The following is a 144,179-nucleotide window of genomic DNA, read 5'->3' as shown; positions in this document are numbered from 1 at the left end:
TCCCTACATCTGTCACTGCCTCGTTACTCTCTCCCTATATCTGCCACTTCCTCGATACTCTCTCCCTACATCTGTCACTCCCTCGTTACTCTTTCCCTGGATCTGTCACTCCCTCGTTACTCTCTATCTGCATCTGTCACTCCCTCGTTACTCTATCCCTGGATCTGTCACTCCCTCGTTACTCTCTATCTGCATCTGTCACTCCCTCGTTGCTCTATCCCTGCATCTGTCACTCCCTCGTTACTCTCTATCTGCAAATGCCACTCCCTCGTTACTCTCTCCCTCCATCTGTCACTCTCTCGTTACTCTCTCCGGCATCTGTCGCTCCCTCGTTATTCTCTCCGTCATCTCTCACTCCCTCGTTACTCTCTCCGGCATCTCTCACTCCATCGTTATTCTCTCCGGCATCTCTCACTCCGACGTTACTCTCTCCCGGCATCTGTCACTCCCTCGTTACTCTCTCCCTGCATCTGTCACTCCCTCGTTACTCTCTCCCTGCATCTGTCACTCCCTCATTACACTCTCCCTGCATCTGTAACTCCCTCGTTACTCCCTCCCTCCAGATGCCACTCCCTCGTTACTCTCTATCTGCATCTGTCACTCCCTCGTTACTCTCATCCGGCATCTGTGACTCCCTCGTTACTCTCTCCCTGCATCTGTCACTCCCTCGTTACTCTCTATCTGCATCTGTCACTCCCTCGTTACTCTCTCCCTGCATCTGTCACTCCCTCGTTACTCTCTCCGGCATCTGTGACTCCCTCGTTACTCTCTCCCTGCATCTGTCACTCCCTCGTTACTCTCTATCTGCATCTGCCACTCCCTCATTACTCTCTCCCTGGATCGGTCACTCCCTCGTTACTCTCTCCCTGCATCTGCCACTCCCTCGTTACTCTCTCCGGCATCTCTCACTCCCTCGATACTCTCTCCCTACACATGTCACTCCCTCGATACTCTCTCCCTACATCTGTCACTCCCTCGTTAATCTCTCCCTGCATCTGTGACTCACTCGTTTCTCTTTCCCTGCATCTGTCACTCCCTCGTTACTCTCTATCTGCATCTGTCACTCCCTCGTTACTCTCTCCCTGCATCTGTCTCACCCTCGTTACTCTGTCCCTACATCTGCCACTCCCTGGTTACTTTCTCCCTACATCTGTCACTCCCTCGTTTCTCTCTCCCTGCATCTGTCACTCCCTCATTACTCTCTCCCTGCGTCAGTCACTCCATCGTTACTCTCATCCGGCATCTGCCACTCTCTCGTTACACTCTCTGGCATCTCTCAGTCCCTCGTTACTCTCTCCCTGCATATGTCACTCCCTCGTTACTCTCTCCCGGCATCTGCCACTCTCTCGTTACTCTCTCCGGCATCTCTCAGTCCCTCGTTACTCTCTCCGGCATCTGTCACTCCCTCGATACTCTCTCCCTATATCTGCCACTCCCTCGTTACTCTCTCCCTGCATCTGCCACTCCCTCGTTACTCTCTCCCTGCACCTGCCACTCCCTCGTTACTCTCTCCCTCCATCGGTCACTCCCTCGTTACTCTCTCCCGGCATCTGTCACTCCCTCGTTACTGTCTCCCTGCATCTGTCACTCCCTCGTCACTCCCTCCCTGCAGATGCCACACCCTCGTTACTCTCTCCCTGCATCTGTCCCTCCCTCGTTACTCTCTCCGGCATCTCTCACTCCCTCGTTACTCTCTCCGGCATCTGTCACTCCCTCGATACTCTCTCCCTATATCTGCCACTCCCTCGTTACTCTCTCCCTGCATATGTCACTCCCTCGTGACTCTCTCCCGGCATCTGCCACTTCCTCGTTACTCTCTCCCTGCATCTGTCACTCCCTCGTTACTCTCTCCGGCATCTGTCACACCGTCGATACTCTCTCCCAAGATCTGCCACTCCCTCGTTACTCTCTCCCTGCATCTGCCACTCCCTCGTTACTCTTTCCCTGCATCTCTCACTCCCTCGATACTCTCTCCCTACATCTGCCACTTCCTCGTTACTCTCTCCCTGCATCTCTCACTCCCTCGATACTCTCTCCCTACATCTGTCACTCCCTCGTTACTCTCTCCCTATGTCTGCCACTTCCTCGATACTCTCTCCCTACATCTGTCACTCCCTCGTTACTCTTTCCCTGGATCTGTCACTCCCTCGTTACTCTCTATCTGCATCTGTCACTCCCTCGTTACTCTATCCCTGGATCTGTCACTCCCTCGTTACTCTCTATCTGCATCTGTCACTCCCTCGTTACTCTATCCCTGCATCTGTCACTCCCTCGTTACTCTCTATCTGCAAATGCCACTCCCTCGTTACTCTCTCCCTCCATCTGTCACTCCCTCGTTACTCTCTCCGGCATCTGTCGCTCCCTCGTTATTCTCTCCGGCATCTCTCACTCCCTCGTTACTCTCTCCGGCATCTCTCACTCCCTCGTTATTCTCTCCGGCATCTCTCACTCCCTCGTTACTCTCTCCCTGCGTCTGTGACTCCCTCGTTACTCTCTCCCTCCATCTGTCACTCCCTCGTTACTCTCTCCCTGCATCTACCACTCCCTCGTTACTCTCTCCCTGCATCTACCACTCCCTCGTTCATCTCTCCCTCCATCTGTCTCTCCCTCGTTACTCTCTCCCTCCATCTGTCACTCCCTTGTTACTCTCTCCGGCATCTCTCACTCCCTCGTTACTCTCTCCCTACATCTGTCACTCCCTCGTTACTCTCTCCGGCATCTCTCACTCCCTCGTTACTCTCTCCGGCATCTGTCACTCCCTCGTTACTCTCTCCCTGCATCTGCCACTCGCACGTTACTCTCTCCGGCATCTCTCACTCCTTCGTTACTCTCTCCGGCATCTGTCACTCCCTCGTTACTCTCTCCGGCATCTCTCACTCCCTCGTTACTCTCTCCGGCATCTGTCACTCCCTCGTTACTCTCTCCGGCATCTCTCACTCCCTCGTTACTCTCTCCCTACATCTGTCACTCCCTCGTTACTCTCTCCGGCATCTCTCACTCCCTCGTTACTCTCTCCGGCATCTGTCACTCCCTCGTTACTCTCTCCCTGCATCTGCCACTCGCACGTTACTCTCTCCGGCATCTGTCACTCCCTCGATACTCTCTCCCTGCATCTACCACTCCCCCGTTCCTCTCTCCCTCCATCTGTCACTCCCTCGTTACTCTCTCCCTCCATCTGTCACTCCCTCGTTACTCTCTCCGGCATCTGTCACTCCCTCGTTACTCTCTCCGGCATCTGCCATTCCCTCGTTACTCTCTCCGGCATCTCTCACTCCCTCGTTACTCTCTCCCTACATCTGCCACTCCCTCGTTACTCTCTCCCTGGATCTGTCACTCCCTCGTTACTCTCTCCCTGCATCTGCCACTCCCTCGTTACTCTCTCCGCCATCTGTCAGTCCCTCGATACTCTCTCCCTACATCTGCAACTCCATCCTTACTCTCTCCGGCATCTGTCACTCCTTCGTGACTCTCTCCCTGCTTCTGTCACTCCCTCGTTACTCTCTCCCTGCGTTTGTCACTCTCTCATTACTCTCTCCTTACATCTGTCACTCCTTCGTTACTCTCTCCCTGCATCTGTCTCTCCCTCGTTACTTTCTCCGGCATTTGTCACTCCCTCATTACTCCCTGCATCTGTCACTCCCTCGTTACTCTTTCCCTGCATCTGTCACTCCCTCGTTACTCTCTCCCTGCATCTGCCACTCCCTCGTTACTCTCTCCCTGCATCTGCCACTCCCTCGTTACTCTCTTCCTGCATCTGTCACTCCCTCGTTACTCTCTCCCTCCATCTGCCACTCTCTCGTTAGTCACTCCCTGCATCTCTCACTCCCTCGATACTCTCTTCCTACATCTGCCACTTCCTCGTTACTCTCTCCCTGCATCTCTCAATCCCTCGATACTCTCTCCCTGCATCTGTCACTCCCTTGATACTCTCTCCCTACATCTGCCACTTCCTCGATACTCTCTCCCTACATCTGTCACTCCCTCGTTACTCTTTCCCTGGATCTGTCACTCCCTCGTTACTCTCTATCTGCATCTGTCACTCCCTCGTTGCTCTTTCCCTGGATCTGTCACTCCCTCGTTACTCTCTATCTGCATCTGTCACTCCCTCGTTACTCTCTCCCTGCATCTGTCACTCCCTCGTTACTCTCTATCTGCATATGCCACTCCCTCATTACTCTCTCCGGCATCTCTCACTCCCTCGGTAATCTCTCCCTACATCTGTCACTTCCTCGATACTCTCTCCCTACATCTGTGACTCCCTCGTTACTCTCTCCCTCCATCTGTCACTCCCTCGTTACTCTCTCCGGCATCTGTCGCTTCCTCGTTATTCTCTCCGGCATCTCTCACTCCCTCGTTACTCTCTCCGGCATCTCTCACTCCCTCGTTACTCTCTCCCTGCGTCTGTGACTCCCTCGTTACTCTCTCCCTCCATCTGTCACTCCCTCATTACTCTCTCCCTGCATCTACCACTCCCTCGTTACTCTCTCCCTGCGTCTGTCACTCCCTCGTTACTCTCTCCCTGCATCTGTCACTCCCTCGTTACTCTCTCCGGCATCTGTCACTCTCTCGATACTCTCACCCTATATCTGCCACTCCCTCGTTACTCTCTCCCTGCATCTGTCACTCCCTCGTGACTCTCTCCCGGCATCTGCCACTTCCTCGTTAATCTCTCCCTGCATCTGTCACTCCCTCGTTACTCTCTCCGGCATCTGTCACTCCCTCGATACTCTCTCCCTATATCTGCCACTCCCTCGTTACTCTCTCCCTGCATCTGTCACTCCCTCGTTACTCTCTGCCTGCATCTGCCACTTCCTCGTTACTCTCTCCCTGCATCTGTCACTCCCTTGATACTCTCTCCCTACATCTGCCACTTCCTCGTTACTCTCTCCCTGCATCTCTCACTCCCTCGATACTCTCTCCCTACATCTGTCACTCCCTCGTTACTCTTTCCCTGGATCTGTCACCCCCTCGTTACTCTCTATCTGCATCTGTCACTCCCTCGTTACTCTTTCCCTGGATCTGTCACTCCCTCGTTACTCTCTCCCTGCATCTGCCACTCCCTCGTTACTCTCGCCGCCATCTCTCACTCCCTCGATACTCTCTCCCTACATCTGTCAGTCCCTCGATACTCTCTCCCTGCATGTCACTCCCTCGATACTCTCTCCCTACATCTGTGACTCCCTCGTTACTCTCTCCCTCCATCTGTCACTCCCTCGTTACTCTCTCCGGCATCTGTCGCTCCCTCGTTATTCTCTCCGGCATCTCTCACTCCCTCGTTACTCTCTCCGGCATCTCTCACTCCTTCGTTATTCTCTCTGGCATCTCTCACTCCCTCGTTACTCTCTCCCTGCGTCTGTGACTCCCTCGTTACTCTCTCCCTCCATCTGTCACTCCCTCGTTACTCTCTCCCTGCATCTTCCACTCCCTCATTACTCTCTCCCTGCATCTATCACTCCCTCGTTCATCTCTCCCTCCATCTGTCACTCCCTCGTTACTCTCTCCCTCCATCTGTCACTCCCTCATTACACTCTCCCTGCATATGCCACTCCCTCGTTACTCTCTATCTGCATCTGTCACTCCCTCGTTACTCTCATCCGGCATCTGTCACTCCCTCGTTACTCTCTCCCTGCTTCTGTCACTCCCTCGTTACTCTCTCCCTGCATCTGTCACTCCCTCATTACACTCTCCCTGCATATGCCACTCCCTCGTTACTCTCTATCTGCATCTGTCACTCCCTCGTTACTCTCTCCCGGCATCGGTCCCTCCCTCGTTACTGTCTCCCTGCATCTGTAACTCCCTCGTTACTCCCTCCCTGCAGATGCCACTCCCTCGTTACTCTCTATCTGCATCTGTCACTCCCTCGTTACTCTCATCCGGCATCTGTGACTCCCTCGTTACTCTCTATCTGCATCTGTCACTCCCTCGTTACTCTCTCCCTGCATCTGTCACTCCCTCGTTACTCTCTCCCTCCATCGGTCACTCCCTCGTTACTCTCTCCCTCCATCGGTCACTCCCTCGTTACTCTCTCCCTGCATCTGCCACTCCCTCATTACTCTCTCCGGCATCTGTCACTCCCTCGATACTCTCTCCCTATATCTGCAACTCCCTCGTTACTCTCTCCCTGCATCTGTCACTCCCTCGTTACTCTCTCCCTCCATCTGGCACTCCCTCGTTTCTCTCTCCCTGCATCTGCCACTCCATCGTTACTCTCTCCCTGCATCTGTCACTCCCTCATTTCGGTCTCCCTCCATCTCTCACTCCCTCGTTACTCTCTCCATGCATCTCTCACTCCCTCGATACTCTCTCCCTACATCTGCCACTCCCTCATTACTCTCACCCTGCATCTGTCACTCCCTTGTTACTCTCTCTGGCATCTGCCACTCCGTCGTTACTCTCTCCCTGCGCCTGTCACTCCCTTGTTACTCTCTCCCTACATCTGTCACTCCCTCGTTACTCTCTCCCTACATCTGTCACTCCCTCGTTACTCTCTCCCGGCATCTGTCACTCCCTCGTTACTCTCTCCCTGCATCTGTCACTCCCTCGTTACTCTCTCCCAGCATCTGTCACTCCCTCATTACACTCTCCCTGCATATGCCACTCCCTCGTTACTCTCTATCTGCATCTGTCACTCCCTCGTTACTCTCTCCCTGCATCTGTCACTCCCTCATCACTCTCTCCCTGCATCTGTCACTCCCACGTTACTCCCTCCCTGCAGATGCCACTCCCTCGTTACTCTCTATCTGCATCTGTCACTCCCTCGTTACTCTCATCCGGCATCTGTGACTCCCTCGTTACTCTCTCCCTGCATCTGTCACTCCCTCGTTACTCTCTATCTGCATGTCACTCCCTCGTTACTCTCTCCCTGCATCTGTCACTCCCTCGTTACTCTCTCCGGCATCTGTCACTCCCTCCTTACTCTCTCCGGCATCTGTCACTCCCTCGTTACTCTCTATCTGCATCTGTCACTCCCTCGTTACTCTCTCCCTTCATCGGTCACTCCCTCGTTACTATCTCCCTGCATCTGCCACTCCCTCGTTACTCTCTCTGGCATCCGTCACTCCCTCGATACTCTCTCCCTATATCTGCAACTCCCTCGTTACTCTCTCCCTGCATCTGTCACTCCCTCGTTACTCTCTCACTCCATCTGTCACTCCCTCGTTTCTCTCTCCCTGCATCTGCCACTCCCTCGTTACTCTCTCCCTGCATCTGTCACTCCCTCATTTCTCTCTCCCTGCATCTCTCACTCCCTCGTTACTCTCTCCCTGCATCTCTCACTCCCTCGATACTCTCTCCCTACATCTGCCACTCCCTCATTACTCTCTCCCTGCATCTGCCACTCCCTCATTACTCTCTCCCTGGATCGGTCACTCCCTCGTTACTCTCTCCCTGCATCTGCCACTCCCTCGTTACTCTCTCCAGCATCTCTCACTCCCTCGATACTCTCTCCCTACACATGTCACTCCCTCGATACTCTCTCCCTACATCTGTCACTCCCTCGTTACTCTCTCCCTGCATCTGTGACTCACTCGTTTCTCTCTGCCTGCATCTGTCACTCCCTCGTTACTCTCTATCTGCATCTGTCACACCCTCGTTACTCTCTCCCTGCATTTGTCTCACCCTCGTTACTCTGTCCCTACATCTGCCACTCCCTGGTTACTCTCTCCCTACATCTGTCACTCCCTCGTTTCTCTCTCCCTGCATCTGTCACTCCCTCATTACTCTCTCCCTGCGTCAGTCACTCCATCGTTACTCTCATCCGGCATCTGCCACTCTCTCGTTACTCTCTCTGGAATCTCTCAGTCCCTCGTTACTCTCTCCCTGCATCTGTCACTCCCTCGTTACTCTCTATCTGCATCTGTCACACCCTCGTTACTCTCTCCCTGCATTTGTCTCACCCTCGTTACTCTGTCCCTACATCTGCCACTCTCTCGTTACTCTCTCCGGCATCTCTCAGTCCCTCGTTACTCTCTCCGGCATCTGTCACTCCCTCGATACTCTCTCCCTATATCTGCCACTCCCTCGTTACTCTCTCCCTGCATCTGCCACTCCCTCGTTACTCTCTCCCTGCACCTGCCACTCCCTCGTTACTCTCTCCCTCCATCGGTCACTCCCTCGTTACTCTCTCCCTCCATCGGTCACTCCCTCGTTACTCTCTCCCGGCATCTCTCACTCCCTCGTTACTCTCTCCGGCATCTGTCACTCCCTCGTCACTCCCTCCCTGCATCTGTCACTCCCTCGTCACTCCCTCCCTGCAGATGCCACTCCCTCGTTATTCTCTATCTGCATCTGTCACTCCCTCGTTACTCTCATCCGGCATCTGTGACTCCCTCGTTACTCTCTCCCTGCATCTTTCACTCCCTCGTTACTGTCTCCCTGCACCTGTCACTCCCTCGTCACTCCCTCCCTGCAGATGCCACTCCCTCGTTACTCTCTATCTGCATCTGTCACTCCCTCGTTACTCTCATCCGGCATCTGTGACTCCCTCGTTACTCTCTCCCTGCATCTGTCCCTACCTCGTTACTCTCTCCGGCATCTCTCACTCCCTCGTTACTCTCTCCGGCATCTGTCACTCACTCGATACTCTCTCCCTATATCTGCCACTCCCTCGTTACTCTCTCCCTGCATCTGTCACTCCCGCGTGACTCTCTCCCGGCATCTGCCAATTCCTCGTTATTCTCTCCCTGCATCTGTCTCTCCCTCGTTACTCTCTCCGGCATCTGTCACTCCCTCGATACTCTCTCCCTATATCTGCAACTCCCTCGTTACTCTCTCCCTGCATCTGTCACTCCCTCGTTACTCTCTCCCTCCATCTGGCACTCCCTCGTTTCTCTCTCCCTGCATCTGCCACTCCCTTGTTACTCTCTCCCTGCATCTGTCACTCCCTCATTTCTCTCTCCCTGCATCTCTCACTCCCTCGTTACTCTCTCCCTGCATCTCTCACTCCCTCGATACTCGCTCCCTACATCTGCCACTCCCTCATTACTCTCTCCCTGCATCTGCCACTCCCTCATTACTCTCTCCCTGGATCGGTCACTCCCAAGTTACTCTCTCCCTGCATCTGTCACTCCCTTGTTACTCTCTCCTGCATCTGCCACTCCGTCGTTACTCTCTCCCTGCGCCTGTCACTCCCTCGTTACTCTCTCCCTACATCTGTCACTCCCTCGTTACTCTCTCCCGGCATCTGTCACTCCCTCGTTACTCTCTCCCTGCATCTGTCACTCCCTCGTTACTCTCTCCCTGCATCTGTCACTCCCTCATTACACGCTCCCTGCATATGCCACTCCCTCGTTACTCTCTATCTGCATCTGTCACTCCCTCGTTACTCTCTCCCTGCAACTGTCACTCCCTCATCACTCTCTCCCTGCATCTGTCACTCCCACGTTACTCCCTCCCTGCAGATGCCACTCCCTCGTTACTCTCTATCTGCATCTGTCACTCCCTCGTTACTCTCATCCGGCATCTGTGACTCCCTCGTTACTCTCTCCCTGCATCTGTCACTCCCTCGTTACTCTCTATCTGCATGTCACTCCCTCGTTACTTTCTCCCTGCATCTGTCACTCCCTCGTTACTCTCTCCGGCATCTGTCACTCCCTCCTTACTCTCTCCGGCATCTGTCACTCCCTCGTTACTCTCTATCTGCATCTGTCACTCCCTCGTTACTCTCTCCCTTCATCGGTCACTCCCTCGTTACTATCTCCCTGCATCTGCCACTCCCTCGTTACTCTCTCTGGCATCCGTCACTCCCTCGATACTCTCTCCCTATATCTGCAACTCCCTCGTTACTCTCTCCCTGCATCTGTCACTCCCTCGTTACTCTCTCACTCCATCTGTCACTCCCTCGTTTCTCTCTCCCTGCATCTGCCACTCCCTCGTTACTCTCTCCCTGCATCTGTCACTCCCTCATTTCTCTCTCCCTGCATCTCTCACTCCCTCGTTACTCTCTCCCTGCATCTCTCACTCCCTCGATACTCTCTCCCTACATCTGCCACTCCCTCATTACTCTCTCCCTGCATCTGCCACTCCCTCATTACTATCTCCCTGGATCGGTCACTCCCTCGTTACTCTCTCCCTGCATCTGCCACTCCCTCGTTACTCTCTCCAGCATCTCTCACTCCCTCGATACTCTCTCCCTACACATGTCACTCCCTCGATACTCTCTCCATACATCTCTCACTCCCTCGTTACTCTCTCCCTGCATCTCTCACTCCCTCGATACTCTCTCCCTACATCTGCCACTCCCTCATTACTCTCTCCCTGCATCTGCCACTCCCTCATTACTCTCTCCCTGGATCGGTCACTCCCTCGTTACTCTCTCCCTGCATCTGCCACTCCCTCGTTACTCTCTCCAGCATCTCTCACTCCCTCGATACTCTCTCCCTACACATGTCACTCCCTCGATACTCTCTCCCTACATCTGTCACTCCCTCGTTACTCTCTCCCTGCATCTGTGACTCACTCGTTTCTCTCTGCCTGCATCTGTCACTCCCTCGTTACTCTCTATCTGCATCTGTCACACCCTCGTTACTCTCTCCCTGCATTTGTCTCACCCTCGTTACTCTGTCCCTACATCTGCCACTCCCTGGTTACTCTCTCCCTACATCTGTCACTCCCTCGTTTCTCTCCCCCTGCATCTGTCACTCCCTCATTACTCTCTCCCTGCGTCAGTCACTCCATCGTTACTCTCATCCGGCATCTGCCACTCTCTCGTTACTCTCTCTGGAATCTCTCAGTCCCTCGTTACTCTCTCCCTGCATCTGTCACTCCCTCGTTACTCTCTATCTGCATCTGTCACACCCTCGTTACTCTCTCCCTGCATTTGTCTCACCCTCGTTACTCTGTCCCTACATCTGCCACTCTCTCGTTACTCTCTCCGGCATCTCTCAGTCCCTCGTTACTCTCTCCGGCATCTGTCACTCCCTCGATACTCTCTCCCTATATCTGCCACTCCCTCGTTACTCTCTCCCTGCATCTGCCACTCCCTCGTTACTCTCTCCCTGCACCTGCCACTCCCTCGTTACTCTCTCCCTCCATCGGTCACTCCCTCGTTACTCTCTCCCTCCATCGGTCACTCCCTCGTTACTCTCTCCCGGCATCTCTCACTCCCTCGTTACTCTCTCCGGCATCTGTCACTCCCTCGTCACTCCCTCCCTGCATCTGTCACTCCCTCGTCACTCCCTCCCTGCAGATGCCACTCCCTCGTTATTCTCTATCTGCATCTGTCACTCCCTCGTTACTCTCATCCGGCATCTGTGACTCCCTCGTTACTCTCTCCCTGCATCTTTCACTCCCTCGTTACTGTCTCCCTGCACCTGTCACTCCCTCGTCACTCCCTCCCTGCAGATGCCACTCCCTCGTTACTCTCTATCTGCATCTGTCACTCCCTCGTTACTCTCATCCGGCATCTGTGACTCCCTCGTTACTCTCTCCCTGCATCTGTCCCTACCTCGTTACTCTCTCCGGCACTCTCACTCCCTCGTTACTCTCTCCGGCATCTGTCACTCACTCGATACTCTCTCCCTATATCTGCCACTCCCTCGTTACTCTCTCCCTGCATCTGTCACTCCCGCGTGACTCTCTCCCGGCATCTGCCACTTCCTCGTTATTCTCTCCCTGCATCTGTCTCTCCCTCGTTACTCTCTCCGGCATCTGTCACTCCCTCGATACTCTCTCCCTATATCTGCAACTCCCTCGTTACTCTCTCCCTGCATCTGTCACTCCCTCGTTACTCTCTCCCTCCATCTGGCACTCCCTCGTTTCTCTCTCCCTGCATCTGCCACTCCCTTGTTACTCTCTCCCTGCATCTGTCACTCCCTCATTTCTCTCTCCCTGCATCTCTCACTCCCTCGTTACTCTCTCCCTGCATCTCTCACTCCCTCGATACTCGCTCCCTACATCTGCCACTCCCTCATTACTCTCTCCCTGCATCTGCCACTCCCTCATTACTCTCTCCCTGGATCGGTCACTCCCAAGTTACTCTCTCCCTGCATCTGTCACTCCCTTGTTACTCTCTCCTGCATCTGCCACTCCGTCGTTACTCTCTCCCTGCGCCTGTCACTCCCTCGTTACTCTCTCCCTACATCTGTCACTCCCTCGTTACTCTCTCCCGGCATCTGTCACTCCCTCGTTACTCTCTCCCTGCATCTGTCACTCCCTCGTTACTCTCTCCCTGCATCTGTCACTCCCTCATTACACGCTCCCTGCATATGCCACTCCCTCGTTACTCTCTATCTGCATCTGTCACTCCCTCGTTACTCTCTCCCTGCATCTGTCACTCCCTCATCACTCTCTCCCTGCATCTGTCACTCCCACGTTACTCCCTCCCTGCAGATGCCACTCCCTCGTTACTCTCTATCTGCATCTGTCACTCCCTCGTTACTCTCATCCGGCATCTGTGACTCCCTCGTTACTCTCTCCCTGCATCTGTCACTCCCTCGTTACTCTCTATCTGCATGTCACTCCCTCGTTACTTTCTCCCTGCATCTGTCACTCCCTCGTTACTCTCTCCGGCATCTGTCACTCCCTCCTTACTCTCTCCGGCATCTGTCACTCCCTCGTTACTCTCTATCTGCATCTGTCACTCCCTCGTTACTCTCTCCCTTCATCGGTCACTCCCTCGTTACTATCTCCCTGCATCTGCCACTCCCTCGTTACTCTCTCTGGCATCCGTCACTCCCTCGATACTCTCTCCCTATATCTGCAACTCCCTCGTTACTCTCTCCCTGCATCTGTCACTCCCTCGTTACTCTCTCACTCCATCTGTCACTCCCTCGTTTCTCTCTCCCTGCATCTGCCACTCCCTCGTTACTCTCTCCCTGCATCTGTCACTCCGTCATTTCTCTCTCCCTGCATCTCTCACTCCCTCGTTACTCTCTCCCTGCATCTCTCACTCCCTCGATACTCTCTCCCTACATCTGCCACTCCCTCATTACTCTCTCCCTGCATCTGCCACTCCCTCATTACTATCTCCCTGGATCGGTCACTCCCTCGTTACTCTCTCCCTGCATCTGCCACTCCCTCGTTACTCTCTCCAGCATCTCTCACTCCCTCGATACTCTCTCCCTACACATGTCACTCCCTCGATACTCTCTCCATACATCTGTCACTCCCTCGTTACTCTCTCCCTGCATCTGTGACTCACTCGTTTCTCTCTCCCTGCATCTGTCACTCCCTCGTTACTCTCTATCTGCATCTGTCACACCCTCGTTACTCTCTCCCTGCATTTGTCTCACCCTCGTTACTCTGTCCCTACATCTGCCACTCCCTGGTTACTCTCTCCCTACATCTGTCACTCCCTCGTTTCTCTCTCCCTGCATCTGTCACTCCCTCATTACTCTCTCCCTGCGTCAGTCACTCCATCGTTACTCTCATCCGGCATCTGCCACTCTCTCGTTACTCTCTCTGGCATCTCTCAGTCCCTCGTTACTCTCTCCCTGCATCTGTCACTCCCTCGTTACTCTCTCCCGGTATCTGCCACTCTCTCGTTACTCTCTCCGGCATCTCTCAGTCCCTCGTTACTCTCTCCGGCATCTGTCACTCCCTCGATACTCTCTCCCTATATCTGCCACTCCCTCGTTACTCTCTCCCTGCATCTGCCACTCCCTCGTTACTCTCTCCCTGCACCTGCCACTCCCTCGTTACTCTCTCCCTCCATCGGTCACTCCCTCGTTACTCTCTCCCTCCATCGGTCACTCCCTCGTTACTCCCTCCCGGCATCTCTCACTCCCTCGTTACTCTCTCCGGCATCTGTCACTCCCTCGTCACTCCCTCCCTGCATCTGTCACTCCCTCGTCACTCCCTCCCTGCAGATGCCACTCCCTCGTTACTCTCTATCTGCATCTGTCACTCCCTCGTTACTCTCATCCGGCATCTGTGACTCCCTCGTTACTCTCTCCCTTCATCTTTCACTCCCTCGTTACTGTCTCCCTGCACCTGTCACTCCCTCGTCACTCCCTCCCTGCAGATGCCACTCCCTCGTTACTCTCTATCTGCATCTGTCACTCCCTCGTTACTCTCATCCGGCATCTGTGACTCCCTCGTTACTCTCTCCCTGCATCTGTCCCTACCTCGTTACTCTCTCCGGCATCTCTCACTCCCTCGTTACTCTCTCCGGCATCTGTCACTCACTCGATACTCTCTCCCTATATCTGCCACTCCCTCGTTACTCTCTCCCTGCATCTGTCACTCCCGCGTGACTCTCTCCCGGCATCTGCCACTTCCTCGTTACTCTCTCCGTGCATCTGTCTCTCCCTCGTTACTCTCTCCGGCATCTGTCACTCCCTCGATACTCTCTCCCTATATCTGCAACTCCCTCGTTACTCTCTCCCTGCATCTGTCACTCCCTCGTTACTCTCTCCCTCCATCTGGCACTCCCTCGTTTCTCTCTCCCTGCATCTGCCACTCCCTTGTTACTCTCTCCCTGCATCTGTCACTCCCTCATTTCTCTCTCCCTGCATCTCTCACTCCCTCGTTACTCTCTCCCTGCATCTCTCACTCCCTCGATACTCGCTCCCTACATCTGCCACTCCCTCATTACTCTCTCCCTGCATCTGCCACTCCCTCATTACTCTCTCCCTGGATCGGTCACTCCCAAGTTACTCTCTCCCTGCATCTGTCACTCCCTTGTTACTCTCTCCTGCATCCGCCACTCCGTCGTTACTCTCTCCCTGCGCCTGTCACTCCCTCGTTACTCTCTCCCTATATCTGTCACTCCCTCGTTACTCTCTCCCGGCATCTGTCACTCCCTCGTTACTCTCTCCCTGCATCTGTCACTCCCTCGTTACTCTCTCCCTGCATCTGTCACTCCCTCATTACACGCTCCCTGCATATGCCACTCACTCATTACACTCTCCCTGCATATGCCACTCCCTCGTTACTCTCTATCTGCATCTGTCACTCCCTCGTTACTCTCTCCCGGCATCGGTCCCTCCCTCGTTACTGTCTCCCTGCATCTGTAACTCCCTCGTTACTCCCTCCCTGCAGATGCCACTCCCTCGTTACTCTCTATCTGCATCTGTCACTCCCTCGTTCCTCTCATCCGGCATCTGTGACTCCCTCGTTACTCTCTCCCTGCATCTGTCACTCCCTCGTTACTCTCTATCTGCATCTGTCACTCCCTCGTTACTCTCTCCCTGCATCTGTCACTCCCTCGTTACTCTCTCCCTCCATCTGGCACACCCTCGTTTCTCTCTCCCTGCATCTGCCACTCCCTTGTTACTCTCTCCCTGCATCTGTCACTCCCTCATTTCTCTCTCCCTGCATCTCTCACTCCCTCGTTACTCTCTCCCTGCATCTCTCACTCCCTCGATACTCTCTCCCTACATCTGCCACTCCCTCATTACTCTCTCCCTGCATCTGCCACTCCCTCATTACTCTCTCCCTGGATCGGTCACTCCCTCGTTACTCTCTCCCTGCATCTGTCACCCCTCGTTGCTCTCTCCCTGCATCTGTCACTCCCTCGTTACTCTCTCCGGCATCTGTGACTCCCTCGTTACTCTCTCCCTCCATCTGTCACTCCCTCGTTACTCTCTATCTGCATCTGCCACTCCCTCATTACTCTCTCCCTGGATCGGGCACTCCCTCGTTACTCTCTCCCTGCATCTGCCACTCCCTCGTTACTCTCTCCGGCATCTCTCACTCCCTCGATACTCTCTCCCTACACATGTCACTCCCTCGATACTCTTACCCTACATCTGTCACTCCCTCGTTAATCTCTCCCTGCATCTGTGACTCACTCGTTTCTCTCTCCCTGCATCTGTCACTCCCTCGTTACTCTCTCCCTGCATCTGTCACTCCCTCATTACTCTCTCCCTGCGTCAGTCACTCCATCGTTACTCTCATCCGGCAACTGCCACTCTCTCGTTACTCTCTCTGGCATCTCTCAGTCCCTCGTTACTCTCTCCCTGCATCTGTCACTCCCTCGTTACTCTCTCCCGGCATCTGCCACTCTCTCGTTACTCTCTCCGGCATCTCTCAGTCCCTCGTTACTCTCTCCGGCATCTGTCACTCCCTCGATACTCCCTCCCTATATCTGCCACTCCCTCGTTACTCTCTCCCTGCATCTGCCACTCCCTCGTTACTCTCTCCCTGCACCTGCCACTCCCTCGTTACTCTCTCCTTCCATCGGTCACTCCCTCGTTACTCTCTCCGGCATCTGTCACTCCCTCGTTACTGTCTCCCTGCATCTGTCACTCCCTCCCTGCAGATGCCACTCCCTCGTTACTCTCTATCTGCATCTGTCACTCCCTCGTTACTCTCATCCGGCATCTGTGACTCCCTCGTTACTCTCTCCCTGCATCTGTCCCTCCCTCGTTACTCTCTCCGGCATATGTCACTCCCTCGATACTCTCTCCCTATATCTGCCACTCCCTCGTTACTCTCTCCCTGCATATGTCACTCCCTCGTGACTCTCTCCCGGCATCTGCCACTTCCTCGTTACTCTCTCCTGCATGTGTCACTCCCTCGTTACTCTCTCCGGCATCTGTCACACCCTCGATACTCTCTCCCTATATCTGCCACTCCCTCGTTACTCTCTCCCTGCATCTGCCACTCCCTCGTTACTCTTTCCCTGCATCTCTCACTCCCTCGATACTCTCTCCTTACATCTGCCACTTCCTCGTTACTCTCTCCCTGCATCTGCCACTCCCTCGTTACTCTTTCCCTGCATCTCTCACTCCCTCGATACTCTCTCCCTACATCTGTCACTGCATCGTTACTCTCTCCCTATATCTGCCACTTCCTCGATACTCTCTCCCTACATCTGTCACTCCCTCGTTACTCTTTCCCTGGATCTGTCACTCCCTCGTTACTCTCTATCTGCATCTGTCACTCCCTTGTTACTCTTTCCCTGCATCTCTCACTCCCTCGATACTCTCTCCCTACATCTGTCACTGCATCGTTACTCTCTCCCTATATCTGCCACTTCCTCGATACTCTCTCCCTACATCTGTCACTCCCTCGTTACTCTTTCCCTGGATCTGTCACTCCCTCGTTACTCTCTATCTGCATCTGTCACTCCCTCGTTACTCTATCCCTGGATCTGTCACTCCCTCGTTACTCTCTATCTGCATCTGTCACTCCCTCGTTGCTCTATCCCTGCATCTGTCACACCCTCGTTACTCTCTATCTGCAAATGCCACTCCCTCGTTACTCTCTCCCTCCATCTGTCACTCCCTCGTTACTCACTCCGGCATCTGTCGCTCCCTCGTTATTCTCTCCGGCATCTCTCACTCCCTCGTTACTCTCTCCGGCATCTCTCACTCCCTCGTTACTCTCTCCGGCATCTCTCACTCCCTCGTTATTCTCTCCGGCATCTCTCACTCCCTCGTTACTCTCTCCCTCCATCTGTCACTCCCTCGTTACTCTCTCCCGGCATCTGTAACTCCCTCGTTACTCCCTCCCTGCAGATGCCACTCCCTCGTTACTCACATCCGGCATCTGTGACTCCCTCGTTACTCTCTCCCTGCATCTGTCACTCCCTCGTTACTCACATCCGGCATCTGTGACTCCCTCGTTACTCTCTCCCTGCATCTGTCACTCCCTCGTTACTCTCTCCCTGCATCTGTCACTCCCTCGTTACTCTCTATCTGCATCTGCCACTCCCTCATTACTCTCTCCCTGGATCGGTCACTCCCTCGTTACTCTCTCCCTGCATCTGCCACTCCCTCGTTACTCTCTCCGGCATCTCTCACTCCCTCGATACTCTCTCCCTACACATGTCACTCCCTCGATACTCTCTCCCTACATCTGTCACTCCCTCGTTAATCTCTCCCTGCATCTGTGACTCACTCGTTTCTCTCTCCCTGCATCTGTCACTCCCTCGTTACTCTCTATCTGCATCTGTCACTCCCTCGTTACTCTCTCCCTGCATCTGTCTCACCCTCGTTACTCTGTCCCTACATCTGCCACTCCCTGGTTACTCTCTCCCTACATCTGTCACTCCCTCGTTTCTCTCTCCCTGCATCTGTCACTCCCTCATTACTCTCTCCCTGCGTCAGTCACTCCATCGTTACTCTCATCCGGCATCTGCCACTCTCTCGTTACTCTCTCTGGCATCTCTCAGTCCCTCGTTACTCTCTCCCTGCATCTGTCACTCCCTCGTTACTCTCTCCCGGCATCTGCCACTCTCTCGTTACTCTCTCCGGCATCTCTCAGTCCCTCGTTACTCTCTCCGGCATCTGTCACTCCCTCGATACTCTCTCCCTATATCTGCCACTCCCTCGTTACTCTCTCCCTGCATCTGCCACTCCCTCGTTACTCTCTCCCTGCACCTGCCACTCCCTCGTTACTCTCTCCCTCCATCGGTCACTCCCTCGTTACTCTCTCCCGGCATCTCTCACTCCCTCGTTACTCACTCCGGCATCTGTCACTCCCTCGTTACTGTCTCCCTGCATCTGTCACTCCCTCGTCACTCCCTCCCTGCAGATGCCACTCCCTCGTTACTCTCTATCTGCATCTGTCACTCCCTCGTTACTCTCATCCGGCATCTGTGACTCCCTCGTTACTCTCTCCCCGCATCTGTCCCTCCCTCGTTACTCCCTCCGGCATCTCTCACTCCCTCGTTACTCTCTCCGGCATCTGTCACTCCCTCGATACTCTCTCCCTATATCTGCCACTCCCTCGTTACTCTCTCCCTGCATATGTCACTCCCTCGTGACTCTCTCCCGGCATCTGCCACTTCCTCGTTACTCTCTCCCTGCATCTGTCACTCCCTCGTTACTCTCTCCGGCATCTGTCACACCGTCGATACTCTCTCCCTATATCTGCCACTCCCTCGTTACTCTCTCCCTGCATCTGCCACTCCCTCGTTACTCTTTCCCTGCATCTCTCACTCCCTCGATACTCTCTCCCTACATCTGCCACTTCCTCGTTACTCTCTCCCTGCATCTCTCACTCCCTCGATACTCTCTCCCTACATCTGTCACTCCCTCGTTACTCTCTCCCTATATCTGCCACTTCCTCGATACTCTCTCCCTACATCTGTCACTCCCTCGTTACTCTTTCCCTGGATCTGTCACTCCCTCGTTACTCTCTATCTGCATCTGTCACTCCCTCGTTACTCTATCCCTGGATCTGTCACTCCCTCGTTACTCTCTATCTGCATCTGTCACTCCCTCGTTACTCTATCCCTGCATCTGTCACTCCCTCGTTACTCTCTATCTGCAAATGCCACTCCCTCGTTACTCTCTCCCTCCATCTGTCACTCCCTCGTTACTCTCTCCGGCATCTGTCGCTCCCTCGTTATTCTCTCCGGCATCTCTCACTCCCTCGTTACTCTCTCCGGCATCTCTCACTCCCTCGTTATTCTCTCCGGCATCTCTCAATCCCTCGTTACTCTCTCCCTGCGTCTGTGACTCCCTCGTTACTCTCTCCCTCCATCTGTCACTCCCTCGTTACTCTCTCCCTGCATCTACCACTCCCTCGTTACTCTCTCCCTGCATCTACCACTCCCTCGTTCATCTCTCCCTCCATCTGTCTCTCCCTCGTTACTCTCTCCCTCCATCTGTCACTCCCTTGTTACTCTCTCCGGCATCTGTCACTCCCTCGTTACTCTCTCCCTGCATCTGTCACTCCCTCGTTACTCTCTCCCTGCATCTGCCACTCCCTTGTTACTCTCTCCGGCATCTCTCACTCCCTCGTTACTCTCTCCGGCATCTGTCACTCACTCGTTACTCTCTCCGGCATCTCTCACTCCCTCGTTACTCTCTCCGGCATCTGTCACTCCCTCGTTACTCTCTCCCTGCATCTGTCACTCCCTCGTTACTCTCTCCGGCATCTCTCACTCCCTCGTTACTCTCTCCGGCATCTGTCACTCCCTCGTTACTCTCTCCCTCCATCTGCCACTCCCTGGTTACTCTCTCCCTGCATCTGTCACTCCTTCGTTACTCTCTCCCTGCATCTGCCACTCCCACGTTACTCTCTCCGGCATCTGTCACTCCCTCGATACTCTCTCCCTGCATCTACCACTCCCCCGTTCCTCTCTCCCTCCATCTGTCACTCCCTTGTTACTCTCTCCCTCCATCTGTCACTCCCTCGTTACTCTCTCCGGCATCTGTCACTCCCTCGTTACTCTCTCCGGCATCTGCCAATCCCTCGTTACTCTCTCCCTACATCTGCCACTCCCTCGTTACTCTCTCCCTGGATCTGTCACTCCCTCGTTACTCTCTCCCTGCATCTGCCACTCCCTCGTTACTCTCTCCGGCATCTGTCAGTCCCTCGATACTCTCTCCCTACATCTGCCACTCCATCCTTACTCTCTCCGGCATCTGTCACTCCTTCGTGACTCTCTCCCTGCTTCTGTCACTCCCTCGTTACTCTCTCCCTGCGTTTGTCACTCTCTCATTACTCTCTCCTTACATCTGTCACTCCTTCGTTACTCTCTCCCTGCATCTGTCACTCCCTCGTTACTCTCTCCGGCATTTGTCACTCCCTCATTACTCCCTGCATCTGTCACTCCCTCGTTACTCTTTCCCTGCATCTGTCACTCCCTCGTTACTCTCTCCCTGCATCTGCCACTCCCTCGTTACTCTCTCCCTGCATCTGCCACTCCCTCGTTACTCTCTTCCTGCATCTGTCACTCCCTCGTTACTCTCTCCCTCCATCTGCCACTCCCTCGTTAGTCTCTCCCTGCATCTCTCACTCCCTCGATACTCTCTTCCTACATCTGCCACTTCCTCGTTACTCTCTCCCTGCATCTCTCAGTCCCTCGATACTCTCTCCCTGCATCTGTCACTCCCTTGATACTCTCTCCCTACATCTGCCACTTCCTCGATACTCTCTCCCTACATCTGTCACTCCCTCGTTACTCTTTCCCTGGATCTGTCACTCCCTCGTTACTCTCTATTTGCATCTTTCACTCCCTCGTTACCCTTTCCCTGGATCTGTCACTCCCTCGTTACTCTCTATCTGCATCTGTCACTCCCTCGTTACTCTCTCCCTGCATCTGTCACTCCCTCGTTACTCTCTATCTGCATATGCCACTCCCTCATTACTCTCTCCGGCATCTCTCACTCCCTCGGTACTCTCTCCCTACATCTGTCACTTCCTCGATACTCTCTCCCTACATCTGTGACTCCCTCGTTACTCTCACCCTCCATCTGTCACTCCCTCGTTACTCTCTCCGGCATCTGTCGCTAACTCGTTATTCCCTCCGGCATCTCTCACTCCCTCGTTACTCTCTCCGGCACCTCTCACTCCCTCGTTACTCTCTCCGGCATCTCTCACTCCCTCGTTATTCTCTCCGGCATCTCTCACTCCCTCGGTACTCTCTCCCTACATCTGTCACTTCCTCGATACTCTCTCCCTGCGTCTGTGACTCCCTCGTTACTCTCTCCCTCCATCTGTCACTCCCTCATTACTCTCTCCCTGCATCTACCACTCCCTCGTTACTCTCTCCCTGCATCTACCACTCCCTCGTTCATCTCTCCCTCCATCTGTCACTCCCTCGTTACTCTCTCCGGCATCTCTCACTCCCTCGTTACTCTCTCCGGCATCTGTCACTCCCTCGATACTCTCTCCCTATATCTGCCACTCCCTCGTTACTCTCTCCCTGCATCTGTCACTCCCTCGTGACTCTCTCCCGGCATCTGCCACTTCCTCGTTACTCTCTCCCTGCATCTGTCACTCCCTCGTTACTCTCTCCGGCATCTGTCACTCCCTCGATACTCTCTCCCTATATCTGCCACTCCCTCGTTACTCTCTCCCTGCATCTGCCACTCCCTCGTTACTCTCTCCCTGCATCTGCCACTTCCTCGTTACTCTCTCCCTGCATCTGTCACTCCCTTGATACTCTCTCCCGACATCTGCCACTTCCTCGTTACTCTCTCCCTGCATCTCTCACTCCCTCGATACTCTCTCCCTACATCTGTCACTCCCTCGTTACTCTCTCCCTACATCTGTCACTCCCTCGTTACTCTTGCCCTGGATCTGTCACCCCCTCGTTACTCTCTATCTGCATCTGTCACTCCCTCGTTACTCTTTCCCTGGATCTGTCACTCCCTCGTTACTCTCTCCCTGCATCTGCCACTCCGTTACTCTCTCCGCCATCTCTCACTCCCTCGATACTCTCTCCCTACATCTGTCAGTCCCTCGATACTCTCTCCCTGCATCTGTCACTCCCTCGATACTCTCTCCCTACATCTGTGACTCCCTCGTTACTCTCTCCCTCCATCTGTCACTCCCTCGTTACTCTCTCCGGCATCTGTCGCTCCCTCGTTATTCTCTCCGGCATCTCTCACTCCCTCGTTACTCTCTCCGGCATCTCTCACTCCCTCGTTATTCTCTCTGGCATCTCTCACTCCCTCGTTACTCTCTCCCTGCGTCTGTGACTCCCTCGTTACTCTCTCCCTCCATCTGTCACTCCCTCGTTACTCTCTCCCTGCATCTACCACTCCCTCGTTACTCTCTCCCTGCATCTACCACTCCCTCGTTCATCTCTCCCTCCATCTGTCACTCCCTCGTTACTCTCTCCCTCCATCTGTCACTCCCTTGTTTCTCTCTCCGGCATCTGCCACTCCCTCGTTACTCTCTCCCTGCATCTGTCACTCCCTCGTTACTCTCTCCGGCATCTCTCACTCCCTCGTTACTCTATACGGCATCTGTCACTCCCTCGTTACTCTCTCCCTACATCTGCCACTCCCTGGTTACTCTCTCCCTGCATCTGTCACTCCCTCGTTACTCTCTCCCTGCATCTGTCACTCCCTCGTTACTCTCTCCGGCATCTGTCACTCCCTCGATACTCTCTCCCTGCATCTACGACTCCCCCGTTCCTCTCTCCCTCCATCTGTCACTCCCTCGTTACTCTCTCTCTCCATCTGTCACTCCCTCATTACTCTCTCCGGCATCTGCCAATCCCTCGTTACTCTCTCCGACATCTCTCATTCCCTCGTTACTCTCTCCCTACATCTGCCACTCCCTCGTTACTCTCTCCCTGGATCTGTCACTCCCTCGTTACTCTCTCCCTGCATCTGCCACTCCCTCGTTACTCTCTCCGGCATCTGTCAGTCCCTCGATACTCTCTCCCTACATCTGCCACTCCATCCTTACTCTCTCCGGCATCTGTCACTCCTTCGTGACTCTCTCCCTGCATCTGTCACTCCCTCGTTACTCTCTCCGCCATCTGTCACTCCCTCATTACTCCCTGCATCTGTCACTCCCTCGTTACTCTCTCCCTGCATCTGCCACTCCCTCGTTACTCTCTCCCTGCATCTGTCACTCCCTCGTTACTCTCTCCCTGCATCTGCCACTCCCTCGTTACTCTCTTCCTGCATCTCTCACTCCCTCGTTAGTCTCTCCCTCCATCTGCCACTCCCTCGTTAGTCTCTCCCTCCATCTGTCACTGCCTTGTTACTCTCTCCCTCGTTACTCTCTCCCTACATCTGCCACTCCCGCGTTACTCTCTTCCTGCATCTGTCACTCGCTTGTTACTCTCTCCCTCCATCTGTAATTCCCTTGTTACTCTCTCCCTCGTTACTCTCTCCCTACATCTGTCACTCCCTCGTTACTCTCTCCGGCATCTGTCACTCCCTCGTTACTCTCTCCGGCATCTGTCACTCCCTCGTTACTCTCTCCCTGCATCTGCCACTCCCTCGTTACTCTCTCCCTGCATCTGCTACTCCCTCGTTACTCTCTCCCTGCATCTGTCACACCCTCGTTACTCTCTCCCTCCATCTGCCACTCCCTCATGACTCTCTCCCTCCATCTGTCACTCCCTCGTTACTCTCTCAGGCATCTGTCACTCCCTCGTTACTCTCTCCCTGCATCTGCCACTCCCTCATGACTCTCTCCCTGCATCTGCCACTCCCTCGTTACTCTCTCCCTCCATCTGCCACTCCCTCATGACTCTCTCCCTCCATCTGTCACTCCCTCGTTACACTCTCCGGCATCTGTCACTCCCTCGTTACTCTCTCCCTGCATCTGCCACTCCCTCATGACTCTCTCCCTGCATCTGCTACTCCCTCGTTACTCTCTCCCTACATCTGCCACTCCCTCGTTACTCTCTCCCCGCATCTGCTACTCCCTCGTTACTCTCTCCCTGCATCTGTCACACCCTCGTTACTCTCTCCCTCCATCTGTCACTCCCTCGTTACTCTCTCCCTCCATCTGCCACTCCCTCGTTACTCTCTCCCTCCCTCTGTCACTCCCTTGTTACTCTCTCCCTCGTTATTCTCTCCCTGCGTCTGTAACCCCCTCATTACTCTCTCCCTCCATTTGCCACTCCCTCGTTACTCTCTCCCTGCGTCTGTGACTCCCTCATTACACTCTCCCTGCATCTGTCACTCCCTCGTTACTCTCTCCGGCATCTGCCACTCCCTCGTTACTCTCTCCGGCATCTGCCACTCCCTCGTTACTCTCTCCCTGCATCTGCCACTCCCTCGTTACTCTCTCCCTCCATCTGTCACTCCCTCGTCACTCCCTCCCTGCAGATGCCACTCCCTCGTTACTCTCTATCTGCATCTGTCACTCCCTCGTTACTCTCATCCGGCATCTGTGACTCCCTCGTTACTCTCTCCCCGCATCTGTCCCTCCCTCGTTACTCCCTCCGGCATCTCTCACTCCCTCGTTACTCTCTCCGGCATCTGTCACTCCCTCGATACTCTCTCCCTATATCTGCCACTCCCTCGTTACTCTCTCCCTGCATATGTCACTCCCTCGTGACTCTCTCCCGGCATCTGCCACTTCCTCGTTACTCTCTCCCTGCATCTGTCACTCCCTCGTTACTCTCTCCGGCATCTGTCACACCGTCGATACTCTCTCCCTATATCTGCCACTCCCTCGTTACTCTCTCCCTGCATCTGCCACTCCCTCGTTACTCTTTCCCTGCATCTCTCACTCCCTCGATACTCTCTCCCTACATCTGCCACTTCCTCGTTACTCTCTCCCTGCATCTCTCACTCCCTCGATACTCTCTCCCTACATCTGTCACTCCCTCGTTACTCTCTCCCTATATCTGCCACTTCCTCGATACTCTCTCCCTACATCTGTCACTCCCTCGTTACTCTTTCCCTGGATCTGTCACTCCCTCGTTACTCTCTATCTGCATCTGTCACTCCCTCGTTACTCTATCCCTGGATCTGTCACTCCCTCGTTACTCTCTATCTGCATCTGTCACTCCCTCGTTACTCTATCCCTGCATCTGTCACTCCCTCGTTACTCTCTATCTGCAAATGCCACTCCCTCGTTACTCTCTCCCTCCATCTGTCACTCCCTCGTTACTCTCTCCGGCATCTGTCGCTCCCTCGTTATTCTCTCCGGCATCTCTCACTCCCTCGTTACTCTCTCCGGCATCTCTCACTCCCTCGTTATTCTCTCCGGCATCTCTCAATCCCTCGTTACTCTCTCCCTGCGTCTGTGACTCCCTCGTTACTCTCTCCCTCCATCTGTCACTCCCTCGTTACTCTCTCCCTGCATCTACCACTCCCTCGTTACTCTCTCCCTGCATCTACCACTCCCTCGTTCATCTCTCCCTCCATCTGTCTCTCCCTCGTTACTCTCTCCCTCCATCTGTCACTCCCTTGTTACTCTCTCCGGCATCTGTCACTCCCTCGTTACTCTCTCCCTGCATCTGTCACTCCCTCGTTACTCTCTCCCTGCATCTGCCACTCCCTTGTTACTCTCTCCGGCATCTCTCACTCCCTCGTTACTCTCTCCGGCATCTGTCACTCACTCGTTACTCTCTCCGGCATCTCTCACTCCCTCGTTACTCTCTCCGGCATCTGTCACTCCCTCGTTACTCTCTCCCTGCATCTGTCACTCCCTCGTTACTCTCTCCGGCATCTCTCACTCCCTCGTTACTCTCTCCGGCATCTGTCACTCCCTCGTTACTCTCTCCCTCCATCTGCCACTCCCTGGTTACTCTCTCCCTGCATCTGTCACTCCTTCGTTACTCTCTCCCTGCATCTGCCACTCCCACGTTACTCTCTCCGGCATCTGTCACTCCCTCGATACTCTCTCCCTGCATCTACCACTCCCCCGTTCCTCTCTCCCTCCATCTGTCACTCCCTTGTTACTCTCTCCCTCCATCTGTCACTCCCTCGTTACTCTCTCCGGCATCTGTCACTCCCTCGTTACTCTCTCCGGCATCTGCCAATCCCTCGTTACTCTCTCCCTACATCTGCCACTCCCTCGTTACTCTCTCCCTGGATCTGTCACTCCCTCGTTACTCTCTCCCTGCATCTGCCACTCCCTCGTTACTCTCTCCGGCATCTGTCAGTCCCTCGATACTCTCTCCCTACATCTGCCACTCCATCCTTACTCTCTCCGGCATCTGTCACTCCTTCGTGACTCTCTCCCTGCTTCTGTCACTCCCTCGTTACTCTCTCCCTGCGTTTGTCACTCTCTCATTACTCTCTCCTTACATCTGTCACTCCTTCGTTACTCTCTCCCTGCATCTGTCACTCCCTCGTTACTCTCTCCGGCATTTGTCACTCCCTCATTACTCCCTGCATCTGTCACTCCCTCGTTACTCTTTCCCTGCATCTGTCACTCCCTCGTTACTCTCTCCCTGCATCTGCCACTCCCTCGTTACTCTCTCCCTGCATCTGCCACTCCCTCGTTACTCTCTTCCTGCATCTGTCACTCCCTCGTTACTCTCTCCCTCCATCTGCCACTCCCTCGTTAGTCTCTCCCTGCATCTCTCACTCCCTCGATACTCTCTTCCTACATCTGCCACTTCCTCGTTACTCTCTCCCTGCATCTCTCAGTCCCTCGATACTCTCTCCCTGCATCTGTCACTCCCTTGATACTCTCTCCCTACATCTGCCACTTCCTCGATACTCTCTCCCTACATCTGTCACTCCCTCGTTACTCTTTCCCTGGATCTGTCACTCCCTCGTTACTCTCTATTTGCATCTTTCACTCCCTCGTTACCCTTTCCCTGGATCTGTCACTCCCTCGTTACTCTCTATCTGCATCTGTCACTCCCTCGTTACTCTCTCCCTGCATCTGTCACTCCCTCGTTACTCTCTATCTGCATATGCCACTCCCTCATTACTCTCTCCGGCATCTCTCACTCCCTCGGTACTCTCTCCCTACATCTGTCACTTCCTCGATACTCTCTCCCTACATCTGTGACTCCCTCGTTACTCTCACCCTCCATCTGTCACTCCCTCGTTACTCTCTCCGGCATCTGTCGCTAACTCGTTATTCCCTCCGGCATCTCTCACTCCCTCGTTACTCTCTCCGGCACCTCTCACTCCCTCGTTACTCTCTCCGGCATCTCTCACTCCCTCGTTATTCTCTCCGGCATCTCTCACTCCCTCGGTACTCTCTCCCTACATCTGTCACTTCCTCGATACTCTCTCCCTGCGTCTGTGACTCCCTCGTTACTCTCTCCCTCCATCTGTCACTCCCTCATTACTCTCTCCCTGCATCTACCACTCCCTCGTTACTCTCTCCCTGCATCTACCACTCCCTCGTTCATCTCTCCCTCCATCTGTCACTCCCTCGTTACTCTCTCCGGCATCTCTCACTCCCTCGTTACTCTCTCCGGCATCTGTCACTCCCTCGATACTCTCTCCCTATATCTGCCACTCCCTCGTTACTCTCTCCCTGCATCTGTCACTCCCTCGTGACTCTCTCCCGGCATCTGCCACTTCCTCGTTACTCTCTCCCTGCATCTGTCACTCCCTCGTTACTCTCTCCGGCATCTGTCACTCCCTCGATACTCTCTCCCTATATCTGCCACTCCCTCGTTACTCTCTCCCTGCATCTGCCACTCCCTCGTTACTCTCTCCCTGCATCTGCCACTTCCTCGTTACTCTCTCCCTGCATCTGTCACTCCCTTGATACTCTCTCCCGACATCTGCCACTTCCTCGTTACTCTCTCCCTGCATCTCTCACTCCCTCGATACTCTCTCCCTACATCTGTCACTCCCTCGTTACTCTCTCCCTACATCTGTCACTCCCTCGTTACTCTTGCCCTGGATCTGTCACCCCCTCGTTACTCTCTATCTGCATCTGTCACTCCCTCGTTACTCTTTCCCTGGATCTGTCACTCCCTCGTTACTCTCTCCCTGCATCTGCCACTCCGTTACTCTCTCCGCCATCTCTCACTCCCTCGATACTCTCTCCCTACATCTGTCAGTCCCTCGATACTCTCTCCCTGCATCTGTCACTCCCTCGATACTCTCTCCCTACATCTGTGACTCCCTCGTTACTCTCTCCCTCCATCTGTCACTCCCTCGTTACTCTCTCCGGCATCTGTCGCTCCCTCGTTATTCTCTCCGGCATCTCTCACTCCCTCGTTACTCTCTCCGGCATCTCTCACTCCCTCGTTATTCTCTCTGGCATCTCTCACTCCCTCGTTACTCTCTCCCTGCGTCTGTGACTCCCTCGTTACTCTCTCCCTCCATCTGTCACTCCCTCGTTACTCTCTCCCTGCATCTACCACTCCCTCGTTACTCTCTCCCTGCATCTACCACTCCCTCGTTCATCTCTCCCTCCATCTGTCACTCCCTCGTTACTCTCTCCCTCCATCTGTCACTCCCTTGTTTCTCTCTCCGGCATCTGCCACTCCCTCGTTACTCTCTCCCTGCATCTGTCACTCCCTCGTTACTCTCTCCGGCATCTCTCACTCCCTCGTTACTCTATACGGCATCTGTCACTCCCTCGTTACTCTCTCCCTACATCTGCCACTCCCTGGTTACTCTCTCCCTGCATCTGTCACTCCCTCGTTACTCTCTCCCTGCATCTGTCACTCCCTCGTTACTCTCTCCGGCATCTGTCACTCCCTCGATACTCTCTCCCTGCATCTACGACTCCCCCGTTCCTCTCTCCCTCCATCTGTCACTCCCTCGTTACTCTCTCTCTCCATCTGTCACTCCCTCATTACTCTCTCCGGCATCTGCCAATCCCTCGTTACTCTCTCCGACATCTCTCATTCCCTCGTTACTCTCTCCCTACATCTGCCACTCCCTCGTTACTCTCTCCCTGGATCTGTCACTCCCTCGTTACTCTCTCCCTGCATCTGCCACTCCCTCGTTACTCTCTCCGGCATCTGTCAGTCCCTCGATACTCTCTCCCTACATCTGCCACTCCATCCTTACTCTCTCCGGCATCTGTCACTCCTTCGTGACTCTCTCCCTGCATCTGTCACTCCCTCGTTACTCTCTCCGCCATCTGTCACTCCCTCATTACTCCCTGCATCTGTCACTCCCTCGTTACTCTCTCCCTGCATCTGCCACTCCCTCGTTACTCTCTCCCTGCATCTGTCACTCCCTCGTTACTCTCTCCCTGCATCTGCCACTCCCTCGTTACTCTCTTCCTGCATCTCTCACTCCCTCGTTAGTCTCTCCCTCCATCTGCCACTCCCTCGTTAGTCTCTCCCTCCATCTGTCACTGCCTTGTTACTCTCTCCCTCGTTACTCTCTCCCTACATCTGCCACTCCCGCGTTACTCTCTTCCTGCATCTGTCACTCGCTTGTTACTCTCTCCCTCCATCTGTAATTCCCTTGTTACTCTCTCCCTCGTTACTCTCTCCCTACATCTGTCACTCCCTCGTTACTCTCTCCGGCATCTGTCACTCCCTCGTTACTCTCTCCGGCATCTGTCACTCCCTCGTTACTCTCTCCCTGCATCTGCCACTCCCTCGTTACTCTCTCCCTGCATCTGCTACTCCCTCGTTACTCTCTCCCTGCATCTGTCACACCCTCGTTACTCTCTCCCTCCATCTGCCACTCCCTCATGACTCTCTCCCTCCATCTGTCACTCCCTCGTTACTCTCTCAGGCATCTGTCACTCCCTCGTTACTCTCTCCCTGCATCTGCCACTCCCTCATGACTCTCTCCCTGCATCTGCCACTCCCTCGTTACTCTCTCCCTCCATCTGCCACTCCCTCATGACTCTCTCCCTCCATCTGTCACTCCCTCGTTACACTCTCCGGCATCTGTCACTCCCTCGTTACTCTCTCCCTGCATCTGCCACTCCCTCATGACTCTCTCCCTGCATCTGCTACTCCCTCGTTACTCTCTCCCTACATCTGCCACTCCCTCGTTACTCTCTCCCCGCATCTGCTACTCCCTCGTTACTCTCTCCCTGCATCTGTCACACCCTCGTTACTCTCTCCCTCCATCTGTCACTCCCTCGTTACTCTCTCCCTCCATCTGCCACTCCCTCGTTACTCTCTCCCTCCCTCTGTCACTCCCTTGTTACTCTCTCCCTCGTTATTCTCTCCCTGCGTCTGTAACCCCCTCATTACTCTCTCCCTCCATTTGCCACTCCCTCGTTACTCTCTCCCTGCGTCTGTGACTCCCTCATTACACTCTCCCTGCATCTGTCACTCCCTCGTTACTCTCTCCGGCATCTGCCACTCCCTCGTTACTCTCTCCGGCATCTGCCACTCCCTCGTTACTCTCTCCCTGCATCTGCCACTCCCTCGTTACTCTCTCCCTCCATCTGTCACTCCCTCTTTACTCTCATCTGGCATCTGCCACTCCCTCGTTACTCTCTCCCTGCGTCTGTGACTCCCTCGTTACTCACTCCGACATCTGTCACTCCCTCGTTAGTCTCTCCCTGCATCTGTCACTCCCTCATTACTCTCTCCCTACATCTGCCACTCCCTCGTTACTCTCTCCCTGCATATGCCACTCCCTCGTTACTCTCTATCTGCATCTGTCACTCCCTCGTTACTCTCTCCCGTCATCGGTCCCTCCCTCGTTACTTTCTCCCTGCATCTGTGACTCCCTCGTTACTCTCTATCTGCAGCTGTCACTCCCTCATTCCTCTCTCCATACATCTCCCACTCCCTCGTTACTCCCTCCCTGCATATGCCACTCCCTCGTTACTCTCTATCTGCATCTGTCACTCCCTCGTTACTCTCTCCCGGCATCTGTGACTCACTTGTTACTCTCTCCCTGCATCTGTCACTCCCTCGTTACTCTCTATCTGCAGCTGTCACTCCCTCGTTACTCTCTCCCTCCATCGGTCACTCCCTCGTTACTCTCTCCCTCCATCAGTCACTCCCTCGTTACTCTCTCCCTGCATCTGCCACTCCCTCGTTACTCTCTCCCTACACCTGTCACTCCCTCGATACTCTCTCCCTACATCTGTCACCCCCTCGTTACTCTCTCCCTCCATCTGTCACTCCCTCGTTACTCTCTCCCTCCATCTGTCACTCCCTCGTTACTCTCTCCGGCATCTGTCACTCCCTCGTTACTCTCTCCGGCATCTGTCACTCCCTCGTTACTCTCTCCCTGCATCTGTCACTCCCTCGTTACTCTCTCCCTGCATCTGTCACTCCCTCGTTACTCTCTCCCTGCATCTGTCACTCCCTCGTTACTCTCTCCCTGCATCTGTCACTGCTTCGTTACTCTCTCCGGCATCTGTCACTCCCTCGTTACTCTCTCCGGCATCTGTCACTCGCTCGTTACTCTCTCCCTACATCTGTCACTCCCTCGTTACTCTCTCCCTACATCTGTCACTCCCTCGTTACTCTCTCCCTCCATCTGCCACTCTCTCGTTACTCTCTCCGGCATCTGTCACTCCCTTGTTACTCTCTCCCTGCATCTGTCACTCCCTCGTTACTCTCTCCCTACATCTGTCACTCCCTCGTTACTCTCTTCCGACATCTGTCACTCCCTCGCTACTCTCTCCCTGCATCTGTCACTCCCTCGTTACTCTCTCCCTGCATCTGTCACTCCCTCGTTACTCTATCCCTACATCTGTCTCTCCTTCGTTACTCTCTCCCTACATCTGCCACTCCCTCGTTACTCTCTCCGGCATCTGCCACTTACTCGTTACTCTCTCCTTACATCTGTCACTCCCTCGTTACTCTCTCCCAGCATCTGTCACTCCTTCGTTACTCTCTCCGGCATCTCTCACTCCCTCGTTACTCTCTCCCTACATCTGCCCCTCCCTCGTTACTCTCTCCCTGCATCTGTCACTCCCTCGTTACTCTCTCCCTGCATCTGCCACTCCCTCGTTACTCTCTCCCAGCATCTGTCACTCCCTCGTTACTCTCTCCCTGCATCTCTCACTCCCTCGTTACTCTCCCCCTGGATCTGTCACTCCCTCGTTACTCACTCCCTGCATTTGCCACTCCATCGTTACTCTCTCCCTGCATCTGCCACTCCCTCGTTACTCTCTCCCTGCATCTCTCACTCCCTCGTTACTCTCTCCGGCATCTGTCACTCCCTCGATACTCTCTCCCTACATCTGCCACACCCTCGTTACTCTCTCCCTGCATCTGTCACTCCCTCGTTACTCTCTCTCTGCATCTGCCACTCCCTCGTTACTCTCTCCGGCATCTCTCACTCCCTCGTTACTCTCTCCTTACATCTGCCACTCCCTCGTTACTCTCTCCGGCATCTGTCTCTCCCTCATTACTCGCTCCCGGCATCTGCCACTCCCTCATTACTCTCACCCTGCATCTGTCACACCCTCGTTACACTCTCCCGGCATCTGTCACTCCCTCGTTACTCTCTCCCTGCATCTGTCACTCCCTCGTTACTGTCTCCCTGCATCTGTCACTCCCTCGTTACTCTCTCCCTCCATCTGCCACTCCTTCGTTACTCTCTCCCTCCATCTGTCACTCCCTCGTTACTTTCTCCCTGCATCAGTCACTCCCTTGTTACTCTCTTCCGGCATCTGTCACTCCCTCATTACTCTCTCCCTGCATCTGTCACTCCCTCGTTACTCTCTCCCTGCATCTGTCACTCGCTCGTTACTCTCTGCGGCATCTGTCACTCCTTCGTGACTCTCTCCCTGCATCTGTCACTCCCTCGTTACTCTCTCCCTGCGTTTGTCACTCCCTCATTCCTCTCTCCCTGCATCTGTCACTCCCTTATTCCTCTCTCCCTGCATCTGTCACTCCCTCGTTACCCACTCCCTGCATCTGTCACTCCCTCGTTACTCTTTCCCTGCATCTGTCACTCCCTCGTTACTCTCTACGGCATCTGTCACTCCCTCATTACTCTCTCCCTGCATCTGTCACTCCCTCGTTACTCTCTCCCTGCATCTGTCACTCCCTCGTTACTCTCTCCCTGCATCTGCCACACCCTCTTTACTCTCTCCCTGCATCTGTCACTCCCTCGTTACTCTCTCCGGCATCTGTCACTCCCTCGTTACCCTCTCCCTGCATCTGCCACTGCCTCGTTACTCGCTCCCGGCATCTGCCACTGCCTCGTTACTCGCTCCCGGCATCTGTCACTCCCTCGTTCCTCCCTCCCTGCATCTGTCACACCCTCGTTACTCTCTCCTTACATCTGCCACTCCCTCGTTACTCTCTCCGGCATCTGTCACTCCCTCGTTACTCGCTCCCGGCATCTGCCACTCCCTCGTTCCTCCCTCCCTGCATCTGTCACACCCTTGTTACTCTCTCCCGGCATCTGTCACTCCCTCGTTACTCTCTCCCTGCATCTGTCACTCCCTCGTTACTCTCTCCCGGCATCTGTCACTCCCTCGTTACTCTCTCCCTGCATCTGTCACTCCCTCGTTACTCTCTCCCTGCATCTGTCACTCCCTCGTTACTCTCTCCCTCCATCTGTCACTCCCTCGTTACTCTCTCCCTGCATCTGTCACTCCCTCGTTACTCTCTCCCTGCGTTTGTCACTCCCTCATTCCTCTCTCCCTGCATCTGTCACTCCCTCATTCCTCTCTCCCTGCATCTGTCACTCCCTCGTTACCCACTCCCTGCATCTGTCACTCCCTCGTTACTCTTTCCCTGCATCTGTCACTCCCTCGTTACTCTCTCCCTGCATCTGTCACTCCCTCGTTACTCTCTCCCTGCATCTGTCACTCCCTCGTTATTCTCTTCCTGCATCTGTCACTCCCTCGTTACTCTCTCCCTCCATCTGTCACTCCCTCGTTACCCTCTCCCTCCATCTGTCACTCCCTTGTTACTCTCTCCCTCGTCACTCTCTCCCTACATCTGCCACTCCCGCGTTACTCTCTTCCTGCATCTGTCACTCCCTCGTTACTCTCTCCCTCCATCTGTCACTCCCTCGTTACTCTCTCCGGCATCTGTCACTCCCTTGTTACTCTCTCCTCGCTACTCTCTCCCTACATCTGTCACTCCCGCGTTACTCTCTTCCTGCATCTGTCACTCCCTCGTTACTCTCTCCCTCCATCTGCCACTCCCTCGTTACTCTCTCCCTCCATCGGTCACTACCTCGTTACTCTCTCCCTCCATCGGTCACTCCCTCGTTTCTCTCTCCCTGCATCTGCCACTCCCTCGTTACTCTCTCCGGCATCTCTCACTCCCTCGTTACTCTCTCCGGCATCTGTCACTCCCTCGATACTCTCTCCCTACATCTGCCACTCCCTCGTTACTCTCTCCCTGCATCTGTCACTCCCTCGATACTCTCTCCCTACATCTGTCACTCCCTCGTTACTCTCTCCCTCCATCTGTCACCCCCTCGTTACTCTCTCCCTCCATCTGTCACTCCCTCGTTACTCTCTCCCTCCATCTGTCACTCCCTCCTTACTCTCTCCGGCATCTGTCACTCCCTCGTTACTCTCTCCGGCATCTGTCACTCCCTCGTTACTCTCTCCCTGCATCTGTCACTCCCTCGTTACTCTCTCCCTGCATCTGCCACTCCCTCGTTACTCTCTCCCTGCATCTGTCACTCCCTCGTTACTCTCTCCCTGCATCTGTCCCTCCCTCATTACTCTCTCCCTGGATCTGTCACTCCGTCGTTACTCTCTATCTGCAGCTGTCACTCCCTCGTTACTCTCTCCCTGCATCTGTCCCTCCCTCGTTACTCTCTCCGGCATCTCTCACTCCCTCGTTACTCTCTCCGGCATCTGTCACTCCCTCGTTACTCTCTCCCTGCATCTGTCACTCCCTCATTACTCTCTCCCAGCATATGCCACTCCCTCATTACTCTCTCCCTGCACCTGTCACTCCCTCGTTACTCTCTCCCTGCATCTGTCACTCCCTCGTTACTCTCTCCCTGCATCTGTCACTCCCTCGTTACTCTCTCCCTGCATCTGTCCCTCCCTCGTTACTCTCTCCGGCTTCTCTCACTCCCTCGTTACTCTCTCCGGCATCTGTCACTCCCTCATTCCTCTCTCCCTGCATCTGTCACTCCCTCGTTACCCACTCCCTGCACCTGTCACTCCCTCGTTACTCTCTCCCTGCATCTGTCACTCCCTCGTTCCTCTCTCCCTGCATCTGTCACTCCCTCGTTACTCTCTCCCTGCATCAGTCACTCCTTCGTTACTCTCATCCGGCATCTGCCACTCCCTCGTTACTCTCTCCCTGCGTCTGTGACTCCCTCATTACTCTCTCCCTGCGTCTGTGACTCCCTCATTACTCTCTCCGGCATCTGTCACTCCCTCGTTTCTCTCTCCCTGTGTCTGTGACTCCCTCATTACTCTCTCCGGCATCGGTCACTCCCTCGTTACTCTCTCCCTGCATCTGTCACTCCCTCGTTACTCTCTCCCTGCATCTGTCACTCCCTCATTACTCTCTCCCTGCATCTGCTACTCCCCATTTACTCTCTCCAGCATCTGTCTGGTGCTGAGGTGTTGAACGCTTTCAATGGACAGTTTTGGAGAATACATATTGACTAAAGGATCAGTTGATCTGTTTTTGGAACACCTTCCTTCTGAAGCACCGTGCGCAGGCGAGACGCCCCCAGGAGGGGTGAGGGTCAGGGTCGTCCCTGCGAAAAGGGTTAAAAGCCTTGCTTTAACTATGGTCCAGCTCAGCATCATCAACTCTCGCAACTGCAGGAAGGCATGATGTTTGCTCAGATGTGTAAGAGGCAGAGTTATTCCCCTGGATTTCAGGTGCAAATGTGCGCAAACCGCTTCCCAGCGCAATGAGTGAGCGCTCAGTACTACCGCAGTAGGACCCAGAGTTACAGCAGGTGCCAATGCGCTCGCAGGCTGATCAAGGCTCTCACTGATGCTCCCTGTGTGCCTGCCTGTCTACCAGGAGATCTGCTGTCAAGGTGTGTCACACTCGTCTGTCTGTGTCTGAATGTGGGCGTCGCTGGCTAGGCCAGCATTTATTGCCCATCCTTAATTGCCCCTTGAGAAGGTGGTGGTGAGCTGAAGTCTTGAGCCACTGCTGTCCCTGTGGTGTAGGTACACCCACAGTGCTGTTAGGGAGGCAGTTCCAGAATGTTGCCCCAGTGACAGTGAAGGAACGGCCGATTATTTTTCCAAGTCGGGATGGTGCGTAGATGGAGGGGAACTTGCAGGTGGTGGTGTTCCCATGTGTCCGCTGCCTCTTGCCCTTCTAGATGGTCGAGGTTGTGCGTCTTGAAGGTGCTGCCTAAGGAGCCTTGGTGAGTCCCTCACATATCCACTGTGCTCGTGACGTCTGTGATCGAACTACGCCAAGATCGATCCCTCTTTCTGCTGACCTCCATTTTGCCCACTAGGATGGATCTCCGAAGGGCAATGGAATAACATTGGCATGGAAATTCCCTGCGCTCCACCACCCACCGAGTGCTAAATTACATATTGTTCTCACATTGAAGGAAGTGATTGCAAGAAGCCACGTTAGAATTTATTGAGAGAGAAAAAATGAAACTTCAGGAATTAATCAGTGATGGTTGAATCAACAATTGGGTTAACTGGCAATCGGCAAATCAAAAGATTTTATTAATCTGGGCGGCACGGTGGTGCAGTGGTTAGCACTGCAGCCTCACGGCGCCGAGGACCTGGGTTCGATCCCGGCCCCGGGTCACTGTCCGTGTGGAGTTTCAACCCACAGATGTGCAGGGTCGGTGGATTGGACACGCTGAATTACCCCTTAATTGGGAGAAAAAAGAATTGGGTACTCTTAAAAAAAAAAAAATTTTTATTTTATTAATTACTGATCACTTAATCAGAGGATTAGGTTAACTAACAGTTACTAAACCAAAGAATTAGATTCACTAAACATCATTGAATAAAAATATCAGATTTACAAGCAATCAATTTATCAAATGATTGTTAACAAGTGATCACTAAATGAAAGGATTGTGTTAACTAGTAATAACTAAATCAAAATATCAGATTAACTAGTAATCACTAAAGGATTAGATTTGCTAGCAGTGGTTAAATCAAAGGATTAGATCAAATACTACTCAACAAATGAAAATAATAATAATCTTTACTGTCACAAGTAGGCTTACATTAACGCTGCAATGAAGTTACTGTGAAAAGCCCCTAGTCGCCACACTCCGGCGCCTGTTCAGGTACACAGAGGGAGAATTCAGAATGTCCAATTCACCCAACAATTTGGGACTTGTGGGAGGAAACCGGAGCCCCCGGAGGAAACCCACGCAGACACTGGGAGAACGTGCAGACTCCGCACAGACAGTGACCCAAGCCGGGAATCGAACCTGGGACCCTGGAGCTGTGAAGCAACTGTGCTAACCACTGTGCTACCGTGCTGCCCATATCATATCAAAGAATTTGCTTAACCAGAAATCACTAAATTGGAGGATACAGGAGGATTTTATTTCTTTATTCCTTTCTCAGAATTACAAAGTCAAAGTGCAGACTGGACAGGGGCGAACCCCCAATCCATCTCCTTGCCCACTCCAAAAACCAATTCAATTTCAAATTGTATCCAATTCATGGTCCCCACAAGAGAGACATACCAGATTCAGGCACTACACCTGACCTCACGCTGGATCTTAGCCTTAAGGCCGAGAAGAGATCGCTACACGGGTCTTATAACATGAGACATGCACAGAATCACGGACAAACACAGGGCAGAAAAGGTCCTCCGGCCCATCGAATCCGCACCACCGCATGAAAGGCACCGGATCTGCCAATCCTAATCCAGCACTTGGCCCTTACATAGCCTCGAAAGTTTAGACGTGCCAAGTTTTATGGGTATTTGAGCCAATTAAGAATGCAGGAGTGTCCACACGGTGACGTGGTGGAGGATTGATGAACCTGCCCTGGGGAGGTCGGAGCGATTACAGGCAAGTGCGAATCAAACAAACTGTGTCATTGATTCGAGATGCTTGGGCACGTGTCCAAACGCTTTGTCGAAGAGTTGGTCTCACCTTCTGCTGAAAGCCTTGCTCCGTCTTCATTACCATCTGGACTCGGCTATATCGACACCCTCCTGGTGGGTCTCCCACATCCCACCCCCCCCCCCCCCCCCCCCCGCCCGAGATGGGTCTCGCACTGACTCCCAGTCACCCATCGGCCCTTTGTTCGCTGCCCGATATTGGCTCACGGTCAAGTAACATCTTGATTGTAAGATTCTCATCCTTGATTCCAAACCCTTTTGTGGTTGTCCCTCTCTCTACCTGCAATTTCCTCCAACCCGACAACCTTTCTGTTCTCCTCTAATCCTGGATCCTCCATTTTAATCGCACTGCCATTGGCGACCGTGTCTTTAGCTGCCTCAGGTCCTTAGGCCTTGAACTCCGTCCCTAAACCTCTCCAGCTCTCTTCCTTGCTTGCCTCCTTTGCGACACTCCTTCGAACAAACTTTGTGTTTGTGTCATCTGCTCTAACATCTCTTGTGGCGTGGAGAGGATGTTTCCACTTGCAGGAACAACTAGAAGCAGGGGGCACAATCTCAGACTGAAGGGACGATCCTTCAAGACAGAGATGAGGAGGAATTTCTTCAGCCAGAGGGTGGGGAATCTGTGGAACTCTTTGCCGCAGAAGGCTGTGGAGGCCAAATCACTGAGTGTCTTTAAGACAGATAGATAGGTTCTTGATTAATAAGGGGATCAGGGGTTATGGGGAGAAGGCAGGAGAATGGGGATGAGAAAATATCAGCCATGATTGAATGGCGGAGCAGACTCGATGGGCCGAGTGGCCTAATTCTGCTCCTCAGGCTTATGGGTGTATGGCTTGGTGTTGCAGCTTGTTTTATAATGCTCCTGCAAAAAAGTGCCTCGGGTTTGTTTCACCACGTTAAAGGTGCTATATAAATATAAGTTTTTGTTGTTGAGGAGAATCTTGGAGGAGGAGGGGGCAAGGTGGAGAAGTTTAGGGAGGGAATTCCCGAGATTTAGGGACTGCACGGCTGAAGACAACGTCAATGATTAAATACCGGAGAGGATGAGGAGGTCAGAGTGAATGAAGTTGAGGGATCCTGAGGCTGGTTGTAGGGTGGAGGTAGTTAGAGGTAGGGAGGAGGGGGAGGGCATGGAGGGATTTAAACACGAGAATGAGAATTATTTTCTAATCAGACACCAAGTAAAGCGAGGAACTCTGCCCCATTGAGCTTCTGGGGAAGATGATTTGTGATCTGAACTCTCCGAGGACACTGTGTAGCGAAGATACATTTCTAAACTGTGCGCCAGAGACAGGACCCCAGCCACCAGTTGGAAATGATGGACTAAATGCAGGGATTTCCTTTCCTTCCCCTTCCTGATCATTCAGCCCCGACACGGGAGCACTGTTTAAGCGATTGTTGCTGATTTCTGTTTCGTAACCTCGTCGTTGCTCCAGATTAAAAACACATTTCAGTGGGAGGCAAAAAGACGGCGGCTTCCGGAAGCCCCTTTGGGGCCTCAGAACAAGGTGCAAGAGAGGAAGCAGATGGGATCCCTGTCGCAATATGGGGAAAGACCTTTTACAAGAGTTGATTCATACATCTTGCTCCTCTCGTCATTCCATGATTTACAACTCTAATCACTGCAACATTTTTCTGTGACTTCATCCAATGAATTTATCATTCTGTTCCTTTTTTAAAACATTTCCAATTAAGGGGCAATTAACGTGGCCAATCCACCTACCCTGCACATCTTTGGGCTGCGGGGGCGAGACCCACATAGACACGGGGCGAATGTGCAAACTCCACACGGACAGTGACCCGGGGCCGGGATCGCACCCAGGTCCTCGGCGCCGTGAGGCAGCAGTGCTAGCCACTGCGGCAGCGTGCTGCTCTATCGTCCCCTCTCAATGGGTTCTCCCGTGGCTTTCGTTGACCGTTGTCGGGAACGTGTTCCTGTTTCGAGCTCCGCTCCATTTCCTAATCAATTTGGAAACACATTTAGGTCTGTGTGGATTGTCGTTGCCACTTTCCAAGTGGGGGGGGGGGATTTTAAAAAAGGGTTTATCTCCGTGATTGCATTCCCATCTCTGAGTCCAGAAGGGTGTTATGGGCGAGGCATTTTCAGAACCCCAAAATGTATCATGGAGTTCAACCAACCTCTCCCTTTAATGTATTTGTTGCTTTTCCTAGCACATGGCCTGTTCCCTCGGTGTGGGATTACAATTATGGACATGTGGGGTTTTAAACACAAAACACTGTTTATTCCATGAACTCAACTTAACATCTTAAATAAACATTGGATCTCTTAACACCCCTTACTTCAAAGATAACTCAGAAAATATTGCAACAGTAAATAATTCCTTAAAATGTTCCTTCAAACGTCCAAGAGACTTAACACCTTTAAACAAAATTCACATCAGGCTAAAGGCTTCACTATTATAAGTTTAAATCACCCAAATGATCCAGAGATAGTCTTTCATGGCAGAGATCCAGCTCACTGCAAAACACAGACACTGCCCAAGCTCTTTTCAAAACTGAAACTAAAAACCTGCAAAACTAAACTGCAAAGTGGCTGACCTGACCTCAGCCCCATCCACTCTCTGACATCACTGTTTTCTTAAAGGTACATTGCTTGAACATCCATGCCTTAAAAGTACTCTCACATGACAAGGTGCAGAGTTCAAATCTCCCTCCAGACAATCTTAGCGAGGGGATTGGAGATAAGGGTCATAATCCTTCGGGATGCTTATGTGTGGTAAACACCACTGGTAACACACGTGTATTACGGTACTGCCACTGTAATACAGTTAATACAGTACATCCCAGCCTGCTGGCTCCTCCCAGCAGGCGCAGTATAAAAGTGTATGCTCTCCTGCACTGCTTCAATTCTGGTTCCAGCTGCAGGAGGCTTAACATCTAGTGCAATAAAGCCTCAATAGTTTCACCATTTTGTCTCGTGGTCATTGATGGTACATCATTATGTCTGGTTCGTGTGCTTAACCAACCCCTCATCATATAGAGTCTGTGGAGCCCATTAAACCTGGCCGGGTATAAATCCTGCAGCCTGGGATAAAGATAAGTACGGACATGGAAGGATTGTATGTCAGACTGTTAATCTGCCTACCAATCTTCACACTGCTTTCAATAGCTTGCACGTGCGTAGTACATTTTACACAACAGGCTAGGAATCCAGAAGCCCAGATCAATTCTCTGGAACACGGGTTCAAATTGCTGTACCTGTAAAACCTCAGGTACATTCGCCCAGTTTTACTGATTCAACGTTTGTCCCGAGGGTGTCTTTATTTACGATGAAACAAACCACAAACACAAGTTCAAAATTCAACAATGTTTATTCACATAATTAACCCTTATATTGCCCACAAAATAGTAGCGGTATCAAAGATCAGTATATACTACCCATAAAGATGGTTTGTTAGGCCATGGGTCTGATCGCTGGAATTCATCTGGCCTGTCTTCACGAAGGTGGTTCTCACTGGCGGTCTCTTCCTTCCTTCTTTCTGGTCTTCACTCCCCCCCCATCTGGTCACGGTCACCTCACACGCCGGGTCTTCGCTCCCCAGGGGTCCGGAGTATTTGTTTTTGTCCCCCTCTGGCTTCCCGCCCGTTTCCCATTTCCTATGGCCTTTTGCCAATGGGTATCGAAAAGGGCTTTTAATGTCCAACGATCCGATTGATGCCCTATTGACAGGTCACCTGGGCCCGCCCCAGGTGTCCACCTCCCGTGGTCGTGTTTGCACGTACCCCTTGCCAAATAAGGTGGTGGTGGGAACTCCAGGCGCCCGAGAATCTGGTCCGGCCTGGGTTCGTGACAGTAGGCTGGTGCGTTTCAATCCGATCGATTGACAGGGCAGGTCCGGACATGTTTCTGTCTGTCCTCTAAGTGTATTAGAACTTGGCCAGTCCGAATTCCCATGAGGCTGTGCTGGAGTGACTGGCTTGTTTTAAAGTGTCCAATTCTTGAATTTAAAATACCCTCAATTTTAATCGGGCCTAAGTGCTAGGCCTTGCTAGGTTACTGTGGTGAACACCACTAGTGGTATATTATATGTATTACGGCACTGCCCGTATATTAGAGGTGCGTTGGTAAATCCCTGCCTGCTGGCTCCGCCCAGTAGGCGGAGTATAAAAGTGTGCGCTCTCCCGCGCTGCAGCCATTCTGGTTCCAGCTACAGGAGGCACAACATCTTGTTCAATAAAGCCTCGATTGTTCCACCATTCTCGTCTTGTGGTAATTGACGGTGCATCAGTTACCACAAAATCCCACCATGGCAGCTGGCCGAATTAACCTTGAGCTATGATGGAGGTATCCAGGCGCCTCTTAAAAAGGAGAGTGAGTTCCTGGGGTTTCTGTACTGATCTCTGTTTTGTTATGCTCTTGCCGTAGCATAAGCTGCTCCCTTGATGTGCACTCTGACAAAGGAAGGTTCAGACTTGGAGATAGCTCTAACACATTTATTAAACTGTTCATGATTCTCCTACTTGGATTCGACTCTCCTGTTAATCCTTCTATAGCTACTCAGACTGACGAACCAGTCTGCTACAATCCACGTGGTGGGTGTGATGTTCAATCAACCCTGTGTCTGTACTCACTGAGAGTCTCCACTGGAAAGAGACTGAGCATGTGTGCTGTGTCCTTTTATATGGGTTGGTGTAATGCCCTCCTGTGGTAGTGTCACCTCTGTGTGTATCGTGACTGCCCATTGGTCGTGTCCCATCTTACTGACCTATTGGTTGAATGTCTGTGTGTCATGTCTCTGGTGTTCCCTCTAGTGTCTAGCTAGGTGTAGTGTATGTGCATTAACCCTTTGTGTACTTACAGTGATGTATATCACCACAATCTCTGTATATCAATATACATGATCAATGTATGTAAAAGTAGTACATTCAATTCAACACTAGATGTCTCACTATCAGATGGTAGAAAATAGATTTTCCCGCTCTTTCTGAGAGAGTGTGCTTCAGGAGAGTGAACTGACAAGACATAGATCAGCTGGAGAGAGAGGGAAGTTATAAGTTATTTCATTATTGCGTTGTATAGCTAGTTGGTTATCTTTATTCTATTTTATTTGTTTTACTAGTTGAGTATTAAGTACAAAGGACTCACAAATATTATTTATATTACTCATTAAATTAGTTCATCTTTAAAAGAAGACGATTGTTCATTTCACCAACTCGGCTGCTTCAAAGAGTAATATATATATTACGTAAAGTAATATAACAGTTTCAGAGGAATCCCAGAGTTTAGGGCCCCGGAGGCTGAAGTCACGGACACCAACGCTGGGGCGATTAAAATCGGGGATCGTTGGAAGTAGGTTGGGCCTGTGCTCATTGGAGTTTAGACGAATGAGAGGCGACCTTATTGAGACGTATCGGATTCTCAGGGGGTTTGACAGGGTCGATGCTGAGAGGTTGTTTCCCCTTGTGGGAGAGTCTCGGACCAGAGGGCAGAATCTCAGAGTGAGGGGTGGCTCATTTCAGACAGAGATGAGGAGGAATTTCTTCTCTCAGCGGGGAGTGAATCTGTGGAATTCTTTACCGCAGAGAGCTGTAGAGGCTGGGTCGCTAAGTGTGTTCCAGGCTGAGACAGATTGTTAACTGGTAAAGGAATCAAGGGTTACGGGAAAGTGGAGTTGGGGATTATCACATCAGATCAGTCATCAACTCATTGAATGGCGGAGCAGACTCGATGGGCCGAATGGCCTACTTCTCTTATTTCTTATGGGGATGCTGAAGTGACCAGAATTAGAGGTGGGCGTGAGACTGGAGACAAGGAGCAAATTGAGAACAAGAATGACAATTTTAAAATGAAGGCATTGCTTAACCCAGGACCAGCATAGGTAGGCAGCAGAGGAGGTGAACGGGATTTGGGTTACTCTAGGACTAGACTGGAAACAAAGCTTCCATTCTGCAGCATCCCCCCCGCTTTCCAATTGATAAAATGTTATTGATAAAATTGCATAATTCCTTCCCGATAGCCATTGGTTTAGGATCAATAACTCGGTATGGATGATAGCCCACATCAGCGCTCAATGGTGTTGAATGGGTCTTTAAGACTCGAAGCAAAAGTGTTTGAGCCTCAGACCCATCAACCATCAAGGGCTTACAGGTGCTGACTCTTGCTGGGGTGCGGTTCCACAGGGCAATTGTGAGCTTGGGAGGGGCACTCAACCTTAGAAGGCATCACAACCAGAATGGTACTCCGCTCAACAACTACAGAAAGAGCACACGTTTTCATAGCACCTCGCGCGCCTTCAGGACACTTTACGGCGAATGAGGTACTTTCGTGCTGTACCTGTCCTGGGAGTATTTAGATGGGGACGGTGTAGAGGGAGCTTTACTCTGTATCTAACCCCGTGCTGTACCAGTCCTGGGAGTGTTTGATGGGGACAGTGTAGAGGGAGCTTTACTCTGTATCTAACCCCGTGCTGTACCTGTCCTGGGAGTGTTTGATGGGGACAGTGTAGAGGGAGCTTTACTCTGTATCTAACCCCGTGCTGAACCTGTCCTGGGAGTGTTTGATGGGGACGGTGTAGAGGGAACTTTACTCTGTATCTAACCCCGTGCTGAACCTGTCCTGGGAGTCTTTGATGGGGACAGTATATAGGGAGCTTTACTTTGTATCTAACCCCGTGCTGTACCTGTCCTGGGAGTGTTTGATGGGGACGGTGTAGAGGGAACTTTACTCTGTATCTAACCCCGTGCTGAACCTGTCCTGGGAGTGTTTGATGGGGACAGTATATAGGGAGCTTTACTTTGTATCTAACCCCGTGCTGTACCTGTCCTGGGAGTGTTTGATGGGGACAGTGCAGAGGGAGATTTACTCTGTATCTAACCCCGTGCTGTACCTGTCCTGGGAGTGTTTGATGGGGACAGTATATAGGAAGCTTTACTCTGTATCTAACCCCGTGCTGTACCTGTCCTGGGAGTGTTTGATGGGGACAGTATATAGGGAGCTTTACTTTGTATCTACCCCCGTGCTGTACCTGTCCTGGGAGTGTTTGATGGGGACAGTGCAGAGGGAGATTTACTCTGTATCTAACCCCGTGCTGTACCTGTTCTGGGAGTGTTTGATGGGGACAGTATATAGGGAGCTTTACTCTGTATCTAACCCCGTGCTGTACCTGTCCTGGGAGTGTTTGATGGGGACAGTGTAGAGGGAGCTTTACACTGTATCTAACCCCGTGCTGTACCTGTCCTGGGAGTGTTTGATGGGGACAGTGTATAGGGAGCTTTACTCTGTATCTAACCCCGTGCTGTACCTGTCCTGGGAGTGTTTGATGGGGACAGTATATAGGGAGCTTTACTCTGTATCTAACCCCGTGCTGTACCTGTCCTGGGAGTGTTTGATGGGGACAGTGTAGAGGGAGCTTTACTCTGTATCTAACCCCGTGCTGTACCTGTCCTGGGAGTGTTTGATGGGGACGGTGTAGAGGGAGCTTTACTCTGTATCTAACCCTGTGCTGTACCTGTCCTGGGAGTGTTTGATGGGGACAGTGCAGAGGGAGCTTTACTCTGTAGCTAACCTCGTGCTGTACCTGTCCTGGGAGTGTTTGATGGGGACAGTGTAGAGGGAGCTTTACTCTGTATCTAACCCTGTGCTGTACCTGCCCTGGGAGTGTTTGATGGGGGCAGTGTAGAGGGAGCTTTACTCTGTATCTAACCCCGTGCTGTACCTGCCCTGGGAGTGTTTGATGGGGGCAGTGTAGAGGGAGCTTTACTCTGTAGCTAACCCCGTTCTGTACCTGTCCTGGGACTGTTTGATGGGACAGTGTAGAGAGAGCTTTACTCTGTATCTAACCCCGTGCTGTACTGTCCTGGGAGTGTTTGATGGGGACAGTGTAGAGGGAGCTTTACTTTGTACATAACTCCGTGCTGTACCTGTCCTGAGAGTGTTTGATGGGGACAGTGTAGAGGGAGCTTTACTCTGTATCTAACCCCGTGCTGTACCTACCCTGGGAGTGTTTGATGGGGACACTGTAGATGGAGCTTTACTCTGTATCTATCCCTGTGCTGTACCTGTCCTGGGAGTGTTTGATGGGGACAGTGTAGAGGGAGAATTACTCTGTATCTAACCCCGTGTTGTACCTGTCCTGGGAGTGTTTGATGGGGACAGTGTAGAAGGAGTTTTACTCTGTATCTTACCCTGTGCTGTACCTGTCCTGGGAGTGTTTGATGGGGACAGTGTAGAAGGAGTTTTACTCTGTATCTTACCCCGTGCTGTACCTCTCCTGGGAGTGTTTGATGGGGACAGTGTAGAGGGAGCTTTACTCTGTATCTAACCCCGTGCTGTACCTGTCCTGGGAGTGTTTGATAGGGACAGTGTAGAGGGAGCTTTACTCTGTATCTAACCCCGTGCTGTACCTGTCCTGGGAGTGTTTGATGGGGACAGTGGAGAGGGAGCTTTACTCTGTATCTCACCCCGTGCTGTACCTGTCCTGGGAGTGTTTGATGGGGACAGTGTAGAGGGAGCTTTACTCTGTATCTCACCCCGTGCTGTACCTGTCCTGGGAGTGTTTGATGGGGGCAGTGTAGAGGGAGCTTTACTCTCTATCTATCCCTGTGCTGTACCTGCCCTGGGAGTGTTTGATGGGGACAGTGTAGAGAGAGCTTTACTCTGTATCTAACCCCATGCTGTACCTGTCCTGGGAGTGTTTGATGGGGACAGTGTAGAGGGAGCTTTATTCTGTATTTAATGATTGATAATGGGACTGGAAGACAAATACTGTGAATGTTTTTTGCTTCCCCTGCACCCAGATCCCGCAGCACTAATTGAATACAGGCATTGGGTCATACGTGTTAGTTTTGTCTCTCCATCCCATTCTCCGCGGAGGCTGGTTAAGTAGTTACTGGATGTCGGTAACCTTATAACTAAGTGATGACGCTGTGATGGATGCTCTCCTATCTGCACAACACTCTGGAGTGGATCTGGAAGTCCATGATGACAAGGAGATGGATGTCTCACAGGATGCAAGACAGAAGGGAGGCAGAACAGAACAGAACTGGAACCTTGACACTGCACATGTCCTCTTCCCCCCACGCACTGTGAGGCCATATCAGCTCCCCTCAGAGATTCAGCAGCCTTGGCAACCCAGAGACAGAATTCACGCATCACTGATAAGCGGTAAGCAAGGTATAAAAAAAAATTGGCCTCAGGAAATATTTCAGACTGATGTTGTTTTTCTTTCGATATTTCCAATTATGAACTGAAATGAAAAGGAAAATCGCTTATTGTCACAAGTAGGCGTCAAATGAAGTTACTGTGAAAAGCCCCTAGTCACCACATTCCGGCGCCTGTTCGGGGAGGCTGTTACGGGAATTGAACCGTGCTGCTGGCCTGCCTTGGTCTGCTTTCAAAGCCAGCGATTTAGCCCTGTGCTACTGTGGCCAATCCACTTACCTTGCACATCTTTCGGTTGTGGGGGTGAGACCCACGCAGACACGGAGAGAATGGGCAAACTCCACACGGACAGTGACTCAGGGCCGGGAGCAAACCCGGGCGCCGTGAGGCAGCAGTGCTAACCGCCGCGCCACAGTGCCCGCCCATTCCTTCTCAAAATGATGTAACTATCCTTTTTGTTTCTTCTTTTTAAAAAAAAATTTAGAATACCCAATTCATTTTTTCCAATTAAGGGGCAATTTAGCGCGGCCAATCCACCTACCCTGCACATCTTTGGGTTGTGGGGGCGAAACCCACGCAGACACGGGGAGAATGTGCAAACTCCACACGGACAGTGACGCAGAGCCGGGATCGAACCTGGGACCTCAGCGCCGTGAGGCCACAGTGCTAACCCACTGCGCCCCCGTGCTGCCCCATGATGTAACTATCATGACTGAGGGATTAAATTTGGGAGAATTTATGCTCTTCGTAACTAGGGGAGTTTTAGAAAGACTTGCACTTCTTACCAAATTGTTGCAGTGCAGAAGGAGACCATTTGGCCCATCCTGTTTGTACCGGCCCTCTGAATGAGCATTCTCCCACCTTCTCTCCGTAACCTGTAACGGTAGCCTTGTGGATAGCACAATTGCTTCACAGCTCCAGGGTCCCAGGTTCGATTCCGGCTTGGGTCACTGTCTGTGCAGAGTCTGCACATCCTCCCCGTGTGTGTGTGGGTTTCCTCCGGGTGCTCCGGTTTCCTCCCACAGTCCAGAGATGTGCAGGTTAGGTGGATTGGCCATGATAAATTGCCCTTAGTGTCCAAAATTGCCCTTAGTGTTGGGTGGGGTTACTGGGTTATGGGGATAGGGTGGCGGTGTTGACCTTGGGTAGGGTGCTCTTTCCAAGAGCCAGTGTAGACTTGATGGGCCGAATGGCCTCCTTCTGCACTGTAAATTCTATGAAACCCTGAACATTCTTCCTTTACAGATTAACACTCTGCATGAAAGCTTCAATTGAATGTGCCTCCACCACACTCTCAGGCAGTGCATTCCAGACCTCAACCACTTGCTGCGTGAAAAGGTTTCTCATGTCATTTTTACTTTTTTATTAATTACTCTAAATCTGCACCCTTTCTTTCTCAATCCTTTCATGAGCGGGAACAGTTTCTCCCTGTCCAGACCCCTCGTGATTTTGAACACTTCTATCAAATCTCCTCTCAAACCTCTTTTCCATTGCATCTTCCACGCTCCATAGAATCCCTACAGTGTAAGAGGCGGCCATTCAGCCCATCGGGTCTGCACGACCCTCCGAAAGCGCACTCTAACTGGGCACACTCCCCCACCCTACCCCCGCACATTGACTGTGGTACCAGAGAGAGGAATAACCATTGGCTAGACCGCGGGGTCTACCATTGGCCAATGTACATAGCTCCGCCCTGAGAGGCGGGGTATAAGAACCAATGCTGTCCCAGCAGCCTTCACTTCTGTAACTTCGCTGCTGGGTACAGTTCTATCTGGTTAAAGCTGAATCGATATGACTCCACGTGGACTCAAGCGTATTGATTGTGTATCAATTTAATCAGATAAGTACTTTTGAAGGATGGATCTCCGCATCAAGCCGGTGTGCCTTCAGCTCAGCCCGCACGCAGAAAACTCTGCCGCGATTTTTAAGCATTGGCTGGCATGCTTCCAGAGCTACCTCGAGACGGCTGCCGACACTGCCACGGAAAGGCAGAAAATACACCTCCTACGCTCGTGGGTCAGCCCGGCGATCTACCCCCTGATCGAAGGGGCGGCGAACTATAATAAAGCCATGGAACTGCTGGAAGGACACTACATTCATCCACTTAATCAGGTCTACGCCCGTCACCTGCTGGCAACGAGACGGCAGAGCCCAGATGAGACGCTAGAAGATTTCTACAGGGCACTGATCGTGCTGGGCCAAAACTGCGGCTGCCCAGCGGTGACGGCGAACGAGCACTCTGAACTTTTAATTCGAGACGCTTTCGTGGCAGGTATGATCTCCCCCGACATTTGCCGAAGGCTGCTCGAAATGGAGATGCTGGGCCTCACCGAGGCCCAGGCAGGGTCCATGGATGTGGCGTACAAAAACGCCCTTGCGTACGCCCCCGCGCGCTCCGCGCACCCCTGGGATGCGTGGCACCCCGCCTTGGCAGCCCCCCAGACTTACCCGCTTAACCCCCAGACTTACCCGCTAACTCCACAGGCCTGCGCGGCATGGCGCCCCGCTAACGCCGCCGGCCAACGCTGCTTCTTCTGCGGCCAGGCGAATCACCTGCGCGCGCGCTGCCCGGCCCGCACCGTCACCTGCAAAGGGTGCGGCAAGAAAGGCCACTATGCCGCGGTCTGTATCGCCCGCGCGGTTAACGCGGTGTCCAATGACTACCCTCAGCCATTCCTCCAGCCGCCTGCTGCGCAACCACAACCGTTCTTCCACGTCCCGACCGTCCCAGGCCCACCGCCGCACTCCCTTTTCCCAGCCCCGCCGGCCCAACGCGCACCGCAGCCTTTGCCCCGCTAGGCAGCGTCGCAGCCGCAGCCATTCTCCCCCCCGGCAACCATGCTGGAGGAGTACGCGCAGCCATTTTGTCCCTCGCCGGTCCAATCGTCGGGGTCTCCGTCCCCGAACTCCATGGGCGATCCCTGGCCGGCGCCATCTTGGATGGGGCCTCAAGCCCCCAGCGCGGCTGGCTACGTGCTGCCGGACCAAAACCCCTTGCTGCAGCTGGCCTCCGTCACACTGGAGCAGCATGCGCCGCCAGTTTACTCCTCCCCGCCGCCATCTCCGGAGTCCCCGGACTCCATGTGCGATCCATGGCCGGCGCCATCTTGGATGGGGCCTCAAGCCCCCAGCACGGCTGGCTACGCGCTGCCGGACCAAAACCCCTTGCTGCAGCTGGCCTCCGACATGCTGGAGCATCGTGTGCCGCCAGTTTGCTCCTCCCCGCCGCCATCTTCCGAGTCCCCGGACTCCACGTGCGATCCATGGCCAGCGCCATCTTGGATGGGGCCTCAAGCCCCCAGCGCGGCTGGCTACGCGCTGCCCGACCAAAACCCTTTGTTGCAGCTGGCCTCCGCCTCGTGGGAGCAGAGTGTGCCGCCATTTTGTCCCTCCCCGCCGCCATTTTGTTTCACCCCCCCCCCCCGCCATCTTCGGAGTCCCCGGACTCCATGTGCGATCCATGGACGGCGCCATCTTGGATGGGGCCTCAAGCCCCCAACACGCCTGACGATGTGCTGCCCGATCTTCACTCCTTGCTGCAGCTGGCCTCCATTACCCTGGACCAGAGTCGGCCCCGAACGCTAGCAAAGGCCACCACGATGATCGGCATCAAAGGCCACGTGACGTCATGCCTCATCGACTCCGGGAGCACGGAGAGCTTCGTCCACCCCGACACGGTAAGGCGCTGTTCTCTGGTCACCTACCCCACCCAACAAAGGATCTCCCTGACCTCCGGGTCACACGCGGTGCAGATAAAAGGGTTCTGCCTCGCGAACCTCACCGTCCAAGGCAGGGAATTCCGCAATTTCCGCCTATACGTGCTGCCGCACCTCTGCGCAGCCACCCTTCTGGGACTGGATTTCCAGTGCCACCTACAAAGCCTTACTTTTAAATTTGGCGGCCCTATACCCCCCCTTACTGTTTGCGGCCTCGCGACCCTTAAGGTCGACCCGCCTTCCCTGTTTGCGAACCTCACCCCGGATTGCAAACCCGTCGCCACCAGGAGCAGGCGGTACAGCGCCCAGGACCGGACCTTCATCAGGTCCGAGGTCCAAAGGCTGCTGAAGGAAGGGGTCATCGAAGCGAGCAACAGCCCCTGGAGGGCTCAAGTAGTGGTGGTAAAGACCGGGGAGAAGCATAGGATGGTCATCAACTATAGCCAGACCATCACCCGGTTTACGCAACTGGACGCGTACCCCCTCCCCCGTATTGCCGACCTGGTAACCAGGATCGCGCAATACAAGGTTTTCTCCACGGTGGATCTCAAGTCTGCCTACCACCAGCTACCCCTCCGTAATAGCGACCGCCAGTACACTGCCTTCGAAGCAGATGGGCGGCTCTACCACTTTTTAAGGGTTCCCTTCGGTGTCACAAACGGGGTCTCGGTCTTCCAGCGTGAGATTGACTGAATGGTTGACCGGTACGGCTTACACGCAACGTTCCCATATCTTGACAACGTCACCATCTGCGGCCATGACCAGCAGGACCATGACACCAACCTCCGTAAATTTCTCCAGACCGCGCACCTCCTGAATCTGACCTACAATAAGGAGAAGTGCGTGTTTAGCACCGACCGTCTAGCCATCCTAGGCTACGTAGTGCGAAATGGAGTCATAGGCCCCGACCCCGAACGCATGCGCCCCCTCATGGAGTTCCCCCTCCCTCACTGCCCCAAGGCCCTAAAGCGCTGCCTCGGCTTCTTTAGCTACTATGCACAAGGCTCGACCCCTAATCCAATCCACAACCTTCCCCCTGTCGACGGAGGCCCGCCAGGCCTTCTGCCGCATCAAAGCGGACATCGCAAAAGCCACGATGCGCGCGATCGCCGAGTCCCTCCCCTTCCAGGTCGAGAGCGATGCGTCCGACGTGGCTCTGGCCGCCACCCTCAACCAAGCGGGCAGGCCCGTGGCTTTCTTCTCCCGCACCCTCCATGCTTCCGAAATTCGCCACTCCTCGGTCGAAAAGGAGGCCCAGGCCATAGTAGAAGCTGTGCGACACTGGAGGCATTACCTGGCCGGCAGGAGATTCACTCTCCTCACGGACCAACGGTCGGTGGCCCTCATGTTCGATAATGCACAGCGGGGCAAGATTAAAAACGACAAGATCTTGCGGTGAAGGATCGAACTCTCCACCTTCAATTACGAGATCTTGTACCGTCCGGGGAAGCTGAACGAGCCTCCTGATGCCCTATCCCGCGGCACTTGTGCCACCGCACAAGTAGACCGCCTCCGAGCCCTCCACGAGGACCTCTGCCACCCGGGAGTCACCCAGTTCTTCCATTTTGTTAAGTCCCGGAACCTGCCTTACTCCATCGAGGAGGTCAGGACAGCCACCAGGGACTGCCAAATCTGGGCGGAGTGCAAACCGCACTTCTACTGACCAGAGAGGGCGCATCTGATAAAGGTTTCCCGTCCCTTTGAGCGCCTCAGCATGGACTTCAAAGGCCCCCTCCCCTCCACCGACCGCAACACGTATTTCCTGAACGTGATTGATGAGTACTCCCGGTTCCCATTCGCCATCCCCTGCCCCGACATGACCACAACCACCGTCATCAAGGCACTCCAAACTATTTTTACACTGTTCAGTTTCCCCGCATACATCCACAGTGATAGGGGGTCCTCCTTTATGAGCGACGAGCTGCGCCAGTTCCTGCTTAGCAAAGGCATCGCCTCGAGCAGGACGACCAGCTACAACCCCCGCGGAAACGGGCAGGTAGAAAGGGAGAACAGAACGGTCTGGAAGACCGTCCTGCTGGCCCTTCGGTCCAGGAATCTCCCAGTCTCCCGCTGGCAAGAAGTCCTCCCAGTGGCCCTTCACTCCATTCGGTCGCTGCTATGTACTACCACAAACCAGACACCTCATGAACGTCTCCTTGTTTTCCCCAGGAAGTCCTCCTCGGGGACCTCGCTCCCAAACTGGCTAGCAACACCTGGAACTGTTCTGCTGCAGAAACATGCGAGGGCGCACAAGTCGGACCCGCTGGTCGAAAGGGTCCACCTGCTGCATGCCAACCCCCAGTACGCCTACGTAGCATTCCCCGACGGTCGCCAAGATACCGGTCTCCCTCCGGGACCTGGCGCCCGCCGGAGCCCCACGCGCACCCGAGCCACTGCCCCCCCCCCCCCCCCCCCCCCCCCTCCGTACCTGACCGGAGGGTCAGTACTGCCGCCAGAACCCCGACCCAGAGCCGAGCAGGCACCGACGCCCCCTACAGGCACCCCTTCCTTCTGCCCATCTTTCGACCTTACAGCGCCGCCTAGGGGTGACGAAACTGCCTGGGAGGAAGACACCACGTTCCCGGAGTCACTACTGCCGGGGCCCTCGCCAGGATCGCCGCCGAAACCTAGACGCTCCAGTAGGACGACCAGGCCGCCCGATCGTCTGATTGCAGCACCATGAAGAAAATTAACAACGCAAGAACTCTCTCCGCAACCCTCGATAGCATGGTGCCTGCAATAGCTGATCCTACCATGAAAAGGCGACAGTAATACTGGCTCTTTTTTTTAACAGGGGGGTGAATGTGGTAATACCAGGTTTTGCGGTACCAGAGAGAGGAGTAACCATTGCGGGGTCTGCCATTGGGCAATGTACAAAGAACAAAGAACAAAGAAATGTACAGCACAGGAACAGGCCCTTCGGCCCTCCAAGCCCGTGCCGACCATGCTGCCCGACTAAACTACAATCTTCTACACTTCCTGGGTCCGTATCCCTCTATTCCCATCCTATTCATATATTTGTCAAGATGCCCCTTAAATGTCCCTATCGTCCCTGCCTCCACTACCTCCTCCGGTAGTGAGTTCCAGGCACCCACTACCCTCTGCGTAAAAAACTTGCCTCGTACATCTCCTCTAAACCTTGCCCCTCTCACCTTAAACCTATGCCCCCTAGTAATTGACCCCTCTACCCTGGGGAAAAGCCTCTGACTATCCACTCTGTCTATGCCCCTCATAATTTTGTATACCTCTATCAGGTCGCCCCTCAACCTCCTTCGTTCCAGTGAGAACAAACCGAGTTTATTCAATCGCTCCTCATAGCTTATGCCCTCCATACCAGGCAACATTCTGGTAAATCTCTCCTGCACCCTCTCTAAAGCCTCCACATCCTTCTGGTAGTGTGGCGACCAGAATTGAACACTATACTCCAAGTGTGGCCTAACGAAGGTTCTATACAGCTGCAACATGACTTGCCAATTACATAGAACATAGAACATAGAACATAGAACAATACAGCGCAGTACAGGCCCTTCGGCCCACGATGTTGCACCGAAACAAAAGCCATCTAACCTACACTATGCCATTATCATCCATATGTTTATCCAATAAACTTTTAAATGCCCTCAATGTTGGCGAGTTCACTACTGTAGCAGGTAGGGCATTCCACGGCCTCACTACTCTTTGCGTAAAGAACCTACCTCTGACCTCTGTCCTATATCTATTACCCCTCAGTTTAAAGTTATGTCCCCTCGTGCCAGCCATATCCATCCGCGGGAGAAGGCTCTCACTGTCCACCCTATCCAACCCCCTGATCATTTTGTATGCCTCTATTAAGTCTCCTCTTAACCTTCTTCTCTCCAACGAAAACAACCTCAAGTCCATCAGCCTTTCCTCATAAGATTTTCCCTCCATACCAGGCAACATCCTGGTAAATCTCCTCTGCACCCGCTCCAAAGCCTCCACGTCCTTCCTATAATGCGGTGACCAGAACTGTACGCAATACTCCAAATGCGGCCGGACCAGAGTTCTGTACAGCTGCAACATGACCTCCCGACTCCGGAACTCAATCCCTCTACCAATAAAGGCCAACACTCCATAGGCCTTCTTCACAACCCTATCAACCTGGGTGGCAACTTTCAGGGATCTATGTACATGGACACCTAGATCCCTCTGCTCATCCACACTTCCAAGAACTTTACCATTAGCCAAATATTCCGCATTCCTGTTATTCCTTCCAAAGTGAATCACCTCACAATTCTTATACTCAATGCCCCGGCCAATGAAGGCAAGCATGCCGTATGCCTTCTTGACTACCTTCTCCACCTGTGTTGCCCCTTTCAATGACCTGTGGACCTGTACTCCTAGATCACTTTGACTTTCAATACTCTTGAGGGTTCTACCATTCACTGTATATTCCCTACCTGCATTAGCCCTTCCAAAATGCATTACCTCACATTTGTCCGGATTAAACTCCATCTGCCATCTCTCCGCCCAAGTCTCCAGACAATCTAAATCCTGCTGTATCCTCAGACAGTCCTCATCGCTATCCGCAATTCCACCAACCTTTGTGTCGTCTGCAAACTTACTAATCAGACCAGTTACATTTTCCTCCAAATCATTATATATATATGTACATAGCCCCGCCCTGAGAGGCGGGGTATAAGAACCAATGCCATCCCAGCAGCCTTCACTTCTGTAACTTCGCTGCTGGGTACAGTTCTATCTGATTAAAGCTGAATCGATATGACTCCACGTGGACTCAAGCGTATTGATTGTGTATCATTGACCATGGCCAATCGACCTAACCTGGACACCTTTGGACACTAAGGGACAATTTGGCCTGGGTAATCCACCTAACCGGCACACCTTTGGACTGTGGGAGGAAACTGGAGCACCCGGAGGAAACCCACGCACACACGGGGAGGATGTGCAAGTCATGTTGCAGCTGTACAGGACCTTAGTTAAGCCTCATTTGGAATATTGTGCACAATTCTGGTCGCCGCACTACCAGAAGGATGTGGATGCTTTGGAGAGGGCACAGAAGCGGTTTACGAGGATGTTGCCTGGTATGGAGGGCATTACCTATGAGGAGAGGTTAGATAAACTCGGTCTGTTCTCACTGGAACGACGGAGGTTGAGAGGCGACCTGATAGAGGTCTACAAGATTATGAGGCATGGACAGAGTGGATAGTCAGAGGCTCTTTCCTAGGGTAGGAGAGCCGAGTATTAGGGGGCATAGGTTTAAAGTGCGTGGGGAAAAGTTTAGAACAGATGTGCCAGGCAAGTTTTTTACACAGAAGGTGGTAAACATATGGACCGCGCTGCCTGGGGAGGTGGTGGGAGCAGGTACGATAGCGGCATTTAAGACAAATATATGACTAGGGTGGGAATGGAAGGATACGAACTCCGTAAGTGCAGACGGTTTTAGTTTAGGCAGGTACCATGGTTGCCGCAGGCTTGGAGGGCCGAAGGGCCTGTTCCTGTGCTGTATTGTTCTTTGTTCCACTACGACAGTCACCCAAGGCTGGAATTGACCCCGGGTCCCCGGCGCCATGAGGCAGCAGCGCTAACCACCCTGCCGACCGCTCTCAGGACATCCTAAAGCTCTTTACAGCCACTATCATAATGTAGGAAATGCCAATCTGGGCACAGGGAGATCCCACAAACCTCAATGTAACCATGACCGGATAATCCTGTTTTAACAGCATTTGGTTGAGGGACAAATAATCGGCAGGATGCCGGGGAGAACTCCCCTTGCTCTTTTTCAAAACAGGAGCAGACAGGAGTAAACGTTTCACCTGAAAGTCTGCACCCCTGACTGTGCGGCACTCCCTCAACACTGCACGTGGGGCGGGGGGGGGGGGGGGGGTCAGTCTGGATTGGGTGCTGAAAAATCTCTTCAGCGGGACTTGAACCCACAGCCTTTTGACGCAGTAATGAGATGGGCGCCTGAGACGGTGTTTAGTCCGTGTAAGAAAACGGGACATTCCTGGTGATGGGACGGCAACTGGGAGTTTGTTGTGTCGTTTGGCCCTCTTGTGGCCATAAGAGGAATATCATGCAGCGACGAACCTGACCCATCTGCTCTTTATATTGGGGACTCTAAATGCAGATTTGGCGACCTCTTTTCATGGACACCTCCCCCCAGTCCCCAAGCATGACCCTGAGTTTCTGATGGCCTATCATTTTAATTCTCCGCTTTGCCGTCACACTGGTATCTCTGTCCTTGGCCTGCTGCACTGGTCCAGCGTGGCTCTTCTTTCGATTAAGCTCTGTACAGCGTTCCGGACTCAACAATCCCAGACCGTAATCTCTGGTCCCCGGGTTTGATTCCTTCTCTCTGCAAGTCTTGGCTTTATTCTTATTTTTGCTCTCAGACAGCAGCAGACCAGCTCTGGGTATATCTTTCCTTTCTTTGTTTCTTTTCCTCCCCTGGAGGACTAACTCTTCCGTCATTCAATCGCTACTAGTCCTCCGCCCTATCACCGACCTTCCATTTCACAGAATCTACAGTGCAGAGGGAGGCCATTCAGGCCATCGGGTCTGCACCGACCCTCCGAAAGAGCAACCCATTACCCCACCCTATCCCTGTAACCTCACCTAACCTTTTGGACTCTCGGGGACAATTTATCACGGCCAATCCACCTAAGCTGCACGTCTGTGGACGGTGGGAGGAAACCGGAGCACCCGGAGGAAACCCACACGGACACGGGGAGGACGTGCAAACTCCGCACAGTGACCCGAGGCCGGAATCGAACCCGGGTCCCTAGCGCTGTGAGGCACCAGTGCTAACCACTGCGCCCCCGTGACCTTGTTCCCATCGATCACTTGCTCAAAAGCTGGTTTAGCACACTGGGCTAAATCGCTGGCTTTTAAAGCAGGCCAAGGCAGGCCAGCAGCACGGTTCAATTCCCGCACCAGCCTCCCCGAACAGGCACCGGAATGTGGCGACTAGGGTCTTTTCACAGTAACTTCATTTGAAGCCTACTTGTGACAATAAGCGATTTTCATTTTCAAATGCAAGATTTCTAACTTTTCCCAGTTCTGAAACGTTGGGTGGGATCTTCCGGCCCCGGCCTCCATGGGAATCATTGCGGGAGGAATGGGAATCCTCACGCACGAGCACTAAGATCAGTTGACTGCAGGCGGGCAGTCACAGGATTGGAAACCCCTCCCTGCCTGTTTACACTTTCTCCTGCCACAGATGCTGCCTGACCTGCTGCGTTTTTCCCCGCAATTTTCTGTTTTCATTTCAGATTTCCAGCATCCTGCTTTTCAATTTATCATCCGTTCTGCAAATCAGAAATCCAGCATGCTGGCCAACTGAGCAGTACTAAATTAGCATCTGGGTCCCAAATGGACTGACTCACTGTTGACACCTTCCAACCCCACACCCTATACCATCCAGAACCACGGCAGCAGGCACATGGGGAACCCCACCACCCGGAGGTTCCCCTCCAAGCCCCACACCATCCCGACTTGGAAATATATCGGCCGTTCCTTCACTGTCGCTGGGTCAAAATTCTGGAACTCCCTCCCTAACAGCACAGTGGGTGTACCTACACCACAGGGACTGCAACGGCTCAAGAAGGCGGCTCACCCACCACCTTCCTAAAGACAGTTAAGGATGGGCAATAAATTCTGACCTAGCCAGCGAAGCCCACATCCCATAAATGAATTTAAAAATAAATAAGGGCGGCATGGTGGCGCAGTGGGTTAGCCCTACTGCCTCACAGCGCCCAGGTCCCAGGTTCAATCCCGGCTCTGGGTCACTGCCCGTGTGGAGTTTGCACATTCTCCCCGTGTCTGCGTGGGTTTCGCCCCCACAACCCAAAGATGGGCAAGCTAGGTGGATTGGCCACGCTAAATTGCCCCTTAATTGGAAAATAAATGACTGGGGACTCTAAATTTATTTTAAAAGAATAAATTTTTAAAAAATATATATCCACCAGCAGATCCGTGCGTGGATCAATCTCTGGTCAGTGTTGAATGTAGAAAGATACCACACAAGTAGTTACAAGTTATGCTTCAGTTATACGAAGTCCAGGTTAGACAACACCTGGAGTACTGTGCTCAGCTCTGGGCATCACACCTGTGTACATTTACCAGACCGATACCCGGGGACTCCAGCGATAAAGCTACAAGGAGAGATTACACAAACTATGGCGGTATTCCCTGGAACGTAGAAGGTTAAGAGGTGATTTAATGCAATTTTTCATTTTTTTCCCAATTAAGGGGCAATTTAGCCTGGCCAATCCACCTACCCTGCACATCTTTGGGTTGTGGGGGCGAGACCCACGCAGACACGGGGAGAAAGTGCAAACTCCACACGGACAGTGACCCAGAGCCGGGATCGAACCTGGGACCTCGGCGCCGTGAGGCAGCAGTGCTAACCACTGCGCCACCACGCTGCCTGGGGGAATCTATTTATAACGGTCGGGGGGGGGGGGGGGGGCGGGGGGGGGGGGGGGGGGGGGGGGGGGGGACCAGGGTGGCAGACACAAGGAATCCCACCACCTGGAAGTTCCCCTCCAAGCCACTCACCATCTTTATTTTAAACAAATTTAGAGTACCCAATTATTTTTTCCCAATTAAGGGGCAATTTAGCCTGGCCAATCCACCTACCCTGCACATCTTTGGGTTGTGGGGGCGAGACCCACGCAGACACGGGGAGAATGTGCAAACTCCACACGGACAGTGACCATCACTCACCACCCTGGCTTGGAAATAGATCAGCCGTTCCTTCACTGTCACTGGGTCTGAATCCTGGAACTCCCTCCCTAACAGCACAGTGGGTGTACCAACACCACACAGACTGCCGCGGCTCAAGAAGGCGGGTCACCACCACCTTCTCAAGGGGCACTTTGAAGCGCGCTCGTGGTCTCCGCAGCGCCCAACTCTCCCAGTGGGGCTGCCAACTGTCATAATCTCCACTCATGTATATAATGAGATGCAGACAGGCAGTGATTGACACACAGGATAACCAATGAACACACACGACACATGACAACCAATCACCAGACAGGACACCATCACTATAAAGCACACAGGGCATTAAGACTCTCCCTCTCTCTACAGGACACAGGCACTGAGATAGTAAGAGTGCACAAGCCAGTGAGCACTATCACCATGAGGCAGAGAGTTAGTCTGCTCAAGCCAGTAGGAGATTATCAGTTAGATTGATAGAGTGTCAACTCACAGCAGACTATGTACAGCAATCAGGAAGTTCAATCAAACAGTGTTGGACCATCTCCTGTGTCAGAAGCCTGTTTCTAGTTTCACTGCATCCAGTTGCAGTCAACGTTGAACCAACTTACTTAACACATCACCAACCAGACCCCACTGCGAGCCCTCCGATTAGGCCTCCCATTTCACCAACCCGCACCCAATACTTAATTCGTCGGGGCACCCGGAAGGCGGCTTCTTCTCGACCGGCAATCCCGAACTTGATGTCGGCATGAGGACCGTGATTCAGTCGGGAATATCCCACCCCAAGCTGATACCTTCCACGCTCTGTGCTGCCCACAGAGCCAACACTGACACGAACTGAAACAAGCAAATCCCTCAGAGCGAGGAGGAGGATATTGGGCCCTTGTTTCAGATCAGTGTTTTACAGCGAATGAAACATTTTGATGAAGATTCACTCAAGTGATTATTTTTATTTTTAAAATAAATTTAGAGTACCCAATTCATTTTTTCCAATTAAGGGGCAATTTAGCGCGGCCAATCCACCTAGCCTGCACATCTTTTGGGTAGTGGGGGCGAAACCCACGCAAAGACGGGGAGAATGTGCAAACTCCACACGGACAGTGACCCAGAGCCGGGATCGAACCTGAGACCTCGGCGCCGTGAGGCAGCAGGGCTAACCCACTGCGCCACTGTGCTGCCCCACTCAAGTGATTATGATGTCACTGGAAAAACATGACAGGGGGACAGGGTAATAATGACAAACCTGACAACTAGGCTGGGGGCGGGGCAGGGCATTCAGGCGACCACACAGGGAATATTAGACACCAGTCGACTGATGACCGTGAGTGAGTAAAACACTGAATATTTTAGCAAGGAGTTTCCAAGATTTCAAATGATTTGTAGAGATTGGTAAAACGGGTATTTGATTCCCTTCAGTATAAGTTGGTCATGTCTCTACACTAGCTCCATACATTAACTATGTTAGTTCTATACATTATATCGCCCCTTAGCATATGTGTTGACCACGTCTCTATACCAGCTCTCCCACTATCTACGGTTCAATTAAGCTGGTTGTGAAACCCTCATTCGTGCCTTGGCTCTGTTACCTCAGGACTCGCCTATTCCAATGCACTCCCAATCTGTACTCCCCCTTAACTGCCACCCATCCGAATTTCTGCCGCCCCTATCTCAACTTGCACCAATTTAAGTTCTCCTTCGCCTCCTGAGCTCACAGTTCTATACTGACTCCTCCTCCAGCAGCGCCTCAGCTTTTAAAACTTTCACCCCCGTTTCCAAATCCCTCCATGGCCTCGCACACCTCCCCCTCCCTCCCTATCTCCCTCCGCCAGCCGCGCCATCCACTTGCGATCTCTGCGCCACTCATAATCCTGGGCCTCTCGTGCAACCCCCCTGATTTGAAGAAGCTTGGGTCACTTCCTTGGAAAAAAGGGGGTCCTGGGGAGATTTGATAGAGGTTTTCAAAATCGTCAAGGAAGTCTGGTGGACAGAGCAGATGGTCGGGAACAGGAGCAATGGCGAAATCCTTTCCGTAAACTGAGTAGCTCGGATCTGGAATTCGCTGCCTGAGAGTGCGGTGGAGACATTCAATTATGGCTTCCAAAAAGGAATCGGTCAATACGACCAGAATCGGGGCGGCACGGTGGCGCAGTGGTTAGCACTGCTGCCTCACGGGCGCCCGGGGACCCGGGTTCGATCCCGGGTTAGCACTGCTGCCTCACGGGCGCCAGGGATCTCGTCTCTGGGTCACAGTCCGTGTGGAGTTTGCACATTCCCCCCCCCCCCACCGTGTCTGCATGGGTCTCGCCCCCACAACCCAAAAAGATGTGCAGGGCAGGTGGATTGGCCCCACGCTAAATTGCCCTTAATTGGAAAAATTATGTTTTTAACAAATATGGCCGGATTATTCCGTCCGTGCTCGCCAGAGGGATCTTCCAGTCCTGCCGATGGTGAACTCCCATTGTGCGTTTCCTGGTGGAGGGAGGCAGGAAATCCTATTGACAGCAGCAATCAGATACCTCCACTGGCCAAAGGTGGGTCACTGCTAGGAGCACGGAAATTCACGCCCTCTCTGTACAAAATGGGATGCTGTGTCATCTGTAGCATATATAACGCAGAACAACATTTCTTCAACACCTTTAACACTGTGAAAGTACATTCAGGTGTCACAGCGTGTAATTTCTATGATACAAATTGCCTTAGGGTCTCTCGATGAAATGCTAATTTTTCTACTAATTTCCCAACGTTACAGGGAGAGGGACTTTCCTGTACCCCTGGGCTCCTTTGGCAACAAGATGCATGACAGGCACCCTGCGACAGCCCCGCCACTGTTGTTCTCATAGGCTGTCAGACTGACCGACATGTCTGACTGGTGGCTGGGTCAAGAAGAGCTGCCGGCTTTAAGGAAGCGAGTGGACCTCCTGCAGCCTACGCAGCGGTAAGAGCACTAGATCCCTCAGGGCTCCGCTGATTAGGAACAAGGGGCCATTCAGCATCTTCAGCCTGTCCTCGACCTTCAATTAGATAGGGCTGCACGGCAGCACAAGTGGCTAGCACTGTGGCTTCACAGCTCCAGGGCCTCAGGTTCGATTCCCTGCTGGGTCACTGTCTGTGCGGAGTCTGCGCGTTCTCCCCCGTGTGTGCGTGGGTTTCCTCCGGGTGCTCCGGTTTCCTCCCACAGTCCAAAGATGTGCAGGTTAGGCGGATTGGCCATGATTAATTGCCCTTAGTGACCAAAAAGGGTAGGAGGGGTTATTGGATTACGGGGATAGGGTGGAAGTGAGGGCTTAAGTGGGTCGGTGCAGACTCGATGGGCCGAATGGCCTCCTTCTGCACTCTATGTCCTAGATCATGGCTGATTGTAATCTTAAAATCCTAATTACCCCAGCTACATTGCTCAGCCCAGAATAAATAACCTCTCCTAACGAAAATCTATCAATAGCAGTTTTGACATTTTTAAAATGAATTTAGTATACCCAATTCATTTTTTTCCAATTAAGGGGCAATTTAGCGCGGCCAATCCACCTACCCTGCACATAGAACATAGAAAATACAGCACAGAACAGGCCCTTCGGCCCACGATGTTGTGCCGAACCTTTGTCCTAGATTAATCATGGATTATCATTGAATTTACAGTGCAGAAGGAGGCCATTCGGCCCTTTGAGTCTGCACCGGCTCTTGGAAAGAGCACCCTACCCAAACTCAACACCTCCACCCAACACCAAGGGCAATTTTGGACTTTAAGGGCAATTTATCATTGGCCAATTCACCTAACCTGCACATCTTTGTACTGTGGGAGGAAACCGGAGCACCCGGAGGAAACCCACGCAGACATGGGGAGGACGTGCAGACTCCGCACTGACAGTGACCCAAGCCGGAATCGAACCTGGGACCCTGGAGCTGTGAAGCAATTGTGCTATCCACAATGCTACCGTGCTGCCCTTAAGAACAAATAAATCTACACTATATCATTTTACCGTAATCCATGTACCTATCCAATAGCTGCTTGAAGGTCCCTAATGTTTCCGACTCAACTACTTCCGCAGGCAGTGCATTCCATCTTTTGGGTTGTGGGGGCGAAACCCACGCATACACGGGGAGAATATGCAAACTCCACACGGACAGTGACCCAGAACCGGGAACGAACCTGGACCCTCGTTGCCGTGAGGCAGCCGCGCTAACCACCCCCTTTCAGTGATGTTGATTGAGGGATAAATAACGACCAGGCCACCGGGAACAAGGCCCCTGTTCTTCTTCAAAATAGTGAAACACAAGAGAAAACGCTGGAAAATCTCAGCAGGTCTGGCAGCATCTGTGGGGAGAGAAAAGAGCTAACGTTTCGAGTCCAGATGACCCTTTGTCAAAGGGTCACCTGGACTCTAAACGTTAGCCCTTTTCTCTCCCCACAGATGCTGCCAGACCTGCTGAGATTTTCCAGCATTTTCTCTTGTGTTTCAGATTCCAGCATCCGCAGTAATTTGCTTTCCTTCAAAATAGTGTCTGCGGGATTTTTCATTCCCGTGATGCAAGCGGGAAAAGAGGATCTTGGTTTAAGGTTGATTAGGTTAAGCGTAAAGCAACCCTTCACAACGTCCCTTTCCGCTACTTGGCACATCGCCATTTACCGTCATTTATCACATTTAAGGTTTTACAAAGGAAGTTCAAGATATCGAGTGAGCCTTCCGATCATCAGGAGAATTCCTCAGGCGACGATGATTAGCTTTCCGAGCCTTCGGAAGATGAGGAGTGAACCCATGCCCTACGCCCCAGGCGAAGACAAGCTCAAGTTTTACTTTGGCGGTAAGGAGAGGAGTCACCCAAAGTTGTCGCTCACCAGCTGGAAGGGAATGGGCTACAAAAACGTGCCGAGGTATCGTATGTTCAACGTCATCTCTCCCGACGAGTTGGCCAGTGGATTGTCCGTTGGCCAAATGAACCTGGAGAAGAGGGAGCCAGGAGCCTACCCCATGAGCTGCATTGACAGCAAAAGGCGGTTACGGAAAACAGACCTGTTGGACAAGAATAAAAAATACTTTTTGGAGTCCACGCAGGGTGAGTGGCAGCAATGGCCGGGTACAGGTTTGAGATCTTTGTCAGAAGGTGCAGGCGGATGGGCAGCGCGGTTAGCACTGCTGCCTCACGGCGCCGAGGTCCCAGGTTCGATCCCGGCTCTGGGTCACTGTCCGTGTGGAGTTTGCACATTCTCCCCGTGTCTGCGTGGGTTTCGCCCCCACAACCCAGAGATGTGCAGGGTAGGCGGATTGAACGCGCTAAATTTCCCCTTAATTGGGAAAAAATGAATTGGGTACTCTAAATTAATTTTTTAAAAGGCGCAGCGGAATGTAGCACGTCCTTCTGACCCTTTTACCCTCTGGGACGAGCGAGTCGATTATCAGCCGTGTCAGGAACGTTCCCGTGCCAGGCCACACCTAGAGTATGGTGTTCAGTTTTGGTCTCCTTACCTGGGAAAGGACGTACTGGCGCTGGAGGGTGTGCAGAGGAGATTCACTGGGTTAATCCCAGAGCTGAAGGGGTCGGATTACGAGGAGAGGTTGAGTAGACTGGGACTGTACTCGTTGGAATTTCGAAGGATGAGGGGTGATCTTATAGAAACATATAAAATTATGAAGGGAATAGATAGGATAGATGCGGGCAGGTTGGTTCCACTGTCAGGTGAAAGCAGAACTAGGGGGCATAGCCTCAAAATAAAGGGAAGTAGATTTAGGACTGAGCTTATGAGGAACTCCTTCACCCAAAGGGTTGTGAATCTATGGAAGTCCCTGCCCAGTGAAGCAGTTGAGGCTCCTTCATTAAACGTTTTCAAGATAAAGATAGATAGTTTTTTGAAGAAGAAAGGAAAAAAGGGTTATGGTGTTCGGGCCGGAAAGTGGAGCTGAGTCCACAAGGATCAGCCATGATCTCATTGAATGGCGGAGCAGGCTCGAGGGGCCAGATGGCCGACTCCTGCTCCTAGTTCTTATGTTATGTTCTTATGTTCCTGCCATGGCCTGCAGGTTGTGGTGGGGACTCCGAACCCAGAATCTCTGGCCCAGGGGTAGGGGACACTAAGTCCCAGTGGGTCTCTCTGATCTGAGACACACTGTCTGAGAGGGAGGTGAAGGTGGATTCAATCGAGCTGTCAGAAGTGGATCGGTTAAGCGCAAGAAGGAGGAATAATCGGAGAATTGTGTGTTTTAACATATCCCTTTTTTGCTATTCATTGCCCTTGTTTTAAGTTTTGAAGAGGGACGCGGATGAAATTCAGCGGCTGTTGAAGTTCCCCAATATGGAAGGTTTATCCGCCTGGAAGGTGCCGGATCCACTGGAAAATGAGTATGTATATGAACCCTTACAACCTGAACAAGACAACCCGCGGCACGGTAGCACAGTGGTTAGCACTGTTGCTTTACAGCGCCAGGGTCCCAGGTTCGACTCCCGGCTTGGATCACTGTCTGTGCGGAGTCTGCATGTTCTCCCCGTGTCTGCGTGGGTTTCCTCCGGGTGCTCCGGTTTCCTCCCACAGTCCTGAAAGACGTGCTTGTTAGGTGAATTGGACATTCTGAATTCTCCCTCTGTGTACCCGAACAGGCGGCGGAATGTGGCGATGAGGGGATTTTCACAGTAACTTCATTGCAGTGTTAATGTAAGCCTACTTGTGATAATAATAAAGATTATTATTAGCAGACAGTAAGCAAAGAGTGGGATAAATGGGTCTTTTTCCAATTGACAGGCAGTGAAGGGTGGGGTACCACAGGGATCTGTGCTAGGACCCCAACTGTTCACATTATATATGAATGATTTGGACGAGGAACTAAATATATTATCTCTAAATTTGCAGATGATACAAAGTTGGGTGGGAGGGTGAGCTGTGAGGAGGATGCAGAGATTATTCAGCGAGATTTAGGCAGGCTGAGTGAGTGGGCACATGCATGCCAGATGCAGTATAATGTGGATAAATCTGAGGTTTTCCTCTTCGGTAGCAAAAATAGGAAGGCAGATTATTATTTGAATGGGTGTAAATTGAGAGGTGGATACTCAGCGAGACCTTAGTGTCCTCGTGCATCAGTCGCTGAAAGTAAGCGCGCAGGTACAGCAGGCAGTAAAGAAGGCAAATGGTATGTTGGCCTTCATAGCGAGAGGATTGGAGTATAGGGATAGGGATGTGAGGCGGCATGGTGGCACAGTGGTTAGCACTGCTGCATCACAGTGCCGAGGACCCGAGTTCGATCCCGGACCCGGGTCACTGATCGTGTGGAATTTACACATTCTCCCCGTGTCTGCGTGGGTCTCACCCCCCACAGCTCAAAGATGTGCAGGGTAGGTGGATTGGTCACGCTAAATTGCCCCTTAATGGAAAAAGAAATAATTGGGTACGCTAAATTAATTTTTTTGTTATAGGAATAAGGATGTTTTGTTGCAATTGTACACGGTGTTATGGAGGCCACACCTGGAGTATTGTGGGCAGTTTTGGTGTCCTTATCTAAGGAAGGATGTTCTTGCTATGGAGGGAGTACAGCGAAAGCTTACCAGGCTGATTCCTGGGATGGCGGGACTGACGTATGAGGAGAGACTAAATCGGTTAGGATTTTTGTCATTGGAGTTTACAAGAGTGAGAGGGGATCTCATTGAAACTTGTAGAACTCTAACAGGAGTGTAGAGTAGGGGGGAAGAATAGGCGGGTCTATTTGCGAGAGAGGCACTGTTATTGGCACTGTTATTGTAATTGATATTTGTTTGTTAAAAAAAAAATTCTAACAGGAATAGATAGGGTAGATTCAGAAAGAATGTTCCTGACGGTGGGGGAGTCCAGAACTAGGGGTAATAGTTTGAGGATAAGGGGTAAACCTTTTAGGACTGAGGTGAGGAGAAATTTCTTCACCCAGAGAGTGGTGAATCTGTGGAATTTGCTAACACAGAGAGTAGTTGAGGCCAAAATGTTGTGTAATTTCAAGAAGGACTTAGATATAGCTCTTGGGGATAAAGAGATCAAGGAATATGGGGGGAAGGTGGGAACAGGGTATTGAACTTGATGATCAACCATGATCGCAATGAATGGCGGAGCAGCCTCAAAGGGCTGAATGGCCTCCTCCTGCTTCTATTTTCTGTGTATGTTTCTTTGTAGAAAGCGACCAAGGAGATCGATTGTCAACCTGTAAACACGCCGATGACAGACGAACGGGCAGCGCAAGAGCAGGAGAGGCCCCTGGTCAGCCAAGCGTGTTGCAGTGGCGCCCCTCAAGCTTTAGCCTCTGGTTTCAGGGCAGCGACCTGCTCCTAGAAAAATGAGCTCGGTAAACGGGTGTGAGCATGTGCTTCGCCCGCCTTGCGCCCAATCTAGGCGAGAGAAGAATGAGGTTTTATTTGAGAGAATGGGGTTCAGGAGAAACGTCCTAGATGTTGTCATAGATGTTTACAGCATGGAAACAGGCTCTTCGCCCCAGCTTGAAGCTCTTACTCACAGACTGGTAAAGATGTAAAACCCCACATCCACAGGTAACGGTTGAAATGAGCAGCATCAATGCGGTTAAAGGGAAGTTGGATAAGTCCACAAGGTGGAAAGGAACAGATTGACAAGGTGAGATGAACTAGGGTAGGAGGAGGTTCATTAAAAAAAAATACATTTAGAGTACCCAATTCTCTTTTTCCAATTAAGGGGCAATTTAGCATAGCCAATCCACCCACTCATCTTTGGGCTGTGGGGGTGAGACCCACGCAGACACGGGGAGAATGTGCAAACTACACACGGAGAGTGACCCGGGGCTGGGATTGAACCCGGGTCCTCGGCGCCGCGAGGTAGCAGCGCTAACCGCTGCGCCACCGTGCCGCCCCGTGGGAGGAGGCTCATGAAGCGAATAAACTCTAGCATAGACAAGTTGGGCCGAAGGGCCTGTTTCCGTGTAGACTTTATATAACTCTATATAAAAGCAGGACTTCTGTCTCCATGTATACGAGGGCCCAACTGGCTTCATTTTCGTGCTGTTGATACTATTTTTCTACTTCTCTCAATAGGCAGCCAGTTGGGCTATTCGTAAACTCGCGTAGATGGGCGCCAAGTTGTCCGCACATCAACGGCATTTCATTGAGATACAACGACTGAATTAACTCTCCACCTACGAACCTGTGCCCCTCTCCGCTCTACCTCATTTCTGATTGCAACAGGATTATGTACAAGTTGCATTTATCATAATAAAATAGCAATAACTTTGTAGTTCTTCACTTGTTATCTCAACTCCATTGATGCGTCTTAAGTCGCCCATTTAAGACCGAGATGAGGAGATTCTTCACTCAGAGGGTGGTGAATCTTTGGTATTCGCTACCCTAGAAGGCCGTGGAAGCTCATTCATTGAGCTTGTCCAAGACAGAAACCGCTACATTTCTGGACACTCACGACATCGAGGGATATGGGACCAAAAAAAAACAGGAAATGCTGGAAAATCTTTCGGGATGATCTATTCGTCGCAGTTTTTGGCAAAGCGTCACCCGGACTCGGAACGTTAGCTCCCGTTCTCTCTCCGCAGACGCTGTCAGACCTGCTGAGATTGCCCAGCATTTTCTGCTTTCGCTTCAGGTTCCAGCGTCTGCAGTCATTTGCTTTCACCAAGGGATGTGAGGATGGGCGAGGGAGAACGGCGGAGAGATAGATGATCAGCTACAATCTGTTGGAATGGCGGAGCAGGCCCGAGGGGGGCGTGACCCCGGCCTTCCTGTCGCTTGCCGTTTCAACTCAGCATCTTGCTGCTCACGCTCGTGTTTCTGTCTTTGGCCTGTTCCACCAAAACTCAACCCAAACTGGGGGGTGCTCCGATGCAGAGGGACCTGGGTATCCTGGTGCATGCGTCACAGAAACGAGCATGTAGGTGCAGCAGATAATAAGGAAAGCAAATAGAATGTTGGCATTTATAGCAAAAGGAATTGAGTATAAGGGTAAGGAAGTGTTGTTGCAACAATACAAGGCATTGGTGAGATCACACCTGGTGTATTGTGCACAGTTTTGATCCCCTTATTTGAGGAAAGATGCAGTGATATCGGTGAATTGTTCCTACGTTCCCTCGGGGTGTTACTGCAGAGTAAATTGTAGCCATCTAAGATGACCACCTGCAAAGGATCATGGGAATTATGGCCAACCTAGGACTCAGACAGATATAGAGCCTATGTGTATCTGAAGCACAGGTAACCAGGCCTGATTGAAACCCCCGCTCGTTTGCATTTCAATGGCCCATTTTTCCAGGACTATAGAACTCCAATCACGCAACCGGTACAGCCACAGACTGATCGGCGCCACTCCCTTTACTCAGAAAGCCCAACTGCCAAGGTCAATGACCGCTAAGGACCCGCCCAGATACCAAGGCACCCGCCCCTTTATTGGTCGAAATCGAAGACAGTGATCAGAGCCCTGTCGAACTATTGGGTCGAAAGAGCGCGAAATCCCAGAGGATAAAAGAGAGCACAGCCATAAGTTCTGTCTCTTTTGGATCCGGTCTGTGCCAACCCAATTGCAGCAGGAACAGCCACGTTCAAGACCAACGATCGCTACCTGATGGATGAGCCCAGCAGAGACAGAGCCACTTTCTTCGAACCAGCCAAGTGAAATCCAGATAAAGGCCTTATCCATTTGCACAGTGCCGGTCGCCCTGAAGTTAAGTATAGGTTATTGTCGCTGATAGGTGTAGTTTAACTCGTAGTAGATATTGTGTTTGCATGTCATAACCCTTGTGTATGTAAATAAACCATTTTTTGAACTAACTAACTGGTTGTGTGGTCATTTGATCGATATAAGGGAAGGCTTGTGGTTCACCAACATTATTAATAGAGCAACAAAATCAGCAGAGGAAATCCTGGATGATTAGGTTTTGTCAATCCAGAGGCACTGGGACACCAAATTAACTTCATAACTGCTGCCCCCTTGGAGCTCAGGAGCAGGAGACGACAATTTGGCCCTTTGCAAACCGTAGCGCCCTGAGGAAACCCACGCAGACACGGGGAGAACGTGCAGACTCCGCACAGACAGTGACCCAAGCCGGGAATCGAACCTGGGAATCGAACCTGCGACCCTGGAGCTGTGAAGCAACTGTGATAACCACTGTGTTACTGCACCGTACGATATGCTGAGAATCTAGAATTTACAGTGTAGGAGACCATTCGACCCATCGAGTCTGCACCGGCCCTTGGAAAGAGAACCCTACTTAAGCCCACATCTCCACCCTAACCCCGTAACTCGGAGAAACAGGCCATTCGGCCCACCCGGTCCATGCTGGCGTATGCACCTGGGTCCTCCCAGGCCATTCGGCCCACCCGGTCTGTGCTGGCGTTTGCCCTCCACTCCTCCAAGGCCATTCGGCCCACCCGGTTCGTGCTGGCGTTTGCCCTCCACTCATCCCAGGCCATTCAGCCCAGCCGGTGCACGCTGGCATTTGCGCTCCCCTCCTGCCATCTCCCCTGAGAAAGAAAATCCACCTCCCTACGACCCCGCAATTCTCCCTCACCTGTGGTCTGGGTTGCCACTCAGAGTTGAAGGAGTAAAACTTGTGGGGTGAGGGGGTGGAAAGCAGCACATCTTCCTTTGTAAAAGTGAAGCTGGGAGGATCCTTGATGAGAGTGAAGAGGCAGGATGTGTGTGTGTGTGTGAGAGAGCGAGAGAGGCACCTGGGGAGCCCCCGGGAGGCTCCCGGGCGCTCCGGGAGGGGTTGGTAACGGGCGTCTGTGTTTACCTGACTTTCCAAAATGGCGGCGGGCGGGAGCGGAAAGCGAGGCGGTTGCGCGGGCGGCAGATTCGCCAGAGCCCAAGACCTGGATTCCCGCTGGGAATGGGGGGGGGGCGGATTTAAACCCAGTAGCCATGGGGAAAAAAATCAGCGGGATTAATGGCGATTGTCTGATGGCCGGGGAGGGGTTGGGTCCCCCTCCCTCCCCAAGCGGCGGTGGCGAATGTGCGGCCCGGAGCCGCGGCGCGCAATCTCCCCCCCCCCCCCCCCCCCCCCCCACGCCGCCCGGGCAGCAGCACAACAATCGCCTCCATTAGACTCTCCCAGGCGGCGGCGGAGCGGGAGCGGGAAGCCCGGCCCGGCAGGACATCACTCGACAGCCCCGGGGGCAGCGGGAGGGGCCAGGAGGAGGCAGGGGGCCAGGATTGAAATGAAATACCCCCCCCCCCCAATCCTAGATAGACAGGGTGATAGGCTTTAAATACCCCCCCCCCCCCCCAGACAGGGTTTAAACCCCCCCCCCCCCGCAGACAGGGTTTAACCCCCCCCCCCCCAGACAGGGTTTAACCCCCCCCCCAACAGGGTTTAACCCCCCCCCCCCCCCAACAGGGTTTAACCCCCCCCCCCAGACAGGGTTTAACCCCCCCCCCCCCAAGACAGGGTTTAACCCCCCCCCCCAACAAAGGAGGGCAGGGTTTAACCCCCCCCCAGACAGGGCTTAAATTCCCTCTCCCCCCCCCCCCCCCCAGTCCAACAAGGGACAGGGTTTAAATCTCTCTTTCCCCCCCCCCCCCCCCCCCAGACAGGGGGGGTCAGGGTTCCCCCCAGACGGGGTTTAAACACCCCCCCTGACAGACGGGGGGGGAACAGTGTTTAACCCCTTCCCCAGTCAGTAGGAAAACAAGCTTTAACCGCCCCCCCCCCATCCCGAGCTCCACGGTGGGATGGAAGTGGGCAACAGCCCAGGAGGGGGAGGACGGCTCGAGAATAATAACCTGTCAGAGCAGCTGGAGAGCAGTACTGAGCTGGGAGTGAGCTACTGCCTTAGTCAGGGAGAAAGATTCCTGGAGCAGGCTGATTTCCAGCTCCAGAGAAGCCTTAACCACAGTCAGTGTAATAATACTAACCTTGGAGAGCATCAAAAGAATAATATTGACCTAGGAGAGAATTACTGTGGTAATCAGAGTATAAATACCCTACGACAGGCTAATATCCATCTCCAGAGAGGCTTTGACTACAGTCAGAGCAATAACACTAACTTGGGAGTGACTTACTGCCATAGTCAGAGTGGTAATTCCCTGGGACAGGTTGATTTCCAGCTGCAGGGAGTCTTTAACCACAGTCAGAGTAATAATACTAACCTGGGAGAGCAGCAAAATATTAATACTGACCTGAGAGGGGGTTATTGCCAGAGTCAGGGTAATAATACTCTGAGACAGGCTGCTCCCCAGCCCCACAAAGACTTTAACCATGGACAGTCTGACAATACTGATGTTAGAGAGCAGAACGAGAATATTACTGACCTGACAGTGAATTATTGTCATAGTCAGGATAATACCCTAAGGGAGATGGAAGTCCCTCTCAATGGAGACCAGCTAGTGAATACTGACCTGGGAGGGGGCTACTGTCACATTCAAAGTGATAATACCCCAGGAGGTGATACTCTGGGAGTGGTGGAGGTTAGGGATACCCCTCTGTGCAGAGACCAGCTCCACCAGCTAGAGAATAATGCAGACCAGGGAGTGGGCTGCTATCGGGATGCTAACCCTCTGAGTGAGAGCGGTGCCTCTCTTGGGGGAGAACAACTCTGCCACGGGGGGAATAGTACTAACCTGGGAGAGGACAACCTCCGCATTCAGGAAAATGTTACCCCAGAAGAGGGTGGCAAGAACAGCCCATGCAGTGGAGATGACCCGTGTCAGAGAGAAGTGGAGATAATCGATAACTGGACTGGGATAATGGTTAACAGCTGGCCGGGAGCACTCGAAACTGAGGAAGAGATTGTTCATGTTCACAGTGGGAAAGATGTGAAAGGTGAAACTGGCGATTGCCTGTTAGAAACCGAGTCGAGAGGAGATCCCGAAGAAGAGAGGAGGCAGGAGAGAGTGCAGGTGCCGGCGGCTGAGAGAGGAAGCCGGTTTCAGGTTGTTCGAAACGGGCTGGCACCAGAGGATGGGGAGTGTGTCGCTAAAATCGGTGCATCCACACAGGAGCTAGAGAGCGGATCAAAGGGAGAAATCCAGCAAGAACAAGGGAACGACAGTGACGGAGGCAAGGATGTGCTGACAGAGGAAACTGCGGAAAGGGGGAAAGAAGAGGGAATAAGGCAGGAGCTCCAAGTGCCCGGGGTCAGTTGCCAGGAGGAGGAATGCACAGTGGAGGAAAGCTGCCTTGAGACCGAGACGGTGGAAGAAGCGGAGAGTGGGCAGACCATGTCTGCAGTACAGATGAGAGATAAATTCACACAGTGTGTGTCAACAGAGGCAAGGCTGCAGGAAGTGAAAATTGAAGCAATGCAGAAACGAGAACAAAACACAAGCAGCAAGGAGGTGGACAGTGAGAGCAGCTGCCAAAGCGAGAATCTGACTGTGGTGCAGCAGACGGATACCGACAGGACTGGCCAGGCCACCGGGGAGCAAGGCATCAACCAAGGGGGAGCACCTTTCAAATTGATTTTGGAAGTGGAGAGCTCTGCAGACCAGCAGCTGGAGGAGGGGTGCAGTGCCACGGAATCGGACTGTGACGGGCCATTACCCACGGCAGTGGGCACTGCCAGGCTGCAGATGCCCACCTCAGCATGTGACAGTTTCTCTGAGCATTCTGCCTCCCCTCGGATACGTCTGGATTTGCTCTCCCCCCTCGCGCAGGACATGACCCATCCCCTCGCGTTGACCCTCTCCCCACCGGACCAGGCCAGCGAGTCCACCTCGCCTTCGCTGGATAGCCGGATAAAGCAAGGCGTGAAGCGGGTAACCTTTCCCTCGGACGAGGCCATCGTCTCTGGAGCAGTGGAGCCGAAAGACCCCTGGAGACATGGTAAATGCCAGAAATATGTTATTTTGCTATTGCATGTCTCTGACTCTCCACCGGATTAAATACATTAAAATGTTAGGATGGTTCAAGCTTCATTTGGCATAAATTGGCCCATCCTGAGTCACCTGCTCTAAGACAGACTGGCAAACGGGCTGCCACAATGCCCCTGGTCTAAGAAAATGAGCAATCCATTTGCGTTCCTTGCTGGAAAGGTCTGCATGGTGTTTTGCGAATGTTACGGCCCAGAAATGGGCAGTTTTTGTGTTTTATCTTGCACTTGAGCAGTCTCCCTATTCTGGCGTGCCTGTGAAATTCCCCCAAACCACAAGAGGACGTGAATGAGCTTAACTGTGAAGCCCACTGAAGTCAAATAGCCTGCCTAGTGAGTTGAAAGCAAAGTCTTGGGCGAGATGCTGGGTTTGGGGGGGGGGGGGGGGGGGTGGTGACCTTGTTTCTGTGCACTAGAATATAGAAGATAGTGTCTGCAGGATAAAGGTAGGGAGTAAGGGGAGTGTACGTGCGTGCTGTTTTCTTCCATTTCCCTGTCTTCATCAATTGGACAATTTGATTAAGTTTTCTTGAGCGATTTTAAATACTGATTGTGCCCCCCCATCTGATTCTTGGGGAGAAAAACATTGGGCCATCGTTAATGTTAACATTCTGTTTGTTCCATTGAGCTGAGTCAAGTCACCTTGATGTTGTCAGTGGTCACAATTTAAACAAAAATAAAATTTATTCAACAGTGAGTAACAGATAAGAGTGCGCGAGAGACAGTACATTGCGCAGTGAAACAGTGGAACCCTGGCTTCAAGCACTGTTGCCACCTCTCTCGTGCCTCCACTGCCCCCTCCATCCCACTGTCTGCTTGGATAGGATATCAAAATGTTTGGGCTGCATTAATGGATTTCCGAGAGGGAAGTGCAACGCCATGTTTGTGGGAGGCGCTGAGCTAGTTGCCAGTGTGCATTCCAGCTTCTATAGCGATCAGAATCCCCGCTTTCTGGAAAATGTCAGTTTCTGATGGGATATGGTTCCGTGGTGTTTGATGGCTTCCGAGACCCTCAGTGCTCGCTCTTGCTTTGTGAGGCCAGACTACATTGGCGTAGATTAAAAACCGCAGGGCACATAGATAATTGGATGTAAACCAACCGAAAATGCCCAATTCATTAGTCTCTGAAAGGGGAAAGGGTGTTTTCAGACTGAAATCAATGTGACTGTTCACTATATGACCCCGAGTTGAGATTCCAACGGCCTATGCCCCCCCCCAAAATCACCAAGACTGCCGACTATCACCTCCATAACATTGCCTGTCTCCAGCTCAGCCTCGGTGTCTCTCCTGCTGGAACCCTCCTTCGTGCCTTTGTTACTCCCAGATCGACAATTCCGGCCCTCCCAGCTCGCACCCTCAGCAAACTTGAGGTTGTTCAAGACTCTGCTACCTCTGCCATAACCATCTCCCTCATCACTCCTGTGCTTGTTGACCTATGTTGACTCCCGGTTCGGCAATGCCCCAATGTCCCTCCCATGTTTTTGATCCCTCCAAGTCCATTTTCTGCCCCTGCAACATAGACACATAGATGCATAGAAGATAGGAGCAGGAAGAGGTCTTTTGGCCCTTCGAGCCTGCTCCATCATTTATCACGATCATGGCTGATCATCCAACTCAATAGCCTAATCCTGCTTTCTCCCCATAGCCTTTGATCCCACTCTCCCCAAGTGCCATATCTAACCGCCTCTTGAGTATATTCAAAGATTTAGCATCAACTACTTCCTGTGGTAATAAACACCACTCTTTGGGTGAAGCAATGTCTCACAACCCGCTGTGATCTCTGCGTTTTCTATACTTGTGACATCTTGAACACCCCCAATTTCTATCACTCCACGCTTGCCAACTGTGCTTTCAGCTGCCTGGGCCCTGAGTCCTAGGATTCACTCCCTAAAGCACTTCCACCTCTCTTTCCACCTTTCAGGCGCTTCTGAGAACCTCTTGCACCTGTCCTAATAGCTTCTCAATTGCATTGGTGTCACATTGTCCAATAACGCTGTTGAGAGGTGTCCTGGGACATTGTACCACGTTGAAAGGAGAACTTGCATTCATATAGCACCTTTCATGACCCCTGGACTTTGCAATCAATTAAGTAGTTTTGAAGTGTAGTCCGTGTTGTAATCATAGAATCCCTGTGTTGCAGAAGGAGGCCATTCGGCCCATCATGTCTGGACCAACCAGCTGAAAGAGCACCCTACCAAGGCACTACCTTTCCCACCCTATCCCTATAACCCCACCTCAGCTTTGGACCATGAGGGGCAATTTAGCATGGCCAATCCACCAAGCTCCACACAGACAGTCACCCAGGGCCGGGCGACAGCCAGTGTGTGCACAGCAAGCTCACACAAACAGCAATGTGTGAATGAGCTTGTAACCAGATAATCTCTTTTAGTGATGAAAATGAAAATCGCCAATTGTCACAAGTAGGCTTCAAATGAAGTTACTGTGAAAAGCCCCTAGTCGCCACATTCAGACTCCTGTTCAGGGAGGCTGGTACGGGAATTGAACCCACGCTGCTGGCCTGGTTCTGCTTTTGAAGCCAGCTGTTTAGCCCACTGTGCTAAACCAGCCCCTCAAAATGATGTTTGAGGGATAAATATTGGCCAGGATCCCCCCCCCCCCCCCCCCCCCCCAAAGCTCCTCTTTGAAATAGTGGCCATGGGATCACTAAAATAAGTTAGTATCTCCAGGACGCAAGTCCAAGAATCTGATTCTTGGGGAGAAAAACATTGGGCTATGATTAATGTTAACATTCTGTTTGTTCCATTGAGCTGAGTCAAGTCACCTTGATGTTGTCAGTGGTCACAATTTAAACAAAAATAAAATGTATTCAACAGTGAGGAACAGATAAGAGTGCGCGAGAGACTGGAGACAGTACACGGCACAGTGAAACCCTGGCTCCATGCACGGCTGCCACCTCTGCTGTGTGTGTGTGCCCTCCAATCCCACCACATGTTCGGGTAGAACATCAAAATGTTTGGGCTGCGCTTATGGGTTTCCGAGCTGGAGGTGCAACGTCCTGTTTGTGGGAGACTTTGAGCTAGTTGTCAGTGTGCATTCCAGTTTTTGAAGGGATCAGAATTCCTACTTTCCGGAAAATGCAAGCTTCTGATGGGGTTTTGATGGGGGATTTGACATCCACTCGAGCAGACAGCTGGGGCCTCTGTTGGATGTGGCATCCGAAAGACAGCACCGTTGTCAGTCCAGCACTGCCTGAATTGTCAGCCTAGATTTTTGTGCTCAAGGCCTGGAGTGGGATTTGTACGCAGAATCTTGCTACCAATTGAGCGACGGACACCACTAGGTTAAAGGTGCTATATGGATGCATGTTGTTATAGTGTCGTAACTGAGGGTGCTGAAAGATCACAATTGCTCCATTATCATCAGTTTCTTCGATCTCTTAGCCGCCAACAGTACCCCTGTGATAGCAGCAGTGGCACAGTGTAGCACTTAACTAGTTGGTGACCTGAGCAATATGCTGGGGCTGCGTCACCCCAGTTTAGTTTGCTGCAACCCATTATAACTAGGATCTGGCATCAGAAAGGTCAGAATCCCCTGCCTCCCTGTGACACTTACTGGGCAGGGAGCACTGACGGGCTGTTAGACAGTGGGCGTTTTCATAATCCAGTCTAACTGTGTCCTGGCCCTCAATCGCCATCTCAAAAGACATGCTCTGATCGTTATTGCTATTTGTGGGAGCTTGCTGTGTGCAAACTGGTTGCTGCGTTTCCTACATTACAACAGTGACCACATCTCAGAAATTCTTCCTTGGCTGCAGAGCAGTTTGGGCCGGCCAATGGTTGCCAAAGGCGCTATATAAATGCAGGTCTTTTAATTCTGGTCTTTTGTCATCCGGTGACACTTTCTTTCAAAGAAAACGTGACATTTTTAAACTGGGTTTGCAAAATATTTTCACATTTTATGAAGCTGTTACACATGTATGCGTTGATTCATTTTTAAAAAATATATATATTCATTCAAATTTTTCAACAACCCCCCCCCCCCAACAAAAAGAAAGAAACAATAACAAAACAATCAAAAATTATACATTGGATTTCCCCCGTATACAATAACCCCCCCCATATGTCATTTAAAAGCACCAATAGGGAACCCCCCCCCACCCACCCAAACCCCCCCCCGCAAAAGAACCCCCACCCCCGCCCATGGGCTGCTGCTGCTGCTGACCTCCTCCTAACGCTCCGCGGGATAGTCTAGAAACGGTTGCCACCGCCTGAGGAACCCTTGCACAGACCCTCGCAAGGCAAACTTTATCCTCTCCAGCTTGATGAACCCTGCCATTTCATTGATCCAAGCTTCCACACTAGGGGGCATCGCATCTTTCCATAATAGCAAAATCCTCCGCCGGGCTACCAGGGACGCAAAGGCCAGAATACCGGCCTCTTTCGCCTCCTGCACTCCCGGCTCATCCGATGCCCCAAATAATGCCAACACCCAGCTCGGCTTGACCCGGGCGTTCACCACCTTGGACATAGTCCTCGCAAAACCCCTCCAAAACCCATCCAGTGCCGGGCATGACCAGAACATATGGACGTGATTTGCCGGGCTTCCCGAGCACCTCACACATCTGTCCTCCACCCCAAAGAACCTACTCAACCTCGCCCCTGTCATATGCGCTCTGTGAGTAACTTTGAAATGTATTAGGCTGAGCCTGGCGCAAGAGGAGGAAGAATTAACCCTTCTCAGGGCATCAGCCCACAGACCCTCATCTATCTCCTCCCCCAGCTCCTCCTCCCACTTGCCCTTTAACTCCTCCACCGAAGCCTCCTCCTCTTCCTTCAGCTCCTGGTAAAGCGCCAAAACTTTGCCTTCTCCAACCCATACACCCGGAATCACCCTGTCCTGAATCCCCTGTGCCGGGAGCAGTGGGAATTCCCTCACAAACGCCCTCACTTGCATGTACCTGAAAGCGTTTCCTGGGGGTAGCCCAAACTTCTCCTCCAGCGCCCCTAGGCTCGCAAACGTCCCATCGATGAACAGGTCCCCCATTCTTCTAATCCCTGCCCGATGCCAGCTCCGAAACCCCCCCCCATCCATCCTTCCCGGGACGAACCGATGATTCTCCCGAATCGGGGACCAAACCGAGGCTCCCACCTCGCCCCTGTGTCGCCTCCACTGCCCCCAGATCTTCAATGTCGCCGCCACCACCGGACTTGTGGTGTACCTTGTCGGCGAGAGCGGCAGCGGTGCCATCACCTGCGCCCTCAGGTTCATGCCCACACAGGACGCCATCTCTAACCTCTTCCACTCCGCCCCCTCTCCCTCCATTACCCACTTACGGATCATCGCCATATTGGCTGCCCAATAATAGCCGCACAAATTCGGCAGCGCCAGCCCACCCCCCTGTCCCTGCCACGCTCCAGAAACACACTCTTCACCCTCGGGGTCTTATTCGCCCACACAAAACCCATGATGCTCCTACTTACCCGTTTGAAAAAGGCCTTGGGAATCATAATGGGAAGGCACTGGAACACAAAGAGAAACCTCGGGAGGACCGTCATTTTGACTGACTGCACCCTACCCGCTAGTGAGAGTGGCAGCATATCCCATCTTTTAAAATCCTCCTCCATCTGCTCCACCAACCGCGTCAAATTGAGCTTGTGCAGGGCCCCCCAACTCCTAGCTACTTGGATCCCTAGGTACCGAAAGCTCCTTTCCGCCCTCTTCAGTGGTAGCTCGTCTATCCCCCTTCCCTGGTCCCCTGAATGCACCACAAAGTGCTCACTCTTCCCTACGTTGAGTTTATACCCCGAAAAGTCCCCAAACTCCCTTAGGATCCGCATGACCTCCGCCATCCCCTCCACTGGATCTGCCACATACAGCAACGGGTCGTCAGCATACAACGACACCCGGTGTCCTCTCTCCCCCCCCCCCCCCCCCCCCCCCCCCCCGACCAGTCCCCTCCATTTCCTGCACTCCCTCAGTGCCATGGCCAGAGGCTCAATTGCCAGCGCAAAAGTGGGACAGGGGGCACCACTGCCTCGTCCCCCGGTACAGCCGAAAGTACTCAGACCTCCGCCGATTCGTAGCCACACTCTCCACCGGGGCTCTTTCTAGCAGCCTGACCCAGCTGATGAACCCCTCCCTGAACCCAAACCTCCGCAACACTCCCCAAAGATACTCCCACTCCACCCGGTCAAAGGCCTTCTCCGCGTCCATAGCTGCCACTACCTCCGCTTCCCCCTCCACTGGGGGCATCATAATCACATTGAGGAGCCTCCGCACATTTGTATTTAATTGCCTACCCTTCACAAACACCGTCTGGTCCTCATGAATCACCCCCGGGACACAGTCCTCAATTCTCGTAGCCAGCACCTTTGCCAGCAACTTTGCATCAACATTGAGGAGCGAGATCGGTCTATACGACCCACATTGCAGTGGATCCTTGTCCCGCTTCAGGATCAAAGAAATCAGCGTCCTAGACATTGTCGGGGGCAAGGTCCCCCCCCTCCCTCGCCTTATTGAAAGTCCTCACTAGCAACGGGCCCAGCAGGTCCACGTATTTCCTGTAGAATTCAGCCGGGAACCCATCCGGCCCCGGGGCCTTCCCCGCCTGCATGCTCCCCAATCCTTTAACCAGCTCCCCCAGCCCAATCGGCGCCCCCAAACCAGCCACCTCCTCCTCCTCCACCCTCGGGAACCTCATCTGACATAAGAATCGTCGCATCCCCTCCTCCCCGCTGAGGGCTCAGACCTGTACAGATCCCCATAGAAATCCCTAAATACCTCATTTATTCTCACTGCACCGTATTCCCCCCTCTATCCTTAACTCCACCAATCTCCCTCGCTGCCTCTCTCTTACGAAGCTGATGTGCCAGCATCCGACTTGCCTTCTCCCCATACTCGTACGTCGCCCCCTGCGCTTTCCTCCACTGTGCTTCTACTTTCCCTGTGGTCAACAGGTCGAACTCCGTCTGGAGGTTCTGTCGCTCCCTGAGTAGCCCCTCCTCAGGGGGGCCTCTGCATACCTCCTGTCTACCCTTAGAATCTCCCCCACCAACCTCTCCCTCCCCTCTCTCTTCTCCCTGTGGGCCCTAATGGAGATAGCTCTCCCCTGACCACCGCCTTCAGCGCCTCCCAGACTACCCCCACCTGCACCTCCCCTTTGTCGTTGGCCTCCAAATATCTTTCAATGGCAACCCCGCACCCGCCCACACACCTCCTCATCCGCCAATAGTCTCACATCAAGGCGCCACAGCGGGCGCTGGTCCATCTCCTCCCCCAACTGCAGCTCCACTCAATGCGGGGCGTGGTCCGAGACCCCCCCCCCCCCCCCCCCCCCCCGGATCCGGAATCCGACCCAGCATGCGTTTCATAAATCCGGCATCATCCCAATTCAGGGCATATACGTTCACCAGTACCACCCGCACCCCCTGCAACCTACCATTCACCATCACATATCGACCTCCATTATCCATTACAATGTTCATTGCCTCGAACGACACCCGCTTCCCCACCAGTATTGAAACCCTCTGTTCTTCGCATCCAGCCCTGAATGAAAGACCTGCCCTACCCATCCCTTTCTCAGCCTAACCTGATCTGCCACCTTCAGATGTGTCTCCTGGAGCATAACCACGTCTGCCTTCAGTCCCTTTAAGTGCGCGAACACCCGGGCCCTCTTGACCGGCCCGTTCAGGCCCCTCACATTCCAAGTTATCAGCCGGATTGGGGGGCTACTTCCCCCCCCTGCCGACTAGCCATCTCCTTTTCTAGGCCAGCCACGTGCCCGCGCCTCCCGTATGTGTTGATTAATACGTGTATTTAGTGCAGTCGCACGGTTTAAATACACAGCCAGCGTGTAAACTGGGTCGAACGTGCTACATATTTCATTTTACTCCGTTTGCAGCATCTGTACCTGAGGGAGGGGGAGGCACCCCTCGACAAGCAGCCAGTATTCGGACGTAGATGAAGCAGCCGTTTCCCAACCATGGTGTTAATTAATAACGGGAGGACAGTACCACCATTTTCCGGCGTTGTAAACTTTACGCCCTCAATGCTGCACCAGCAAAATTAAAAGGCAGTTTGTTTGCAAGGGAGGTGCTCGCAAGGGTAGCAGGATGGCACAGCGGTTAGCGCTGCTGCCTCACAGCGCCAGGGACCCCTTGGGTGCCTGTCTTTGTGGAGTTTGCACTTTCTTTTTTAAAATAAATTTCGAGGACCCAATTAATTTTTTCCAATTAAGAGGCAATTTTTCGTGGCCAATCCACCTACCCTGCACATCTTTGGGTTGTGGGGGCGAAACCCACGCAAACACGGGGAGAATGTGCAAGCTCCACACGGACAGTGACCCAGAGCTGGGATCGAACCTGGGACCTCGGCGCCGTTCGGTGGATTGGCCGTGATGTGGGCGGCACGGTAGCATAGTGGTTAGCACTGTTGCTTCACTGCACCAGGGTTCCAGGTTCGATTCCCGGCTTGGGTCACTGTCTGTGTGTTCTCCCCGTTTCTGCGTGGGTTTCCTCCGGGTGCTCCGATTTCCTCCCACAAGTCCCGAAAGACGTGCTTGTTGGGTGAATTGGACATTCTGAATTCGCCCTCTGTGAGAACAGGCGCCGGAATGTGGCGACCAGGGGCTTTTCACAGTAACTTCATTGCGGTGTTAATGTAAGCCTACTTGTGACAATAATAAAGATTATAATAATAACAAAAATTAGCAAGTAGTGTGCAGGTTAGGTGGGGTTACGGTGGGGGAGTGGGTCTAAGTAGGATTCTCTTTCAGCGGGTTGGTGCAGACTCGATGGGCCAAATGGCCACCTCCTGCACTGTAGGAATTCTATTCTATGGTTGTACTTTTCCCGTTTGTTCCTCCTCCTCCATGCTGACACTTGCTGCATATGTTTGGACTGATCTTCACACTTCACCTGATGAACAATCTTAATCTGGTGAGCGTGGACGCTGCTGTTCGTCCCCAATGTTCTTTCCAATAATAACTTAATTAGAAGTGCATTACATAACCGTTTAAATTTGACATAAAATGTGATACAGTTCAACTTCTTTCACTGCAGCATGTGGCACCATTTTAAAAAATATATATATATTTATTAAAGTTTTTTAACACTTACAAACAATAAACCCCCCCCCCCCCCTCGTAACAAAATAAAAAGTACACTGGCTCTCTCCCGTACGTGCCTGTTTCCCAAATCTTTCATGTGGTCTCTTGCTCAAACACACCCTAGGCAACCCCCCCTTCCCCCTCCACCCCCTTCACAGGACATCCCCCCCCCCCCCCCCCCCCGGGTTGCTGCTGCTGCTGACCAACCTTCCTCTAACACTCCGCGAGATAGTCAAGGAACGGTTGCCACTGCCTGTAGAACCCCTGCGCAGACCCTCTCAAGGCAAACTTTATCCTCTCGAGCTTAATGAACCCAGCCATATCGTTTATCCAGGCCTCCACGCTGGGGGGCTTCGCCTCCTTCCACATTAGCAAGATCCTTCGCCGGGCTACTAGGGACGCAAAGGCCAGAATACCGGCCTCTTTCGCCTCCTGCACTCCCGGCTCGTCCACTACTACAAATATTGCTAGCCCCCAGTTTGGCTTGACCCGGACTTTCACCACCTGAGATATTGCTCCCGCCACTCCTCTCCAGAACCCCTCCAGTGCCGGGCATGACCAAAACATATGGACATGGTTCGCCGGGCTCCCTGAGCACCTTCCACATCTGTCCTCTGCCCCAAAGAACCTACGCAACCTCGCCCCTGTCAAGTGCGCTCTGTGAACCACCTTAAATTGTATCAGGCTGAGCCTGGCACATGAGGAGGAATTAACCCTACCTAGGGCATCAGCCCATAACCCCTCCTCAATCTCCTCCCCCAGCTCCTCCCATTTACCCTTCAGCTCCTCTACCAATGCTTCCCCCTCTTCTTTCATCTCCTGGTATATTGCCGACACCTTGCCCTCCTCGACCCATACACCCGAGATCACCCTGTCTTGAATTTCCTGTGCCGGGAGCAACGGGAACTCCCTCACCTGCCGCCTCACAAACGCCCTCACCTGCATGTATCTAAAAGCATTTCCCGGGGGTATCTCAAACTTCTCCTCTAGTGCCCTTAGGCTCACAAACATCCCATCAATGAACAGGTCCCCCATTCTTCTAATCTCCGCCCGATGCCAGCTCTGGAACCCCCCGTCCATCCTCCCCGGGACAAACTGGTGGTTACCCCTGATCGGGGACCACACCAAGGCTCCCATTGCACTCCTGTGCCGTGTCCACTGGCCCCAGATCCTTAGCGTTGCCGCCACCACCGGGCTCGTGGTATACTTTGATGCCGAGAGCGGCAGGGGTGCCGTCACCAGCGCCCCAGGCTCGTTCCTTTACAGGACGCCATCTCCACCCTCTTCCATGCCGCCCCCTCTCCCTCCATCACCCACTTGCGGATCATCGCCACATTTGCTGCCCAGTAGTAGATCCCTAGGTTCGGCAGCGCCAACCCTCCTCGGTCCCTACTGCGTTCCAGAAACCCTCTCCTTACCCTCGGGGTCCTATTCGCCCACACAAACCCCATAATACTCCTGCCTACTTTCTTAAAAAAGGCCTTGGTGATCACGATGGGAAGGCACTGAAACACAAACAGAAACCTCGGAAGGACCACCATTTTGACCGACTGCACTCTACCCGCTAGCGAGAGCGGTAACATGTCCCATCTTTTGAAGTCCTCCTCCATCTGCTCCACCAACCTCGTCAAATTCAGTTTATGTAGGGCCCCCCAACTCCTGGCTATCTGGATCCCCAGGTACCGAAAGCTCCCCTCCGCCCTCCTCAGCGGTAGATTGCCTATCCCCCTTTCTTGGTCCCCTGCCTGTACAACAAAAAGCTCACTCTTCCCTACATTGAGCTTATAGCCCGAAAAATCCCGAAACTCCCTAAGAGTCTGCATGACCTCCACCATCCCCTCCACTGGATCCGCCACATACAGCAACAGGTGATCCGCATAAAGCGACACCCGATGCTCTTCTCCCCCTCGGACCACCCCCTCCATTTTCTAGACTCCCTCAATGACATGGCCATGGGTTTGATCGCCAATGCAAACAACACCCCCTGTTGGGGGGGCACCCCTGCCTCGTCCCACGGTACAGCCGAAAGTAGAACAAAGAACAAAGAAATGTACAGCACAGGAACAGGCCCTTCGGCCCTCCAAGCCCGTGCCGACCATGCTGCCCGACTAAACTACAATCTTCTACACTTCCTGGGTCCGTATCCCTCTATTCCCATCCTATTCATGTATTTGTCAAGATGCCCCTTTAATGTCACTATCGTCCCTGCTTCCACCACCTCCTCCGGTAGCGAGTTCCAGGCACCCACTACCCTCTGCGTAAAAAACTTGCCTCATACATCTACTCTAAACCTTGCCCCTCTCACCTTAAACCTATGCCCCCTAGTTATTGACCCCTCTACCCTGGGGAAAAGCCTCTGACTATCCACTCTGTCTATGCCCCTCATAATTTTGTAGACCTCTATCAGGTCTCCCCTCAACCTCCTTCGTTCCAGTGAGAACAAACCAAGTTTATTCAACCGCTCCTCATAGCTAGTGCCCTCCATACCAGGCAGCATTCTGGTAAATCTCTTCTGCACCCTCTCTAAAGCCTCCACATCCTTCTGGTAGTATGGCGACCAGAATTGAACACTATACTCCAAGTGTGGCCTAACTAAGGTTCTATACAGCTGCAACATGACTTGCCAATTCTTATACTCAATGCCCCGGCCAATGAAGGCAAGCATGCCGTATGCCTTCTTGACTACCTTCTCCACCTGTGTTGCCCCTTTCAATGACCTGTGGACCTGTACTCCTAGATCTTTTTGACTTTCAATACTCTTGAGGGTTCTACCATTCACTGTATATTCCCTACCTGCATTAGACCTTCCAAAATGCATTACCTCACATTTGTCCGGATTAAACTCCATCTGCCATCTCTCCGCCCAAGTCTCCAAACAATCTAAATCCTGCTGTATCCTCTTGACAGTCCTCATCGCTATCCGCAATTCCACCAACCTTTGTGTCGTTTGCAAACTTACTAATCAGACCAGTTACATTTTCCTCCAAATCATTTATATATACTACAAAGAGCAAAGGTCCCAGCACTGATCCCTGTGAAACACCACTGGTCACAGCCCTCCAATTAGAAAAGCATCTTTCCATTGCTACTCTCTGCCTTCTATGACCTAGCCAGTTCTGTATCCACCTTGCCAACTCACCCCTGATCCCGTGTGACTTCACCTTTTGTACTAGTCTACCATGAGGGACCTTGTCAAAGGCCTTACTGAAGTCCATATAGACAACATCCACTGCCCTACCTGTATCAATCATCTTAGTGACCTCCTCGAAAAACTCTATCAAGTTAGTGAGACATGACCTCCCCTTCACAAAACCATGCTGCCTCTCACTAATACGTCCATTTGCTTCCAAATGGGAGTAGATCCTGTCTCGAAGAATTCTCTCCAGTAATTTCCCTACCACTGAAGTAAGGCTCACCGGCCTGTAGTTCCCTGGATTATCCTTGCTACCCTTCTTAAACAGAGGAACAACATTGGCTATTCTCCAGTCCTCCGGGACATCCCCTGAAGACAGTGAGGATCCAAAGATTTCTGTCAAGGCCTCAGCAATTTCCTCTCCAGCCTCCTTCAGTATTCTGGGGTAGATCCCATCAGGCCCTGGGGACTTATCTACCTTAATATTTTTTAAGACACCCAACACCTCGTCTTTTTGGATTTTGGATATCCGACCTCCGCCGATTCGTCACCACACTCGCCACCGGGGCTCTGTAAAGGAGCTTAACCCAACTAATAAACCCTCCCCCGAACCCAAACCTACGCAGCACTTCCCAGAGGTACTCCCATTCTACTCGGTCAAAGTCCTTCTCCGCGTCCATAGCTGCCACTATCTCCGCCTCTCCCTCCACCGATGGCATCATTATCACGTTTAAGAGCCGCCGCACATTGGTGTTTAGTTGCCTACCCTTTACAAATCCCGTCTGGTCCTCGTGGATCACCCCCGGGACACAGTCCTCGATCCTCGTAGCCAGCACTTTTGCCAGCAACTTAGCATTCACGTTGAGGAGCGAGATCGGCCTGTACGATCCACATTGCAGTGGGTCCTTGTCCCGCTTTAGGATCAAAGAAATCGTCGCCTCTGCCATTGTCGGGGACAGGGTCCCTTCCTCCCTTGCCTTATTAAAGGTCCTCACTAGTATCGGGGCCAACAGGTCTACGTACTTCCTGTAGAACTCCACCGGGAACCCGTCCAGTCCTGGGCCCTTCCCTGCCTGCATACTCCCCAAACCCTTGTTCAGCTCCTCCAACCCAATTGGTGCCCCCAAACCAGCCACCTCTTGCTCCTCCACCCTCGGGAATCTCAATTGGTCTAGGAATCGTCTCATCCCCTATTCCCCCACTGGGGGCTGGGATCTGTACAGCTCCTCATAGAAGGCCTTGAATGTCTCGTTTATTTTCGTCGCACTCCGCACCGTGGCTCCCCTTCCATCCTTGACTCCCCCTATTTCATGGGGGTATTTCATCTTACATGGGTAAGATGGGTATAGAGGGTTATGGGCCAAGTGCGGGCAACTGGGACTAGCTTAATGGTAAAAACTGGGCGGCATGGACTGGTTGGGCCGAAGGGCCTGTTTCCATGCTGTAAACCTCCTATGATTCTATATTTCCCTCGCTGCCATCCTCTTACGGAGCTGGTGTGCCAGCATCCGACTCGCCTTCTCCCCATACTCGTAGGTCGCCCCCTGCGCCTTCCTCCACTGTGCCTCCGCCTTCCCCGTGGTCAACAGGTCAAACTCCGTCTGGAGACGTCGTCTTTCCCCAAGTAATCCCTCCTCAGGGGCCTCTGCGTATCTCCTGTCCACTCTTAAAATCTCCCCCACTAACCTCTCCCTTTCCATGCCCTCTATCTTCTCCTTATGACCCCTAATGGAGATTAGCTCTCCCCTGATCACCGCCTTCAGCGCCTCCCATACCACCCCCACCCGCACCTCCCCGTTGTCGTTGGCCTCCAAGTACCTTTCGATGCACCCCTTCTCCTTCCCACACACCACCTCATCTGCCAGCAGTCCCACATCCAGCCGCCACAGCGGGCGTTGGTCCCTCTCCTCTCCCAACTCCAGTTCCACCCAGTGCGGGGCATGATCTGAAACGGCTATGGCCGAATACACCGTTCCCTCCACTTTCGGGATCAGCGTCCTGCCCAGAACAAAAAAATCTATCCGGGAGTAGGCTTTGTGCACGTGGGAGAAAAAAGAAAATTCCCTGGCCTGCGGCCTGGCAAACCTCCACAGGTCCACTCCCCCCATCTGATCCATAAACCCCCTAAGCACCTTGGCCGCCGCCAGGCCTCTTTCCAGTCCTTGATTTGGAGCGGTCCAGTGCTGGGTCCAACACTGTATTGAAATCCCCTCCCATTATCAGGCCTCCTACCTCCAGGTCCGGAATGCGCCCCAACATGCGCTTCATGAATCCGGCATCATCCCAGTTCGGGGCGTATACATTTGCCAATACCACCCACGTCCCCTGCAACTTACCGCTCACCATCACATATCGCCCTCCGTTGTCCACAACGATATTCTTGGCCTCAAACGACACCCGCTTCCCCACCAATATTGCCACTCTATTCTTCGCGTCCAGCCCCGAATGGAATACCTGTCCTACCCATCCCTTTCTTAACCTGACCTGGTCGGCCACCTTCAAATGTGTCTCTTGGAGCATGACCTGGTCTGCCTTCAGTCCCTTTAAGTGCGCAAACACTCGGGCCCTCTTCACCGGCCCATTCAGCCGGATTGGGGGGGCTCCCACCACCCCCCCGCCCGCCGACTAGCCATCTCCTTTTCTAGGCCAGTCCCGTGTCCGCGCCGCCCTCACCCTCCAGTCCCCCAGCCGGGAGACCCCCGCCCCGACCACCTCTTCTGTGTCCCATTCCCCTTCGGCCAGTGCAGCAGCAGCAGCACCACCCCCCCCCCCCCCCCCCCCCCCGGCCCGGTTGAAACCCGCTCTCCTCTCTGCAACCTCCGTGCTCCAGTCCGGGTATATTTGGATCTCCACATTGTCCCACCTGCTGCTCCGCTCCTTCTTGGCCCATTTCAGGACCCTCTTTCTGTCCGTGAAACGGTGAAATCTCACCACCATCGCCCTTGGCGGCTCGTTTGCCTTGGGCCTCCTCGCCAACACCCGGTGTGCCCCATCCAGCTCCAGCGGCCTCGAAGGGGCCTCCGTGCCCATCATCGCCTCGAGCATCGTGCTCGCATATGCCCCGGCATCGGCCCCATCCACTCCTTCAGGGAGACCCAGGATCCGCAGGTTCTTTCTCCTCGACCTGTTCTCCAGGTCTTCGAATCTTCCCGCCCACCTCTTGTGTAGCGCCTCGTGCTCCTCCACTCTCACCGCCAGGCCCAAGAGCTCGTCCTCATTCTCACTGACTCTTTTCTGCACCTCCTGGATCTTTACCTCGTGGGCCTTCCGGGTCATCCCTAATCCTTCAATCGCCGACAAGATAGGCGCCAGCATCTCCTTGCGCAGCTCCTCGAAGCAGCGCTTGATGAACTCCTGCAGCTCCGGCCCGCACTCCGCTTTGTCCCCGGCCGCCGCCATTTTGCTTTTCTTCCCTCGCTTCTCCCGCTGCTCCAGTGCCGCATTTTTGGCCGTTTCACTTCTGGTCCGGTCCATAAAAGTTGAAGGGGGGCCTCGCTCTTCCCTTCCCCACGGGTCGTCTTCAAAAAAATTCCCGTTGGGGCTCCTCTAAAGAGCCTGAAAGTCCGTGATAGCGGGAGCTGCCGAATCGTGCGGCTTAGCTCCGCAAAGCCGCAACCGGAAGTTGCATGTGGCACCATGAGGTGTCTCACGAAAGTGACAGGTTATTTTGTCGGGCATACAGCCCGAGGGGTTTTACATGGGTTCCTGCCCCTCGGTACGCTCCAGTGGGAGGTTTGTGGCTGGCAACCCTTCCCCACTCAGCCTGTCGCAAGTTTTAGTTCTATTTGTCCTCGACTAATATTCATTCAGCGGGAGGTGGGGAAGGCTCCAAGCCAATGATTTTTAAAATTCATTCTTGGGATGTGGGCTTCGCTAGCGAGGCCCAGCATTTATTGCCCGCCCCTAATTGCCCCTTGAGAAGGTGGTTGTGAGCTGACATCTTGTACCGTTGCAGTCCACGTGGTGTAGGTACATCCACAGTGCTGTTAGAGAGGGAGTTCCAAAATTTAGAACCAGTCACAGGAGCAGGAAACCGAACTTGCTGATTTGTCCATCGAATCCCGACAGTGCATAAGGAGGCCATTCGGCCCAGCGTGTCTGTACTGGCCCTCTGAAAGAGCACCCTACTTTTGGGCCCACTCCACCACCCTATCACAGTTATGCATCCTAACATTTGATCACTAAGGGCCAATTTAGAATGGCCAATCCGGCAGCACGACGGCACAATGGTTAGCACTGCTGCCTCACGGCGCCGAGGACCCGGGTTCGATCTCGGCTCTGGGTCACTGTCCGTGTGCACATTCTCCCCGTGTCTGCGTGGGTCTCGCCCCCACAACCCAAAGATGTGCAGGGTAGGTGGATTGGCCCCTCTAAATTGCCCCTTAATTGGAAAAATGAATTGGGTAACCTAAATTTATTTTTAAAAACATTGGCCAATCCACCTAACTACATCTTCAGACACCTCTTGTTTTTTTGGTCACTGGACCAGGGCCATTCTGGGCCGCTTCAACTGATATGAGGTGACTTGGCACAAACCAGATTTTGGATCGGGCCCACCTCCTAGTCAGGAGGCCTCAGTGCCGCATCAGTCTGTGGAACTTGTTTTCTGACTGAGAGTTTCCTCCCTCTTTCCATCAGCTGATTGTTGTCCGCTGACTTTGAGGAAAGAAAAGGATGTTCATTGATCAACAACAACATTTGTATAGCACCTTTCACACAGTCAAATGTCTCAAGGCGCTTATCAAGGGTGTGAAATCAGTAAAGACGTGTTTGACACTGCACCACATGAGGTAGCAGAACGGATCATCGGAAAAGCTTTAAGGAGCGTCTTGAATGAGGAGAGAGAGGTTTGGCGTGTGAATTCCGAAGCTTTGGGCTCTGGCAGCTGAAGGCACGGCTGCCAATGGTGGAGCTTAGAAGAAAAAGAATGAGGCTGGAATTGGAGGAAGTTTGTAGAAAGTTACTGAGTTAATGGGGTAGGGAGAGGGGAGATCATGGAGGGGCTCGCAAACGAGGCTGAGGATTTCAAAACTGGGTGTTGTCAGAACGGAGGCCAGTGTAGGTCAGAGAGCACAAGAGTGTTGGGCAAACAAACTTGGTGTGAGTTCATGTACAGGAAGCAGAGTTTTGGACGAGCAGGGTGGGGTAGGAACCTGAAGGTCAGACATTGAAGTCGGGGCGGCACGGCAGCGCAGTGGTTAGCACTGCTGCCTCATGGCGCCGAGGACTCTGGTTCGATCCCGGCCCCGGGTCACTGTCCGTGTGGAGTTTGCAAATTCTCCCGGTGTCTGTGTGGGTCTCGCCCCCAGAACTCAAAAAGATGTGCAGTGTAGGTGGATTGGCCATGCTAAATCGCCCCTTAATTGGAAAAATGAATTGGATGCTCAAAATTTATAAAACGTAAAGCAGACGGTGAAGTCTAGAGGTGACAGAAGCATGGACAAGGGGTTGCAGCAGCAAATGAGCAGCAGGTTAGTCTGTAGCTGCACGTTAGACTTGCTGATGTTTGTTCCGATGACTTTTTGGGGCAAATTTCACATTTCCACAGTCTCGCCTGCCTCCAGCACTAAACAAATTCTCGATTGTGCCGACTGTTACAGGTATAATGCTCACTCGCACTGCCCAGTACCAGTTACCGTCAAAGGAGGTTCATGTTCCAGCTGTGCCTGCTGGATAGGTGCAGGCAGACTTCAGGTGTTGACAAAGAGTCCCTCCTGTTTTAAAAGGCACGTTTTGTAAATTTGGCACTTTAGGGAAACGTAGCAGGTGCATCAGGAGAGAAGGAGAAATGGATTTTGAGGCTGGCACATCCGATTTGGTTTCTAGTTCCGGAGCAGACTTGTATCAACAAATCCTATTTCAAACGTCTCCCCTTTTGCCCTGAGGGTGGTGACTCCTGCAGGGACACACTCCTCTGGCGTTGGCTGCTCTCAACGCAAGTGGACATTTTTCACATGCGAGCCTAACAGATGAGAGGTTATTTCGAGTGTCTGCAAAAGCACAGCCAAGGTTAATCCGTCCTCAACTGACATCCGCTATATATAATATAATAAATATATATATAGTGCAAGAAGCGCTGGCCAATTTTCTGGGCTGGAGATACTGAGATGCCGCACATGCCCCACTATGCCCAGCTGAGATCGGCAAACTCAATCCGGGTTTGGGGGGGGAGGGGGTCAACCGTGCCACCTACCGACATAATGTAGAATGACTGGCTACCACACCGCACATATTGAATTATTCTAATTTATTTTTTAAGCAATGGGTTTACTTCATAGAATCAATCCCTATTTATTTTCCATCTTCTCCATCCTTTTTTTTTGGAAAGAAAATTATATATTTCCTTTCATGCTTCAGGTCTCCAAGCCCTTCCCTTCAGCGCCCTGTGCTCAGACGTCAATGAATCAAGTGATCATCTTTCTAAATTCTGCCACTTTGCGACCGATAGTAGGCCGAGATTGTTGGTCAGAATGTGGCCCGTTGTTTAATTACATTTTTGCCTCACCTGTAACCCTACAGCGCAGGACGCCTCTAAGGTGGAAATGGGTAGTGAGTAGTGCAAGACCGAATAAACAAGGAAACAATGTCCAGCTGACTCGGCATTTGGCTTTTCTGGCATGCTGGAGGAGGGGAAGACAGGATGACGCGGGAGTTTGCACAGTAAGAGTCCACAAGAGGAATGAGGAGATGCTTGTGCTGAGCTTTGATTTTGCGAAGCTGAAGTTTTAAGAAGGAGCTGAATTTGGAGCTCGGAAGAAAGCAAATGGGTTCTTGCTGTGCGCGGCGTCATGCCGAGGGACCAAACCCTGGGTGTGCAGGGGCAGCTCGATGTGAGCCCTCGGTCCGATCCAGCACCGGCCTTTCACACCTCCTGCGAGCTGTGTCTTGTGCTGAAGTTGCTGTCAGCCACACAGCCCCAGTGAGGTCATGCAGCACGAGACAGGCACAATGATCGCATGGAAAATCTTAATCAATCAACTGCACATTGCACACATTCAGAAACTGGGACAGACAGACTGTACTCACCGTAGCTGTGGTGTTTCCAGGGTGGGAATAGTACTGATGTGATCAGATGAATATAGAAATAGGGTGGTGCCACAAGGATTTACAGGGGAAACAAATCTGCTTCAAACAATGGTTTGTACAAATGTTCTTTTATTTGTTCTTGGGTCAGAATTACTGACCAGGCCAACACTTATTGCCCATCTCTAATTGCCCTTGTGAGCCACCTTGAACCCCTAGAGCCCCTGTGGGGTAGGAGTCATCTGTAGGCCAAACTGGATAAGGATGCCCAATCTCCTTCCCTGAAGGATTCTGTTGAACCAGAAGGGTTTTTGTGACGCTCTGGTATTTGTATGATTATTAATGAGACCATCATTTGACTCCAGATTTATTAATGAATTGAATTTTAATTCAATTGAAAATAATCGGGGGGGGGGTCAAGTTAACATGGTGGCTAGCACTGCTGCATCACAGCGCCAGGGACCCTGGTTCGATTCCAGCCTTGGGTGACTGTGCGGAGTCTGCACGTTCTCCCCGTGTCTGCGTGGGTTTCCTCCGGGTGCTCCGGTTTCCTCCCACAGTCCAAAGATGTGCAGGTTGGGTGGATTGGCCATGATCAATGCACTGGGTTACAGGGATAGGGCGGGAGAGTCGGCCTACATAGAGGAGGGTCAGTGTAGACTTGATGGGCCGAATGGCCTCCTGCACTGTAGGGATTCCATGGAATTTAAGTTCCCCCAACTGCTGTGGTGGAATTTTAACCTGTGTCTCCAGATCATTGGTCCAGACCTCTGAATTTTCAGTTCAGTAATATTACCATTGAGCTCTAGATCAATACGTTATTCTGAACAAATAATCCGGCTTTGTCAGAAATAATATATCTTGAGCCACTTCTTGAACAGATAGCTGAAGATGATTTTCCCTCCGTAGGCCTCTCCATACGGTACAATTAATATTAAGGATCTACTCCTGCACCTCTCTGTTGGCATGACTCTCATTTAGGTATGGTTCCATGGAGTCTCAAAGCCATCAGTGAGGAGAGCCAGTCTTTATGTGTCAGCCTCGACATTGAACGTTACCAAGCTGTTTAATCATGGCAATGTGATGGACAAACCTGATGATCTTGTTCAGTGAGCAGAAAAAGTAGATGTTTCAGCTGGGGTAACCAGACTGCAGGCTCATTGCCCTGGACTATATCTACAATACAAAGAGGATTGAAGTCGCACTTCAGCGATACAAAACCCTGGCTAAAATACAAGAAACGGGCAGTATGGTGGCACAGTGGTTAGCACTGCAGCCTCACTGCGCCGAGATCCCAGGTTCGACCCCGGCTCAGGGTCACTGTCCGTGTGGAGTTTGCACATTCTCCCCGTGTCTGCGTGGGTTTCGCCCCCACAACCCAAACATGTTCAGGGTAGGTGGATTGGCCACGCTAAATTGCCTCTTAATTGGGAAAAAAATGAATTGGGTACTCTAAAAATTGTTTTTTTTAAATACAAGAAACAGGAGCAGGGGTAGACCGTATGGCCTGTTGAGCTTGCTCCGCCATTCAGTCTAGTCACGGCACTGATCTTGAGCTTAAACTCCATTTTCCCGCCCACTTCCCAGATGCCTTAATTCCGTGAGAGACAAAAAGAAAGTGTCCGTCCCAGCCCTTGATTGTATGCAACGAGTGGAACACCAATACCCCTCTTGGGTAGAGAATTCCAATGAATCGCATTCCTCTGAGTGTAGTAATTTCTCCTCATCTCGCATCTGGGGTCACTGTGAGCAGTTCTGGGCACCACACCGTCGAACGGATATATTGGCCTTGGAGGAGGTGCAGTACAGAATTACCAGAATGAGACCTGGACTCCCACGGGTTCCAAAATCACCGAATTGTAGCAGCACTGTTGGAGGTGGAGAGAGTTGAGGGTTGTATTCCCTGGAATTTAAGACGGTTAAGGGGCGACTTGACCATCAAACTTTTCCAAGATATTAAGGGGAGAAAAGAGAAAGAGATAAATTATTTCCGGTGGTCGGAGTCGAGGACTAGGAGGTTATAATTTTTAGACTTTCTCTGTTGTAACGTCCTTTTTTGTCTGAGGGTTGCTGACTACGGTTATCGGCATAATATCACTCGAGGGCACAATGCAGGCTCAAGAAATACCTCCGCTGGAAGAAGGCGTGAGACATGCTCTAGCCATCCAGCCAACTGAGCTACGCAGCTCCATTCAGGAGCGAAATTAGGAAATACTTCTATACTCGCACAAGGTGGTAGAGGTTTGGAACTAACTCTTTTTTGCAAACGGCGATTGGTGGTGTGTCAAGGGTTAACTTAAAAACTGAGATTGAATGATGGACTTTTGTTACTAAAAGGTATCAACGGAACCCCCCCCCCCCCCCCCCCCCCCCCCCCCCCCGGCCGACCACCAACAATAAGGTGTTAATGTCTTTGACATAATCTTTTCATTATATTTCAACTCGCCGCCAGTCCGGAATCTTTTTGACCTGAGTCCAAGGTACGCCCCAGCTAGTGAGCAAGTAATCTCCACTGACATTTCAGTCGAAAAGGAATGTGTGCCTCATTGGAAACACTGTCTCAAAGAGACTTTGAACAGAGGGCCTATCCAACGATAACAATCAATGGCGTTATTCAAAGAAGATCGGGAGTTCTCTCTGCATTCTTCCCTTGACTAGTACCAGAATGGTTCTCATTCATCCCATTTCCGATCTCTCCAAAGTGGCTTCTTGCTTATGTGTTTAACTGTCTTAAGGACATAAGCTATAGGAGCAAGAGAAGGCCATTCGGCCCCTCGAGCCTACTCTGCCATTCAGTTAGATCATGGCTGGTCCGATTGTGGCCTGATTCCACTTTCCTGTCTGTCCCCCCGAACCTTTAATCACTTGTCTAACTTAGCCTGAGATCCATTTAATGACCTAGAGCAATCCTACAGAGATTCTTCCTCAACTACGTCTTAACTGGGAGACCCCTTATCTTTAAATTATGCCCCCTGGTCCTCTATTCCCCCAGGAGTGGAAACGTCCTCTCAGCGTCGACACTGTCGACTAATCCCTCAGAATCTTGTATGTTTCAATAAGATCACCTCCCATTCTTCCTGACTTCCAGTGGGTGTTGGCTCACCCTGCTTAACCTGTCTTCATAAGACATCCCCTTCACCCAGGAACCAGCCAAAGCAAGGATATCGCTCCGAAAGTAAGGACTTACTGTACACAGTACTCTAGGTGCAGCCTCACCGATGCCTTACAACATAATCGCAGTTCAGAGAAAGTCGTCCAATTTGAAGTGCCTTGAGATCCTCTGGTTAGAGGAGTTTGGGTGCTGTATGAATTGAGGTCTTTTTTTGTTTTTGTTCCATATATACATTTCAGAACCTGATCAAGATTCAGCTACTTCAGGCATTACTAGGCACCACAACACATCTATTACCACCAGAGCTTGTGTTACTGTTCAGCTGAAAGATCACGAGCCAAAACGTTAACTCTGTGTTTCTCTCTCCACGCATGCTGTTTTGATCTCAGCAGATTTCCACCATCTGCAGTATTTTGTTTCTGGATTGTCATGATGCTGCTGTACAAATGTTGCTGATTTTCTCCTTGGTTCAATTGCTCTGTTTTATTACCTTTGCTCTCGAGTCGCCAGGTATCCTTATGATACCGCCACGAGGTTCAAACCCGAGTAATGATCAATAACCCAGTACACCGATTAGTAAGATTCAAATCAAAGCACATTTATTATACACCGTAATCGCTACTCATGCACAAATTCTACGTCTAAGCTACTTCTGCAACTAACAGGCCTATACTTAACTTCGGACTGGCCCACCAGGCCAGGGGAACAAATGGCCTTTCGTTCGGGTTCTGAGTCTGCGGGATTCGAAGTTGGTACGGATTGGTAGCTAGGAGCGCCTATCTCGTAGCGAGCGTTGAATTAAGACTTGCGTTGTTCGGGGGTCACTGCACCGGTCACGGTCAATGTTGGTTTGTGTTGCTGGGTAACCCGGGCAGGACGCAGAGGTGAAGAGGAGGAGCTGCTGAAGAGAGCGATTTGAACTTGGGGCTTAACTCTTATAGTCCCCAGGGGCTTCCCACCTTTCGGGGCGGACCCTGTACCTGGTCCCAAGTGATTGGACTTTGTCCCAATCGCTTGGTTCGATTTTCTCCAATACTGGAGCGGTTCCCTGATCGATGGGCGGTTTTGAGGTGCTCGTTCACCTCCTTTGTGTTGGCTCCTGCTGGCGCCGAGGAGTCTGGCTTTGCTTTGTGTGTCCAAAATGCTACTTATTGTTCCCGGGGATTGCTCATCAATATACAGATGGCTGCTACTTTGTTATGCTGATGGCCGCTGGTATCGATGTTGTCTGGCTTTTGCAGAGGTGAATACACAGCAAACCTGCAGCCGCTCGTTTCTGTCTTGGAACATAGAACATAGAAAAATACAGCACAGAACAGGCCCTTCGGCCCACGATGTTGTGCCGAACCTTTGTCCTAGATTAATCATAGATTATCATTGAATTTACAGTGCAGGAGGAGGCCATTCGGCCCATTGAGTCTGCACCGGCTCTTGGAAAGAGCACCCTACCCAAGGTCAACACCTCCACCCAACATTAAGGGCAATTTTGGACACTACGGGCAATTTATCATGGCCAATCCACCTAACCTGCACATCTTTGGACTGTGGGAGGAAACCGGAGCACCCGGAGGAAACCCACGCGCACACGGGGAGAATGTGCAGACTCCGCACAGACAGTGACCCAAGCCGGAATCGAACCTGGGACCCTGGAGCTGTGAAGCAATTGTGCTATCCACAATGCTACCGTGCTGCCCTTAAGAACAAATTAATCTACACTATATCATTCTACCGTAATCCATGTACCTATCCAATAGCTGCTTGAAGGTCCCTAATGTTTCCGACTCAACTACTTCCACAGGCAGTGCATTCCATGCCCCCACTACTCTCTGGGTAAAGAATCTACCTCTGACATCCCCCCTATATCTTCCACCATTCACCTTAAATTTATGTCCCCTTGTCATGCTTTGTTCCACCTGGGGAAAAAGTCTCTGACTGTCTACTCTATCTATTCCCCATTTTAAATCGGGAGTTGGCCAATTTAGGTGGCTACACAAAGACGCCATTCTTCATAATACTCTTGTTGGGGTGAGCATGGGCGGCACGGTAGCACAGTGGTTAGCACTGTTGCTTCACAGCGCCAGGGTCCTAGGTTCGATTCCCTGCTTAGGTCACTGTCTGTGCAGAGTCTGCACGTTCTCCCCGTGTCTGCGTGGGTTTCCTCCCACAAGTCCCGAAGGACGTGCTGTTAGGTGAATTGAACATTCTGAATTCTCCCTCCGTGTACCCGAACAAGTGCTGGAATGTGGCAACTAGGGGATTTTCACAGTAACTTCATTGCAGTGTTAATGTAAGCCTACTTGTGACGCTAAGAAATACCTCCGCTGGAAGAAGGAGTGAACCACGCTCTAGCCATCAGCCAACTGAGCTTAGCAGCTCCATTCACGTTACCATGATTAAACAGCTTGGTAACGTCCAATGTAGAGGCTGACATTATTATTATGTCTCTGTGCGGGGAAGGGATCTCAATTTTTACCCTTCCCTCCAGCATTCACAGGGAAAAAATAATTATGTGTTTAAAACAATAATCCACAATGGGTTCCAAAGAGTCTTGTCAGAGTCGCATTGACTCCGTTACTTTCTCCACAGATGCTGCCAGACCTGCTGAGTTTTTCCGGCATTTTTTTGTTTTTATTTCAGATCCCTGGCATCCGCAGTGTTGAGCTTTTACAACATAATCTTTGTTTCAAGAAACATGCTCAGAGTCAGGCCTTGCGTTGCAGAGCTAATTCTGTGTTCAATTCTCTGCCCCGAGCCTGTCACCGTAGGGTTTCATGTACCCACAAGAGCTGGTCAGTGATGAGCAGGACAGCCCCACGATTGATACACCAGTGTGTCTGTGTGACTGATTGAGGTACTGCTGAGGGGGCTGGGCCCCGATAACAAGAAGTCAATCCCTTCAGCAGAGTGCGGAGGGGTTGGGCGGTGTCACATTCTGAGTAGCAAAAGAAGCAAAGGCGACAGGCAAAACCGGGGTTTTAAATAAAAGCAAAATCCTGCAGAAGCTGGAAATCTAGAATAAAAACAGAAAACACTCGGATAAACTCAGCAGGTCTGGCAGCATCTGGAGAGAGAAACAGGGTTAACGTTTCAAGTCCGTATTACACTTCAGAGCCATTGTTTTAAAATTAGGGGTCACCTTTTCATGAAAGTAGTGAGAATGAGAGAACTCCTAAGGGGTGTGTGACTTTGGAACTCTGCCTCAGAAGGCGGAGTAGGGGGGTCACTGAATATTTTTTTTTAAAAATATATTTATTAAAGTTTTTTAACACAATTTTTCACCCTTACAAACAATAAAGCCCCCCTCGTAACAAAATAGAAAGAAAACGCACATAGCAAGATATATACATGGTAAAACGATATGTTACATAGCTTTGTACCCTGGCTCCCTCCCGTACATGCCAGTTTCCCAAATCTTTCATGTGTTTTCTTGCTCAAACACCCCCTAGGCAAACCCCCCCCCTCACAGGACTCACTGAATATTTTTAAGGCGCAGGTCGATGGATTCGTGTTAGACAAAGGAATCAAAGGTTATTGGGGGTAGATGGGAATATGGAATTCGAAACACGGATCAGCCATGATCTTGATGTATGGCGGAGCAGGCTCGAGGGGCCGAATGGCCTATCTGGATCTCTTATTTCTATGTACGTACAATCAATGAATGGTTAGGATTGGAAATGCACTGCCTGATGGGGTGGTGGATACAATGGTAACCTTCGAGCAAGAATTGAATAAATGCTTACGAGGGAATCTGCAGGAACATGGGGAAAGAGCCAGGAAGTGGAACTAACTGGATTACTCTTTGAACGAGCTGACCCAGCCTTGATGGGCAGAAGAGCCTCCCTCTGTGTTGTACTGCCCTATAATTCTATGGAGGATATTCTCTGGCAGGGAGTATCAGAGTGAAAATCAGAAGTAAATGTGCCTGGCATTGGTGCATGTGGGTGGGTTGGCTGTGTTGCAGTTGGGCTGTGAATTTAAACAATTCCTACTCCACAACTTTGCGTGTTACACACGGAGGAAAATGATTTGCTTTCTCTGCTCGGCCGGTGGCTGAATTTTATGTTGTGATGCAGAAACGTTTGCTGTCTTCCAGCCCAGAATGTGACGGTAGAGGAGATTGTTGCCGCCTACAAGATGGCCTGCCAGAAGCTGAACTGCAAACCGATCAACAAGCTGCTCAAACAGATCCAAGTAAGGCCCAACTTTCAGAACACGGTGGTGGGATTTGTTAAAGTGGTGCGACCGTCAGGCAGGATAACGCACGTTCTGTTGTAGGGGAGTGGGCATTCTTTTATTTTCCCATCTGTCGATTATTTGGCCTGGTTCAACCCAGGATGCCACTCTCCAGGTTCCCCACTTGGGGAGGGGGTGGGGGGAGAGGGTTTAGTGGATGGTCATGAAAGCTAAATGAAATATAGCGCTGGTGAAGGAAGGGACGGGGAGAAACTAGAGCCTTGGGAGGTAACATTCTGTACTCGTTGATTGAATGGTTAGTCCTGGAGTGACCCAGGGCAATAAATCTCCACTGGTACAAAGACTGATGTGGATAGAATCAAGTTTTTAATCAGTTACTTAGGAGGACTGAGGGCGTGTGTGAGACTCGTGCCCCACCCTCCAGTGGCAACGTGCCAGTTGACTTGCTTTCTACCTAATACAGAGACACCCTCTCCACATCTCTGCTTCTCTGGTGAGCTGTGAAACGCAAAGGCTTGATCGAGACACTGCCACTGTATTATGGGTATGGCTAGTGAGTCACTTATAATCTGGTTGGGTGTGAGTCGGGTTGATAAAGTGTGCCAAGCCTTCAGTACCCACCCAAAGTGGCTGCCCGACTTCCTTATGGAGGCAGCAACCTTTTGAGGCATTATCTGAAATTCTCTACCTTATCAGTGTTCAAGCGAGCATGCAGTTGATTACCAGCACGTTATCAGGGACCACCTGGAGTGTTGTTTGCATGTGGTTGCAAGTTTCTGGAGCGCTCTATTGACACAACAACTGTAAATATGGGTTTGTCCCAACTCCAGTGAAGTATTGTGCTTGGCAGGCCTGAATTTAAAGTGACTGATTGCTCTACCCCGAGTCACGGGGTCTAAACTGCAAGATCCCCGACTGTACCCGCCTTGTGCAAACCATCCCTTCCTTCTTCAGTGAATTTTCTTCACAACATTTACCCCTTATTCTCTTGAAGGTCCTGTCTTTGGCTGGCCTCTTGACACTGACCGATAACCAAGTTATGATTGTGTAACCTTTCTTCCCTAAGAAAGTGGTTTGGAGAAATGCAGAGATTTATTGGAGCACAGAACATATCGCCACAGGGAGCGGTTAAGGCCGAAAAAAACGATCAAAAGGGAAGCCAGATCAGTATTTGCAGAAGGGGCAGCTACAGGGATGGGAGATAGCAGGGGATAGCGGGGTTAGTTTTGGACTGGTGTAGCAAAATATCACGTTCTGCAAACGTCAAGTGGTTCTCCCAGAGGTTCAAATGCTCAGCACAACCTGGTATCCGGTATTAGCCATATGGAGCACGCACTGCCCCATGGACTGGACTAAGTCGGTGCAAACATGAGGGCCCCATAACTGGCTTTAAATCTCCAGGCTACTGAGGGAGAAAAAAATCACGATCACTGCTTCTGTTGCCCCTATAGTCTTTCTTGATGTAAAGCCCGAATATGTGTACACTGGGTAGACAGGGTCAGGCATGATTACGATGCCGCTACAGCTAAGTAGACTTCTGCGACTCAGGGCATACTTAAACTTAAAGCATCTACGAAAGCAGAAACGTGGGCTGGTTGGAAGGAGAAATTAAGAACATAAGTGGGATCAGGCCATTCAGCTCCTCGCACTTGCCCCTATTTATGTTCTTGTCATTCATTAAGATCAAGGCGGTTCTGGAATAAATCGGTTTCTAAAGTGTTTCTAAAGTTCTCAATGGCAGCTCGCTCTGTGAGCGGAAGCACCGCCGACATCTTGTTGAACTCCACCACTGAGTAAGATGTGTGCTATAGAATTTACAGTGCAGAAGGAGGCCATTCGGCCCATCGAATCTGCACCAGCCCTTGGACAGAGCACCCCACCTAGGCCCATACCTCCACCTTATCCCCATAACCCCACCTAACCTTTTTTGGACACTAAGTGCAATTTAACATGGCCAATCCACCTAACCTGCACATCTTTGGACTGTGGGAGGAACCTGGAGGAAACCCATGCAGACACGGGAGAACGTGCAGACTCCGCACGGACAGTGTCCCAAGTTGAGAATCGAACTTGGACCCTGGAGCTGTGAAGCAACAGTGCTAACCACTGTGCTACCATGCTGCCCATATCTCGAGCTTTCTCGTCGATCTCCTTATTTCTTCCCTCTTAACCCTCAGAATCTGTGTCTGCCCCTGTCATCGGTTTCCTGTGGAATTTAGGATCTGCTCTGTAAAGGGACACAGTTTACTGTAGCCACTGTAACGGTATGGTGAGACATTCTACCTCTTGCTCCAGCATCCTGCTGATGAGAGTCTGTCAAATTCCTGTCCTCTGACATGACTGCTCACGCTACAGCCAAACCCCGAGTTTCCATCGCACAACTGTGAAATACTCCTTTGTTGAGAGGTGATTATCGGGCTCTCCCTCTCCCTCTCTCTCTCCCTCTCTCTCTCTCTCTCTCTCTCTCTCTCTCTCTGTCTGTCCCTAACCATCACCCTGTTCTATAAAGGAAGTTAACTCTTGAAGGCCATAGTTCTGTGGTGGCTGTCCCAGATGCCTCACCCAAGTATAATAATCTTTATTGTCACAAGTAGGCTTACATTGCAATGAAGTTACTGTGGAAAGCCCCTAGTCACCACATTCCGGCGCCTGTTCAGATACACAGAGGGAGAATTCAGAATGTCAATTCACCTAACAGCACGTCTTTCGGGACTTGTGGGAGGAAACCGGAGCACCCGGAGGAAACCCACGCAGACACGGGAGAGAACGTGCAGACTCCGCACAGACAGTGACCCAAGCCGGGAATCGAACTTGGGACCCTGGCGCTGTGCAGCAACAGTGCTAAGTAGTCATTTTTCACGAGTCACAGCATTGTGGGCAGGCAGCATGGCTGGGGCTATGTTGCTGCCCTCACTCGCCCTTGTACACAACTCTGGTTTATGCCCCTATATAGGGCTTTGGTGGGACCACACCAAGAGTACTGTGCAGTTTTAGCCCCCTTTATTTAAGGAGGGATCCACACCTAGAGTATACAGTTTCGGTCCCCTTATTTAAGTAGGAATATACTTGCAATTGGAGTTCAATGTTCATTTCCAAGATGGAGGGATTTGCCTTCAGAGGAGAGGTTGATCAGGTTGGGTCTGTACTCATTGGAGTTTAGAAGAACGAGAGGTGATCTTATTGAAACGTTAGATGCTGAGAGGATAAGCCCGCTCGTTGGGAAATCGAGAACAAGGGGCATGATTTCAGAATAAGAGTCTCCCATTGAAGACAGACGAGGAGGAATTTCTTCTTTCAGATGGTCGTTGGGTCTTTAGAAATGTCTACCCCAGGGAGCAGTGAAGGAACGTTGAATATATTCAAGGCCGAGTTAGACAGATTGTGGATCCACAAGGGAGGTGAGGCTTGTGGGAGAGACAGAAAAGTGCAGCTAAGGCCACGACCAGATCAGCCGTGATCTTATTGAATGGCAGAGCAGACTCGAGGGGCCGAATGGCCTCCTGCTCCTATTTCTTACGTTCTTACCCCAAGTGCCTCCCGAGTTTATATCATCTAAATAAGCACAAACGTGGGACACAATCAGCAAGTTTGTGATTTTTATGATTTGAAAGCTTCAATCTGGGTCCATTTGAATAGATAACAAAGAAAAAAGTGTGCGTTTTTATCGCGCCTTTCGCAACCTCAGGATATCCGAAAGTGCTTTACAGCCGTTGACACATTTGTGAGATGTAGTTACTGCTGTAAAGTAGGAATCACGGTCGACAATTTGCACCAAGCAAGTCCCCACACAGAGAACTGTGATAATGATCGGATCTTCCGTGTTTTTGATGATGTTGGTTGAGGGATCGATATTGGCCCGGGCATCAGGAGAGCTCCTTTCCTCTGTGAAATAATGGGGTCTTCTACCGTAGCTGTGAGAGTAGATGGGAGCTGGGTTCCACAGTTGATCCAAAAGGCAGCACCTGCAGTACAGCACTCGTCAATCCTTCACTGGAGTGTCAGCCTAGATTTTGTGTCCAGTCTCTGAAGTGGAAGTGAATTAATCCGACTCTGAAGTGAAACACTGCCCACTGAGGCAGGGCCGATCCACCAGTTCATTGCTGTATCGTTTCATGGGAGGTACGTGTCGCTGGCAAGGCCAATAGTTGTTTCCCATTCCTAATTTACCCTTGAGAAGGTGTTGGTGAGCCACTTTCTTGAGACACTGCAGTCCCCGTGGTATAGGGGCTGGTTTAGCACAGTGGGCTAAACGGCTGGTTTGTAATGCAGAACAATGCCAGCCGCGCGGGTTCAATTCCCGTACCAGCCTCCCCGAACAGGTGCCGGAAGGTGGCGACTAGGGGCTTTTCACAGTAACTTCATTGAAGCCTACATGTGACAATAAGCGATTATTATTATTATTATTATTATTATTATTATTATTATTATTATTAGTCGTAGTAGTACACCCACAGTGCTGTTAGGGACGGAGTTCCAGGATTTTGACCCGACGACAGTGAAGGAACCATAGAATTGGAATTCCTGCAGTGTAGAAGGAGGCCATTCAGACCACCAAGTCTGCACCCACCCTCTAAAAGAGCACTGTACTCCGGTCCATTCACACCCCCTCCCAATCCCCATAACCCACCTAACCTACATATCCTTGGACACAAGGGGCAATTTAACATGGCCAAGCCACCTAACCTGCACATCTTTGGACTGTGGGAGGAAACCGGAGCACCCAGAGGAAACCCATGCAGACCCGGGGAGAACGTTCAAACTCCACACAGGCAGTGACCCAAGGCCAGAATTGAACCCGGGTCCCAGGCGCTGTTGAGGCAGCAGTGCTAACCACCGTGCCACCCAACATAGTGGCCGATATATTTCCAAGTCGGTGGTGAGTGGCTTGTAGGAGAACTTGCAGGTGGGGGTGGTGTTTCTGTGTATCTGCTGCCCTTGTCCTTCTAGGTGGTAGAGTCCACGGGTTTGGACGTCGTTGTTGAAAGGAGCGTTGGCGAGTTGCCGAAGTGCATCTTGTAGATGGTACACACTGTGCGTTGGTGATGACCAACTTTCCAAAAGCACATTAATTGGCTGTGAAGTGGTGACACTTTGGAACATATTAAAAGGAAAATAAAAGCCTTTACCTTTCCATGCCTGGGTTCATTTAGTAAACCAGACTGCCATTTTGTGTTGTTTGGTTCTGGTCTGACATTTATACACTGACTTGTACACAGGAGTGTTATTATACTGCTGTCCCACCTCAAAATGCAGTGGAAAAGACATTGCTATAAGCAGTCATGTTAATTAGACCCACCTATTTCTTTTACTTCTATAACATTGCATGACTCTGCCCCATCTCAGTTCATCTGCTGCCACAACCCTCATCTATGCCATTGTTACCTCTAGACTTGGCTATCCCAATGCGCTCCTGTACAACCTTCTGGTATGTCACGCAAATTTGAGCTCACCCAAAACTCTCCTAATCATATCCCAATTCCCAATCACCCTCTTGTGACTGGTCGACCCACATTTACTCCTGGTCTGCTAATGCCTCGATTTAAAAATTCTTACTGCCATGTTTTCAAATCCTTTCTCAACTGTGCCCCTCCCTGATTCTGTAACCTCCTCCACCCAAATGGGATCCCATCCTGACCTCTTGTGCAACCCCAAATATTTGCCCCACTGTTCGGTAGCACAGTGGTTAGCACTGTTGCTTCACAGCACCAGGGTGCTAGGTTCGATTCCCGGTGTAGGTCACTCTGTGCAGAATCTGCACGTTCTCCCAGTGTCTGCGTGGGTTTCCTCCCACAAGTCCCGAAAGACGTGCTTGTTAGGCGAATTGGACATTCTGAATTCTCCCTCCGTATACCTGAACAGTGGGGTTACAGGGATGGGGTGGAGGTGTGGGCTTAAGTGGCCATGCTCTTTCCAAGGGCCGGTGTAGACTCGATGAGCCAAATGGCCTCCTGTACTGTAAATTCTATGAACAGGCGCCGGAGTGTGGCGGCTAACAAATTTTTACAGTAATATTGCAGTGTTAATGTAAAGCCTACTTGTGACAATAATAAAGATAAAGATTATTATTGGAAGCCATGCCTTCAGTAACTCTAATCTTTGGGATCCTGCTCTTGAACGCTCTGTCTCTCCAACTCTATCTCCTCTTTTAATTAAGTCTTCATTCAAACCTACTTCTATCAGATTTTGTGTGATAATGCTCTTGCGAATCCCTTTACGGGTGTATTATATTAAAAGTTCTGTATAAGTGTAACTTGTTGGTTTTATAGTAATTATTGGTAATATTTCCTGTTATATAGGAGTTTAAGGAACTGTCACAGAGGTTGGACTGCTTGGATCTAAAAGGTAAGGCTGATGGTCTATTGCAAACTCTGGAATGATAGTGATGGGGAAATGTCCATGACAATAATACTTGGAGATGCAGTAGCCGCAGTAGCATTCTGAGATGGGGGTCTATGGAGAACGTTCTTTAAATAATTGACAGCACACAGGTTATTTACAAAGCTTGGCTGCTTATATCTGGTAGTTTATAGTTTCAATGTTGCATTGATATGTGCTCCTTTCTGATAGTAGCACCTCACCATTCTGTTTCAGAAAGATCAATAAGTGATTTAAACTCTGCAAGTGTTGGAATAGACCAGGCGATTGTTCTATTCCTAGTGAGTAGTGAGCCTCTGGAATGAGTTACCAGCTGGTACGGTGGGTGCTGACTCTGCCTTCAAGGGGGAGCTGAGTCCAGTTACCTGGTTCTTGACTGGGGAAGAGATTGCATAGCGAAGGAGTTTTCTGGATTATGCGTTGATTCTTTTAAATTTATTTATGGGATGTGGGCGTTGCTGGTTTGGCCAGCATATATTGCCCATCCCGAGTTGCCCTTCCAAGCTGCCGCCTTGAACCGCTGCAGTCCCTGATTTGTAGGTACACCCACAGTGCTGTTAGGGAGGGAGTTGCAGGATTTTGACCCAGCGACAGTGAAGGAATGGTCGATATATTTTCAAGTCAGGGTGGTGAGTGACTTGGAGGGGAACCTCCAGGTGGTGGGGCTCCCAGGAGTTTGCTGCTCTCGTCCTTCTAGATGGTAGCGGTGGTGGGTTTGGAAGGTGCTGCCTGGATTGCCAGAGAGGAATTTTCCAGAGTATTCATCTCCTAATCGACCTGGGTTCATTTCTCTGTTTTGCTTGCCTCACACAGGCGTCATGCACTTGCCATCATGAGGGGAGAGGCAAACCTGTTGGGCATGCTGCCCTCTTCCTGCCTTCATTCTAGATGTTAGTTTCCTTGTGAGCGAACCCAGGTAGCCAATGGCAATCAGCTGTTTGCCTATAGGAAGTATCAAGAGCTGAGTCCAACCCTGAAACCACCACTTCTACACACCACCACCACCCCTACATTCGCACAGTGCTTTCCAGCAGGCTAATTGATAAGTAACACAGTGGTGCAGTGGTTAGCACTGCTGCCTCACAACTCCAGGGACCCAGGTTCAATTCCCCCCTCGGTTGACTGTGTGGAGTTTGCACTTTCTCCCCCGTGTCTGCGTGGGTTTCCTCTGTGTGCTCCGGTTTCCTCCCACAGTCCAAAGATGTGCAGGTTAGGTAGTTTGGCCATGCTAAGTTTCCCCTTAGTGTCCAAAGATGTGCAGGCTAGGATTACAGGGTAGAGCAGGGCAGAGTGGGCCTTGGATGTGTGCTCTTTCAGAGGGTCGGTACAGACTCAATGGGCCAATTGGCCTCCTGCACTGTAGGGATTCTATGTTTCTAATCAGATCAGAAACCCTGACTTTTTCCCACCTTCCCTAGCCCACTACTCGCTGAGCCGCAGGTCCCAGCTGGAATCTGAACTCCTCACAGGCAGGAACTCCGCTTGGGGCCACAGGTGTATCTGGCTTATTACCAAACTGGTTGATGCCCGCAGAGACACTGAAAGGAATCGTTTGCTTTGTTTCTGGTATTGCTTACAAAGTCCGTTTTGATTTTTTTTGTTGTAAATTTAGAGTGCCCAATTCTTTTTTTCCAATTAAGAGGCAATTAAGCGTGGCTAATTCACCCCACTGCACATCTTTGGGTTGTGGGGGTGAGACCCACGCAGACACGGGGAGAATGTGCAAACTCCACACGGACGGTGAGGCCATTTAGACCATCAATCCTTTGGCTGACCTAACTTCAGGAACCCACCCCATAACCCTTCTTAATACCATTGGCGAATAAAAATCTATGAATCTTGGATTCAAATTAACAATTGATCTCCCACCAATGCACAGCCGGGGCAGCAAATGAAAACTGTCTCACGTATTTTTCTCAAAACTGTGGTACCTAAACCTGTTACAGATTAGATTTAATCAGGTGGATGGTTCAACAGAAAAAGAGCAAGCTGTATCAGTTTACTAAACCCTTCAGATTATTAAAGGGGTGCTTTTTTCCTTCCAGGTGAGAAACTAGACTACAAAGCTTCTGAGGCCTTGGAAGAGGTTTTCAAGCGTGTCCAGTTTAAATTGGTGGATTTGGAGGCGACCAGCCTGGATGAAGACGTGAGCTGTTTAAATATTTTTACATAATATATATATATATATTTGACATTTTGAATTTGCACTTTCCTGTCATCTTCCCAGATGTATTATTCATGGGTGCCATGGGTTACGCTGCATGTCTGAGGTCAGGTTTCAACTGAGTTCCACATTTGAATTGGTTCCAATTTAAGCAACACGTATCTTAGTATTATTGTTTATGCCAGAGCCAGTTTGGATGGATCCCCGCCTCGTCAGCTGGCACATAGATGAAAATGCTCTCTTCCTGCTTCTAAATACTGTGACTCCCTTGTACTCCCCACTTGGAGATTCCAGCTGAATAGTGACGCAATGGATAGTATCTGGTTCTTGGCTGTGTTGGCCCAGACACCACGCACAAAAGAACGAATTGTCCAGCTAATTGCAACCGCGATGCTTTTGATCCCCAAAGTGGCAGTGAGCAAGACCAGAGGAGGTGGACTGACCTGTGTGGCCCAGCTGGCTCACAGTGTCAGGGACCTGGGTTCAATTTCGACCTCGGGTGACTGTCTATGTGGAGTTTGCACGTTCTCCCTGTGTCGGCGTGGGTTTCCTCCGGGTGCTCCGCTTTCCTCCAACAGTCCAAAGATGTGCAGATTAGGTGGATTAGCCATGCTAAAATTGTCCCCTTAGTGTCCAACAGTATGCAGGTTAGGTGGGGTTGTGGGGTAGGGTGGGGGTGTATACCTGGGTAGGGTGCTCTTTCAGAAGGTAGGTGCGGAATTGATGGGCCGAATGGCTTCCTTCTGCACTGTAGGGATTATATTGAATAAGATCAGCAGCTCAAGAAAGAGAAAAGTTGATGCTTTTGGTCCAATCCTTCATCAGATCCATATCCTCTATGTTAGTGAGTATATTCTCACGCTCATTCTCACGTTCTCTCATACAGCCGAGGCTGCTTATAATATTCGTAAACATTACCCCAACAATGTAAAGCGAGCATCTCAATATTTCCATATCCGAGTACGGCTGAAGAAAGACGCATGTGGCCGAAGCTTTTCATTTTGCACCCATGAGAACAAACACAAGAGTACCAAATTTCAAAGGGGACAACAATTTATACCGCGTGAAGAACGGGTACTGATTGGTTGGCAAGTTGACTCTGATTGGTAGAGGCATTGCCATGGAGAATGCACCAAGTTTTTATTTAATTCGATAAACGTATAATGCCTGGCCATGTTCCATTTGTCTGCAGGGGACAGGTCTGTATGAATATATGTCGCTTCAGAGCCTCACAGAGAAGATTTTATTTGGTCAAAAGTTATACAAACTGGCCAAACAGTGTTCACTGACTGTTTTGTTTCCACAGGGTGCGTCCGCGTTGTTTGATATGATAGAATATTACGAGTCAGCCACGCAGCTCAACATCTCATTTAACAAACACATTGGGACTCGAGGTTGGCAGGCGGCAGCTCACATGATGAGAAAGGTACACATTTGGATCCTTATTGCAACCTATGACTTGTGGGGTGTTTTCGATGTTGCTGTTTGCTGTGTTCATTCAATCCCCTCACCTTCATGTTGGGAGAGGCTGTGCCACCCGCAAGAAATAGAAGCAGGAATAGGCCAAGCGACTTGTCGAGTCTGCTCCGCTGTCCTGCACGATTGTTCTGATATTTGCCTTCAAAGCCAGGTCCCTGACACAGGGGCTGTTTAGCACAGGGCTAAATCGCTGGCTTTGAAAGCAGACCAAGGCAGGCCAGCAGCACGGTTCAATTCCCGTTCTAGCCTCCCCGAACAGGCGTCGGAATGTGGCGACTAGGGGCTTTTCACTAACTTAATTTGAAGCCTACTTGTGACAATAAGCGATTTTCATTTTTCAACCCCACTCTCCTTCCCGCTCCTCATAGAATCATAGAATTTACAGTGCAGAAGGAGGCCATTCGACCCATCGAGTCTGCACCGGCCCTTGGAAAGAGCACACTACTTAAGCCCACCTTATCCCGTAACCCAGTAACTCCACCAACCTTTTTTGGATACTAAGGGCAATTTAGCATGGCCAATCCACCTAACCTGCACATCTTTGGACTGTGGGAAGAAACCGGAGCACCCGGAGGAAACCCACGCATACATGGGGCGAACATGCAGACTCCGCACAGACAGTGACCCAAGCCGGGAATCGAACCTGGGATCCTGGAGCTGTGACGCAACTGTGCTAACCACTGTACTACCGTGCTGCATCCTTGACTCCCTCGGAGACTAGAAATCTTGTCCCTTAAATCTACTCAATGACTGAGCGCCCACAACCCTTTGGGGTGCAGAATTCCCTTTGAGCCAAGTAATTTCTCCTCATCTCAGTCCTGAATGATGGGCCCCGTTTAGATTTCCTGGACCAGCAGGAACAATCTCTGTACCGACCCCGATCGAGCCCATTCAGAATCTTGTATGTTTCAATGTGCATCAGGGCTCATTCTTCTAAACCCTCAGCACGCTCATTTTCAGGGACCTCGTGGATATTGCCGTCACCTGATGTAGCACAAAACCAGATGTCCTTGATATTTTTGTAAACTCATGCTTGGGGCGTTGCGAGTGTCACTGGCAAGGCCGGTATTTATTGTTCATCCCTAATTAATCTCGAAACGATTGTGGTGAGCTGCCTCCTTGAACTGCTGAACCGCTGCAATCCGTGTGGTGTAGGGTATACCCACAGTGCTTTTTCTCTGTAATGGTTTGATACAAGTGAGTGCCTTGGTGGGGCAATTTATGGAATGTAAGTCCTCCCCATCCCCAGAATTATTCCAACCGGAGGTGAAACCTTCCTTAATTTCTATTCCCATCATTCTGCCTCCGCTGACCGTACTTGAAGCTACTCACTGAACCAGAAAAGTTTCCACTTTGGTCATCCATTCTGCAGTGCGCAATGAATCCAAACGAGAATGCTGTACAGAGACTGCAGGCAAAGGTCGTTCAACTGTTCACCTGCTGAGTCACGTTCAAATCAGGCAGTGGGAGAACAGTATTTGGGACCTTGGCCTTAAATTAAACCATTGAGTGCATCCCAATGACTTGGCTGACAACTAAATAAGATGTCCACTATAGTACTGAGCTATACAGGGCATTTGGTGGATGATTTAACCGGGGAGTGAATTGAAAGTCATTTAACAAAGAACAAAGTTCTCCTTCAACTGTTTGTGTACAGGAGTAGCTGTTCTATTATTCTGTAACTGAGCGTTTGCAGTGGCTCTTGCATTGCGTGAATGTGCCCATGCATCCTTGATGTAAACCGTCCTCTTAACCCCCCCCCACCCCTTTCCTGGTTTGTTGCAGACCAGCTGCCTGCAGTACCTGGATGCAAGGAACACACCTCTGCTCGATCACTCTGCACCCTTTGTAGCCCGCGCTTTAAGGATCAGCAGCAGCCTGGTGGTACTGCACCTGGAAAATGCCAGCCTATCTGGACGACCGCTCATGCTCTTGGGTAAGACATTTGCACATGAAGGCGGAGGCAGTCTCGATCTCCTGGGTTTTACAGTCATAATGGCACAGAAGCACTCCATTCAGCCCAGCCCAGGCTGGCTGTGTGTGGAGCTATCCAGTCAGTTCCATTCTCTCTTGCTCTCTCTCTTGCTCTCTCTCCCGCTCTCGCTCTCTCTCTCTCTCTCTGTCATTCTTTCTCTCTCCCTCTCTCTGTCATTCTCTCTCTCGCTCTCTCTGTCATTCTCTCTCTCTCTCGCTCTCTCTGTCATTCTCTCGCTCTCTCTGTCATTCTCTCTTTCTCTCTGTCATTCTCTCTCTCTCTGTCATTCCCACTCTGTCATTCTCTCTCTCCCTCTCTCTTTCTCTCTCTCTCTCTTGCTCTCCCTCTCTCTTGCTCTCCCTCTCTCTTGCTCTCTCGCTCGCTCTCTCTCACTCTCGCACGCTCGCTCTCTCTCTCTCTCGCTCTCTCTATCTCTCTCTCTATCTCCCACTCACTCACTCTCTCTCTCTCTCCCCCGCCCCCCACCAAAGGCATCAATTTTATTTTTCTGAAGTGCCCATCCAATTGCCTATTGAAATTATTGATCATCTCCACTTCCACCTCCCTCAAAGGCATAGAGTTCAAGGTCATTCCCCCTCGCTGCATTAAAACCACTTGCCTCACGTTCCTCTCTTGCATCCATAGAATCCCTGCAGTGCAGAAGGAGGCCATTCGGCCCATCGAATTTGCACCAACCCTCTGAAAGAGCACTCTTAACTGGACCATTTCCTCACCCTTTCCTCGTAATCCCATCTAACCTGCACATCTGTGGACTGTGGGGGGGAAACCGGAGCACCCGGAGGAAACCCACGCAGATACAGGGAGAACATGCAGACTCCGCACAGACAGTTGCCCAAGGCCAGAATTGAACCCAGGCCCCTGGTGCTGTGAGGAAGCAATGCTAACCACTTACCACCCTTAGCCAAAACCTTAAATCTGTGTCCCCTATTCCTTATACCACCAGCTAAAGTTTTAATGAACTAAATATCATAGGTTTGTACCTATGTAATGTAAAACACCTCAAAGTACTTCTTATGCAAATAATTCTTAAAACTTCAGTGAATACTGTTAATACAAAAGCTATTAGGAGCTCAGGAAGCCCCCCCCCCCCCCCCACTAATGAGATGAATAAGCAACTTTTAATCAATGATTGCGGGAAGAATGTCAGTTAGCACAAAAGGAGAACTCCCTATTCTTTCTTGTGTAGTGCCATGGATTCTTTAGTATCCACTGGTCAGCGATCTCCCCCCAAGGACAGCACCTTTGACAGTGCAGCACTCTCGCAGTCTTGAGCTGGAGTGCCAGCCTACATCATGTGCTCGGTTGGACAGGGACTGAAACGCCTCGCCTTGATCTCGTAGGTGAAGTGATTCCGAGACTGACTGAGCATCAGTGGAGGTACAGTTGCCAGCTGCAGAGGGCTAAAAGAAGTGGCTACTGTCGTTCTGAGGCCCAGCTCACTCCTTGGTTTCAGCTGGGCAATAGCACGGCTGCGAACTGAATCCTGTGCCCCTCAGTGAGGGAGAGAATAAAGCCATTTGATGCCCTTTCACTTCTCATAGGATTTAGGTTTCCTGATACAAATATTAATATGGCTGCTGAATGTAAAGTTAAGGATTAACTTAAGCTGCCCCGCAGCCAAGGCTGATAGGGGAGTAGTTTGTTTTCGCAATGTCCCTGACCATCTTTCATTCATTCTTTCAATTAATGATTATTTCTTAGAAATGGAACAAAATAATTTTGTCTTGTTTACATCCTTTGGTTTCTTGATGATTTCCCCCCCTTTCCTCTGGAGATCCAGACTGTTGCTAGGGCCTGTTATACTCCTCTATTTCCCCGTGTAACCCTAGCCAGTAAGACTGGGCATGTCGGCAGTTTGAGCCCTGAGCCTTGCTGGGGAAGCGGCATTCTAACCGAGCCTTTCATCTGACGTTGGCACAAGGAGCAGAGATCAGAAGCAGGAGCCCTAGTTTGTTGCATACTCCTCTGCTCCCTAGCCAATGGGGCTGGTTTAGCACAGTTGGCTAAAAAGCTGGCTTGCAATGCAGAACAATGCCAGCCGCGCGGTTCAATTCCCGTACCGGACTCCCTGAATTGGCGCCGGAATGTGGCGACTAGGGGCTTTTCACAGTAACTTCATTGAAGCCTACTTGTGTCAATAAGCGATTATTATTATTATTATTATTATTATTATTATTATTATTATTATTATTATTATTAGTCACTGAGGCCACTGCCCCAGTGGAAGTCAGCCCAGCATAGCCTAGGGTTCAAACCTTGTCAGACACACTATGTCCAGCTCACCCACTCTACGTGCGTGGGCATGTGTCGAGAGGCTTTTACATTCCGAGGCTTATCACAGCTGCGCTTGGCCCAGTCCTCACTTGACCTCCACGCTATACAGGCCTTGCACTTAATAGTAGGGGTCACTTGATTGGGAGCCTTCAATGATTTTATTATTTTTCCTTGACTTCTTTGTCTCGCTGCTAATTTGCACCCTTCCCCTCTGGTCCGTAATGAACGGTTTTCCCTGATCGGTTTGAAAAGTCCTCTTCGCAATCTTGAGGGCAGTGCAGTTCCACAGGAAACAAACCCGGATGGTCTCGTCACCTTTCCTCCTGAGATGAAAGCCCAGATGTCTGGAAAATTAAAGCCAAGTGCATGGCATTCAAGAGGCAGATTAGTGAAACCTCGTACGCGTGCCGCGGTGTGGGGGGGGGGGGGGGGGGGGGGGGTGGCAGCGTGCCAGTCTGGTGCACGCGCGATCCCCTGTCTTACCGTGTGTGCTTGTCGTTCCTCCCGGCAGCCACCGCCTTGAAGATGAACATGACGCTGCGAGAGCTGTTTCTGGCCGATAACAAATTGAACGGGCTGCAGGACTCGGCGCAGCTGGGAAACCTTCTGAAGTTCAACTGCACCATCCAGCTGATGGACTTGCGCAACAACCACATTCTGGACTCGGGTAGGCAGCTTGCTTCCTCTCTTACGGCCAACTTCGTGATACGGTGGAACCTCTTATCGGAATTGTCCTCCTTAACACGTGAATAGTCAGGTTCCATTGTACATCCAGGTTTATGGGGCAGGATATTGGGTACCAGGAGGGAGGGGGGGCAGGTAGCTACACTGGAGCTACCTGGGCTGTGCTAAGTTGGTGCAAAGCACCTAATGCTTCCCCTTGGTTTGTAAATTTCCCTCTGGCTAATTGGATGGAATGGACAGGACGTCATTGGATTCCATGAGAATATTTTTCTACCATTTTATAAATTTATTCCTGGAGGGGTGAGCGTTGCCGACAAGCCAGCCTTTATTGCGCGTCCCCAGTCAGCCCTTGTTGAACATAATGATTTAATATACAGGAGTAGGAGAAGGCCATTCGGCCCATCGGGTCTCCTCCGCCACCCAGTCATGTCTGATCTGCTCCATCTTCCAACACTGTCCCTTGATTCGCTTGGAATCCAAAAATCTATCAATCTCAGTCTTGAATATGGGTGGCGCAGTGGTTAGCACTGCTGCCTCACAGCGCCGAGGACCTGGGTTCGATCCCGGCTCTGGGTGACTGTCCGTGTGGAGTTTACACATTCTCCCCGTGTTTGCGTGGGTCTCAGCCCCACAACCCAAAGATGTGCAGGGTAGGTGGATTGGCCACGCTAAATTGCCCCTTAATTGGGAAAAAATAGAATTTATTAAAGAGATATGTTGTTCACGCTTTCTTTATAAAACAATCTTAGTAAGATGAGTAAGATTTAATTCCTCCACTGCCTCGTTAACAGTACTGCCCGGTGTCTTGCCGAGCCATTCAGACAAGTAAACAAATGTGTTCAATTCCCAGTCTGTGCTGAGTTAATTGATCTCAGCTAGGGCAGGCAGCAATAGAGAGGCCTCTGTTTCCCGAGGCTGAGGAGGGGCAGGGAGGAGGCTTGGACACACATCCCGATAGCGACTTTGTTATCTCTGATGAAAAATGCACGGGGTGGGATAGGGTTCCCCTGTGATGGCTTCTCCCGCAAGCAGGTTGCTAATGCACGCTCGCAACATGACCACCTGGGACACGAAGCCGGAGACAGACCTGCAACCCAGGCCCCAGCGATAACCAGCGCCTTCAGGAAAGGAGGGAGGGGGGACAAATGACCATGAGTGGATCTCAGGATACTCTTTGCTTTATTCACAGGTTTGGCGTACATTTCCGATGGGCTGAAGGAGCAAAGACAGGGTCTGGTGACCTTGGTCCTGTGGAACAATCAATTGAGCCACAACGGGATGACTTACATTGCAGCGGCCCTGGTGAGTGAAACTGCTTCTCGAAACGTGCAGGGTTGCAAACTGGGGGTCCATGTGCTATTGTCTCCCATTTGTAATGATTTTAAACCTTATCTGGTTTCTGCACATATTTCCTGTCCGCCAACATGATTTCCTGTTGTCATGAGCTTTGTTGATACCTTTCTGTCAATATTTAACGTTGAAGATTCCTATGTAGTCTATTGTAATCTCATTCACGTATGTAAACATTCCGGGTAATGCGCCAGTCATTGATTGCGGCCACTGTGTCCTCTGACTCATTGTGAGCAGAAATATAAGGCACTTCAAAATATTTATTACTTCCTCTCGTTTTTTGTGCCTTCATTTTAGCTCCAGCTTATTTATAATTTGAAAGCTTTTTTGGGGGGCTAACGGGTAGGTGACGTCGCACTTTTAAAAAATAAATTTAGAATACCCAATTTGCTTTGTCCAATTAAGGGGCAGTTTAGTGGGCGGCACATGGCACAGTGGTTAGCACTGCAGCCTATGGCGCTGAGGACCTGGGATCGAATCCCGGCCCTGGGTCACTGTCCATGTGGAGTTTTCACATTCTCCCCGTGTCCGCGTTTGTTCATCCCCACAACTCAAAAGATATGCAGTTTAGGTGGATTGGTCACGCTAAATTGTCCCTTAATTGGAAAAAGAAATAATTGGGTACTCTTTTAAAAAAAAATAAAAATAAAAAAAAAATTTTTTTTTTAATGAAGTTAAAGGGGCAATTTAATGAGGCCAATCCACCTACCCTGCACATCTTTGGGTTGTGGGGGCGAAACCCACGCAGACACGGGGAGAATGTGCAAACTCCACACGGACAGTGACCCAGAGCCGGGATTGAACCTGGGACCTCGGCGCCGTGAGGCAGCGACGTCGGACTTTTGAACATAGGAATCCTTCCTGTGATCGGCTGAAACTTGCCATACATAACTTTCCTTCTGACTTTGTGCCCAAGTTAAATAACCCACCTGTCCCCTGATCAACTCCTCTGATAGTCTTGGTACATCTCAGTATGGTACAAGGCAGAACCGGTCAGAATGTTCCAGCTCCATTACTGGTCAACGCTGGAATCGCCAATCTCGACCCGGACGCAGCCAGGTCACACCCATCGCCCTCAAGGTCCTTGTGGCCCAGAAAGGAGGCCATTCCTCCCCTTGTGCCTATGCCAGCCCTTCGTAACAGCTACCCAGTTATTCACACTATCCCTATTCCTTCCCTGTGTTGTGGGCCAGGGTTTAGAGAACCCCAAAGTGTATCATGGTGTTCACCTGACCCACAACTTTTAATAGATTGTGGTATGGGGAGCACACGGACCACTCTACAGGTGTGGTACAGCAGAAATCGGAAAGTATTTTTTCAAGCAAAACCATGTTTATTCGATGAACTTAACCTTTTTAAAACATAGTGAACATCTTAGCAACCACCAATTCAAATACAACCACCGAAAGAATACAACACTAAGTAATCTTTAATAAATTCCCAAACAACATCCAGAAGACAAAAGAAACACCTTTTAACAGAAGTACATCAGGTTTAAATTCACTACTGAGAACATTTATAATTCTGAATTCACCAAATGATCAAGTGATAGTCTTTTCATGGCAGAGAGAACAACAGTACACCTGCTTTGTCTGGCTTCAGCTCCAACACAGAAACAAAACAAAAAAAACACAGACATACCCAAGCTTTTCTCCAAGTGAAACTAAAAGCTGAGAGACAACCCAGCTCCACCCACACTCTGACATCACTGCGGTAATAAACACCCATTTCTTTTTTTTAAAAATAATTTTTATTAAGGTTTTCATAAAATATCAATAACAAATCTGCCATTGACCAATGTCTACCGTTCTGCCAGGAAGTCTAAGAACGGTTGCCACCGCCTAAAGAACCCTTGTACCGACCCTCTCAAGGCAAATTTCACCCTCTCCAATTTAATGAACCCCGCCATATCGCTGATCCAGGATTCCACGCTTGGGGGCCTTGCATCCTCCCACTGAAGAAGAATCCTTCGCCGGTCTACCAGGGACGCAAAGGCCAGAATACCGGCCTCTTTCGCCTCCTGCACTCCCGGCTCCTCTGCCACCCCAAATATTGCGAGCCCCCAGCCCGGTTTGACCCTGGATCCTACCAACCTCGACACCGTCCTCGCTACACCCTTCCAAAATTCCTCCAGCGCTGGGCATGCCCAGAACATATGGGTGTGGTTTGCTGGGCTCCCTGAGCACCTAAGACACCTGTCCTCGCCCCCAAAGAACCGGCTCATCCTTGTCCCGGTCATGTGTGCCCTGTGCAGCACCTTAAACTGTATGAGGCTGAGCCTCGCGCACGATGAGGAAGAGTTCACCCTCCCTGGGGCATCTGCCCACGTCCCTTCCTCAATGTCCTCTCCCAACTCCTCCTCCCACTTATCTTTCACCTCCACCACCGAGGCCTCCTCCTCCTCCTCCTGCATCACCTGGTAAGTTTCCGAGATCTTCCCCACTCCCACCCACCCCCCGAGAGCACCCTGTCCTGTACTGTGTGTGGCAGTAGCCGCGGGAATTCCACCACCTGCCGTCTGGCAAACGCCCTTGCCTGTAAGTACCTGAAGGTGTTCCTCAGCTCACCCAAGCTCGCAAACTTCCCGTCCACAAACAGGTCCCCCAACTTTTGTATCCCTGCCCTGTGCCACCCCACAAACCCTCCACCTGTTCTCCCTGGGGCGACCCGGTGGTTCCCCCATATTGGGGTCCACGGCGAGGCCCCAACTTCCCCCCTATGCCGCCTCCACTGCCCCCAAATTTTGAAGGGCAGCCGCCACCACCGGGCTCGTGGTATATCTCCCTGGAGGGAGCGGCAGCGGCGCCGTTGCCAGTGCCCCCAGACTCGTACCCACACAAGACGCTGTCTCCAGCCTCTTCCATGCAGCCCCCCTCCCCCTCCATCACCTACTAGTGCACCATCGTCGCATTGGCGGCCCAGTAGTACCCACAGAGGTTGGGCAGTGCCAGTCCCCCCCCCCCCCCCCCATCTCTACTCCGCTCGAGGATCACCCTCGGAGTCCCTCGCGCCCACACAAACCCCATTATACTCCTTGTAAACCCGCCGAAAAAAAGCCTTCGGGATAAACACGGGAAGGCACTGGAACAGGAACAAAAACCTTGGGAGCATCGTCATTTTGATTGACTGCACCCTACCTGCCAAGGACAGCGGCAACGCGTCCCACCCCTTGAACTCCTCCTCCATTTGCTCCACCAGCCTTGTAAAATTAAGCCTATGCAGGGCCCCCCAGCTCCTGGCCACCTGGACCCCCAAATACCTGAAGCTCCTCTCCGCCCTTTTTAGTGGGAGCTCGCCAATCCCCTCTCCTGGTCCCCTGGGTGAACCACGAACAGCTCGCTCTTCCCCATGTTGAGCTTGTACCCCGAAAAGTCCCCGAATTTCCTAAGAATCCTCATTACCTCCGGCATTCCCCCCACCGGGTCCGCCACATACAGCAGCAGGTCGTCCGCATAGAGCGACACCCTACGCTCCTCCCCACCCCGCACTAACCCCCTCCAGTTCCTTGACTCCCTCAGTGCCATAGCCAGGGGTTCAATCGCCAGTGCGAAGAGCAGGGGGGACAGGGGGCACCCCTGCCTCGTCCCTCGGTGCAACCGAAAGTACTCGGGCCACCTCCTGTTTGTGGCCACACTCGCCATCGGGACCTCATACAACAGCCTAACCCACCTGACAAACCCCTCCCCAAACCCGAACCTCTTCAGCACCTCCCACAGGTACCCCCACTCTACCCTATCGAAGGCTTTCTCAGCGTCCATCGCCACCACTATCTCCGCCTTCCCCTCCCTCGCCGGCATCGTGATAACGTTCAAAAGCCTCCGCACATTCGCGTTCAACTGCCTCCCCTTCACAAACCCCGTCTGGTCTTAATGGATGATCTGCGGCACACAATCCTCAATCCTCGTGGCTAAGACCTTCGCCAGCACCTTGGCATCTACATTTAGCAAGGAAATCGGTCTGTAAGACCCACACTGCAGGGGATCCTTGTCCCGCTTCAGGATCAAGGAGATCAGTGCCCGGGACATCGTCGGGGGCAAAGCACCCCCCTCCCTTGCCTCATTGAAGGTCCTGACTAGCAATGGGCCCAACAGGTCCATATATTTTTTTATAGAATTTGACCGGGAAACCGTCCGGCCCCGGTGCCTTCCCCGCCTGCATGCTTCCTATCCCTTTGGTCAGCTCCTCCAGCCCAATCGGGGCCCCAATCCCACCACCAGTCCCTCTTCCACCTTTGGAAACCTCAATTGGTCCAGGAAGCGGCCCATCCCTCCCTCCTCCCGTGGGGACTCGGATCGGTACAATTCCTCGTAAAAGTCCTTGAAGACCCCATTGATGCCAACCCCACTCCGCACCACACTCCCTCCCCTGTCCTTAACTCCCCCAATCTCCCTAGCTGCGTCCCGCTTCCGAAGCTGATGTGCCTGCATCCGGCTTGCCTTTTCCCCATACTCGTAAATCGCCCCCTGGGCCTTCCTCCACTGCACCTCCGCCTTCCTGGTGGTCACCAGGTCGAATTCGGCCTGGAGGCTGCGCCTCTTCCTCAACAATCCTTCATCGGGCACCTCCGCATACCTCCTGTCTACCCTCACCATCTCCCCCACCAGCCTCTCCCTCTCCCCCCGCTCCCTCCGCTCCATGAGGGCCCTAATGGAGATGACCTCGCCCCTCACCACCGCCATCAGTGCTTCCCATACCATCCCCACTCGGACCTCCCCGTTGTCGTTGGTCTCCAAGTACCTCTCTATACTTCCTCGGACCTGCTCGCTCACCTCCTCGTCTGCCAACAGCCCCACCGCCAAGCGCCACAGCGGGCGCTGGTCCCTCTCCTCCCCCATCTCCAAGCCCACCCAATGCAGGGCGTGGTCCGAAATGGCTATTGCCGAATACTCAGTATCCTCTACTCTCGCTATCAGCGCTCTACTCAAGATGAAAAAGTCAATTCGGGAATAAGCCTTATGGACATGTGAGAAAAATGAAAATTCCCTAGCCCCCGGCCTTGCAAATCTCCAAGGGTCCACCCCTCCCATCTGGTCCATTAACCCCCTCAGTACTCTAGCCGCCGCCGGCTTCCTACCCGTCCTAGACCTGGAGCGATCCAGTGCCGGATCCAGCACCGTGTTAAAGTCTCCCCCCATTATCAGGCCCCCATTTCCAAGTCTGGGATCCGACCCAACATACGCCGCATAAAACCCGCATCGTCCCAATTCGGGGCATACACATTGACCAGTACCACCCTCTCTCCCTGCAACTTAACCACTTACCATTACGTACCTACCGCCATTATCTGTCACAACGCTCGACGCCTCGAATGACACCTTTCCCACCAAAATCGCCACCCCTCGATTTTTGGCATCCAGCCCCGAGTGAAACACCTGACCTACCCACCCTTTCCTCAATCTTACCTGGTCTGCGACCTTCAGGTGTGTCTCCTGGAGCATAACCACATCCGCCTTGAGCCCCTTCAGGTGCGCGAACACGCGGGCCCGCTTATCCGGCCCATTCAGTCCCCTTACATTCCAGGTTATCAGCCGGATCAGGGGGCTGCCCGCCCCCTCCCCCGCCGACTAGCCATGACCCCTCCTCGGCCAGCCACGCGCCCGTTCCCCACAGCGGCATACCCGCGTCTCGACCCCCTCCCCCACTCGCTCCAGCTCCCCCTTGACCATAGCAGCAGCAACTCGATTCCCCCCCCTCCGGCTAGGACCCATCCTAGCTGATTTACTCCCCCCATTGCACTTCCGCAAGTCTGCTGACCCCGGCCACTCCCGCCTCTCCTTCGACTCCTCCCATTGTGTGGCACACCCTCCTCTCCCATTCCCCATCCATAGGCTCTCCCCCTCCCCCTTCCATTCTAAGCGCGGGAAACAACCCTCGCTTCCCCCCCCCCCCTCAAAAATATTTTAAAAATAACATATCAACCGCAGTCCTCAATCGCCCATCCCGACCCTCAACCTGTGTCCAACTTCTCGGCCTGAACAAAGGCCCACGCTTCCTCCGGAGACTCAGAATAATGGTGCCGGTCCTTGTAGGTGACCCACAGTCGGGCCGGCTGCAGCATGCCAAACTTCACCCCCTTCCTGTGCAGCACCGCCTTCGCTCGATTGTACCCGGCCCTCCTCTTCGCCACCTCCGCACTCCAGTCCTGATATATTCAAACCTCCGCGCTCTCCCACCTGCTGCTCCTCTCCTTCTTGGCCCACCTGAGCACACACTCCCCATCGACAAACCGATGGAACCGCACCAGCACCGCCCGCAGAGGCTCGTTAGCCTTGGGCCTCCTCGCCAACACTCTATGGGCCCCTTCCAGCTCCAGGGGCCCCTGGAAGGACCCCGCTCCCATCAGCGAGTTCAACATGGTGACCACCTAGGCCCCCACATCCGGCCCCTCCGGGAGGCCCAGAATCCGCAAATTCTTCCACCTCGACCGATTCTCCATCTCCTCGAACCGCTCCTGCCATTTCTTGCGGAGCGCCTCGTGCGCCTCCACCTTTACCGCCAGGCCTAAGATCTCATCCTCATTGTCAGAGATCTTTTGTCGGGCCTCGCGGATCGCCACCCCCGTGGGCCGTCTGTGTCTCCAGCAGCTTATCAATAGGAGCCTTCATCGGCTCTAGCAGGTCCGCTTTAATCTCCCTGAAGCAGCGCTGGATATCCTCCTGCCGCTCCTCCGCCCACTGCATCCACGCCGCCTGGTCTCTGCCCGCCGCCATTTTGTTGTTCTTCCCACGCAGCTTCTTCGGGTCCTCCACCACCTTTTTAGTCGTCCCGCTCGTAGTAGAAGCCATATACTATCGGGGAGCTGTTATAATCTCCTTCCCACACCGGGAAACGTCGAAAAAGTGCCGTTGGGGGCCCTGAAAAGAGCCCAAAAGTCCATTTTTGTGGAGCCGTCGAATGTGCGACTTAGCTCCACATAGCCGCAACTGGAAGTTAAACAACCATTTCTTAAAGGTCCACCCACTACAGTCATTCTATAAAAAACACCCATTTCTTAAAGGTACTCTCACATAATACCTGCCAGCCCAGCTGAGGAGGAGAAAGTAAAACAGCCAAGCTCCCCACTCTTCACCGTCCAGTGAACCTGACTGGTAAATGCCTCAATGGTTGAACATCGGATGTTGCAGTCTGAGGTTAAATAGCACGCTAACAGCTAGCCAGGCTTGTGTTTAGACAAGGAACCCAAGGACGACCTAGAATTAGCACCATCAGGAAAGATATGGGGTAAAAAAAAAAAAACAAGTATTACTGACGACTGAAGCAACATCGGTATCCAATAGTGCGGCACTGTGAAGAGGCACTACCATGCCCTTTGAAGACTTGCAAGTACAATGGTCCAAGACCGAGCAGCTTGAGTTATTTATTGGGCTCTGCAACAGCGGGTTCTGCATTTTTACAACATCCAATTTAAAATCTTACAATGGTTACAGTACAGTAGGAGGCCATTCGGCCCTGATGGCTGTGCCAGACTTCTGCGATAGCAACTCGGCGAGTCCCACTCGCCCGCCCTTTCGCGGTGAGCCTGCAAATCTTTTCTCCATTTGACCAATGCTGCTGGTGAGTTAGAGATTTTTCTACCGTAATCTTCGGTGACTGCGGTTAGCTGCTGCTACCCGTTCGGTGACTGCGGTTAGCTGCTGCTACCCGGTGGTGAGAATTTTTAAAGAGAAAATGAGTTCCAACAATCTGCTGCTACGTTTACCTAGGCTAGTGGGCTGCACGGTAGCACAGTGGGTGGCACTGTTGCTTCACAGCTCCAGGGTCCCAGGTTCAATTCCCGTCTTGGGTCACTGTCTGTGTGGAGTCTGCCTCGCGCTCCCCATGTCTGCGTGGGTTTCCTTCGGGTGCTCCAGTTTCCTCCCACGAAAGTTCCGAAAGTCGTGCTGTTCGGTAATTTGGACATTCTGAATTCTCCCTCTGCATAACCGAACAGGCGCCGGAATGTAACTTCATTGCAGTGTTAATGTAAGCCTACTTGTGACGATAAAGATTACTTTACTTCCTCCAGCCATTCTCTCGAAGCTTATTCAATTATATTTTGTCGTTTTAAATGGCCTGGTCTGGTACCTTACTTCATCGCATAGAACATACAGTGCAGAAGGAGGCCATTCGGCCCAACGACTCTGCACCGACCCACTTAAGCCCTCATATCCACCCTATTCCCCCTAACCCAATAACCCCTCCTAACCTTTTTGGACACCAGGGCAATTTATCATGGCCAATCCACCTAACCTGCACGTCTTTGGACTGTGGGAGGAAACTGGAGCACCCGGAGGAAACCCACGCAGACACGGGGAGAACGCGCAGACTCCGCACAGGCAGTGACCCATCAGGGAATCGAACCTGGAACCCTGGAGCTGTGAAGCCACAGTGCTAACCACTATGCTACCGTGCTGCCGCACTGCTACTCTTCCAGTGAAATAGATATGTTTAACTTCTTATATTCTTTGCTCCACCTGTGTTTAACCCATCTGCTGGGTATTTGAAACCCGTGAATCGTTTGACTGGATCTGCTGCTTAAAAAAAAAAAATCAGAAATGAATTTTCTCACACCTTTCACGACCAGCGAGGGAAATGTGAAGTGTCGACACTGTTCTAATATGGGAAAGGCAGCAGCCATTTTGTGCACAGCAAGATGGCTTGGTAGCCTTTTCTTTTGTGATGATGAATGGATGAAGGGTAAGGCCAGGGCAACAGGAAGGAATAACCTTACTTGCTTCAAAATGGCACCATTTTTTACCTGCACCTGAGACAGAAGATAGGGCCTAGGTCTCATCCGAATGATGGCACCTCCCGCAGTGTATCCCTCCCTCGGCTCTGCACTGCAGTGTCAGCATAGTGGAACTTTCTGACTCTTGAGGGGAGCATGCTATCACCTGAATCGAGGCTGACTCATCACTAAATCCCTTCATAATCTCAGCAACTCCAATTGGGTCACCCTTCTCTTTCCTATCAAATTTCCCTGCAAATTTAGTTGGTAGCCGTGCGTGTTAAACCTTTCATTGCATAACAGATTTCAGACTGGTTGGTCTCTGCTGCTCTGCACTTTCAAGGAGCTGCAACTGGGAAGTTCAAAATCAGTAAGACTGATTCGAGTTGCATTTAAACAGAAATTCCCCGTTTCTTTCTCTCTCTCACAGCCCTACACACTGAGTCTGGAGACATTAAATCTCGGCCACAATGCTATCGGGAATGAAGGCGTGCACAAGCTAAAAGATGGACTGATTGCAAATCGATCAGTTCTACGATTAGGACTGGCGTCTACAAAACTCACCTGTGAAGGTAAGAGCCAAACAAAAGACTCGCAGGCAAGTGTGAATCTTGCTGCCTTCTGTAACTTTCAAACTAGTTTCTTGATGGTTTCTGTTGCATTGCTCTGTTAAAGATCTTTTTTTTTAACAATTTAGAGTACCCAATTCTTTTTTTCCAATTAAGGGGCAATTTAGTGTGGCCAATCCACCTAGCCTTGCACATCTTTTGGGTTGTGGGGGTGAAACCCACGCAGGCACGAGGTGAATGTGCAAACTCCACACGGACAGTGACCCAGAGCCGGGATTCGGACCTGGGGTCCTCAGTGCCGCAGTCCCAGTGCTAACCACTGTGCCACATACTGCCCTCTGCCCCTTTTTAAGATCTGTGCAGTTGAAATTGCTTGGTAATGAATTTGTGTTGGAACTGACATGAGTACAGCAAGGCTATATGCTACAAGAAGGTTATTTTTTCCTGGTCTGTGCTAGATTAACTGAAGTGTGTCAGAGGTTCCGTCAGGGAGGCTGCAATTTCTTGCGAACCCTACGTTGCGGGGCGGGGTGAATTAGTGAGATAGGATTCTCACTTGCGATTTCTATCCAGTGAGCCATAGCTGGAAAATGTGATGCATTCCACAGTCAAAGAGCCCACTGACACCCATTGTCTGGGCCCCTGCAAGAAGAGTGGTTGCTTGATTGAACTATGAGAGGCTTTGGAGCTCCAGGAACAGACAGCACCTTCGAGGGAAGAGAAGGACTGATAATAACAAGAAGGTTCTGTAATTTACCCAAAAAATGATTAGCGCATATTATGTACTTTGCAGTTTCCTTACTCTCCTGAAAATGCAGGGGCACTCTGCCCCTTCCAGCATCTTGTCCGTGTGTTTGTTATCCGCGTGCGAGATTAGACAGGGCGTGCCAACTTTGCACACACCAGCCGGGCCAACTGTTCTGGTAGCTGATGTTGTCTCAGTATTTCTGGGATAGAAAGTGGGGGGCGAAAAGACAGCAGGTACCCTGTTCCTGTTCACTGTGCGAGTAAACCCTGCTGGAATTACACCTGCGCAGATGTTGGGTGAGGGTAGAATGAACTCTGGTGTGATGCCCTTTGGGTATGTTACCTGAGAATGTCTGGACTCGCCTGCGAAGGGTACTCACCTAAACAAAGTCAGCCTGCTGCCGGGGAGCCATTCGAGAGTGGGGAGTGGGATGAATTAAATTACGTTTTTGCTTAAAAATGTGTCAGCTTGTTTAAATTGTTTATTCCCCTGGCTAACTACAGACCTTGGAATTCATCCAACATATAAGTGTGGCCTTTACAGAACAATGATAACTTTATCATCTGCTAGTTGGTTGCTTGTGTAAATTCCATACCAAGATTCTAATCATATAAGTTTCTACTACATTATTTACAGTTGTGGCAGCTGACCGTTTTTTAAATTTGCTGAGTTAACGAATGGGGTTAGATTGGCATCGTCTTTTTGTGTGTCACCCCCCTCAGGTGCCGTGGCAGTGGCGGAATTCATAGCAGACAGCCCCCGCCTCCTACGACTGGATCTGCGCGAAAACGAGATCAAGACTGGTGGACTTATGGCCCTCTCACTGGCCCTCAAAGTGAACCATTCCCTACTGAGGCTCGACCTGGACAGGGAGCCCAAGAAAGAAACCGTTAGTATTTATAGACGTCCTTGTTTTGAAAACGGAAGGACCGTAGCCCAATCTCTTTCCCTAGCTTATTTTCCAGGGTCTCGAAATTGAAAGAGGTTAGCTTGAACGTGAATCACAAAAGGTTCAAGTACAGAAAGTATTTGGGCAAATTGTTTGTTGCCGCTTATTGCAAGGGGATAGCAGTACAGGAATAAAGGGGTCTTGCTACAGAGATCGCACATAGAATACTGTGTGCAGTTTTGGTCATCTCCTTTAAGGAGGGAAATACTTCAGAGAAGGTTCATCGCGGCTGATTCCTGGGATGAATGGGTTACCTTACAAGGAAAGTGGGCCCATCCCCACTGGGCCCATCCCCATTGGAGTTTAGAAGAATGGAAGGTGATCTTATTGAAACGTATAAGATTCCAAGGGGGTTTGACAGGGTGGATGCTGAGAGGATGTTTCCTTCCGTGGGGGAATTGAAAACCAGGAGGCACAGTTTAAAAGATATGGGGTCTCCATTTAAGACTGAGATGAAGAGGCATTTCTTCTCTTGAGGGCTGTTAGTCTTTGGGATTATCTTACATACAAGTCAGGAGCAGGAGTGGTAGCACAGTGGTTAGCACAGTTGCTTCATAGCTCCGGGGCCCAGGTTTGATTCCCGGCTTGGGTCACTGTCTGTGCGGAGTCTGCACGTTCTCCCCCGTGTCTGCGTGGGTTTCCTCCGGGTGCTCCAGTTTCCTCCCACAGTCCAAAGATGTGCTGGTTAGGTGGATTGGCTATGCCGTTAGTGTCCAATGGTTAGGTGGGGTTACGGGGGTGGGCCTTTAGGGTGCTCTTTCAGAGGGTCAGTGCAGGCTCGATGGGCCAATTGGCCTCCTCTGCACTGTAAGAATTCAGTGGATTCTACGATCTGACTGGGGCCTCAACTCTACATTCCCAAGGGCAGCACAGCGGCGCAGTGGTTAGCACTCCAGCCTCACGGCGCCGAGGTCACGGGTTTGATCCCGGCTCTGGGTCACTGACCGTGTGGAGTTTGCACATTCTTCTCGTGTCTGGGTGGGTTTCGCCCCCACAATCCAAAGATGTGCAGAGTAGGTGATTGGCCACGCTAAATTGCCCCTTAATTGGAAAAACGAATTGGGCATTCTAAATTTGTAAAAAAAAAACTACATTCCTGCCTACCCCTGGTAATCTTTGACTTCCTTGTTAGTCTGTACCCAATTATTTTTTTTCCAATTAAGGGGAAATTGAGTGTGCCCAATCCTGCTCATCTTTGGGTTGTGGGGATGAGACCTACGCAGATACGGGGAGAATGTGCAAACTTCACGCGGACAGTGACCCGGGATTGAACCCGGGTCCTCGGCGCCGTGAGGCAGCAGTGCTGACTACTGCGCCGCCCCCCGATGACCTCACAGTTATCCACGTTAAACTCCATCTGCCACATTTTGGCCCACTCTCCTAACCCATCTATATACATTTGTAAGGTTCTTATTTCCTCATTACAACTTACTAACCCACCTATCAATCTTCCCCCATCTCTCTCCACTTAAGTAAGTCGCTGCTTTCTTAATCTTCTTGCCAAAGTGGACAAGGTCACATTCCCCCTTACGATACTCCACCTGCCAGATTTCTGCCCAATCACTTAACCCGTCTATGTCCCTGAGCAGGCTCTTTGTGTCCTCCTCACAGCTTACTTAACTACCTCTTTTTGTGCCATCAGCAAATATAGAAATCATACATTATCATCCCCCCCCCCCCCCCCCCCCCCCCCAAATCCCCATCTAAGCTACCGATATAAATTGTAAGTCGTTTGAGGGTCCAGCACTGATCCCTCTGGCACCCCAATCATCTTTGCCAACCCGAATATGACCTATTTATTTGTGGGTAACCAATCCTCTATCCATTGTAACATGTTACCCCAACATGCGAGCTCTCAGTTTTGCCTTACCCCTGGAGCTCCGCCATTCAATAAGATCATGGTTGATCTGATTGTAATTTCAACTCCACATTTCCGCCTTCTCTCTCTCTCTTTCTCTCTCTCTAAAAAATCTAACTATCTCTGCCGTAAAATATTCAATGAATGGGTACTCCTGCTGCTAAGTCCTATGTTCTTATATATATGTTTTTTGGGCGAGAGAGTTCCAGATTTCCACTCCCTTGTTTATTGGAGAAGTGCTTCCTCGCATCACCCTCGCACAGCACCAACTGTACATCACCTTACTCTACCAGAGGAGATAGTTTCTCTCTAGCTACCCTATCAAATCCTTTAATCATCTTTAAACACTTCCTGGTGTAAATGCGGTGCTCATCCTTAGGAGACAGCAAGCTAGGGTCATGAAGAGCCTTCCTCATACTACTGATTTTAAAAAAATTCTAGCAAAAATAATTGTTCGATCTCAAGAATAGATTGCACTTCGCCACTTTGAAGGCTCGCAAAGTGTTTCACAGGTGAAATGTTGCAACCTGTGTTACTCTGCTCAACCTCCCTGTGCGAGGACACTTTACCCTGTGAGCCTTGATTGTCTGCGAATTATACTTCCCCAGACCCCTGTCTTCCAGTCAGCCAGTGTCTCGAACCATGTCATTCCTTTTAAATGTCTCCATGTACTCACCCTATCCCCAATCTCTTTCAGTCCTACAACCTTCCCGAGATCTCTAAGAAACTCAATTCTGGTCTCTTGCGTGTTCCCTGATTTAATCGTTCCACCATTGACGGCTGTATCTCCAGCTGCAAGTGCCGCGAGCTCTGGATTTCGCTCCCTAAACCTCCGCCGCTCTGATCTCCTCCCCTCCTTTAAATCATCCCTTAACACATAAGACCCAGCTTTTGGTCATCTGTCCTAATATCTCCTTCTGTTGTCATTTACTCCCTTGTGGAGTACCTTAGGACGTTTTGCTGTGTTGAAGGTGCTCTGTAAGTTCAAATTAAAGTTATTGTTGTGTAACCGACAGCCCCATTTATTCCTCAGGTGAAGAGCTTCATCGAAACTCAGAAGGCTCTCCTCACGGAGGTCCAAAATGGCTGCAAGAGGAACTTTATCTTGGCAAAGGAGAAGGAGGAGAAAGAGCAGAAGATGCAGCAATCTGCGTCAATGCCCGAGATCACCGTGACGATGTGCGATAGCAAGGAGGAGCCCCAGAGGAGCCAGGCCCGTCCAAAGACTGAGGGAACGCCAGACGGCTCGGGCATCGGAGCCGGCCAAGCAAGTGTGCAGCCCGTAACTGGGAACACCGAAGAAAAGGGCAGCCGCGGTGAATTGAACGTTGCGCCCTCCTCTGTGGAACGCGAGACGCAGCCGGCAGCACAGGACGAGTCTGGGATGCGACCAGCGCAGGAAAGTGAGGTTGGGCTGCAAAGCCCAGAAAACCAACAGCAGGATCCTTCGGGAAGCCCTTCTGGAAAGGAGTCGCTCACAGAGGGTGAGGTGGGCAATGGGAGCAGCCCGGCAGCTGTTGATGAGCAGCCAACGCAGATTGCCTCAGAATTAAAATCCCCGGGGCTCGAGAGCCCAGTTTCTGTCAGCTCACCGATCGAGATCGCACCAAGAGGCAATGAGAGGCTGGTGTCCAGTCCAGGCAGGGGACACAAAGTCTTCTTAGTGACCAGGGTAGAAAGCCCACCAGAGAACCCCAACGACCAGGACCCGCGATGGCTGAACAAAGCACTGCGGAGCAGAAAGAACGGGATCTCCACAAAAGAATCCTCGTCGGAGCTTTTGCCTTGCTCGGCATCAGACACTCCGGCAGCTTTGACTGTCCCAGCCTCTGCCTCAGATGGTAGTCCCCAGTCCGGGAGTCCATCCGACCCGGACAGGGGGGCAGATAACTCCGGGCATGACTTTGAGACAGTCTGTGCTAAAGACTGCGATCACGCCATACGTGGGACTGCGTTACCAAATGGACTGAAAGCGGAGCTTGTCCAGAGACTGCCTGAGTCGACATTGCTGACCACAGACAAGGATGGCAAAGCAGTGAGCTGCAGTGTTGAGCACGGTGAGTGTGAAGTCTGACTCCTGAGAAATCACGGCTAATGATCCTCAATTTTATCGGTAACATAGTGGTTCATCACCACTTGTTTCTCCCAAGCTACAAGTGCATCACTTTGTAATGTATTTAGATGTGCACTTGCGATCCCAAGGCAGGTAAGGCTATGGGACAAGTGCTGGAAATGGGAATTGAATGTTTAGGTGATTGTTTTTGACTGGCGCAGATGCGATGGGCTGAAGGGCCTTTTCTGTGCTGCAGACCTCCATGACTCTACCCAAACTCACTACTTCACCATATCAAAACTAAGAGCCTCCTGCTCTGTGACTCAATTTTCCACAAGACCTAGAAGTTATTTAACTCTTTATCTCCACTTTACCCGTCAGGCACATTTTCCAATGCCTAAAAATAACATTAACTATTGCATAACCGGTCCCCTGGTTCAGAAGTATTTAATTGAAAAAACTTCTTTTGTGACCGTGAGTGTGACCGTGAGTGTATGATTTTTAAAAATTAATTTACAGAAGGTGGCACGGGGGGCGCAGTGGTTAGCACTGCTGCCTCATGGCGCTGAGGACCCGGGTTCGATCCCAGCCCCTGGTCACTGTCCGTGTGGAGTTTGCACATTCTCCCCGTGTCTGCGTGGACCTCCCCACAACCCAAAGATGTGCTGGCTAGGTGGATTGGCCGCGCTAAATTGCCCCTTAACTGGAAAACAACTTGTAAAAATTAATTTACAGGCTGTGGGTATCACTGGCTAGGCCCAGCATTTATTGTCCATCCCTAATTTCCCTTGAGAAGGTGGCGGTGAGCCCGCCTTCCTGAACCGCTGCAGTCCATGTGGTGTAGGTACTCCCACCGTGCTGTTAGGGAGGGCATCCCAGGATTTTGACCCAGGCGGATTACAATGTGCAATAAATTTTCAGCTTATTAGGCAGACCCAATTTACCTAAACTTAAAGATGTTAAATCGACTGAAGTTGAATGGTAGTCTTTTCTCACTCCCCCTTTCTCCCCCCCACAATCTTCCCCATTGCCACAATCTTTAACCCCCCCCCCCCATTTGCCCCCATACTGCTTCGTGCTCATTGCCATCAGCAATGAATGAGCCACGTAGTCCCCCACAGCCTTGAGTTGAATTCCTGATGGTATCTGCTAAATTAACCGAACTCAGCCAAGGGTGTCACGGAGGCGCTACAAAATGCCTCCGTGTATCTGGGCTCGGCTGAGATTCACCCCACCCCGTCCCGAGGTTAAAAAGCTTGCCGGTGCTCAACGTCCAATCTCTCTCTCTCTCTCTCTCGGTAAGGGCTTTGGAGTTTAGAGGGTTCCCATAACTGAGGCTATGAAACAGTTACCCAGGACAAAACAAAAAGTCAGTAAGGACCATCAGGGGGATTTCCAATGCTTTTGAATCCGTTTTTTCAGCTTCTGTTCTGACAAAACCCTGTCCTTCCCCTTTCTAATAATAGTTTTGATTTGTCTTCAAAGAGTTTACATCTCCCAAAACTGAAAAGGAGCTGGAGGAATTATTGCTGGAAGCGAGTCAGGAGACGTGTCGTGAAACATCGTGAGAGTGAGCCAGTAAGGATTTCCAAATATTATTCTCGTCCCTCGTTGCTGCCTTTGACTTTCGCCAATTGTTATGCCAGTATTAACGTAAATATTCACTTTTGTTCCTCTGCAGTGTCTTTCGGGTCCTGCTGAATTTGCTGAGGCGGTCCTCGAAGATACCCCACCCCTTTCGGCACCAAGCAAAAGATGTATTTTCCCTCCTGCCCTCTCCTCGCTGCTCTCCTCTCTCTCTCTCTCTCAAATCGGAGCAGGGGCCGTCGGACTGTCTGCTGTAGATCTGCCTCTCTCATCGCCACGCCATTCCATCTCGCCTCCAGGGGAAGGGTTTCTGCCGCCCGACTTTGGTCGGGGTGCAAACCAAAGAGAGCGCTGCCCAGGAAACGTTAGATTGCTTTTGGACCCCGTCGGACGGGGGTAGTGGTGCCTCCTCGCTGCTGGAGCAGAGACCACCATGTCAAGAGAGAGGCGCTCGGGGTCGTTGAGTCTAAGTCTGGAATCTGAAAGAGACTGTGAAAGCTCTACTCACGACATGGACTTTCGCCCCGATAGAGCGTGCGTTGTGACAGTGCTGGGATTAACTCTTTTATTTACCAGTAAACGGCAAGTAGGATTTCCCCCTTCCGTCTTGGCACTTTTGCTAGTGATTTCAATCACCAGCAGGGGGCAGTTCCAATTTTCCAGAGGCCACCCACATATCCCCCCCCCCTCCCGGACCCTGACTGTTGTCCCTCACGGTGATCTCTCCCCATAGCGAAAGGATTCGCATTGAGGACCAGTGAGGAGAAAATCAGAAACACTCAAACCATCATAATCAGCGCTGGCACTGCTTGTATCCTAGTTTGCCAGTGAGATTTGTATTTTGGATTAGATGCTATTTATTTTTAGTCGTGATGTTTATTGATGTCCGGTAACTAAGTGGCTGCATGGAAATTGCCCGAGGAGCCTCAGTGTGAATGCTGCGGTTTTAGAGCAGCCTTTGAGTTAGTAAAACAGTTGTGCCTGTTGGGAAAGGCATCAAAGGACCCTCTCGAACTACTTAGCTGCATCTGGGCATTACTGATGTTTGACAACTCGAGATTAACACTAATTTTAGCTAGCTAAAGCCTAGTAAATTTGGTCAGTGACACTAGTAATCTTCCCAACCATCTGATAAAAGTAGGTCAATCCCCGATGGGGGGGGAATTTTCTGTTTATCTCCAAGGGGGTGGAAGATTGAAGATGACGTAAAGCTACTTTCATAATTATTCCTCTTAAGTTGCCGGAAATGCCGAGTGGGATCTTACCAATTTGCAACATCTTTTCCAGCGACCTAAGATACTTTTACCTTCCCAGTCTGATCTGAAATGCTTCATGGGAAGCGATGATCGGTTTCCCCCTCTCAGCAGAGGTAACCCCCTGAGTGCAGATGGCAGCAATTGAGGCTGGAATTTGCAACCGCGAAGTGGGTTATTTCTGTTCTTTGGGGGCCTCGCTCCTCCCTGTGCACTGTTTTCCTGTGCCGCTGCCTCCTTTAGTTAGAGGTTTCAGAGCGGTGCCCAAAAACTTGTCACGGGTGACTGCGCAGCGCCGACGCAATGTGGCGGTCCCCTCCCTTCCTCTGGGACCCTCTCCTGTCATCCCGCAGTGCTCCTGCGAGCAGTGTGGGACCAGCCGCCACTTTTCCCCATCGCGTTCGACCTGATTATGCAGGTCATTGATTCAGAATCGATCAACTTGGGCACATGGTGGAATAAAAGCAGAAGATGCTACAGCGGAAGAAAAAAAACAAATCACCACGCATTTGTCCGCATTCTTAAATAGATCAAGTCGGCTTAGTTTCCCTTTCAGTCCCTTTCACCAACCAGTACAGAGGCTGACTGACCCGACTGTTTTATTTCCAGCATTTTCTTGCTTTTAAATTTCAGATGTCCAGCATTTCTGCTTTATTTTTGCCTTGTGCAGTCCCTCCGTTCTCAAGGAGGAGAATAAAGCACACCGCCACAATGCTATAATAATGGCGTACTCGTGCATCATCCCAAAGCAGCTGCCTACCTAGGGAGGATAATAGTCCGTCCTGTGGGAATCACCACAGATCCAGGAGCAGTGCTGATCCATAAAATTCCATTCAGCAATTTTTAACAATTCCCCCGCCCCACCAAACTCCGTTCTCTGACACCCCCCCCCCCCCGCCCTGAATAAAAGGCCGAAAGCTGATCATTATAATTGATGGGGGGGGGGGGGGGGGGGGGGGGGAAGCAAAAGCTGCTTTTCCGCCCCGGGGGTCGAGCCCGGAGGGAAGACGAGAAGGGACTGCTTGCTTTCGATGTCGCCCAGTGGGTACGGAATCACGCTCTGTAGAACCGCACTTCAACCGTCTCCCTCCCGTGTCCAATCTTCACTGTGAAGCCTGAGAAGATGCCTCGCTGCGACACAGGGTAACTGAACCGAAGCAATAAGTGGTCTTGATTGCTCCCCCTATTTGCACAGGATGAGCGGGAGGATGCACAAAGACCATTTGAAGTTTCTTGATATAATCCGAGGCGATCTCATCCGGCACTCACTGACAGGGGAGGGGTTGGGGATCCCATCATATTACCTCAATTGATTTTGTTGCGGGGGGGGGGGGCCGTTCAGAATTAATACCGACGTCAACATTTTTTTGGAACCCTTTCTTTGAATCGGTAACTCGCAGGAAAGCAAACCGACTTGAGGTTTTAAAGCTGCAGTGGACAAATTGTATCCCGTCACCTTGTCTGGAATGGGATGCTTGTGTGAAGACTTGTGGGTGGACCCTGTTAGGTGCCATGGAAACGAGACAGGAGAGGGATATTCCCGATTCTACCTCCGTGCTTACGCTCGCTGTGTTGCTGCTCCCTTACACAGGGAGAGAGGTTTTAGCGCCCCGAAAGAAACAGCCAGCAAAGATTTAGTGATAATCGAAAGATGTGAACTCCGCTGGAACACAAATTGGACTAATTGTTTTTTTTTTTAAATGTGCATTCAGGGTTTTGGGACTGGCTGTGTGGATTCCATTCAGCATCAATTCACTTCAGGCTTTTAATGAACTCCCAAAATGGGAATAGCCTTTTTTTGATCTTTGAGAAGGCAATGCCAGCATGCTGTGTACGTATCTGTTGTCTCCCTGCATTTTAACCTCCGCAGCTCAGCAGGGTGGGGTTTTATGTCGGGAAAAGGGACCGTCCTTTTCTGACTCCTTGGCCCGAGAATGGGATGTCCTTTCAAGAAACCACATGGTCCACCTCCTGAATGCTTGAAGTTTTAAACCAAGTGTCCTGTGCTGCTTGTTTTCTGTTGGCTGTCTAGCAGTGGCCAACGAAACCTTCCCGAGGTGGCCGCTAAAGGTCTGCCTAACAGGGTCTTCCCAGAAATGTCATTTTGTTCTCGAGGCGTACACAAGAAGCTCAAGGAGTTGTCGCTTCCCTCGAGTGTCCCACTCAGATAAACGTTGCCGAGGCTGTTGAATCTAAACACTAGAAGATGCGATGCAAGTTTTAGCGAAATCACAGGAGGGAGGGGAAAGGTGTAAACTGATTGCCTCAAAGACTTGCAGCCTATGTGACGTTCAGCCAACGGTACGAAAGTGGCGTGTGGCTTCTGCCTCCTCTCTCTCCGGCAGTGCAAGGAGTGAGCGGCGCGGGGCAGAGCGCAAGTCCGTAATCATTTTGTAAAATGTTATTTATAAAACCTGTCTCGTGCGGAGGAGGGGGTGAAGGGTGTTTCTCCATGACTAATCCAAATGAAACGGGAGGATGGCATTAGTCCCGCAGGGGCTGAATGCCAGAATCCAGAGGTACTCTTTTTAAAAAGTGCAATAAATGTTTCAGGGCAGTGTATCAAGACTTACTGCATGCAAGTTACGGCAGGATGTGTATGAATTGATTCTGTAACTTCCACGCGCCGAGGCACAGAGAATCTGATGTATAGTCTAACACTATGTATAGAGATGAATGTGAACTGGCATCGCTGGGCTTCTTCATGTTTTGTTTCCTGATGTTTTTCTCCAGTCAGAAGTTTGTTGTGATAATAATTGTGGGTTTTTTTGCTGTCTGTTTGTTGTGGAAACTCTTGTACACTGTCTGTCTTCGAGACGTAGGTTCAGGCTGTCCCCTGTCAGCCAAAATGGGCTGGGGTTAGCTGGGGGTGGGGGGAGAATGTGGGGTAGGTGTGTCGTGTGGGCACCCTGGCACCTGTCATCGGATAATCGGGACCCGGGCAATGATTTCAGTGGGTTTTTTGTGACTGGAAGAGTCAAAGAGGGGGTTGTCCGCAGTGTTGGGAGACCCTCTCACGGGTGAAGCAGTCCATACTGGTCTCAATCTGAGTGGCAAATGTACCTGATGTTAGACACGTATATCAGGGAGACGGCAGACTTGTTCTTTAAATGAACCAAGTTGCCGGTAGTTTGAAGAGGAGGGTTTTTTGGGGGGGTTGGAGGGCAGAGAGCTCATTTATTCTGTGGCTGCGCTGTTGATATATAGGCCAGGGGTTTGGATCTGCATTAAGTCACCTTTTTAAAAAAAAAACTCAATTTGCGGTCCTCGACGGGTGACTGAGCAGCCCCGTTTGCAACTGAGCTGTACAAGACCAGGGATACCTGAAGACGGCGGAGGGTGCTGCAAAGCGGCTTGAGCGACCTGGCTGGGTGCAGAAATGTCAGCCAGGGTTGGCCAAATACGGCTCCCAACACCCAGTGAGCGGGCAGGGGCGAGGATGGGGTTGGGTGCTGCCCTCCACTCCTGCTCTGGGACGCCCTGCCCAATCGCTCAACCTGGAATGACCCGAGAGGTGGCCGCAGAGTTCGATGGCAGTAAGCGGAGAGGGTGGGGGGGAGGAAATTATGAGCCGAGAAACAGACTTTTGCTCGCCGGCTGTTAACGGTTTATTTATTTTCGATCTTGGGACTGAGCAACCGGGTGTTCTCGTGGTAGAGAGAGAGAGAGACGCGCACACAGACAAAAGCTGTGAGCAAGGTGAACACAGGCAGAGGGCACCACTGAAATGAGCAGGAGGGGGGCGGGTGACACGGAACACTAAAATATATCAAAATCTCTAATTTGCACAGAGGTCATGTGATCGGGAATCACGGCAAGTGCGAACACTCAAAACAGAATGGGAGCCAGGGGGAGTAACACAGATATTACTGCTAACCAGAACAATGCTGACATTTTGCCAGGATTGGTGTGGGATACAGTTGGGGGGGGGGGGGAACAATTGTCCTCGGCATGACAGTTGGTGATTTCTGCTAATACTACACCACCTGAGAATCATTGAACAGAGAGAACAGCCCTCCCAGAGTGGGGAGTGCATCGGATGTGATGTCGCTGCCGGCAGGTCCTGGGCAGCGATGGTTGTTTCCCCCCCCCCCCCCCCATTTCTACCAAGCAACGCAGTACAGTATTCCAGGCAAAAGGCAACACCGACTTCCCCCCCAATGTATATTTTTTTAGCACAACCAGTAGGAGATCCATGGTAATCAGCTCATGTTCCCAATTTAAACAACCTCTTGCTATGTCAGTGATTTACTCCTGGGACCTACTTGCTGAACGAACATGGATGGATAGCGGTTTCTCAAATTGCTGCAGAACGATTAACAAATCCAGCAACAGGATTCTCCCTGTATGCAGATGGATACAGATGTGAATCCACGGGGTGTGCTGATTCCACAGAGTAAATCATAAGCACAGTGGTTAGCACTGTTGCTTCACAGCGCCAGGGTCCCGGGTTCGATTCCCGCCTCGGCTCACTGCAGAGTCTGCACGTTCTCCCCGTGTCTGCGTGGGTTTCCTCCGGGGGCTCTGGTTTCCTCCCACATGTCCCGAAAGACGTGCTTGTTGGGTGAATTGGACATTCTGAATTCTTCCTCTGTGTACCCGAACAGGTGCCGTAGTGTGGCGACTAGGGGATTTTTACAGTAACTTCATTGCAGCGTTAATGTAAGCCTACTTGTGACACTAATAAAGATTATTATTATCATTTTCACAAAAGGGAAAGGGACTGATAGCTACTTCCTACTGCTGTTAGACCAATAATTCCCTCTTACTCCATCTCCGAACCTGGAGGGAGACAAAGGTGCAGGAGATGAGATTGACCATTGCTGGGGCTAAACCTGCTTCAGAAACCTGGCTAAAATACCTTTCCCTACTGGGCAGATGTCTATTGATTAATTGCGCTCTCCCTCTCTCTCTCCCTCTATCTCTCCTGCAGGTGTTGACTGGGTCACAGTGCTGTCTCACGGTTGCTGATTGCTCTCAGTACTCTGATCAGGTGGACATCTGTTGCCCCGCTCCTCCCTGCCCGTTTGTGATACTCGACACAGAATCCTTCGGTGCGCAGCTTTAACTTGTGAAGCATCATAGTAGAATCGGAGAAGGCGTTTACCCATGCATGCGGAAGCCAGCAGACATTGACCAGGCGCATGGTGGCCTCTGGCCGAAGCCCTGAACTGATTCTAGATGCTTTCAGATGCTGTCCAATCTCTGGCCACTTTTTCCTCAGGAGTAAAGAAAAGCACCCGCTGTGTGAATTCTTGCTGTATCAAAAGGCGCCCAACATTTCTGAGATAGTGGCAATACCAGACTTTGCACAGCTACAGTATCTGGTATTGTAGCAGAAGTCTAACTTCTCCCATGTGTCTCTCTCCCCTTGCAACTCTCGCTGTGTGTGTGTGTCTCTCTCTCTCTCTCTCTAACTTCCTTATTGCCCCTTCACTCCACCAGTTTTGCTAGAATTCCCCGACTCCTAATATTGAAATATTGCTGAAAAGAGACATGCTGTCGAAGTTTTTCGACTTGCACTCATCAGGGCAAACCCCAAAATGCCAAATTTCAAACAATCACAACGATCTGTACAACTGAAGAAAAGGGTGTTGATTGGTTGATAAGTCGACTCTGGCTAGTCGGTGCTGCCCAGGGGCTTAGGGAACCTTTGGATCCCGTTCCTTTCTCCTCAACCAATCGGTGCCCTTTTCTCCTGTGGTGAATATTGTTGTCATTTGAATTCTGGCGTTTGTCCCGATGAGTGCAAGGCGTAAAGCTACGGCAGCATGTCTCTCCAACAAGATTTCAAAGTTCTCAATTTTCATCCCATCTTGCAGAATTGATCTCCCGCCCTGTGTCCCTCTGTCCTTCCAATTTAAGCTTGCGCAACACAAATTGCCCTCACCATTTCGCTATCTGGCTCGGACCAAAGTGGCAGCCTGTTTGCTGTGGTTATTATGACCTTCCCTGGCTATTAAGGCTGAGAGGAGTTCATACCTGTATCATGTTTTTCTGTTGACCATCGGACCACCTAACGCTGCAAAGTAGTTTCTTTTTTAAACTTGCGATGAATTCGCTGTTCCACAGTGAAGGCTCCCTTTCGTTTTAATAATTCCTGGACCATGTCATTACTTTTGTTCCTTTGAGAGTGGAGGGGTGTTTTTAACAAGGAAGGTTGGGTTCCTTTTACTGCTTTCAGTTGGAAGCGTTTGAAGGTCAAGACTTGATGAAGAGAGAGACATGCTGTCAAAGCTTTACGTCTTGCACTCATCAGATAAAGCCCCGAGTCCGTGTTTTTTGTTTGTCAATGCACCTACAGGTGATGAAGCATGCATCTCTGCCCATGATCAGTGTATATCGATGCCTCCTCGAGTACCTGCACTTGTACAAAATACTTGATTAATCTGTTGATTCTGGGCAAGTGGACAAATTTCTGCTGAGCCTCTCCAGGCTCTGAAATGAGCCTCGTGCAATTATGTGAGTTTTACAGCATCTTTTGGGTTTCTTCAGAATCTTGGTTAATAATTAAAAATAAAAAGATTTCTTAAATTGTGCCGCGTCGCCTTTTGTGTTTCTTTCTCTTCCGCTCCCTCTCCCTGTCCCCGTCTCCGTCTCCCCCCATCCCCCCCCCGCAACCGCTCATCAACCTGGGACGTCATAAGCTGAGCCGGCCCCTCTTCAAGAAGAAAATGTTCTTCGGACTGTCGCACAACTCCAGTGGACCTTGCACTTGCTGCCCTGTTTGGTGCCTACGCAGGAAACATTTTGATTCATTCTTCCTCTCCCTGCGTATTCCGCCCCCCCCCCCCTCTTGAAGATGCCACTTCGTTTCCAGAGGCGACGTTCCTCATGGTGCAAGATGCAAGGCTCCTTTGACCGCCTTTCGAACCCGCAGCTTCCACCACCTAGAGGGGTGAGGGCGACAAGACGCGTGGGAACACCTCCACTTGAAGGTTTCCCCCTGAAGCTGCACACTCCTTATTTGGAACTTTATCGCCGTTCCTTCGCTGCCGCTGGGTCGAAATCCTGGAAGTCGCTGCCTAACAGCACATAGGTGTACGCAAGTCACGTGGACTGCAGCGGGTTCAAAGGCCACCACCTTCTCAAGAGCAAATTAGAGATGGGTCATAAATGCTGACCTAGCCAGCAGATGCCCCCATTGCATGAGTGAGTTTTTAAAATGTTCCATTCTCGTGAACCATTACAGAATGTGTGAGGTGGAGCTACCCCCCCCCCCCCCCCCCCCCCCGAGCAGAGCTTCCACCATCTCGTTCTAGAGACACGGGAGGCTGACCCCCGCCCCCCAGCGGAAGGCAAAGCAATCCGCTCTGCTCCTCCAACGTAGGATGATGAGGACTTGAGGGTTTTATTTTTCAACCATTGCAATAATAGAGGTTAAAACAAAAAAAGAGAAAGACTTTCATTTATATGCCGCTTTTCCCGATCACCAGATGGCTCGTGGAACATTTTAGTTTCGAGTGATGAAATTGTTCTGCATGAAATGCAACAGCCAATTTGCACGCAGCAAGATCCTGAAAACTGCAATGTGACAGACAATAAGCAGATCATAAGTTTTCTTTTGAGGAACACACATTTGTCGGCACGGCGAGGGGGTGGGGAGGCAACAATTTATTTGGAGCCCTTCTTTGAAATAGCGCTCAGTCTTTTTGAATTCGCTTGAGAGGGCAAGGAACGTTACAGCACAGGAACAGGCCCTTCGGCCCTCCAAGCCTGTGCTGAACCAGATTCCTTATTTAGACCTATTGCCAATCTATCCCTCCATTACCCGCCCGTTCATGTTGTCTATCATGACACATCCTAAACATCATTAACATGCCTGCCTCCACCACCTCCACTGGCAACGCGTTTCAGACACCCACCTATCTCTGTGTGATAAACTTGCCCTGCACATCTCCCCTAAACTTTCCCCCTCTCGGCAGCAGGGCGGCGCAGTGGGTTAGCCCTGCAGTCTCACGGCGTCGAGGTGCCAGGTTCGATCCCGGCTCTGAGTCACTGTCCGTGTGGAGTTTGCAATTCTCCCCGTGTCTGCGTGGGTCTCGCCCCCACAACCCAAAGATGTGCAAAGTAGGTGGATTGGCCGCGCTAAATTGCCCCTTAATTGGAAAAAATGAATTGGGTACTCTAATTTTATATAAGAAAAAAAACACTTTCCCCCTCTCACCCTGAACCTGTGCCCCCTTGTAATTGAGTCTTCCACCCTGGGGAAAAGCTTCTGACTATTCACCCCTGTCTATACCTATCAATCAGGTTTCCCCTCAGCCTCCGTCTTTCCAACGAAAACGATCCGAGTTTATTCAACCGCTCCTCATGGATAGCGCCCTCCAGACCAGGCACCATTCTGGTGAACCACCTTTGCCCTCTCAAAAGTGTCCACGTCCTCTGAGATGTGGCACTTCCAATCGTACAACATTCCCTTCATTGATTTGTGTGTTCAAGATGAATCCAGAAACTTATGATTAAGAGGCAATTGTGCCACCAACAAGACATGCTAACAAAATAGACTTTAATATACCCAATAAACACTGCTCAGTGGTCAGTGATGCAAGATGTCTAACTGAAAGTTCCTCTCATCAATTTATATTAATCTTAATAACGGCCAAAGTGGACCAAGTTTGCATTTTCTCATGTTATAATCCATTGGACAATTTATTGTCTACTCAAACTATCTATGTCTCTGCCAACTCCGAATGTCCTCTTCATACCTTACTTTCCTACTTTGTCTCGTGGGCTTCAACGTCACTTTCCCACCCTCTCCCTGTACCCCTTGGTTCCCTGAGAGACCAAAATATCTACCTTAGCCTTAAATATGTTCAAGAATGATGTTTCCACAACTCTCTGGGATAGAGAATTCCAATTCCATTGAGCGACGCAATTTCTCCTTATCCTGCAACTGTGTCCCCATGTTCTATATTCACCCACCGGGAGAGCAACCTCTCTGTATCTACCCTGTCCAGCTCTTTCAGCATCTTGAATGTTTCAATGAGATCACTTCTCATTCTTCTAATCTTGAATACAAACCCAATTTACTCAGCTGCTCATCATTGGACAACCCTCTCAACCCAGGGACCAATCTTGTGAACCTTTGCTGTATCATTTTTAAAAATATAAATGTAAAAGTATCCAATTATTTGTTTCCAATTAAGGGGCAATTTAGTGTGGCTAATCCACCTACCCTGCACAACATAGAATCATCATAGGATTTACAGGGCAGAAGGAGGCCATTCGGCCGATAGAGTCAGCAACAGCCCTTGGAAAGGGCACCCTGCCTAAGCCCACTCCTCCACCCTATCCCCGTAACCCAGTAACCCCATCTACCCTTCTTGGACACTAAGGGCAATTTATCATGGCCAATCCAC

The 144,179-nt window shown here is 51.4% G+C and overlaps 2 protein-coding genes across 2 annotated transcripts; both read left to right on the top strand.

Annotated features, from left to right (window-relative positions):
- The first annotated feature begins 62,216 nt into the window (after positions 1 to 62,216).
- On the top strand, positions 62,217 to 68,670 carry LOC140402520 (uncharacterized). Its single transcript, XM_072490380.1, has 4 exons — positions 62,217 to 62,396; positions 64,104 to 64,510; positions 65,695 to 65,791; positions 68,468 to 68,670. The coding sequence occupies exons 1-4, from the start codon at positions 62,320 to 62,322 to the stop codon at positions 68,553 to 68,555; spliced, it is 669 nt and encodes a 222-aa protein (XP_072346481.1). The 5' UTR covers positions 62,217 to 62,319; the 3' UTR covers positions 68,556 to 68,670.
- A 3,295-nt stretch (positions 68,671 to 71,965) lies between these two features.
- ppp1r37 (protein phosphatase 1, regulatory subunit 37) lies at positions 71,966 to 137,688 on the top strand. The gene is made up of 13 exons (XM_072490063.1): positions 71,966 to 74,196; positions 100,671 to 100,768; positions 107,068 to 107,113; positions 109,192 to 109,292; positions 110,617 to 110,736; positions 112,575 to 112,725; positions 115,571 to 115,726; positions 116,933 to 117,045; positions 126,231 to 126,372; positions 127,840 to 128,006; positions 130,958 to 131,981; positions 133,463 to 133,555; positions 133,659 to 137,688. The coding sequence occupies exons 1-12, from the start codon at positions 72,105 to 72,107 to the stop codon at positions 133,543 to 133,545; spliced, it is 4,293 nt and encodes a 1,430-aa protein (XP_072346164.1). The 5' UTR covers positions 71,966 to 72,104; the 3' UTR covers positions 133,546 to 133,555; positions 133,659 to 137,688.
- The last annotated feature ends 6,491 nt before the right edge of the window (positions 137,689 to 144,179 follow it).

The sequence above is a fragment of the Scyliorhinus torazame genome, chromosome 25 (assembly GCF_047496885.1).
Source record: "Scyliorhinus torazame isolate Kashiwa2021f chromosome 25, sScyTor2.1, whole genome shotgun sequence".
Lineage (NCBI taxonomy): Eukaryota > Metazoa > Chordata > Chondrichthyes > Carcharhiniformes > Scyliorhinidae > Scyliorhinus > Scyliorhinus torazame.
The sequence above is the reverse complement of the archived record's forward strand: the minus strand, read 5'-3'. Positions and strand labels throughout refer to the sequence as shown.

Bases quoted from the DNA above. Each gene is read 5' to 3' on its own strand.
- ppp1r37 (XM_072490063.1), top strand. From the start codon at position 72,105: ATGGAAGTGGGCAACAGCCCAGGAGGGGGAGGACGGCTCGAGAATAAT. The intron at 110,737-112,574 runs GTACACATTTGG...GGTTTGTTGCAG, and splicing joins CAGCTCACATGATGAGAAAG to ACCAGCTGCCTGCAGTACCT. The intron at 126,373-127,839 runs GTAAGAGCCAAA...CACCCCCCTCAG, and splicing joins TACAAAACTCACCTGTGAAG to GTGCCGTGGCAGTGGCGGAA.
- LOC140402520 (XM_072490380.1), top strand. From the start codon at position 62,320: ATGTCTGACTGGTGGCTGGGTCAAGAAGAGCTGCCGGCTTTAAGGAAG. The intron at 64,511-65,694 runs GTGAGTGGCAGC...CCTTGTTTTAAG, and splicing joins CTTTTTGGAGTCCACGCAGG to TTTTGAAGAGGGACGCGGAT. The intron at 65,792-68,467 runs GTATGTATATGA...TTCTCTCAATAG, and splicing joins CCGGATCCACTGGAAAATGA to GCAGCCAGTTGGGCTATTCG.